This window comes from Sceloporus undulatus, chromosome 5 (genome assembly GCF_019175285.1).
Source record: "Sceloporus undulatus isolate JIND9_A2432 ecotype Alabama chromosome 5, SceUnd_v1.1, whole genome shotgun sequence".
NCBI lineage: Eukaryota > Metazoa > Chordata > Lepidosauria > Squamata > Phrynosomatidae > Sceloporus > Sceloporus undulatus.
This window is the reverse complement of record NC_056526.1, coordinates 1,860,544-2,002,695: the sequence shown is the minus strand read 5'-3', so window position 1 is coordinate 2,002,695 and position 142,152 is coordinate 1,860,544. Positions and strand designations below refer to the sequence as shown.

Here is a 142,152-nt window from a genome sequence, read left to right as displayed (position 1 = left end):
TAAAAATTCATGGACAATACATTGAAACAAACAAACAAAATCCTATTGAACAAGCCTTCATATATTATTCATGTAAAACAGGTTTTCAAGGGTGTTAAAACCCCGAGATGATGATCATTTTTTAAAGAAAAACCCCAACACATTCCAGTTAAAAGACCTTCAGTGCAGGCACTTATGGTCCTGTCACTGAGGTAAACAGAGTCTTTTGCTAGGTGGATGGAAAGAGAGCAGGGGGTGACATCTTAGCCCTTCTGGGAGGCATTGCACAGATTGAGAGCAATGACAAGAGGTCCTGTCTTCCATCTTGCCAATATGCCTCTGATGGTTGTGGACTGAGGAAAGTTCCTCCCCTAAGGATCTTAAATTTAGGCAGGCTCATATTCTGTGTGCAGTCTTTCAGTGCTCTGGACCCGGTCAGGGATAGGAAAAACATTACCTTCGGCTGCTGCTCGTATTTTGGGGACGAGTATATAGCAGTGAATGACCATGCCTCCTGGAGCGCCATTCCTGCCAGCTGGAGTGGCAGCAACTTGTTGGATTCCCTCCTTAGTAGCTAGAGCGTGGTCCCCAAACTGTACTCTCAGCTCCCCGAATCCTAGACTATTGGCCAACATGGCTGAAGCTTCTGGGGCTGAGTCCAAAATCTCTTAAAGGGCAGTTTGTGGACCATGAGCTAGAGGTTCCTTCTTAATTCATTTAGAGGGAGTTGTTGCAGTCAGCAAGGGGAAGATCAGATTGTGCAGAGCAAAAGAGCTGCAATTTAGCGGAGGGGAGTTTTACAGGAAAGGGCAAATTGGATGGTCAGCTTTCTTATTAAGAGAGACAGCACAAATAAGGCAACAATGCGTGAAAGAATGAGCAATGTTTGTGAGGCTGAGAAAGGGCTTAAGGGAAAGCATTCCAGGACCAGCCTTTGCAGAAGCCCGCAAGCAGCCCAAAGACAAAGGCACATAATATATCATTGTCCTATGTAACTCACGCCATGTGATGTTTTGGTGGCCTTATACATGATAACCAGGACTTATCAGAAGGTGTCATTTTTATTTCAAGTGGGACACTGCAAGATGTGTGGAACTTATTCTAGTCTTGTTTTAATTGGAATGTTTCGTTTTATATACTGTTTTTTCTTACAGTACAGGATCCAAGTCAGATTACAATGCATATAAATGAAGAAATGTAAATCCGTGGATATAGGGCCAAATGTACTCACACGTTGCTGTCGGTCATCCCTCAAGTCCATATTTGCTTGCTGGTATCCTGGATATCATTCAAGAGAGGAACTGCAAAGAGAGACATTTGGTTAACAGCACACACTCTTCGCTGGAACCAGAGCATCTCTTTTTTCTAAGTAAGCAAGCCGGGACATGCTCAACGCTACATTGTATGGCTGCAAGGAAAAGCCAGACCTTAGATCTTTGTTTTTTAAATTTCAAGAATGCACCCATTCAAGGGTTCAGGCATGTTACAATTTGAAGTACAGCACAGATCTTGTTGTTGTTGTGTGCTTTGAAGTTGTTTCTTGACTATGATGACCCAAAGGTGAACCTATCATAGGTGTTTTCTTGGCAAGATTTGTCCATAGGAGGTTGGCCATTGCCTCCTCTGAGGCTGGAGGGTGTGACTTGCCCAAGGTCTCCCAGTGGGTTTTTTGTAACTGAGGAGCAAGTCAAACTCTGTCTTCTAGAGTCCTAGTTCAATATTCCAAACACTTATCACTTCTCTCTCCCTTCTCATATATTGGGCTTTAATATAACAACCAGATTCAGCGCCCTTAGGTACTTCCCAGACGGTTTTTGTTGCTGTTGTGCCTCCAAGACGTTTTATAACTTTGGTGGACTCTAAGGCAACTTATCATGGGGGTTTTCTTGGCGTGTTTCTTCAGAGTTTGCCATTGTCTTTGCCCTGAGCGGGAGATGTGACTTGTCTAAGTCAGCCAATGGGTTACATGACCAGCCTGGATTTGACCCTGTTTTCCAGAGGCATAGTAAACACTACACCACATTGTGGAACACCAAAGTATCTCACAAACTGGAAGCCTGGGGAAAGGGGGGGAGAGAGAGAGAGAGAGAGAGCGAAGAAGAGACTGTTTGATTGCTCTGGGCAGAAAAAGAAGCAGCAGGTACAAACTTCAAGGAGGCTTATTACAAAATATTTATATTATTTATATCTGCCTAGCACGGGCCATTCAGTAGTGAAACAGACTGCCACAAAAGGTGTGTGGGTTGTCCCATCCATGAGGCATTTAAGCAGTGCTGATCAGCCCTTCATGCAGCAGCTGAATCTGGCAATGAACAGGGCTGGACTGGATGACCCGCCTTGGGCTTCTAAATGCAGGCTGGTCCCTTCAAAACTCAACAATACTTTTCTCCTTGGCCATGTCCCTGTGCTTGTTCAAAGGTGTCCTGCAACTCCCTACCACTTCCATCTACAGACTGGCCCAAATGAACCACCTTCCACAGCATGACTTGCAAGATCCTATTCTGGCGTTCCTTTCCCACCCGCTGACCCTCGACGGAAGAAACCAACCCACCCCTGGACATACCCCCCCCAGCCCTCCTCCTCTTCTTTCTGCTGCAGCGTCAGCGTTGGCATCAGAGTCAGCCCCATCCGCTCCTACTGATGCAGGCAGCTTCTCTCGTCTAGTTGGTGCGGATGGAGGGTTGAGAGTAAACCCCAAAAATATTAATTTAAAAATTTACCTTTGGTTGTTGTTGAGCTAAACTAGCTTTTTCAGGAAGGGTGAACAACTGACAGGGAACAAGAAGCAGTGGCTAGCAGGAATAAAAAGATTTTATAACAAGGAGCCCTTTGTTGTCTGTTAGAGCCTTACAGCAATCGTAGAACTGAAAATGGCCTCCTGGGCCATCACATCCAATGCCTTGCTCAATGCAGCATTGTCCAGCTAGAGCAACCTCACCAGTTAGCTCTCTTTTTGAAGACCTCCAGAGAAGGAGGCCTCACCACTTCTCTAGGCAAGTGGTTCCACTGCTGAACCAACTAAAGAATTTTTAGATTGTAAGCCCAAGGTCGGGAATTGTCTAATTAAGGCGTGGAACAGACTGCCCAAAAAGGGCAGCTGCCGGTTGCCTGGATTTCTGTCAGAGAGAAGCGTCAGCCGCCAAACGGTGAGGCTTCCCACTGGCGAAAAAAGAACCGTAAAAAGCAGGTTCTTTTTGCATCATGCTTGCAACACCCAAGTGCACAAATGGTGCACCTCATGACATCACAAGCATGATGCAAAGTGCGTCCGTTATTTCGCAATGGCGGCGCCTGTCTACACAGGCACCGCCATTTTTGATGCCGCCAGTACGTACTAGGGTTAGGGAGCGTCTGCATGGTGCCGCTCCCTAACCCTATACTGCTGCCGCCACGCCACATTTTTGCCGTCTGTAACGGGCCTAAAAATAATAATTCTAAGCCTGCACTGAGATCCCTTAGGGCTGAGGTGGGATATAAATACTGTACTGTAAATATAAAGTAAATTAAAACTAAAGTACCCAATTCTTGGTTTGATGACTAACTCTCTCTCTTGGTTAGGATCAATACCGGATTGCTGGTCCCTTGTTCCTTTCTCCACCTTTTGGAAAGATGAAATTATCTGCAAGGCACATCAGCATGTGCTGACCAATCCTACATTTAACATGGGGGAGAAGAAGGAAGAAGGCAATCTCGCTGCTTCTCAATTGTTGTAGAATCATAGAATCTTAGAGCTGGAAGGGACCTGCAGGTAGGAGCATACAGTAAAGCACTCTTGAGAGATGGCCATCCAACCTCCGGTTAAAGACTGATGCTGAAAGCTCCTGGAAGAAGCAAACTAAGAGCCGATCACTCCTGGTTTCTCCTCCTCCTCTCGCAAGCAAGAGATGCATGAGAGAGCAAAAGAAAATACTCTCCGCCAGGAGCCCCAAGAGCTCCTCTATTTGCTACCTTAGGTAGGAGGGAGTGAGCAAAAGACAGGCCGAGCTATATCCTGCCCTTTTCCCAATGTGAGATCTAAAGCAGCTTCCACTATGTAAAGAAAAGTACACCTTTTCCTCTCTACAGAATAATTTTCCTCCCAGCCCTAAAGCTTTCACTCCACTTCTTATTGGAGATGAAATCAAGAGCCTGGTAGACCAGTGAGTAGAGATACTCCACCTGAGAAAACAAAAGCAAGAGGACTTAGAAGGGAGGTTGGGCAAGGGTCCTCAAGGGGACAGCCCACAAGGAGTTCTTGCTCATCCCAACTCCACTGAAAAGAGGACCCTATAGAGACCACCAGAGGATGGGCCAACAAAATCAACCAGGTTTTCTGAGCCTATGAAGGAAAGCTGTAGAGCCCCTGGCAGCTGTGCCAAAGGCCAGGCATAGCATTTTGGAACTTCCAATCTGATTTACAGAACAGTCCAGTACATGGTAGCTCTTTATCTACTTTGCAGTTTAACCACTACTTTAAAAGCACAGAAGGCAACAAACATCTTTTGTCTAAAGATTGCATTAGCTCCCAAGAAATCTTGGAGGGTTATCACCCCCCCCAACGTTGGCTTCAGAAGAAAAAATGACCCCCCCCTCCCCGATGCTCTCCAGGTGACATTGGGAGTATTGCTATCATGTTTGGGGTCCCTTTTTCTAACACAGTGAGCAGAATTACTTCCTGTTTCAAAAGATGGCTTTGCTGGGATTAAATTGCACCTCCATTAAAAAATAAACCCTTTGTGGATATATCCACTGGATTTTCTAGAAAACATTTTGGAGCTATACACACACCACACACACACCAACACACACACAAAGTTTTCCTATTTTAACCTTTCAGAGTGCAGGGGGCCTCCTAACATGGTGAAAATGCCCCATGCACCCAGAGGTCATTTGGGGGCATGTTGCAAATAGTCATTTTTTTTTACCATGGGCCATAAAAATAGCCTGGAGGGCTACATTGTGGTCAGTGACCATGCCTTGTCCACTCATGTTAAAGACTACTAAGGTTTGCAAAGCTGAAATTGTCCTTGGTAGTACAAACTACTCCATTTAGTCTGACTGACCACATTCACACAGGTGCATTACAGACCGCCCCTTGGGGTGGCCTGTAGGCTGCCTTTCCCCGCCGGATCGGGGCCTCAGTGGACAGAACGCAGCCGCTGAGGCCCCGTCCACCTTTCCCGCGTGGGGGGAAGCGGCAAAAAGGCCCCTTCCCCGCAGCTGGAAAGGGGTGTCCTTGGGGCTTCAAGCCCCAAGGACACCCCGCGGCGGCGGGGAGGAGGAGTTGCGTCGCTGGGCGCAGCCGTCTGAAGGGCTGCGCCCAGTGACGCAAACAGAAAGGAGCTCCGAACGGAGCTCCTTCCTGCTCCGTGCAAGGGCGCACTAAGCGCCCTGGGTGGAGCGACGACATCACATCTGCGCCGCCCGTATAGAGGTGGCGCGGTCGTGACGTTGTCATGGCGGGCCCCCATGTGGAAGGGGCGCCGCCATTTTGTACGGACCCAGTCCATACTAGGGTTAGGGGCGTCCGGAAGTGACGCCTTTTTTAACCCTAGTATGGACTGAGTCTGTACTAAAAGGCCTGTTTGTAACGGGCCATGATACATACCCCCTGCGTGGAGAATGTCCTCCTCACCCTTCTTACTGTAAATGCAGGCAGAGCCTTGGATCAGCAGCGCTGCTTCTATAAAGTTCATGGTGGTTTTGCCGCCATCAAAGGAATACAGATCTGTTCAAGCTACCAGATAAAAACATAAGTTATAAGTGAGCATAAGAAGGAAGGTCTATTGCCTATATCTGGCCGAGCTAAATACAAATATATAGTGAGTTGTCTTTTCTGAAGTGCCTTTTTTTAGGGGTTAAGGGGAATTTGATGAATACAGCTAAATTAACAAGCATCACACCATTTATGAGGAAGCTGAAGGAAACATGCTCAATCTTTGGAAGCAGGAACAGTGGTAACCTAAAACATATTCAGTTCAGTCTATGATTTAAACTTCTTGCTTTCTTCAGGGACCGCAAGTTCAGTCTTGGCAACTAAGAGCAAGTGCTTTCATTCCAACCTAAGCGGGAGCTAGAAGAATTGTGAAAATGTGCTGCATTTCTAAAACAATGTCAGATCTGAAAACTACAATAATATCCTGACTTCTTCAGTGCTGGCACTGTTCTGAGCGGTAATTGTTGCTCTCCAAGCCTCTCCAGAATTCATGTGGCACCAAAAAGGGACAGAGCCAGTGTGGTGCAGTGTTTTGAGTGTTGGGCTAAGATTCTGGAGACCAGGGTTCGAATCCTCGCTTTGCCATGAAAACTGACTGGGCGACTCTCTCAGCCTCAGAGGGAGCCAATGGCAACTACCCTCAGGCTCTGAACAAATTTTGCCAAGAAAACCCCATGATAATTTTGCTTTAGTGTTACCATAGTCAGGAATGACTTGAAGCTACACAACAACTACAAGGAATAGACTCCACTGCTATAATAGGTTTCTTTATGGCAATCTGATGGAGCAAGTGGATACAGCAGAGGAAAAAAGAGCAATGAAGTCCTTTAAATGATGAATTCCCGCATCCCTTTGCAGCAATGGTTAGAATTAAGCGTCCTAACAACAAGATTCTACCTCAACCACCTACACTGATAATGGAAAATGCCCTGGCTGGATTAACCCTCTTGGGTGGAGCCAGGGAGAGATACAGTAATGGTAACGGATCTGCAGGATTATATATATGACAGGCTAATGGATGCCCATGTCTGTCCCCATCTCCAATCCTTATAGTGTGGGAAGCACAAGCAAGTGGTAGCAACAAGGTTTATTCCTACCAGTCCCCTGCCAGCCTTGAACTGTGGACTACATCTACATGGCCTATTGCACACAACTAACCCTTTCAGATTATGGTTTGAGTCTCCCTTGTCTGAAATGTTTGGGGCAGAAGCATTTTGGATTCTGGAATACCTGTATTTGTACATACGCACATAATGAGATTATCTTCGAGATGGGACCCAAGTCTAAACAAAAAATTAATTGATGTTTAGCCTGAAGGTCATTTTATACACATTATTATAATATTTTGTGCACTGAAACAACTGAGAACTTTGAACTATCGGAAGCCAAAGGTGTCCCTTTCTCAGCCACTATGAAAAAGGTTTTCGATTTTGGATTTCAGAATTTAGATAAGGAGGCTCAGCCTGTACAGGGAGCTGTTAACATTTGAACACAATGTTAATAAGGACCTGCTTAGCCACATCCACCTCACCTTTCACAACCCTAAGCCATCTACCGACCTGTGTAGCTCAGGTCTTCTCCATAGAAGGTAATTGATTTCTGCCAATATAGGGGCTTTTTGGCTCCACTGCAGAGGACTGGAACAATCTCCAGGGAGCCCTGGTGGTGCAGTGGTTAAATGCCTGTACTGCAGCCATTCACTCAAAACCATAATGTGGCGGTTCAGGCTTGCATCCTTCCGAGATCACTAAATAGTATGCAGATTGTTGGAGGCAAATTAGCTTACGGTTGGTAAACCGCTTAGACACTGCTTAGGCAGTACGAAGCGGTATATAAATGAGGCTTGTTTGTTTGTTATGATAGCTTCTTTGACAGCTTTTGTCTCTGTTGTTGCTCCGTCTCATTTTTGGGAGGAGGGGGGCTGTTTTCTGCCTGCCTGAAATGTCATCTTTGACATTCGACACTACAAGATGCAAAATGGACCCTTTCTCGGCTCCAACAGCTTTACTCTTGCTTCCCCCGCATGATATTTTTAAAACCATTTCTTGCCTGACAAAAGAAGCTGTGAACGATAGCCTAGTAGTTTTTTGTGGCTTACGGTTGCTTAATAAAGGCATCACTAATATGCGTTTTGGTTTTTTAGATATATATGTGTAGTTTCTTGGGAAAAAATATACTAAAACAGGAATCGGCATGAAAGTGGGGCAGAGCAGGCCTCCCTCTTCCTCCTCGGTCCTTTTCTCTCCGTCTTTCTTTCTTGGCTCCTCTCTTCCAGGTCAGGTTGCATCCGCACTGCGGCAGTGGCCCACTTTTGGCTGCCTGGCTCTGCACTGGGGAGTCCTGGGAGTTGTGGTTTGTGAGACATTGAGCCTTCTCTGTCGCGAGAGAGAGGGATCTCTGTGCCATGACCGAGAAGGCTCAATGGCTCACAAAACCTAATGTCATTTGACCTGCCTACTAGCTATAAACTCAAGCGACCTCCTGCTGTCCCCGTGTGTCCCGGTGTTTTGGGCCCTTACCTCCCAGGTACTCTCCCAGCTGAGAGGCCACATCCACCTCCCAGTTCTTGGTGAGGTCCCTTATGGGCTGCAGGAAGTGCGTGAAGCGCGTCTCGCGTCTTCCATGGTGGACGGTCCCTGGCAGGAGCATGGATGGATGGACAGATGGAGGGACAGGTGCTGGCAGCCTACGGCATCCGGCTCTTTGGAAACCCAGGCTTTGGCTGGCTCTGAAAGGCAACGTTCAGATTAAGCAAACAGTGAACCAATGAGACAAAGTACATCTGATGCGCCAGTTGGGGAGAAATAAACAACCGTTGCTCACGTTCCTTCATGGCTTTGAAACTACCTGACAATGAGAGGATTTCAAGACGCGTCGGTCCTTTTTTCCTTGCGGGCCGTGTGATGTTTTATTGATTGTTGTTTAGTGATGATTGTTATTCTAAATGCGGTGGGTTGCTTTGAACTTCTGCTTTAAACCATTCCAGTGAATCCCTCTCCTAGTCTCCTGCTTCCAGTATTCTGAGTATCCCGAAAGTGGGCCAGGGCTGCTCCAAGGGGATTCGTCCTCTTCCTGCATTTGGAGCCGGCTGAAGAGGCGACGCTTGTGGGACCCGGAAAAGCCTGGCCTTCTCTCATAAGCCCCCATCTTGGCGCAGCAGAGGGACAAAAGAGGGACCAGGAGGGCTGAGGGTCCAAAGTCCTGAGTGGAAAACCAAGCTCCAAAGAGTGACCGGGGCCTGGAGCAAAAGGCATTGGCTCTCCATGCAGTGGCTCCCGCCAGGAGGCCCTGAGGGGCGGCCTATGGCCTGGCTCAGCGTTTCAAAGGACAAACCTCCTTGCGATCAAGGCAGAGAGAGGCGCAGGGATAGATCCAAATCCACTTAGGCCCATTTGGCGCAAGCCCTGGCTCTCATGGCCCTCGTTCAGGGAGGCTGCTCTTGGCCACTCGGTCTCTAAGCATGGCTCCTTCTGCCGCCAGTCCCTCCAGCGCCGGGTTGCCATAATTGTCCACTTTACCAGGGACAAAATGTGGAACAAATTCAAGACACAAACTGTAGACAACTGCAGGACAAAATCAGCCAAAATGAGGACATTGACGAAAAATGGTGGACCTTAAATGTCCTACATTTTGAGCTGAGTTTTGTCTGCAGTTGCCCTACAGTTTGGTCTTGAATTTGTCCTACATTTTGTCCCTGGTAAAGTGGACATTATGGCAGCCTCCCACTATTGGAACCTTTCCAACCTCTTCCGGGGACATGAACCGTTGACGCCCATCACTGCCCTCTTAAGGACTGCTCTTGGCAGCATTCTGGGGCTTCCCTTCCACTGCGAACCCAGCCAGGCCGCAACGGGAGGCGATGAAGCGGAGCAGCAGCCTGTCTCCCAGCGTCTCGGTTCGTGCTTAAGCCTGGCTGCAGGATTCGCCATGACTCTCTGGAGTCCCAAAGGTCTCCTGAGCATACGCAGAGCGCCCTCCGCGGACAGGAGCCCAAGACCACTGATTTAAGCGGAGGGAGAGCTCCCCTTCAACGGTAGCAGCCCTTTGCTTTTCGTTTTTCCGCCCGGCGCGTGGATGACGTCACCCAGGGCGACGACGAGGGCGATCAGCGATGACGCAAGAGGCCGCGCGACCGTTGAAGCCCCGCCCACCGCGAGGAGCCACGCCCCCTTCCTGCGTTCTCCATTCTCCCTCTCCTCCAATCCTTATTTGCCTCGCCCCTTTCCTCGCGCCTCAGCCACTCGCGTCCTCCCCGGGCTTCTAAGCCCGCCCCTTGCCGCTTCCCGCCCCATCTCTTCTCTTCCCTTCCATTGGTACATCGCCCTGCCTTTCACCCCCCTTTCTTCGCGCCTCATCACTCAGCGCCCTCCGCGGCGTTCTAAGCTCGCCCTCTGCCTCTCCCATCTCTCTTCCCTTATTTTCCATCGTCCATCACCCAGGGACCCCGCCCCCTTTCCTTGCGCTCCAGCCATCGCGCCCTCCCATCTTCCTCTCCTGTATTCGCCCCGCCCCTCTCGGCGCCTCAGCCACTCCGCGCGTCCTCCGGGCGTTCTAGACCCCTCCCGTCTTCCTCCGTCAGTCAGCGGCGCGTTTTGGGAGCGCGGCTCAGTGTTCGTCGTGGCGGCGATGGGGGCTTCCGGCGGCTCTTCCTCCTCCTCCTCCGTGGCGGACGCTCCCCGCTTGGCCCGGCAGCTCTTCCTCGGCGGACTGGCCGCCGCCTACCTGGCCGCTTCGCCTCGCTCTACCTCCAGGTCCCCGGTAAGAGGCGCAGACCCGGCTGGAGGGCCTACCTGGCCGGGCGGTGGTTGCCCTCCTTCCCCGGCGGAGAGGGCTTCCTTGCGCCAGGAGAGGAGGGGAGGAGGCACTCTGCCTGGTCAGAGCACCCCTCGCCTTTCCCCCTCTTCCGCTTGGACTGAGGCCTGGACTGGGGTAGCTTTTAAGGGGAACAAGTAGTAATATAATAATGATAGCAAAAGACATGTTTATTATTACATCTTTCTGTAATTTTTCTATTGCTCTTATTATTGTTATTAATGTTGTTGTTTTTACATACTCGCTGCTTGGCCTAAATGAGGCCAGGCCTTAGAAGAATATGCTTAAAAGTAATTGCAATAACATATAAAATACATAATTACGGAGCAATAATAAATAAAAATAATAAATAATAATAATAATATATTACATACATATTATTTATATTATTATTATTTTATTACTATTTAACTTTCTTTAAAAAGCCAGGCCAGGCCTCAATATATGGCTTTTTAGAATAATATAATAAGTAATAATGTAATAATAATATAATGCATAATATAAATTATATAATACTTTGCTATTATTTTGTATTTTTTTATTATTATATTTTATATATATTTATATGTTGTGTTGCTTTTTTGGTATAATGCTGATGCCTGGCCTGGAATGGCTTTTAAAAAGCAATAGTAATAATAACAACAATAACAACAATACAAAAAATATACATATGATTCTAATCTAGTACAGTAAGTATTTTAGTAGATATTTATAATTACATATCTGATGTATTTGTACAAATTAATATTGCTAGCGTAATATAGTTACGGCCTTTTGTATGCCACCTTTCTGCCAGAAGGAACCCAGGCGGCTCTCAGATTTAAAAGAAACACAAAAAGGGGCACAAAAATAGCCTCAAGACCCCTATTATTAATTATATATTATATTATTATTATTATTATAACATGTCAGGAGTAAGAACTGACATTTCTTTGTGGGGAGGTTGGTGGAGGGAAAGGAGGGTCTGCTAAGAGAAGCCCCCCCCCAAATAGGCTATAAATATAACGATGATGATAATGATAATATTATTTTTCAGGGGAAGAACTGATATTGCTTTATGGGGAAAAGGGGGGCTCTGGGAGAGAGAGTCACAGAAAAGAGCCTTCAGACCCCTTTAATAATATAATAATAATAATAATATAATAATGCATTTTAGAGGAAGACTCGCACTTGCTTTGTTGGGAGGATTAGTGAAGGAAAAAGGGAGTGTCACAAAAAAAAAACTTTGAGACCCATTATTATTTGTTATTGTTCCAACTTTCTCCCAAGAGAAAGTGCCTTCCTGAATCGTGTGTATGTTGTGTTGTGTTGTTTCCGACATACGGCAACCCTAATGTGAACCTTTTGCATTTAGGATTTGGTAAGAGTTAGAGGACAAAATCAATTTAAGTCAGAAATGGCTTGAAGGCACAACAACAACAACAACGAGTTAAAAAACCATTATATAAATGTCCATGTTAAAACAACAATACTTTACAAGGGAATGTTTGGCCCCAAACCTCTTCTTTCAGGCCTAGCAATGGCTCCCCAAAATGGGGCAGGGCTGGGGCTGGGTGGCCTCAAGGGGACCCCAAAGCAGCAAAGGGAGGGTTTGATGTCGTTCCATTGCAGTCCGTCCGTGTCATTTATTATTACAGGGGATGGGATATAAAGACCATTTTATGTGTTGTCCTTGTGTGCCTTCAAGCAGTTTCTGACTTCTGGCAACCCTAAAGCGGCCCTATCCTGGGGTTTTCTTGGCAAGGTTTGTTCAGAGGGGGTTTGCCTTTGCCATCCTCTGAGGCTGAGAGAGTGTGACTTATTGCCCAAGGGCACCCAATGGGTTTCCATGGCAGAGCTGGGCTTCGAACCCTGGTCTCCAAAGTCATAGTCCGACATGGAAAACGCTGTGCCACGCTGGCTCACGAAGATAATGTATATCCCACCCTCATTACACAGAGAGGGAAATAAAGATAATTTATACCTCCTTGAACATAATTTCAACAATTTAGGGAAGGGATGGCCCCAAACCAGAGGACTTTTTCCTACTCTCTGCCCTGCAGGCTTTAAAATGCGCCCGGCCTGGAAGGATGATTTCCCATTCAACCCCCCAGGCATTGTTGGCACTGCTTAACATTTTGGAATGTGATCTTTTGGGCTTGTGCCCATTTCCACGGCTCAAAATAATTCCCAGAGCGGTCAAAACGCCTGGCCTCTCCCTCGCTGGCCTTTGGAGAGCTAGGCTGCCAGGGTCCAAGTTTCCAGAAGCCGAAATCTCTGCCTACCCCCAGCCTTGATCCAGGGGAGTTTCTGGAGCATGTATATAAAATAACAACAACTAATAATAGTAATGCCGTGGGCCCTTGGTGTCTGCTGGGGTTTGGTATCCCCCCGTGGATACCAGGATGTCCAATGGGGTAGAGAATAGGACCCAGAGCAATGGCTGCAAGCTACAGGAAAGGCGATTCTGCCTCAACGTTAGGAGGAACTTTCTGACACTAAGAGCTGTTTGACAGTGGAATATTCTTCCTTGGAGGGTGATGGAGTCCCCTTCTTTGGAGGTTTTTAAACAGAGGCTGGATGGCCATCTGTCAGGGGTGCTTTGATTGAAAGTTGCAGCATAGCAGAATGGGGTTGGACTGGATAGCCTTTGGGGTCTCTTCCAGCTCTAGGATTCTAGGATCCCTACCCTCCTCTTCAAGCCATGTGCAGGAGAGGAATGGAGCTCCCACATTTAAGAGGCTGCATTCCCCTCGGCCTCAGCCTCCCCTTTCCACTCACAGGCCTCCCTCCATGTGGCACCAAAGGCGGTTCTGGCCACGTGTGCAATGCCTGTCCTTGTGTGGATGGGGGATTCCTGCCTGCCTGTGCCTTTCCTCCTTGCAGTCTCTGTGCCATCTCCACCCAAAAACTAGTCCTCCCTCCCCTTTCCCTGAATCCTGCCAGCCCTGGCATCTGGGAGTCCTGCCAGATGCTTCTGGCGGTTCCAAGTACGGCTTTTAATCCACTTAACCCCCAAGAGCTGAGCCGAAAAAGTTAGCCTGAGGCCTCTGGGCCGCCTCTTGGAGGTGAGAGGAGTCCCACCTTTCAGTACCCAAAACTAGGATGGCTAAAGCTCACCCCTGGGGCTGTGTGCATCCCTTCGGAGGGCATCTGTCCGGTGCTTGATCCTCTCCAAATTCCCTGTATTGCTCCTGCAACAAAATTATGAATTGTTTCCTCCGGGAAGCAATTCATTATATTAAAAGCATAATGAACATTAATGCACTTGAATGTTATATAACAGAAGTTGCACAAACAAAGACATAGCTGTGTAAGGCTACATCCACATTGCAGAAATAATCTAGTTTGGCTCCAGTTTAACTGCCCTGGTTCAATGCTGTGGAATTCTGGGAAATTGTAGTTTGTTGCAGCACCAGGGCTCCTTCCAGAATACTACAGTCTCTGAGGGTTCGATGTACGCAAACTTAGTTTCATGCACAAAATTATTTCTTTTAAATATACTTTCAATCTATGTGTATATGAAACATAATTGAATTTTGTATTTAGACCTGGGTCCCGTTCCAAGCAGGGAGGCCAGACATCCTCCTTTTCCAGGACATGCCCTACATTTCACCCTTCTGTCCAGGCAGAATTCCAGGATGTCCTCTGTTTTGACTAAGAAGCATGGATTTACATTTATATGTGTGTTTTTGGCTTTTAATGAATAAAGTCCTATGTTTTTCTCGAACGCCCTACATTTTGCAGTGCCTTGTCCTCCTTAGTGGTTATGGCATTTGGTCACCCTGATTCCAAGATACCTTATTGTGTATCTATATGCAGATATAGCTGTTTGAAAATTTATAAAATCAAAAGCTAAAATCTAAAGCGCTTTAGGTCCAAGCATTTCTGAGAAGGGAAACTCAACTTGTACCAACTTCTATCTTTTGCTCAGTTAATCTCATAAGTGCTGCAAGCTCCCTTTGTGTTGTGCAAACATTACACTTAAAAAGGTTCGCCTGTTGAATAGCTTCCAAGAATGGCAGTGGAATCTTAACACTAAAAAGAATAAGGCCTACCTTTTAAAACCAGAAATGGACCTCTAACCATTTCAGCTTGGTTTGAATGGATGCACATTTTCTGTACATCCATTCAGCCATTGGAGAGTCCCAAGGTAGGGAAAAATAGTTCCTGGACCTGAGAAAGATGTCTAGTCCTGGTCCTAAGCAATCTTGTATGCCACCTTTCCACCCACCTGTTCCCAGGTTAATTCCTGCACCGATCAGCCTGGTAAATGGACTGGGACATGGATGATTTGCTACCTTTGGGCCTGGAGAGAGGTGAATGTGAGAGCCTCCAGCCTGTCACTTGGTCTGCAAACATAAAATAAAATAGAATAAATAGTAGTATCACAGGTGGGTGAAGGGGCCAGTATGATGTAGTGGTCTGAGCATTGGTCTAGGACAGTGGTGGCGAACCTTTTACTGACCAAGTGCCCAAATTGCAACCCCAAACCCACTTATTTATCACAAAGTGCCACATTTTTCTGGCTTTCTAGTAACAAACTCTGGCAAATTCTGTGCTGGGGTGACAGAGCGTGTGCCTACAGAGAGGACTCTAAGTGCCACCTCTGGCACGTGTGCCATAGGTTCACCACCACCGGTCTATGACACTGACAGTCCAAAGTTTGAATCCCAGCTCACCCATGGAAACCCATAGAGTAACCTTGGCCAGGTCACACTCTCTCAGCCCCAGAGGAAGGCAAAGGCAAATCCCCTCTCCTCCAGCACCACATTTCAAATGAGTTTATTTTGTTTCCATCGGCTTCCTGATGCTTTCACAGCCATACATAGAAATTGGAAATATGGCATGGATAATCCTACAGCTGCATCTGTGCTGCAGAAATAATCTGGTTTGACACCACTTTAGCCTCAAAACTGTGGAATTCTGGCAATTGTAGTTTGTTGTGGCACCAGAGTGACTCAAAGGCATGCACCCCTGCCCCTGAAATTTCAGTCCTCAAATTTCTAGCATTGTAGTAAGTGGAAACTTCACTTGAACATTTATTCTGAGTCCACACTGCAGAATTAATGCAGTTTGACACTGATTTAATTACCCTAGCTCAATGCTATGAAATTCTGGATTTTATAGTTTTGTAAGATATTCTGATTTCCCTGTCAGAGAGCTCTGATGCCACAACAAATTACAGTTCCCAGACTTCCGTACCATTGAACCATGTCCATTAAAGTGGTGCTAAACTGGATTATTTCTGCAGTTCGGATGCAGCCCTAAATGTGGAAAAATCACCCCGGGACAGATGAACAATCCATGTGCACATGTAAAAAGGTTGTACCTGTGTGGGTAGCACCTGTGAACATCCCTCCATTGAATGTTACATGTTGGGAGAGTCTGCCTGTGTACATACTTTGTGTGGAGATGTACCTGGATTGTACAAAAAGGGTGACTCTCACCTTGACAATGGAAGATGGTCTCTCCTCCCTTAGCTCCTTCTCTTTTCTCTTTTCCAGGCCTGTATGGGAAAGATGGGATCCTTCCGGCCCGGAAGATGCTCCGCTTCACCGGCAAGGGCTTCTGGGAGCAGCTGCGGGATTCGCCCACCCTGCTGTGGCTTGGGCCTCATGTGGGCCTGGACACGGAGCAAGGCATGGAGCTGCTCTGTCTCCTGGGGACCTTGCTTTCCTTCGGGGCCCTGATCCTGGAGCCTCTGCGTGACAGCCTGGTCTTCCTGCTGCTCTGGGCCCTCTACTTCTCCCTGTACCAGGTACGAAGAATGTCCCCAAATGCAAAAGAGATTAACAGTCCCCCACCTAGAGGGACTGGGTGCCTGGGGTTGCTGTTGTTGTGTCAGTGCCTTTATTGAAAACCAATGAATGTAGATAAATTGACTGCAATGATAGGCATGCATACCAGAGAGGTGAGCAAAAGACCACATCTGGTCAATTTTCACTTGCAATTCCCTTGAAATATCAACAAAGGAAATAAATAATAACAATAAGAAGAAATAATCAGTGGTTTGATTGTAGGACTAGGACTCTGGAGATTAGGATTTGATTCCCTGCTTGGCCATGGAAAACTAAGTGACCTTGGGTGAGTCACACCCTCTCAGCCCCAGAAAACACTGTGATAGGGTCGCCTTAAGTCAGAAACAACTTGAAGGCACTCAACAACAACAAATTTAATTTCTTATCCATCTCTCCCCAAGGCTTGATGCAGGGTACAACACATAAAACCATTTAAACACATAAGTAAACACACACAAACAGAGGACAAATTAACATCATCCAACATTAAATTGAAAACATACCCATTTAAAATCCATACTTTAAAATTGACTGGATGGGCCTGCTGGAAAAGATAGGTCTTCAGTACTGTTTTAAATTCAGACAGCATGTTTAGCTGTTGAATTTCTCCTAGCAGGTCATCCCACAGTCTTGGGGCGGCCGATGAAATGTCCTCTCGGTGACAGTTGCCAGTCTAGTTCTGACTGGTTGGAGTAAACGTCCCCCAGAGGACCTGATTTTATAGGACAGATGATAAGAAAGGAGGTTATCCCCTTTGGTAAATGGACCTAAACTGTGTAGTTATGGGGAAATAATGCTTGCTTGTGTCCAATGCAGGCGGAGATACCTGCAGATGAAAAAGAAATGCAAATCTATGCATGTGGTTCATGCCACCAAGAAATAAAACAGGGAGGCAATTGAACAGTGTGATGCGACAGCAAAAAAGCCAATGCAGTTCTAGACTGCATCAATAGAAGTCTAGTGTCTAGATCAAAGGAAGTCATAGTGCCACTCTATTCTTCTTTGATCAGGCCTCACCTGGAATAGTCCTGTGTCCAATTCTGGGCACCACAATTCAAAAAGGATGTTGAGAAACTGGAGCATTTCCAGAACAGGGCAACAAAAATGGTGAAAGGTCTGGGAACCATAAAGCCCTATGAGGAGCAATTTAGGGATCTGTGTGTGTTTAGCCTGGAGAAGAAAAGTTTAAAACACTATAGCCAGAATGCTGACTGGGGCCAGTTACAGGGAGTGTATAACTCCCTTGTTAAACTAGCTCTACTAGCTACCTGTTCATTTCTGGGCTCAATTCAAAGTGATCTATAAACCTGCACAGCTTGGGTCCAGACTATCTGAGAGACCGTATCTTCCCATAAGAACTTGCAAAAGCCTAAGATCTGCAGGAGAAGGCTTTCTCTCGTTCCCTCCACCATCATGAAGACACGAGAGAGAGCCTTCTTGGTGGCTGCTCCCATCCTCTGGAACTATGCCCTTCCTTGGAGGCTAGGCTGGCCTCCTCCTTGCTGGCCTTTTGCTGCCAAGTAAAAACATTTTTATGCCAGCAGGGTTTCTGTACATAATGCATAGCAGAGTGGTTTTATGGAGCAGGTGGTTTTAGTCTGTTTTAAGGTTTTATCTGTGAGCCGCCTTGGGTCCCTCCAGGGAGACAGGCGGGATATAAATGAATAAATAAATAGGTTAAGAGGTGATATAAGGGGAGAGGAGGAGACAAGCTTGTTCCATCTTCCACCTGGTGACCCTTCAGATGCTGATTTAATTGTTAATTTCTTGCAGCAAAAGGCAACTTGATGGTTGGGATGGAGGGGCTGCAATGATGGCTTGCCACCGGCTTTGGAGCACTGTTCTTTCCCAGCCCAAACTAGAGATCTTTTGTGGTGGTCTCTCCACAGTGACCAGATGTCCTCACTGTCAAGGAGGACAAGGCACCAGAAGATGTAGGACATTCAAGAGAAATGTTGAACATTCCAGCATAATAGCTAAAAACACCCATGTAAATCTGCTTCTTGGTCATGCTTAAAATAGAGGACATTTGGAATTTCTCCTGGATAAGAAGCCTGAAATGTAGGGCATTTGGAGGGCTTGCCTGGTCACCCTGCTGCTATCCAAGTTGTCAGCCCTGCCTGACCTGAGGTAGTTTCCTGAATCCGGTGAGATCAGGTATGTTCTGGTGGTATTATGCACAAATCCTATTAAGCCTTTGGAGGCGCTAATTATTTTGAATTCTGTAGACAAAGTGCCTGCATTGGGCCTCATCTGCCCTTAAAGTCTGCCAGGGTTCAAAAGAAATATTGTCGTCAGTTTAAAAAAAAGAAATTCTTTACCCCCCAAATGCCTTCTATTTAGTTATTTTATTTATTGGACTTATATCCTACTTGCCCACAAACTGGGATCCAAAGTGGCTCTAAGTGTAAAGGTATAATGGCTGTCTTTTGGGCTATTTGGGGGGGGGGGGGCACATTTTAGGCCCAGAAAGTTCCTCTTTTAAAACTGGAAATAAATCCGAAAAGACTTCCAATCAGTTCCTGTTTTAAAAAAGGGCCTCTCCTGGACCGAAAATGAACCACAAAGGACTAAAAGCATGGCAAAAATACCTCCCACTGCTCCTGAATTAGCCACTTTGGGTCCCTATTTTGGGAGAAAAGCAGGATACAAATTAATATAATAAATAAGTAGATGAATAAAAGCCATGGGGGGGGGCAGAATATTTAGGGATTTGCAGTGAGGGGTCTCCCAGGAGGCTGATTTCCCCCCATTGCCCTCCCCAGCGTACATGGTTTTAACTATTTTGATGTGTTTTGAATAGTTTCCAAGCTGTCATAAATTTCACAGCAAACAGCAATACAAACAACATTGCAACATTACAAACAACAAATCTACCATCATCACACTGACATCACAACAATAAACTCATATACAGTACTAAGACATGTCACCTTACCTTGCTTTACATTACAAGTAAAAAAGACTTCCTGAATCTCTTCCCTCCGCCTATAGCTTCATTTATCTTTACCACTTCTGTCTTTCCGTCTTAATTTTTTCTCCTTACTCTTCCTTGTTATCTTGCAAACCTCTGTCTCCTGTCCTTAGTAAACTTCTGCAGAATGATTTCCTTCTTCTGTGAATTTTACTAGTTTTACCTTAAGTAGCTTTATCATGTCTGACCATTCTTTCTTATATTTATCTATTGATTTATTTCTGATCAAGTTCTTTAACCTGTCAATTTCTAAATAGTCAAGCATTTTCCATATCCGTTCTATATCCTGTGTTTAATGTGTTTTAAATTGTTCCCGACAAATTTAATGAGTTTTAAATTGTTCCACCGTTTAATGTGTTTTTGGACTGTGAAATGTCTCCTACTATTTTTAACATGATGAAATTGATTTCTTCACATTCTTGCAAAGAAGCTTGTAAAATGTGGGCTAGACAAGGCAACTGTTACTTGGATCTGTAATTGGTTGACCAGCCGAACCCAAAGGGTGCTCAACAATGGCTCTTTTTCCTCCTGGAGAGAAGGGACCAGTGGGGTCCCACAGGGCTCTGTCCTGGGCCCAGTGCTATTCAACTTCTTTATCAATGACCTGGATGACAGAATTGGAAGCATACTTATCAAATTTGCAGATGACACCAAATTAGGGGGAATAGCTAATACTCCAGAGGACAGGATCAAGATTCAAAATGATCTGAATAAACTAGAAAGCTGGGCCAAAGCTAACAAAATGAAATTCAACACAGAGAAATGTAAGGTACTGCACTTAGGGCAGAAAAATGAAATGCATAGATATAGGATTATGGGGGACACCTGGCTGAATGAGAGACTTCTACGTGTGAAAGGGATCTAGGAGTCCAAGTAGACCACAAGTTGAATATGAGTCAACAGTGCGATGCGGTGGCTAAAAAGGCCAATGCAATTCTAGGCTGCATCAATAGAAGTATAATGTCTAGATCAAGGGAAGTCATAGTGCCACTTTATTCTGCTCTGGTCAGGCCCCACCTAGAATATTGTGTCCAGTTATGTGCCCACAATTCAAAAAGGACATTGAGAAACTGGAGCCATGTGTCCAGAGGAGGGCGACTAAAATGGTGAAAGGTCTGGAAACCTTGCCCTATGAGGAACGACTCTGGGAGCTGGGGATGTTTAGCCTGGAGAAGAGAAGGTTAAGAGGTGATATGATAGCCCTGTACAAATATTTAAAGGGATGTCATATTGAGGAAGAAGCAAGCTTGTTTTCTGCTGCTCCAGAGAATAGGACCCGGAGCAATGGATGCAAACTGCAGGAAAAGAGATTCCACCTCAACATTAGGAGGAACTTCCTGAGAATAAGGGCTGTTCGACAGTGGAATGCACTCCTTCCTCGGAGATTGTAGTGGGGTCTCCTTCCTTGGCGGTCTTTAAACAGAGGATAGATGGCCATCTGTCGGGGATGCTTTGATTTGGATTTCCTGCATGGCAGAATGGGGTTGGACTGGAGGGCCCTTGTGGTCTTTTCCAACTCTATTATTCTATGATTCTATGATTTTGTCGTCTCCCGCCCCAACGTTTGTGTATATGGGGCAGGCTGTAAACATCTTAATAAATAAGTCAGGGGGGAGATGAAAGAGCAGCATGGGCTTTGATACAGAAGCAGGTGTGGGGATGGATCTGGATTTGGGCTCCGTTCGGATTAAGAATTGGGACGGGTGACACCAGCATCCTCACCCTGAGTAGCAACCTTGTTTTTTGTAAACTAATGCAGAACCTCTGTGCCAAAACCTGAGATTTGTGCATGGCTTTGTTGTTTAAAGGTAAGCAGGAAAAAATCAGAATACAAAATCAGTTTTTGCCCTTGCTTTTAAAATGCATGAAGTGACATTTTTAGCTTCCCTTTGTCTGTGCCTTTAATTCTGTCTCTTGCCTTTTAAGGCCGCCTCGGAGCAAAGGGATTGCTCAGCCCTGCCTTACAGAATTCTCTTTTGGCCAAACAAAACTCCAGCCAAGCTCTGGGGTTGCCACTCCTCTCAGCCTTTCACAATAGTTTCCCCTCTGGTCACATTTTCCAGCTTTCTTTTGCCTGATATTACTTCTCTTTTTTATCTAAACAGGGTCCAGTTAATAGCAGTTAATGAGAGAACCTCTCAGCTGTAGGCATTTAACCTGTTCTTTTAATGGTATTTGTAAGCAACCCTGAGATCATTTTGGTCCAGCTTGAGTCTCCCTTACCCAAAATGCTTGGGACTGGAAGCGTTTGGGATTTTTTGGATGTTGGAATTCCTGCATTTGCATATGCATACATAATGAGATATCGTGAAGATGGAACCCAAGTCTAGAAAGATTCAAATCATGTCCCTTGCCTTACATTTTCAGACTGCTGGGAGAGGTGATGCCAGGAGATTACAAGTGATTGATATATGATAGATTGATATACTGACTGATATAGCAAGTTTGCAAGTCCTGAGTAGGGATGTTGGTGACTGGGGCTCTAGGAGATCTCTCATTCAGAGGGTTGCCATGTGTTGAAGGCCACCTGATGGCAAATCACACACAAAGCACACATTTAGGTGCTTATGGATGTCTGGTTTACATACCCTAAAGACACCAGATGCCATCAAGCCTTGGAAGATAATCAGAGTCAGCCCAGATTAGGACTTGGATGGGAGACCACCAGTGAATACCTGGTGCTGTGGGCTCGGTTTCAGAGGAAAGAACTGGCAAAACCACTTCAAAGGATTCCTTGCCTAAGACAACCCAGTGAAAAATTCATAGGGTCACCATACGTCAACAGGAAAATTGATGGGACGGACATATAGACACCTAAGTTGCTAAATACCCTAAAGCAGTGGTTCTCAACCTTTCACAGGGTTTGCCTAAGACCATTGGAAAACCACCCCTCTTTCCACCTCCAGCCATAAATTTATGGTTGGGGGTCACCACAACATGAGGAACTATATTAAAAGGTTGCTGCATTAGGAAAGTTTAGAATCACTGCCCTAAAGGGACCAGATCCTGTCTAATTGGAGAAGCTGAGCAGGCTCAGTCCGGGTTAGGATTTGGATGGGAGTCTGCTAATGGATGCCAAGTGCTGTCAGCAGTATTTCAGAGGAAGGAACTGGGAAAACATTCCTTGCCTAAGGAAATCCCATGAAAGTCATAGGATCGTAAATTTCATTGGGTCATGAGTCAACAGGAGACTGGAAGGCACACATTCACATACCATCTTGGAAATTAAGCAGAATCAACCTTGGTGAGTCCTTGGATGGGGGACTGCCAGTGAATACTAGGTGCTGCAGGCTCTTTGATTATTCATTGTCTTAAAAGAACCTGTGAAATTCAAGGTGATCACCATAAGTCAACAGGTGACTTGAAGGCCTATACATAAACACATGGAAGCCTGTCCCTGTTATATTGTGTTATATATAAATTTCATTTAGGTTATTGATTTCTGTGCTGAAATTGCACAGCCTTCCCAATGTGGTTGGACTGCAGGCCCTGCCAGCCCTGTTGCCATCATAGGATGAGGAGGGATGGGGCTTGCAGTCCACCAATATCTGGATGATTCCCAAACAGGGGGAAGGCTCAGACCCGGACGTCCAGCCTCCTGCGGGCACCCAATTCCTGCTCCTGGCCCATTGTCCTGTCGCATGCTGATGGCTGCTGTGCCTCCCAGCTGTGTGCAGGCGCTGGAGCGCAACCCACCGGATCCCTGGGATTTGGAGCGGAGCCCATAACAAAGTCAGCTGGCTCCCGTCCCAGGGAACTGCAGTGTATTCTCTGTCTGCTTGGCTTTCTTGCAGGCGGTACGTCCTGCATCCTTTTGGCGGGTGATGTAACCCTTCTGCAGGTGGACTTTAGTGAAGTGTTGCAGTGGGGAGGAACCCACTGCTGGATCAAGAAGAGCAAATCTGCCATGATTTGTTGGCCTTGGAGCAAGGTGAAGGAGGCACCCTTCCCTTTGGTGCTGATATAATATTCTCATCACTGCGTAGCACTTCAGAAGTAAAAACAACAAAACAGCCAGCCCTGTCAAAGGGAAACAATCACATACACACACACACAGATACAGATACACTCATAAAGGTTGAGTCTTCCTTGTCTGAAATGCTTGGGTCCTGCAGGGTTTTGGATTTTTGTTTTTATTTTTGGGGATTTTGGAATGCCTGCTTTTGCATATATGTACATAATAGGATGCCTTGGAGATGGTACCCAAGTCTCAAGACAAAATTCATTTATGTAATTTTGTACACAATGCAATTTTGTGCATAAAATAAAGTTTGGGTACATTGAACCAACAGAAAACCATGATGTCACTCTTTTAGCTGCCCATGAAGACATTTTTGGCTTTTGGTGTATTTTGGTTTTCAAAAATCTTGGTAAGAGGACCCGTCCTGTAATGCCATCACCCTGCATGGGACTTTACAATGAAAGAAAGACCAAAGCCAGCTAGCCCTGTCAAAGGCATTCAGTAAGTGATATATACTGTATATATCCACACATAAATACATGCATACACGCACATGCGGGGGAAGGAAGGAATAATGAAAATATACAACTATACAATACAAGTTTATTATAATGTTCGTGAGGCAATGGCTGCAGCTAACAATTTGACTTTGACAAGCAAGGCAGGACAGATGCTTTTGCTTGATGGGTTTTTAATGGTACCTGGCCCTATTTCTTAAAATAGCACTGTCAGGCCTGCCAAAACCATATAATCTAATGCACACACACACATCCATATAAAAAGAAAGAAGTAATACAAATAAAAAATCTGCATTACAATTGTAAAACAAGTAATCCAGGCAGAAATACAAAAACCAGTACAATATAATACAGAACAAACTGACCAATGTATATATAACCAAAATATGCAAGATTATAAAACAACATTAAACTAAAATTTCAAAAGCTTTAGAAAGCCAGAAAGTTTTGTAGTTGAAATTTAAAAATAATGCAGGGAGGAGCAGTGTGCAAATATTCAGAGAGGCAATTCAGAGAGTCTGCAAGTGATAAAGACTGAAGCCAAGCCAAAGAAGGGAAAGCTTTGGTTGAGTGAGAAGCCTGGTGTTCCTTGAACAGATCCCTACCAAGCTGGTGAAAAGAAATGAGGGCTGAAAGATAAGGAGAAGAGAGGTTGTGTAGGGCTGTGTTTGTCCAAAATCCATAAAGTTTGCTTGCATTAGCCTGATTTGTTGCAGTCTTCTTTCAGGTGTCAAAAAGGGCCAATGTAGTTGCAAAGCTAGGGCTGAATTTCAGACCAGCTAGGTTTGTTTGTGTGAGAATAACAGCCATCTTAAATTCCTTTCTGCAAATTGTTTTCTGAAACCTCTTTTTAAATATGTTCTTTTCTCCTTCCACTGCAGGTTGGGCAAGTATTCCTGTATTTCCAGTGGTAAGTAACCTAAGTATCTATAGCACTATCAAATACGTTTCTGTAGTACTTAACCGTGAACTCAGCTCTCTCTAAGCAGTTCACAATGTGTCAGTTAATTGCCTCCAACAAGTTAGGTACTCATTTTAGCTCCCTACAAGGATGCCAGGCTGAATGGTCCTTGGAGCCCTGCGTGGGATCAAACAAACAGCATTGTGGCTACAGTAAACCCTTAGGGATTTGACCATTGAGCCACCAGGGCTCCTATCTCCTGGAGTTTGGTTTCAGGACCTCCATGAATACCAAAATCTGTAGATGCTCAAATCTCATTAAATACAATGGTGTAGTAAAATAATGTCCTTTATATAAAATGGCATAATCAAGGTTTGCCTTTTGGGTTTATTTTTAATACTTTAACCAACACTCTAGGGACTTATTTTAGCGACCAACGGAAGGATGCAAGGCTGAGTTGAGCTTGAGCCCTTTTGCTGGTATTGAACTCCTCAACCTTATGGTTTTGAGAGAGTGGCTGCAGTACAGGCATTTAACCTCTGTGCCACCAATGCTCCCAATTGGATAATTGAGCTGATATCTAAAGATTGAAACTGCATAAGAAATAAACCTTGGGGGCTGCTCAGCTTAGAATCATAGAATCATAGAGTTGAAAGAGACCCCAAGGGTCATCCAGTCCAACCCCATTCTTCCATGCAGGAAATCTCAATCAAAGCATCCCCGACAGATGGCCATCCAGCCTCTGCTTAAAGAACTCCAAAGAAGGAGACTCCACTACACTCCGAGGGAGTTTGTTTGACCTTGTCCTCCCTCCATTTAGGGACAGCCTCTTGCTGGAGACGGGTTTCCTGGCCATTCTGGTGGCCCCGCTGCACCTGTTGAAGTGGCGCTCAACAGCCTGGCGGGCACATGATGGGGTGACCTTCTGGCTGGCTCGCTGGCTTCTTTTCCGCCTGATGTTTGCCTCTGGGGTGGTGAAGCTGACCAGCCGCTGCCCCACCTGGTGGGGGCTCACAGGTAAGACCCAGTGGAGGAAAAGATTTGCAGCAAATGTGTGGAATCGTGGGCTGCAGGTTTGGATATAGTCATTGCTAGGGTGAGTAGGTGGAAGGAAGAAGCTTAAAACAAGAGGGCCAGAACTGGGTGGGGATTCCAGATGTTGCTGGACTGCACCTCCCAGCAGCCAGTGTTGAGGAATGCTGGGACTTGCAGGCCAACAACATCTGGAGGGCCTCACTAGAGGCTGAAAATTCCATGTTAACCTCTGGCAGAGAAGAGAAGTTGGGAAAAGGGTAATTGTCCTAGCCTCCAGGAACCCAGTTTTAAGAAAAATAACAGTTCCAGGTCAAGCCGTCCTCCGTCTCGAGCCTTAGACCACATTTTCAATTATAATTCCTGCTTTAACCCTCCCCCTCCCCCCCAAATTGGGACATAAAGCAGTGTAAAAATTAAAAGAACTATACAATTAATCCCCAGCATTAAGAGATGGTATACAATTATTTTGTATATTGTATACAGTGCGATTAATCCCCCTGCCAGCAGTTGCATGGAGCGAAGTGCCTAGGAAGGACCTTTATGGCTATGAATGTGCTGGTTGCATGTGGTTCATTTTCTTCTGTGTATGAACCGGATGTAGACTATGAAGAGGAAGTGTTTAGGTGTGTTCAGGCTGGTATGGTGGCCCAAAATATTTTTTTAAACCTTCAGTCCCAAAGACTCCCATTTTTCCAGGAACACCTGGGTGTTGAGTTGCTACCTAGAACCCTCTGGGAAAAAAAGAATGAACTATTTATCTTCTGGACCGTTATCTTCACTCCATGTGAAGTAGATGAAGACTCTGAGGCAGCCTGCAGACCATACAGTCACCGAGTTGGAAGAGATCTCAAGGGCTATCCAACCCTGTTCTGCCATATATAAACACACAATCAAAGCCTTCCCTGTGACAGATGTCCATCCAACCTCTGGTTAAAAACCTCCACCATCCTCTGAAGGAATATATTTCACTGTCCGCTAGTTTTTAACCTCAAGAAGTTCTTCCTAATGTTGAGCAGGAATCTATTTTCTTGTAGTTTGAATCCATTGCTCCATGTCCTATTCTCTGGAGCAGCAGAAAACAAACTTGCTCCATCCTCAACATAATATCCCTTCAAATAGTTAAACAGGACTATCATGTCCCCTCTTAACCTTCTCTTTTCCAGGCTAAACATAAGCTAAGTCCCTCCTCATAGGGCACGGTTTCCAGACCTTTTACCATTTCGGCTGCCCTCCTCTGGACACACTCATGTTTTGGACTTCATCTCCCAGAATCCCTGACTCTTGGTTGTGCTGGCTAGGATTATGGGAGCAGAAGTCCAAAACCTCTGGAAGACTAGAGCTGCTGCACCAGACTAGAGCTCAAGCAACCATTTCCACTCCTGCAGGAATGGTACTTGTGACACCGCTCTGATGTAGTTGGACTGCACTTCCCATCCACATTTTACTCACTGTTTCATTTTGTAGTTGAGCAATACTTGCTTTGATCATTTCACAGTGTTTGCTTATGAGGGGCTTGGTGGTGCATGCATTAGCTTCTGGAGACAGAAAACTGGCCCCCAGACCCTTTAAAATTGCCCACCGCTCCTTAGAGGGTGGGGGAGATATACTGTAACATTTAAAGACTGTTATCAAATCTTAATCTGGCATAGTTACTGGGATGCTGTGCTGCCATTTCCCCCAACTTTTCTCTTTCTCTCTGTTTTCCAGCTTTAACATACCACTACGAGACCCAGTGCATCCCCACACCGGCCGCATGGTTTTTCCATCAGCTACCTGTCTGGTTCCAGAAATTCAGTGTGGTGGGCACCTATGTCATCGAGATTGCCATTCCACCGCTCTTTTTTGTGCCAATTCGCCGGCTTCGCCTCTTTGCCTTCTATAGCCAGGTATTTCCCCCATTGATATCCTGTGTGGGGCTGATACACCTGCAAATAACCTAACTGGATGATGATGATGATGATGATGATGTCTTTTCCACGCCTCCTCAAGGTGGTGTACACAGCATGTTAAAATACAAAACATAATTAAAACCACAGAAACCCACCGTTTAAATACAATACTTTAAAATCATTAAAATACACTCTAAGAGTTCATATTGAAAGCAAAGTTACTAGACCATAGAAAATCACACTGTCTGCTTTTCCATTCCCAGCATTATCACAGGATTTCCAATCAGTGGGTAAATATTAGCAGACAGGGAAAGAAAGGTATTGCATTACAGCTGCAGAGAAACTTGAAGTCTCTTTCCAACTAGAGAGTTGCAACACTGTGGTCCCAGTTGAACTGCCGTGGCTGCATCCCACATAATCCTGGGAGTTGTAGTTCAAGGAGTCAGTAAGACTTGTAAGTGCCTCTCATTTTTGTTATGTGCCTCAAGCCAACTTTGACTTGGAGCACCCCTTAGGGTATTCTTGGCTGGATTTTGTTAGATGATGTTTGCCTTTGCCCAAGGTCACCCAGTGGGTCTCCTGGGATGAGCAGTGATTCGAATCCTCCACTCCCAGAGTCCTACTCCAGCACTCAGACCATTATGCTGCATTGGTTTCTGTTAATGCTTCTCAGTGACCTACAAATCCCAGGATTCCATAAGATGGGGCTGTGATAATTAAAGCAGAATTTGCCACATATCTGTAGTTACACCACAGTTGGTAACTTCCAAGTTATGTTGGTAACAGGGTTGCTTCAAATGACTTTAGAAAAACAAAACACTCCTGTTTATTTATTTTTATAGATATAATCAGTTTTTAAAAGTTACAGTACTGCAGTCCCACTGCGAAAATAGCAATAATAGCCAAACTTTGTATATATATTAATTAGGTTTGAGACCACTTTAACTGCCATGGCTCGATGCTGTGGAATCCTTGGAGTGATAGTTTTGTGAGATACTGAGCCTTCACTGTCAGAGAGATCTGGTGCCACAACAGATTACAAATCCCAGGATTCCACAGCACTGAGCCATGGCCATTAAAGTGGTCTCAAAATGCATTGATTCTGCAGTGTGGCAGAAGCCCAAGAAGGCCCCTCCTCTCCAGTCTTCTAGTGCTGTGATGTTTTCTTGGAACACATCCTTTGCTTTTGGACGAATGCTTGGATTCAGTCTCCAGCTTATAAAGATTTGAGCCCTCTTTCTTTATCCGTTTAGGAGAGAGGTATAGATCAGTTGTTCGGCTCCATTGAGATATCTTAATTCCTCTTTGCTGTCATGGGATAAGCATAGACCCTCTGTTATTGGCAGGGGTTCGGTTGTAGGCCCAGACATGCCCTGCCACGGATGCCAAAAAATGTGGACAATTGCGCCCCATATTATTCAATTTTACTCAATACTGTATTCAATATTTGCACGTCACAATCATTGAACAATAAGGAGAGCGATAGTCCGCAGGCGGTTGAATTTCAGATGGGAAGCCTGTGTGTTGCAAGGGCTGACTGTCTGTGTAAACACAGATGTTTTAAAACTAGTTTTTACAGATTACTTTAATCTGTGCTTGAAAGATAGTTTTATTTGGGGTTTTTTGTTACTTGTTGTTATTATATTTATTTGTATCCCACTCCCACCCCCCCCCACCCCCCAATAATTGGGGGACTCAGAGCAGCTTACAGTTCAAAAGAACAGTACAGTTAAAAGCGGACTGTTGCTTTGAGAGTGTTTGTGAGCAAAGTGGCAAGAAGTGAGTGCTGCTTAGTATTACAGAGTAGGGAGGTATTCCCATCTAGTATAATCCCTTGCCACAAAGGCATCCACTGTTGAATTGCCCCTTAGAGACAGAAGGAGGAGGGGGAAATGTCTTATACAGTGGGCCCTCCACATTCGCTGGGGTTAGGGGCAAAGGATCCCCCGTGAAAGTGGAAAACCTGCAAATAAAAAATGCTATTTTGGGGTGTTTTTTGTTTGTTTGTTTGTTTGTTTGTTTTTGTGAATACCTCTCTGGGAATCTCTAAGTGTCCTCCAGAGCAACTCTGTGGTCAACAACTTCCAGAGGCATAGAATTGTTCTGGAGGACCTATAAATGCCTAGAGAAATGTTTTTTCTAACAATCTCTTGGTCCTCCAGCACAACTCTGTGGTTAACTTCTGGCAGAGTTGTGCTGGAGGACTTACAGATTCCTAGAGAGAACATATTAACGAAATCTCCAAATAATCAAATCCGCAAAAATCAACACAGCAAATATGGAGTGTTAACTGTACTCACAACACTTGTATATGATTCTGTAGCATTCAGATTTTGGCACGGGCTAATATTTTACTCTATGGTTCCAGATTCTTTTGCAAGTCCTGATCATCATCACAGGCAACTACAACTTCTTCAACCTCTTGACTGTGGTGCTGAGCTTCTCCCTGCTTGATGATGAACACGTGGGACTGTGGTTGGGCCACGGCCGGAGGAAGACAAGCAGCAGTGAGTGTCTATAGGGAAGGGAAACTGCCATACTGAGCAACGCCCTTTCCCTCGTCTGATTTCAGAAGCTAATTGTTTGACGGAAGACTGCCAGAGATAGAATCAGGGGTCTCTGGATAGGACTGTGAAAAAGATCCTGTCTTAGACCCTGCAGAACACCAACTGGGAAACAAGCACAGGGTGTGAGGTCTGGTGGGGAAGCTCCAAACAGAAAACCAGCAGTGTGTTAATATGACAGTAAATAGTATTGTGAAAGACGAAAAGGACACAGAGCAACAGGAGCCTTTCAGTAATAACCTATAACTGATAGTTTTCAAAGAAATGTTAGTCTCTTGCAGCAGAGCTCCCTCCCTTCAGCCACCATCTTGAGGGGAGAGAGGCAGGCTAGCTCCAACTGCCTGCCTGAAAGAAGAAAAGCCCTCCTTCTGACCACCATCTTGAGGGGGAGAGAGGCCTGGCCTGAAAGACTAAGAGCCCTCCTTCCGACCACCATCTTGAGGGGGAGAGAGGCCTGTTTTATTTTATTTTGACTTTGTATTGTACTTCCTGTTGTACACCGCTTTGATCTAATTTGGAAAAGTGGTATATTTATTATTATTATTATTATTATTATTATTATTATTATTATTATTATTATTAAAAAGGGAAGAGGGGGAAGAAGCATAAGTGTGGCAGCACCTTTAAAACTGACTGGTTTTGATTTTTGTATGAGCTTTTGTGGATATAAATCCACTTCTTTGGATAAATCTGCTTTATGTTGTTTCGAACTGCCATCAAGTTGAGTTAGACTCATGGCGCCCCCGTGAATGAGAGCCCTCCAAGCCCCCTTCATCCTCTACCATTCTGTCATACTTTGGACATATCATGAATAGACATACTCCATGAGAAAAGTTTACAGTGCTTGGTAATGTAGGGAGAAGTAGGATAAGAGAAAGACTGCACTCCAGATGGATGGACTCCGTCAAGGAAGCCATAAAGGTCTTGCAGACTCAGGAAAGCCTTTATGGCTTCCTTGATGGAGTCCATCCATCTAGAATGTAGTTTCTCTCTTTTCCTACTTCTCTCTACATTACTAAGAGCATTGTAATCTACTTCCATTGAGTATGTCCAAAGTATGGCAGTCTCATTTTAGCCATCTTGGCTTCTATGGAGAGTTCAGGCTTGATCTGCTCTCAAACTCACTTATATGGTTTAAACCTGAGTCCTTAATATCACTCAGTGCTGCAGCCGAAGAAATGAGTTTATATCCACAAAAACTCATGAAGAAATAAAAACCAGTTAGTCTTAAAGCTGTTACCACATTTCTTTTTTACCTTCTCTCTCCTTTCCTCCTTTTTAAACTGTAGCTGAATATCGAAGCATATAATGCAATATGAAGCAAGGGCAGCTAGCATAAAGGACGCAGATCCACAGAAGCCTACAGGCAATGCAGTGTGGCTCTTTCAACACCACATTTCAAATGCAGTTATTTTCTCACTGTCTAGCAACAGCTTCTGGGTGATAGGTTATAATGTGAAAAATGCAGCTAAGCTGACTTATCTTTTTAAAAATCAGCTGAATTAAAAATTATTTAAAAGAGCATTGAGACCAAGGAGGGAGAAAAGCCTAGCACTGCCCTCCCCGGCATTGAAAGACCCGTCTTCAGCAGCCAGTCAGTTGCCATAAGCCAGCTGGAATTATTTTTAAACAGTCCTTGTGCCTTCTTTCTTTTCGGCAGCCAGGCCCCGGAGTCTGTTGTCCATCCTCTCCCTCCTGTCTGAGCTGGGCACCTATGGCCTCCTGGTCTACTGGACCAGCCTCTACTTTGAACTGGAGATCAACTGGGAGAAAAAGCGTCTGGAATCCAAGACAGGTAAATGCTATTGGAGTAAGAGAAGGGAGCAGCAGGGTCCCTGTCAGTGGGTCAGAATCCTAGTGGTCACTACTGGAGTTCCAGGAAGTTCTAAGGAAGAGAAACAGCTGCAATGAATTTTATTCACAAATTCCAGTCCCTTAGCAAAGGTAGGAACAAAGTCAATGGCTTTGTGGCGCATTATGTGTATTTATACATGGTTCTTTGATATTGCACATGTAACAAAAGGAATTTTCTCAGATGATTTATCTATACTGTGGAAATACTGCAGTTTGACGCCACTTTAAGTGCTGTAGCTCCATCCTTTGGAATCCTGGGATTTGTAGTTTTACAATGCTTTTAGCACAAAAAGTGCTGGTGCCTTACCAGACTATAAATCCTAGCATACTATAGGATGGTAGTTAACGTGGTGTCAAACTGCATTATTCCTACAGTGTAGATACACCGTGAGATAGTTTTGTCTTGGGGAAAATAGGTTTGTTGCTTTCGCACATCCACACTAACTGACCACTGTAAAGATCTGAAAGTCCTGTATTGCGCCACCAAGCCCTCTGAAAAATTAGGGCAAGGTTATGATTTACATCCTTCTGGATCCTATTTCATTCTGTGTCACTCCCACAACCGCTGTTATATGCTTTATCATTTATTTATTTATTTCCCGCCTCTTCCGTTTGGGGATCGAGGCGGGTAACAACAGAGTTTATATGATACACAATATAAAAACAGTAAAAACCCCAAAACCCTGACCCAACCCTCCCTCCCAAACTATAACATTAACATAAAACATGATTAAAATATATAGCAATACAACACTACAAGATTACAGTATTCTACAATCCGCGAATGACGAGGAGATATAGTAGGAAGGACGGATAGAGTCGGTTCTGGGCGGTTATCACTCAGGGAAGGCCTGATGGAAGAGAAAGGTTTTTGTCGCTTTTTTAAAAGCCTCCAATGACGATAAATGGCGAATCTCTTCCGGAGGTCGTTCCAAGCTTTAGGAGCCGTAGCAGAAAAAGACCTCCGGGAATTTCACCGCCAATCTGGTCTTTTTTGGATGTAAAAGATTTTTCCCGGAGAATCGGAGTGTACAGGAAGAGTTATATAGGAGGAGGCATTCCTTCAAGTAGACTGGACCCAGGCCATGTAGGGCTTTGTAGGTAATAACCAATACCTTGTATTGAGCCCAGAAGCTAATAGGCAGCCAGTGTAATACTTTAGAATAGGTGTAATTCAGTCAAACCTAGATTTTCTGGCAACCAGTCTGACTGCCATGTTTTGTTTCATTTGAAGCTTCCAGACATGGCACAAGGGTTGCCCCATGTAGAGCGCATTATGGAAATCAAGATGAAAGGTTACCAGGGCATGTACAACCATTTCTAGGTCCTACTGCTCCAGGTAGGGGCGCAACTGGCATATCAGCCGAAGCTGATAACAGGCACTCCTGGCTGTTGCGTCAATCTGAGAGGACGGATGAAGCGATGAATACCTGAAGGCTTAATGCCACTCGGTACTGCCTTTGAAGAAGTTAGTTTATATCTATGAAAGCCCATACTAAAGATATTACGATACGCGAAGAGGATAGGGCAGTAAGCATCATCTACTATATAAATTCATTACGAGATACAAGCAATTGAAAGCTTTTGTTGATTTATAGAATTAAGTTATAGAGATCTTACAGGGAAGATGATTCAAAAAGAGAAAAAGAGGGAGTGGAATTTGTAAAAACAAAACAAAACCCTACAAGTGGAACTGAACATCGGGATATAAGACCTAGTTTTGAAAAGTATATTTATGTTTTTAATAGAAATTTTCAGTAAAGATAATTAAAAAAGAGAAAGGAAAGAAAGCCTATACTAAAGTAAAAACAGTTTTAAAGGAATGCTCCCTTCCTCCTCCTTTTTTAAAATGAATTAGCAACATTCAGAGGCTTGGCCCTCTGACCCCCATCCTCTGCATGCAAAGGGCTTTCACTGCAAATGTCAAGGGACAGCGATGATAATGTCATTGCCATCATCCACCTGTGTGCTGCTTTTCCTCCTTGATTTTAATTTTGAATATTAAATCACAACACTTTAATTACAGAAATGGAAACTAATACAGAGCAAGGAACATACGACATCAATAAAAAGCAGTCAGAAACCTATTGTTAAAATGTGATTAAGGTATCTAGAATTTTATCTACTTAAAAACAAAAAAAGTTTAAAGTAGCATCTAAACCCAGGGCAAGGATATACTGCTGCAGAGGCAGAAATGAACAGCAGAGAGTGCTATCATAATGATGCAGGACATCTGAAATACGAAATACTCCTAAAACCGAAACTGTTTTCATGAGTGACTAAGACAGTGACACCTTTGCTTTCTGAAAGTTCAGTAGCAGCAGAAAATGATATTGCTCTCTCCTCAATATGGCATCCCTTCAAATATTTAAACATTGCCATCATGTCACCTCTTAACCTTCTCTTCTCCAGGCTAGACACACCCAGCTCCCTCAACCGCTCCTCATAGGGCTTGGTGGTTTCCAGACCTTTCACCATTTTGCCCACCATCCTCTGGATACGCTTTAGAGGATTTATAGCCTGCCGTATGATGGGATCTAAAGCCGCCACCCCCCACGTCAGCAACCCAAACTTTTCTATGTTGTCATGCACAGAGTAGATGGCATTTTGCCAGATAAGCTGATGATTTTTTTGCTTTCAACGATAATCAGATATGAGCCATACCAAATGCAGAAACCAGTACCAGTAGCTCTAAGTTAACTTCTTTCCTTTTTAGTTAGACCTTGGTTGGGATGGAGTAGGAGGAAGGGGAAGAGGTCTTCCTTGCTTCAACCCTCCCCATATGTACCCTTCCCAATTGGGATGTAAACACACACACTTTCTTCTTGATCTCGGCAGCTTTCACATACCACGAGTTCATGCAGTGGCTGAGGATGGTGACTCTCCCTCTTGTGGGCTTTGGATTCCTCTCCCTGGTTTGGGAGATCCTTCAGGCTGGATACAGGTGAGTGAACAGGTGTCAGCCTGACAGGTGTTTGTTTTATGTGGGTCAAGACATCTGCTTGTCACAGCACATGATTTTCCTCACCTACTCATCTTGCATTCAACCTATTTTGTTTTGTATTTGGTCCTCAAAAGTTTGAGTATGGACATAGTTTGCAAGACTGATTTGCTTAGGCACAAATTATTTTGGGGAAGAGAAGATGAGTTCATTAGGAAATGTTCCCTCCACTTAATTTCTAGTGTGATGCTACATCTATGTTAGGAGGAAGGCTGGGCCAGTTTCATGATCTTGTCCAAGTGGCAATACTGTGGCTGCATCTGCACTGCAGAAAGAATCCAGTTTGTCACCATTTTAACTGCCATGGCTCCATCCTATGGAATTTTGAAAATTGTAGTTTTGTGTGATATTTAACCTTCCCTATCAGAGAGCTCTGGTGCCACAACAGATTACAGTTCCCAGAATTGTAGGGTATTGAGACATGGAAGTTAAAGTGGTGACAAACTGGATTATTTCTGCAGTGTGGATGCACCCTATGTCTTTTTGGAAGCAGACATCCCTATTGCCTACCTAATCTTTCCTATCTCTCTCATTTTCTCTAGGAGTGCTTGTGTGCGGGGCTTCCTTTGGAAACTCTGGGCTACAACCCAGTGGGCCATCTTTGCTGTGGCAGCTTTGGGGATGTTCACCATCAGTCTGGTAAGAGAGGAAGGTTGAATATTTTATCAGACCCTGGAGGTTGACGAAAACCAAAGGTTCCAACAACACAGGATGTGGACCAACAGCACCTGCAAGAGTGCAGAGTCTGGTGGACTTTGAAGAAGGGACATGATGGAGTTGATAGGGCCCTGAAGCCCACTCCCCCCTTTTCTTATTTATAGGGAATGTGTTGTCCCCATTCCCAGCTTCAAAAAGGAGAACAAGAAGGCCAAACCAATTACCACCCAGTTAGCCTGATATCAAAGGAAATATTCTAGAGCAGATCATTAAACAGGCAGTCTATAAACACTTAGAAAGGAATGCTGTGGTCACTAAAAGTCAGTATGGATTTCTCAAAAAAAAAGTCATGCCAGATTCATTTCTTTTTTTTGATAGAGTTACTAGCTTGGTAGATAAAGGGAATGCTGTGTATAAGGCCATTATAAGGTCTGCCATGATATCTTTGCAAACAAGCTAGTAAAATATGGGCTAGAGATTGCAAACAGCTTCATTTATATACCGCTTCATACAGCTTAAGCAGTGTCTAAGCGGTTTACAAAGTGTAAGCTAATTGCCCCCAACAATCTGGGTCCTCATTTTAGTGACATCCTTGGAAGGATGCAAGCCTGAGTCAAGCTTGAGCCCTTTCTCTGGTACTGAACTTGCAACCTTATGGTTTTGAGTGAGTAGCTGCAGTACAGGCGTTTAACCACTGCGCCACCAGGGCTCCTCAGTGCAACTGCTGGGTGGATTTGTAATTGGTTGACCTGACGAACCCAAAGGGTGCTCAGCAATGGCTTCTCTTCCTCTTGGAGAGAATTGAAGAATTGACCAGTGGGGTGTCACAGGGTTCTGTCCTGGACCCAGTGCCATTCAACCTCTTTATCAACGATTTGGACGAAAGAATAGAGGGCATGCTTATCAAATTTGCAGATGACACTGAGTAGCTAATACTCCAAAGAACAGGATTAAAATGATCATAATAGATTAGAAAGCTGGGCCAAATCAAACAAAGTGAATTTCAACAGGGAGAAATATAAGTTACTACACTTTGGCAGAAATAGTGAAATGCATATATATAGGAAGGGGGCACCTGACTTGACAGCAGTACACATGAAAGGGATCTAGGAGTCCTAGTAGACCACAAGTTGAACATGAGTCTATAGGGAAGAAATAGTATCACTTTTTCTGCTTCATACCTCCCCTGGAATAATACTGTGTCCAGTTCTGGGCACCATAATTCAAGAGGGATATTGGCAAGCTGGAGCATATCTATAGGAGGGCGACCGAAAGTGAAAGTTCTGGAAACCATATTCTCTGAAGATGCCAGCCACAGATGCTGGCAAAATATCAGGAATAAACTCTTCTAGAATATGGCCACATAGCCCAAAAACCCCACAAAAAACTATAGTTCTGGAAACCACCAAGCCCTGTGAATGGATGCTTAGAGAGCTGGGTATGTTTAGCCTGGGAAAGAGAAGCTTAATGGGTAACAGGATCACCATGTTTAAATATTTGAAGGGATGTCATATTAAGGATGCAGCAAGCTTGTTTTCTGCTGCTCCAGCAGCAACATGTATGCCGGTTGAGTTTACACTTTGCCTGGACTGAACAGGTGTCCATACTCAATTAATTGTAATAGGTATATAAATTGAAAGAATTTTCTGCAAAGTTCAGAGTGCTTCAATACAGTGTTTAATATAAGTAATAACTACTATCTTAAAAAAGAGACTAACTTTTTATTGACATTATCACCAAGGTTTTGGCTAAGCTTTGATCCCTGTGCCATTGTAGCATCTCTGAAGGTGATGCTGACCCTCTGCATGTTCTCTTCCTCCCTGCTCACAGGTCCCCTTCACCTACATCGAGTATGAATCCAATGGGAAGCTGTGGCCCAGCGTCCACCAGCTGTTCAGCGCTGTTGACCGATACCAGCTGGCCAATTCTTACGGTCTCTTCCGGCGGATGACAGGGGTTGGGGGGCGCCCTGAAGTTGTGGTGGAAGGCAGCTATGACAAGAAGACGTGGACGGTAATGGCCTTGCCAGAGGGAAGAGATTGGGTTCTTTCTCAAAGTTCAGCTACTGCCCAGTATCACCTGTCAGAGGAAAACGAAGCTTTCCAGAAACTGTCCACATGCTAGACCCTGAATGCCTCACCACTGACAGTACAACTCTTTTATCTGTGGGACCATTGCCTGCGGTTTCAAATTACCTATGTCTGAAAAAAATTATGTTATCTCTAGGCATTTACTCCAGCACAATTCTGTAGTATGCTTCCGGTGAAAGTTGACCATAGAATCATGCTGGAAGTCCTAGAAATGCCTAGAGAGGTACTCTCTTTAGGAATCTCTAGGTCCTCCAGCATGACTGTGTGGTCAACTTCCACCGGAAGTCATTTATTTCAATAGGGTTTACTATTATCTGTGGTTTTGTATTTCCATGGTAAGTCTGGGAATCTATCCCTAGCAGATAAGGGTGTCATTCTGTATTACTGGGACTTTGAGTTCAACATCTGGAGAGCCCTGAGATGCCCAGCCACGAACTAGCAGCACTCATCTGGTCTTAGGAATGTAAGATAAGTTGTTCTTGCAGAGAATGGAAAAACTGAGTGTGACAGTGGCTGGGACACACAGCTGGTGATGGGGGAGAGAGAGGCTGGATAAATACATGTCTGGGAAGGCATAGGCTTGCGCTTGGGGATGGTGGAATTGAGAACTTGTTTTTTTGTGGGGTAGGAAAAGCCAAGCTGGAGTCAGGATGTGGCTTGATGATGTATGGTCAAATGACTTCATCTGGATTCCCTTGGAGGATTTCAGGACATCCTTTTCCACTGGCATGTAACTTCATTGTAATATTACAAGTAATGCTTGTACTGCAGTCTCTGACGTTGTTTCAACAGTTGTCTCTGGAGCAATTGTAAAATGGAAAGGGTCTTTGTTAGGGAGTGAACTTCAGTAATAAAGAACGATGTGGCATATGGGGAGGACAAACTGTGAAAGACACAACAATTGAGGGGGGGAATAGTATGTGGATTAGAAGCTTGAGAATGGAGGACATGGGAGAGCAGTGGAGAGAGAGAGAGAAATGGGTTCTGCACAGCTCTTTTGCATTTACAAAAGGAAAGAAGGTCCACCTGGGAGGGAAGCTAGAAGGAAGAGTTTTCAAGAGCCGAGCCAAGATTGGAGATAAACGGTTGTGAATTGGTGGCTATTAGGAACCCTCCTGTCAGACGTCTCTCTGACCAGGAACTAGGTGGTCCTTCCCCTGCCAGGCTCCGTTCATTGCAATGCATGAGCCTCTTGTAGCCAGTGAGATGCCTAACCTGTGCTTTTCCTTGCTCCTAGGAGATTGAGTTCATGTACAAGCCAGGCAATGTCAGTGCGCCTCCCCCTGTGGTCATCCCTCACCAGCCCCGTCTGGACTGGCAGATGTGGTTTGCTGCCCTGGGCCACCACACTCACAGCCCCTGGTTCACCAGCTTCGTCTATCGCCTCTTGCAGGGCAAGAAGGAAGGTGAGTACATCAAAGGCGGACAGGAAAGAGAGAGTGGCGAAGTGCTCTCCACTAACTCAGTTGCTGCTTGGGTTTGCAAAGTAACTTCCCATTATTGAATTCCAGGGATAATTGGATTCCCCCCCCCCCACTTTCTTTGGGGAGAGAAAGGGAAAGTCTCTTTGGTCTCCACTTTTCAGAAGGTTAGGGAGGAGGTGAGTTAACCTTCCAGAATTGGAGACTGCATCTGCGCTGCAGAGCTAATGCAGATTTAGAATGTGGAGAGCAGCCAGGAACATCTCTGTAGTACAGCTCATGAGCAACAACTCTCTTTTTCTGCCTGTTCCCCATCTCTTGCTTACCTTATGAACAGGGTGTTCAGATCTATCCAGAGAGTAAGCATGTGCTGAGGCTAGTGGCAGTGACACTGTCTTCTTCCTTTCCCTGCAGTGATCCATCTTGTGCAAGTAGATGACTCCAAATACCCCTTCAGGTCGAATCCACCTTCCTACATCCGGGCTCAGCTGTACAAGTACTGGTTCATGGAGGGTGCTGAGGACGGGTGAGTGAGGGGACAGGAGATTGGCAGTAGAGGAGGCCTCTGGGAAAGGTCACACATGGGGGAAGTTACATTTTTGTCAAATTCTATTTCATTTCATGTTTACAAAAAGGGCTTTCGTGGGCATAAAATGGCCCCTGGAGAGGTGAACATGGGGTGGAATTACTACACTAGGAGCTCTTGGGGGCAATAAGTAAATAAAATTGGGCACATTTTGGATGGCCTCAAAAATTACTTTGGTGGGCCATATGTGGCCTACAGGTGGCACCCTCCCTACCCCTTTCCTAATTAACAAGGAACACCTCTTAAAGCTCTAGGTCTGTATGTTCAAGTAGTGCTATTGGATTGATTGGGTCTACCCACCTGTTGACTCACCATTCAGCAATTGATTCAGTGGGTCTACTCTTGTTGACACTGACCAACAGGACACTGTCCCTAGTCTCCTGCCCTCATCCTGCCCATTTTACTTAGTCATGACATTGTATTCTGCTTTTCCATGGTGCTGAAGGTGTGGCTAACAGGAATGATGCAAGTGGAGGCTCTTGCATTGCTGCCTTCCTGCCCTCCTCAAGGTGGTGGGTAGGGAGACATGCCTCCCACAGGCACATAACCATTCTAATGAGGCTTCCCATTGCCTTGCAGGTCTCTCCCTCAGCAGTGGTGGAGGAGGCAGCGGATTGAGGAATTCTACCCCATTGTCTTCCTGGGTGACTCCAACTTGGATGCCCTTTTAGCTCAGCATGGGCTTAAGGTAAGAGAGAGTGGGTGAGTAGGCTTGGGAAGGAGAAACCGGCCACATGAAGAAGAAGGAGATGAGCTGGGAAAGAGGGGCATGTGTCTTGGCAAGATGAGGAGAGGGGCATGGGCAGGGTGACCAGATGTCATAAACAGAAACCAGGACAAGGTGCCACAAAATGTAGAACATTCAAGAAAAATTGAGGATGTGACCAAATAAAAGCTAATAGCATTCCTATAAATATAAATTCATGCTTCTTGGTCATGCTGAAACTGGAGGATATTTGTTTCATTCTTCCTGGACAGAAGGTTGAAATGTAGGGAAAATCCTGGAAAATGAGGCTGTTTTTTCACCCAGGTCATGGGCAGCCAGGCAGTCTGTTTCCAAGACTATGGTGAATCCACTGTGGGGTTTTCCTTATCAGCTGCTCCAAATTGCATGGGAATTCCACCAGTGCCAAATATATATATTCTGTGTGGGTCCAAGTTGCGTGTCGATTTATGGCGACCCCACAAACTTCATAGTGTTTTGTTAAACAAGTTATCCTCAGAGGTCAAGTCTTGCTTTATTTTTTTTCTTTGTTTTGCTGAATCCTGAGGTCATAAATACTTTAAATGCATCAGATTCCATCTGATCTTGGAAGCTTAAGCAGGGTCAGCCATATTTAATCCTTGGCCATTGAATCCCAGGTACTGGAGGCTATGTTTCAGAGGAGGAAACTGGCAAAACCACTTCAGAGTCTTCCAGTGATGTAGACTTGAGTCAGTTGACTCGGATTCAAGTTGAACTCAAGTTGCTTCGGTGACTTGGCTTGGACTTGACCTGGCAAAAATGACACACTGACTCGACTTGACTTGAGACATGTGTATTTTTAGTGACTGACCTGCTGGTGCCATTTCACTTCAAGCAGCAAGCAAATCCCACCCACAGAGCACAGGCTGCATTTCTCGGAAGGGAACAGCAAATGCATTAGGGAATGGGCTTGAGGTGGAAGGATCCTTCTTAAGCTTTTGAAAAACTTTAGAAGACTCTTCTGATGTGCAGAGCTTTCAGGCTACCAAACAGACCTGAGTCCTCCACCTCAGGCCCATTGCTTAATGTGTTTCCCTCCAAGAAATGCCCCTGCCTCCTTTTTCTGTTAAAATTGGCTCCCAGACTTGAGACTTGAGACTTGACTTGAACATGTTTTGCAAGGACTTGAGACTTGACTTGAGATCTGAAGGGTAGAGACTTGAGACTTGGACTAAAAGACTGAAATACATCACTGGAGTCTTCCTTGTATAAGAAAACCTTGTGAATTCTTTTTTATTCTTCCAAATATATTTTTTATTACTTTCAACATTAAAAAACCTTGTGAATTCATGAGGTTGCCAGAAGTCGGCAGGCGACTTGAAGGCACAGTTGTTGTGACTGGTGCCAGAATGAAGGCAGCATTGGTGTCAGTTGGAGCTCTAAGGAAAAGATACTCCACAACTGGGGTTCCACGGCAGAGAAGGTCCTGCTCCCATTTCTCCTCTCCGTGGATTGTCTGTCCTCACACCTTTTTTCTCTTCCCAGGACAAGACCCCCCTGAAGCGCCCCTCATCTTCCTTCTTGCCGATGGCCTTGCAGCGAGTGCGGGAGTTCGTCCACCCTCACACCAGCCCTGCTGTCATCTGGTCCTTGTACCTCACCGCGGCGGCCATTTCCCTCCTGAGGGTGATGGGGGGCTGGCTGCTGGCAGGAGGTGGACCAGCTGGGGGAAAGCATAAGACTGCCAAGCGGATGGATCCCGGCGTGGCTGATGCTGGTGGGGACCTGGCTGGCAACGAGAAGAATGGACAGCTGAGAAGGAAAGAGGCGGCCGCCACAGAAAGGTCCTCGGGGGTGGCGGCGGAGCCCCTTACGGATGGGCTGAGGAACATCAAGAAGAAGAAGTAGCCGTCTCGCCATCACTGTCTTCTGGCCACTGTGACTGACGCCACCATTTTCCTCCTGAACAATGCCTCCACGCTCTCCTTGGACCAGTTCCTCGTAGGGTATCTTAGGCGTGGGCAACTGGTATGTGGCACGTTGTGTGTCACTGGGTCTGGGGCCTTGCTCAGAATCTCCTTGCTGTTGCCTCAAGGTCCCTCATTTTTCTCTCTTTCACCCCACATCTCCCATTCAGAGTTGTTGGTCTGCTTCATTTAAACAAGGCTCTGTGAGATTGGGATCCTGTTGAATTGCCCTCTTCATGAATGTGTCCCCCTTTCCCCTCCTTCTGCCTGAGGATGTGGGCTCAGTTGTGATTCGGGGCTCTTCTTCTTAGACCTCCAATCCTTAATCATGTCTCTGAATTGAGCCCCCCATGCCTTGGAGCACTCTAAGGAGAGGGTGGCCTCTGCGGAAATCTCGGTGCCAGGGCTGAGAGGTGGCCATCAGAGACCAGAGGGTGGGCATTCCCCCCCCCGCCATGCTTCTTCTTATCCCCCCTCCCCCCAAAAAAACAAAACAAAACCAGGCTGCAGTTTCATTCCTGACTCAATCAAAAGTGGAATATTGCAATGCCACTTTTGCTTTAGATTTTGGACCTTGGTGTTTTTGTTTTGGTTTATATTTTTTCTGACGGTTATTTTGGCTGCAAAACTGACCAATTTTAAACATGTTTTAGGGCCTTTGGGGCCCAACACATGGCCCTTTCCCCACCTTCCTGCTGCAGAAACATAATCCCATACAGCTCTTGAGGATGTGGTCAGAAGTGCTGTCCATTGTCCTTTGACACTAGCTATCTTGTGAGACTTAGTGCACCATGCTGTGGCTTCTGGCAGATTGTTTGGAGCTGGCATAAAAGGGGGGTGGTCTGCACTTTTTTGTTTTTGGGTTTGTTTCTTTTGAAGGGAGGGAATACAATGAAGAAGAGTCTCCTTTCCTTTCCCTCCCTCAATTGGAAATGGTGGCTTCTCACACTCCCTGTTTTTTTTTAATGAGAATGGAAGAGTTTGGGCTTCCATAGTACCAGAATTGGGGGAAGGGTCTTATGGCCTTCCTACAGCCTCCCTCCGCAATACTCCTCTGACTAATTGGCCAGCCCAGCCCTCCTTTTCCCCTGCTTCCCCAATGATCTGTGGGTCCTCTTGTTCTTGCCTTCACCTCCTCTTGTGCCTCCATATCCCAGAAAGTGGAGGATAGTGGGGGCCCATTGCCATGACTGTGCCTGTCCAGTGAGATGGTGGAAGGTCAGGGCTGGGCTGGGCCCACATCAGACCCCTCAGCTTTGCCCCATGCCCCTTGAGCTGAGCAGAGCTGTGCTTCTAGCCAGGACCAGAGAAAGAGAAATGAGAGTTATCTATAATTTTCTAAATAAAGCCTTTACATTCCACCTGTGTGTTCCTTGTGGGGCTGCAGGGAGCTGGAGTTGGAGGGTAGCAAGCTGAGCATAGGCTGCTATTTCCCCCAAATGCAAGTGGTGGTTCCAGTTTGCAAATAGGGGAGCATTTAGGGAATAATTCGTGGGATTAACCAAAAGCTTGATGCCTTCGTATCATGTCATGACCAGACTGTTTTTACAGGAGTTTGCTTGGCCCACATGGAAGGGAGTTGCACGATGCTTGGAATAGGACTATGGAGAGGATTGTTTCATAGCATCCATGGAGATGGCAAGGCACAAAATGCCAGGACAAGGGTGACCCCTGCAAGCTGCTATACCAGGGTGGATAAATATAAAGAAGCTTCATTTCCCCTTTCTAGGGACCCTGAAGGGCCACAGGTCCTCATGCAAACATCCAGATCATTTGCTGACAAAAAAGGCGTCTCCTGAGTCTAAAATGTATTTATTATTTATTTATATATGGTATTTATACCCCGCCCTTCAGCCCTAAAGGCTCTCAGAGCAGCTAAAATGCCCAGGGAGGGCTGAAAATGTACCAGAAGTGGCCCCTGTGCTTTTTTGCATTTGAGAACATTAAAATCCCCCCCCCCATGAATGTTGGGGGCCACAAGCAACTTCAGCAACCGTACTTCCTAATAGTTTCCAAACTCTGGCCTTGCAGATGTTTTGTACTTTAGTTCCCAGAATCCCAGCCCTTTGGCCAAGATGGCTGAAGCTTTTAGGAGCTGAAGTCAAAAACATCTGGAAGACCTGAGTTTGGGAATTAATATACTAGATGATAAAACCCTTCTCCCACAGGTGCTGTGACCAAGGCTGCATCTGCACTGGAGAATTAATGCAGCTTGGCACCACTTTTAACTGCCGTGGCCACTCAATGCTATGGAATTCTGGGATTTATTTTGTGAGATGTTTGTCCTTCTTCCCCAGAGAGCTCTGGTGCCATGACAAGCTACAAACCCTAGGATTCCATAGGATGAAGCCATGTCAATTAAAGCAGTGTCAGACTGCTTTAGTCCTGCAATGCAGATGCAGTCTTGGTTCAGCAAGACTGATGTTCATGCCCATAGTCCAGACCTGCACAACTTGGCAGTAGGTAGGGGTCAAAGGTAAAATAGGCTAAGATTCTTTGGGCCACAGATAGGTTTTAACTGAATGTTAATTATTCATTCCATCTTCCTCCTCCTTTGCCCAGACTTCTTGGGAGAGGGCTGAACGATGGAGGAGGCTTGAGGGGCGAATGTTTGCCCCTCTTCCTCCTCTGCTGCCTGGTCTTCTCAGGAGAAAGCCAGGCAAAGGAGGAGCCTTGCAGGGCGAGTGTTCACCCATCCTTCTCCACCGCCACCTGGCCGCCTCCTCTTGAGAAATCCAGGCAGTGGAGCAGCCTCGAGTGGCAAGCATTTCCCCTTCCTCCCAGCCTTCTCCTTGGGAGAAACAGGTGGCCTTCCCAGTTCCTTCCTCTGGAATAGAGCCTCCAGCACCAGGCATTGATTGGCGATCTCCCATCCAAGCACTAACCAGGGCTGACCTGGCTTAACTTCCAAGATCAGATGGGATCCGGTGCCTTTAGGGTACCTTTGCCATAATCATCTCTGCTGACCTATACAGAACCCAACAAAAACCTTTCTTAATCTATAATCTTGAATTGCATTTTATTGATTTTTAGGCAAAGCTATCGTTTCACTCTGAATACATTTCTCTGTACTTCTGGTGCCTCTGGCTGATTGCAAAAGGTGGAAGGTGCCTTTTCCTGGGTTCTTCCATCACGGAAGCTAAGTCATGAAAGGACTGGTGTATCTGCCAATCCCGCTAAAATCTAGAACGTCTGTGGGGTCAGCGAGTCCCAAGTAGATCTCATCCAGGGTCATCTTCACCAGGACAACTGACCTGGACAATACTTGTCTATGAGGCCTTGGTAGTAAGGCTTCAGCTCCTGGGGGTCTGGAAGGTCCTCAGATTTGGTATAGAGGTCGAATTTGCTGTAGAAAGGAGAGTAGATATTTCAGATTTACTATCCGTCGGATCCTCTGCAATGGCGTCGTATCACTTGCTGAAAAATAGCAAAGACTTGGAACAAGTATTCATGAAAGTGAAGCAAGAAAGTGCAAAAGCAGGGCTACAGTTGAATATTAAGAAGACAAATAATGACCACAGATTATGTACATAACTTTAAAAGGATGATAACACCCAAAATCCACAAAACAGTGATGCTTTTATCATAGCTACCAAAATGCATAAAACACATGACACAAGCTGATCAAGAAGCTGATCAATACATAATGCAAGCTGATCTTACCTTGATACAGGATGTCAACATGATCAAGAAGAAGATGAAGAAGCTGTTGGAGCCTTGACAGCTTGCATCATGTATTTGGTATATTTTGGTTAGCTGAACAAAGATATCACTGTTTTATGGATTTTGCATGTTGTTGTACTTTGCAATATGGCCAACATGTCCCTGAATATATAACTTTAAAGCGGGTCACAAAGACACTGAAATAGCTAAAGATTACCTATACCTTGGCTCAATCATTAACCAAAATGGATGCTGCTGTCAAGAAATCCAAACGCAAAGGCCTGGATAGAGAGCCAGGAAGGAACTAGGCAAGAGTCAAAACATTTCATTAAATACTAAAATCAGAAGCATCCATAGTATTTCTGATTTCTGTGGGTGATTGGTAAAACTAGAGAATCAGTTCATCTGAAATATGATGCTTAAAGACAGTTCTGTGCATACAATGGACTGAAAACACACAAATAAAAGGGTATGAGAGCAAATCAAACCTGAAGTCTCCCTTAGAAGCTAAAATGACTAAGCTGAGACTTGTACTTTGGACATATGAGAAGAGGATTAATTGAAAAAGGCAATAATGAGAAAGTGGATAATATTTGGAAGAGAGGGAAAGTGCATGACAGGGAGTTGGAAGAGACACAAGGGCCATCCAGGGAGTGATATGAGAGCCCTGTTTTTGAAAGGGTTTGGTATTGAACATGGAGCAAGCTTGTTTTCTGCTGCTCCAGAGAAGAGGAGCATACGTGTCAAAGGGATCTAGGAGTCCTAGTAGACCACAAGTTGAACATGAGAGTCAACAGTGTGATGCTGCAGAGATGTAGGAAAGGTCATTCGGAGATGGCAAATCCAGAACTGTTGTACTGTTTTGTTGTCTTCTTCAGTCCCAGTTTTCCTTATTAACAAACCGCTCCATTAGATCAGTACAATACCATATCTCCATGTGTTATGTATGCCAGCAATTCCAGATTTGCTGTCTCTGCATGGTCTTTTCTACAGAATGCAGGATCATCCAGGAAGGCATGGGATGGTCTTCTAAAGGCAGGGAAAGACTGAAGAAGATAAGCCATTGAATATGTCTGAAGAAGGAAGGACAAAGCTGGCAGCATGCAAACTATAAGTCCCACCCAAGAAGAAATACACGAGTTTTTGGTATTGAAAGGGAGCATGGTAAGTGTTGATGCTCTTTGGGAAGAAAATGCAAAAGTCTGCTCTATCTTCCCCCAAATAAAAACCCACCAAACAGTGATACCTTTTATTGGCCAACCGAAATGCACAATATGCTTGTTGCAAGCTTTCGAAGCTCCACTGGCTTCTTCATCAGGCAAGAGGTTACAAAAGAGCCCCTTGCTGAGAATGAATATTGCCAAACTGCTCAGTTGCATTTGCTGCAGACATAACTCTGCTTACAGAGATGTAAGACCCTTACTGCATTCTGGGCATGCCTCCTTTAAGGTTCAGCATAGATCTTGGTGCATCTGCAGCCCTGCCTTGTTCCCAGTCTAGACCCATCTTCTCCCTTCTTTCCTCCTCCTTGACATCTATGCATCCACCCTTGTCTTCCTTCTTTGGGAGGGGAGAACTTACTTGAATTCTTTAATCCAAGGAAGCATCCGGAGATCCTCTTCGTTGCAGAGGTGCATGTAATCGCCTCCCGTGTGCCAGGGATAGAAGGAGTGGAAGCGAATCATATAGAAAGCCTGGGGGGGGGGGGGGGAGACACAGATTAGGATTGTCACAATGGCTGCCATGGCTGGACCTCTTCTGTTTCATGCCTCCATAGTCTGCAAGGACCACCGTTGCTGCTATGAAGACCCTGAGGCCTCCCATCTTGTCTGTGTTTTGCTCTGACACTTACCATTAGCAGTAGAATGCAAAGATATAGCCATGTTAGTCCGTAGAATCAGCACATAGAGAGATCTTGTAGCACCTTTGAGACTCACTGAAAGAAAGAAGTTGGCACAAACTTTCCTAGACTTCAGTCTTCTTCCTCAGGTGCATTTGGTGGAGTGGAAGCCAGGGACAGACTTATATGTGCCATTGGTATGTGAGGATGTCAATCCTAATTGCAAATCCTTTGTGTATGGAAATGAAGTTGCAGGTCCAATTTTAATGGCAATCCTTGGTGCACAAAGGCATAGGAAACTGGTCTTGGTGCGTGGAGATGAACTGGCAGATCCGTTTTGCAATGGGACTGGCCTTTGGTGAGGGGAAGAGATGAATGTAGGGGTCATGAGGATGGGGTCCAATAGTGTTGAAGTGTGTGTAGTGTTTTACCTGCTGCAACTTCATTTCCATACACAAAGGATTTGCAATTTGAATTGACATCCTCATACCTATGGCATATATAGGTCTGTCCCTGACTTCCACTCCCCCAAATGAATCTAAGGAAGTGGACTGAAGTCTAGGAAAGCTCATGCTGCCAATTTCTTTCTTCCAGTGAGTCTCAAAGCTGCTGCAAGATCTCTCTACTCTTACTTTTAGGCAGAGTAAGGAAACTACTTCCAGCAGCTGGTTCAGTTTACCCTGAAAGGGCAGCAAATTCCTCATTAGTTCATGGCTGTCTTTGCTTTCTGTCTCTGGTTAGCCTTACTATATATTTATAGTTAGTTATTTCCCACCTTCCCCCCCCAAAGTTGGAACTCAAAGCGGCTGCAAACATTAGATGTTCTTATGTGCCATTCAGCCCTCTCCTAGGGTTATCTTGGCAAGATGTTCAGAAGACACTTGCTACCATTGCCTTCCCCTGATGAGGCTGAGAGTGTGTGACTTCTCTGGGTCACCCACTGGGCTTCTGGGGCTGAATGGAAATTTGAACCCTGGTTTTCTAGAGTCCTAGTCCAACACTCAAACCACTGTACCTCACTGGTTATTAACAGTTACAGTGGTACCTCGGGATACGAAATACCCAGGTTATGAAATTTTCGGGATACGAAAAAATCCCATAGGGAATTATTGTTCCGGGTTACGAATGTTTTTTCGGGTTACGAAAAAACTTTTGGTGCTTTTTTCGGCTTTTTCGCACGGAATCGCGGCTTTTCCCCATTAGCGCCTATGGCAATTCGGCTTACGAAGGCTTTTCGGGTTACGAAAGCGGCCGCGGAACGAATTACTTTCGTAACCCGAGGCACCACTGTATGTGCTTTTAAGTTGACTCCAACTTACGGTGACCCTTTGCTTGGGTTTTCTTGGGAAGAATAAGCTATGGCCTTCCTCTGCGGATGAGAGAGTGTGACTCCCCAAGGTGACCTTGGGTGGTTTCCATAGCTGAACAAGGATTTGAACATTGGCCTCCCAGAGTCCTAAGGACTCCAACCACTATGCCACACTGCCTCCCACCTTTGACTTTTTGGCAACTCTGCTCCAGGGCTTTCTTTTGTCAAGACTCCCTTGCCTTCTTCCTCTGAGGCTGAGAGAATGCAACTTGGCCAAAGTCACCTGCTGGTTTCCAAGGAGTATTTGGCCGACGCTGAAACCACTACACCACACTGCCCCTCTGTATCTACCACAACTTTTCAGGCAGCAAGATCTGGAGGCTACAGTTATGGGCTCCATAATCGCCAGCCTTTGGAAAGACTGACGAAATGAACCTATGAGCAACGGCACGGGATTTAACCGTAGGATTTTAGCTGCCATGGTGCCTTTTTAGAAATGAAAGTACAGAGCAAACCTAATAAGGGAGACTCAATCTGTATTTCTTATCTGGAAATCTCAAATACTCCAAAATCCAAAACTTTCCTCATGCTTCCTGATGGCTCAATATGCGCAGACTTCATTTCATGCTCAAATTTAGTTTTTAAAATACTGGTACTATACAAAAATTATCTCCAGTCTCGGTGCATAAGGCATATATGAAACATACATGGATTTTGTATTTGGACTTGGGTCCCATCTCCAAGATATCTCATTATATCTATGCAAATATTCCAAAATTTGGGGGAAAATTCCAAATCCGAAACACTTCTGGTCCCAAGCATTTTGGAGACTGGAGCCTCAACCTGTTTGCATCTCAATTCTGAGCCATTTTTGGTGGCCCAAGTTACTCCTTTCTAAAATCCTAGGCAGATTAACCTGAGCGCAGGTGTCGAACACCTTGGGATTTCCCATTTTGAACATGACAGACTCTCCAATTGAAATGGAGAAGAAAAGCAAGTGAGAGGGGCGCCTGGTTGCCCTTTTCTCTCCTGTCCTACTTTTAAAACCATCTTGGCTTTGTGCTTTACTGGCTCTTTGGGGAGCTTTGGCTCAACCAGGATTAGCTCCTTGTTCTTATCTCTCACGCACATCTCTTTTGTCGGTTCACAAGGCTCTTTCACAACCGTCTATCCTTGGATTGGCTGTTTTCCTGAGCAACCCACCAAATGCACCGGGTTCCAATCTCTGGCTGACTTTGAAAGGAAAATTGTATCTGGTGCATGGGGTGCATTCCAGCTCCATCTCTGTCTGGCCAGCAAACATTAAAAGAAGACATTTTTTTAATCTTTAATAGTAGTCCAAAACATACTGCAAAAATAACCCAGTTTGGGACCACTTTAACTGCCCTGGCTGAGTGCTCGGGAATTCTGGGAATGGTAGTTTTGTGAGACATTTAGCCTTCTTTGTCAGAGAGCTCTGGGGCCAGAATAAACTACAGTTCCCAGGATTCCCTAGCACTGAGCCAGGTCTCAAACTGGATTATTTTTAGTGTGTTTTGGACTGTTTCCCACCTATCTACCTGCATCACATACTAGGCCATATTTTAATGAATGAAAAGGTATAGCAACAAAAGTATTAAAACAAGAACATGGTTTAACTCTCTATTAATCCCAATTTCCTTTAATTTCCAGTAATACCCTTCATAATAGTGAATTTTGCATTTCTCTCACAACAACAAGCCAATGGAAGTCAAGATGAGAAAACTGACTGTTGTACTTTGGGTATATCCTAATATGACGTGCCTCACTGGAAATAGTGGTAATCCTTGGTAGGTGCAAAATATGAGATGCACCAATTTGTTTTATTTTATAGGGGGTGGCCATCCATTTGAATAATATGTTGGGAAGGTGATATGTGAGTTGCTGTTCAGCTTCTGCCTTGCCAAGAGACCACTCTGCTTTGCCAAGTGATTACAATCAACAAACCGGTTGTTGTTCAGCTTCTGCCTTGCCAAGTCATTACTCTGAATGTTCAGCTTCAGACCCACTTGGTTGTTTGGTTGTTTGCACTAGTTGTTGTTCAGCTTCTGCCTTGCCTAGTGATTACTCTGTCAGATTACTCTATCAGATTACGCCATCACTTGGCGAGGCAGAAGCTGAACAATTATCTGTGGGTTTTTCCCTCCTATTTATCACTGGTTAAAAAACACCGCCTAAACAAACCTTTGTTGTTATTTGTCATTAAGTAGATTGGTTTTCAGTGGCCCTATGAAAAAGAGACTTCCAAGCGCCTGATTGTTCAGCTTGTGCCCCACCAAGTGATAGAGTAGTCTGATAGAGTAATCACTAGACAAGGCAGAAGCTGAACAACAACCAGTGCAACAAGCAAACTCCAGTAGAGGTGAATGGACTCTGATTCTGCAAGACCTGAGTAGGGCAGCTGATGCATGGCCCTTGGAGGTCTCTTTTCAAAGAGACAAAGTCAAAGTCAGCACGGGTGGCAAATAACAACTAAGGTTTGCTTGGATGATGTTGTTGTTGTTTGTAACCAGTGATAAGTAGGAGAGCAAAACCAGGGGAAATTGGAGCAGCTCTGGATCCCGGCGATCTCCTCCCATGGCAAAGCTGACTTACCTCTTGAGGAAGGGTGAACTTATTGTACTTCATGACTTTGTACATGTACTCTGGAGAGAAAAAGAGAAAAGCAGACGGTGCATTGCCTTGGTGGTTGATCCTGGTACATACACATAGGATCCTAAAGTAGGAAGAGACCCCAAAGGGCCATCTAATCCAACCCTCTTCTGCCATGCAGGAATACACAATCAAAGCACTCCCAAATGATGGCCATCCAACCTCTGTCGAAAAACAGCCTCCAAAGAAGACAAACCCATCAGCCTTCGAGGCGCCAGCATCTTTTATTTTATTTATTTTTACTGTATTTATTTACGGTGTTTATACCCCGCTTTTCAGCCCTAAAGGCTCCAGAGCGACTTACAATTACTATTATTTGTATGATTATTATCTTTGACTGTCTAACAGCTCTTGCGCTCAGGAAGTTCTTCATAAGGTTCAGGTTGAATCCCTTTTTCTGTTGTCTGGCATCTGGACACCTTCCCTGCCATAAAGAGTCACCACTACCACTACATAAAATTATCATCATCATCATCATCATCATCATCATCATCATCATCATTATTAAACCCAAAGGAGTACAGCTCACCAAGCTTTGAAGAAAAGGGGGATATTGGACAGGGCAAGAAGGCAAAGTGCAGAAATGTTGCAGCTTCAGGAAGCCAAGCCTGCAATCCTATGCTATGGAATTGCCTTCGCTTGCAATAAAAAGAGGAATGCAAGTAAGAACACGGTTTGATTTAATTTTTTTTTAAATGCATACAAAAACTGATGTTTAAAATGTAGCTAAACTGCTGGAAGGAATAAAATAAATCATTTGAAACCTATGCCTAAAGAAAGCAAAAGTTAAAAATACTACGCGTATTTAAAAAAAGAATAGAGGGCCTTTTCTGTAAAATGGACTGTGCCCAAAAGTTGACTGGAATAAAAAGGGCTTTCAATAAGGGACCTTCCCTTCCTTGACTTCCCAAAACAAAGCATTATTGGAGATGAATCCACTCTGGATTTTAGTGCAAATTTTAAAAGTGTAATTCAGGATGCTGGACCTGTTTGGGGTGAATAGGGGTCAGCAACCCGGATGATTTAAAGTCCCAGCTAAGCCTTGGAGATACTACCCCACAAGGAAGGGATCGCTCCTTTCAATTTTGGACTAAAATCCAGAGTGGATTCGTGGCCCCACCGACATGGGAGCTGCCGGTTTCCATGCCAAGCCCCTTTTGGGATTCTGGAACTCTTACCATCATGTCCCCAAGACATCAGGACGTTCTCCAAGCCACAGTTGGGTTGGTACATGCCATACTTGGTGCTATGGAAGCAAGAAAAAAGAGTCATGACCTGAACTCAAGACATCCCATTGTGCAGTGGTAAACCACTTCAATGGGCTGCATCCTATGGACATAATCCTGGGATTTGTTAGTTGAGGGCAGCTTGCTAAAGATGGAGCCCTTGACTCCACTATTCAATAATCAACCGCAGCAACAGCCGAGAACAACCCAAGAGAGGTGTGTGAAGATGCACTTACTTGTACAAGGGGTTCTTCACATCTGGATTGTCATGGAAAGTGGAGTCATGGAAGACGACCGAGCCTTGGACCTGGCAGCCCACCGGGAAAGTGTCTCCCACCACGGCCCACTAGAGAGAGAGAGAGAGAGGGAAGTTGGGACAAAATGGCAATGGCACCCTTGTTGACTCTTCTTTGCTCTCTGGTGTGGCTACTAAGGGCCGGTTATGACCTTCAAAGCCCTACATAGCTCAGCTCCACATCATTTGAAGGATCCTATTCTTCCTTATGAACTTGTCCATTCTTTGAGATCTTCTGGAGAGCGTCTTCTCCCCGTCCCACAAGTCCATCTATTGGAAATACAGGAGATGGAGCCTTCTTGGTAATTACCACCAGGATTTCTGGAACTTCCTTCTCAAAGAAGTGAGACTGACACCTCCCTACTTTCCCTCTACAAACAAAGACTTTCTGACTCCTCTCTGGTGCGGCTACTATGGGCTAGTCATGACTTTCAAAGCCCCACATGGCTTGGGTCCACAACAACAACAACAATAGAGCTAAACTTCCCAATATCAGATCATGTATACAGGCAGGAAGGGTCAGGGACTCATAAAGGTGGAAGAGACCCCAAAAGTCACCAAGCCCAAACTGCTTTGGCCAAGCAGGAAGACACCATGCAAGCCTTCCCTGGGACAGATGTCCACCCAGCCTCTGTTTAAAGACCTCCAGGGAAGGAGACTCCACTCCAAGGAAGGAGTTTGTTCCACTGTCGAACAGCCTTACTGTCAGGAAGTTCCTCCTAATATTGAGGTGGGATCTCTTTTCCTGGAGCTTGCATCCATTGTTTCATGTTTTAATCCCTGAAGCAGCAGAAAACAAGCTTGCTCCCTCCTCAATATGACATCCCTTCAAGTATTTAAACAGGGCTATCATCTCCCCTCTTAACCTTCTCTTCTCCGGGGTAAACACCCCCAGCTCCCTAAGTCTCTCTTCATAGGGCTCAGTGGTTTCCAGGCCCTTCACCATTTTCATAGAATCATAGAATCGTAGAGTTGGAAGAGACCCCAAGAAAGGCCCTGATCCAGCCCAACCCCCTTCTTCTGCCATGCAGGAACTCTCAATCAAAGCATCCCCGACAGATGCCCATCCCGCCTCTGTTTGAAGACCTCCCTCCTCTGGACACATGGCTCCAGTTTCTCAATGTCCTTTTTGAATTGTTTTGCCCAGAACTGGACACTGTGTTATCCCAGGTGAGGCCTGACCAAAGCAGAACAGAGTGGCACTATGGCTTCCCTCGGGTGGCTTCCCCAGTCAGCAACGGTTGCAAATCTGCTCCATTTTTTGTCCAACAGCTTAAAGAGTCACTCAAAATATGTTCAGGACCTCAGAGATCTCCTTCCAAGGGTGAAACTTGTCAGGGATGATGGGAGTTGTTGCTCTTCACCTCTGGCTCTAACTCACCACCTTGTTATGCAGCGGAGCTGACCAGCTTTGGTCAGTGGTTCATGCTTATCTTCCAAAGCAGCAGAGTTTCAGAGAATAGGCTGAAGACCCTGACAAACTCTCCTTGCCTTCTCACTCTTCTTCCTGAGATGTCTCCAAACTTCTCCAGGATCCAGCTGGCTCTTGTATCTTCAGTCAAGACACCAGACAACTCCGTAGTCTTATATAAAAGATCTACTTTATTCTACTATATACAAAATACTATATGCCCTCACAATCTCCAAACTATATCTCCAAAATACTCCAACTACCCACTCTACTCCACACTACTCCACAAAATACATTAGCAATCATAGCAATTATTATAGCCATTGTTAATTACCACCCACTTAGTCAGTTTCCACCCAGTGGGCGTGTACATTCATTTTGATTGGTTCACATAGTTCAACCCATACTTAAGGATTTCATCATCTCACCTTGTACACTTCATGAATCTCAGGTGTTTTCAATTGTACACTCTATAATTCTGTCCTTGGCATTCAAGCCTTCTAAATTGCATTAGCTTTTACACCTGTGTGGCTTCTTAATTGCTTTTGCTTAGTCACTGTGACTTTCACATACATGTTTTATTTCTTCTACTGTATATCCCATGTTGCTTTTTCCTTAACAAAACAAACAATTCCTCTAGATTCGTTCAGCACCTTGAGGAGTTCCTTTAAAGGTTGGAACGGACCAACTCTTGACACTACATTCAGCATCTTGGAGAGCTGTTTTAAAGATACAGTATCCAAATCCTGGCATAGATTCACTGCTCCCTTTCTTGAGTGCAAAAATGTTTTCGACCATTTAGTCTTTTATTCCTATGCGCTTAAGCCATTCAAAATGAAGTCACTCAGTGGTCATTCTTTTTGAGTCTTTCTCACTGACTTTCTGCAAATTGTTCCAGCTGCAAGAACTGTGACCAGGTCCAATGTCACAGATCAAGTAAATGAAAACAATTTTGAAGTTGACTGTCCTGCCCTGAGAACATCTGTCCGTTCACAAGGAACGATGATATGCAAAGGAGTCTTGTAGCATCTTTGAGACTAACTGGAAGAAAGAAGTTGGTAGCATGAGCTTTCCTAGACTTGAGTCTACTTTCTCAGATTCCTTGTAGTAGCTTCAAGTCTGCAAAAGCTCATGCTATTTATTCACTTGTTCCTTTCCTTAGTCTCAAATGTGCTACAAGAGCCCTTTGCATATTGATTTTCCAGACTAATAGGGCTATATCTACCACGAAGGAATGATGATGTTACAGTAAGATTCTGCTCTCTTTCCTAGCATTATTTCTTTTCCAGTTATTCATGCTTTCTCGTGTTGTGCCCAAACTACAGCAGCCTCAGTTTCATCTGAAGTAAGAAATGGCACCAATGCAACAGTGAAACTTTAGCTTTGTTCATGCTCTTGTAACTGAAACCTCTATAAAATGCTACCACTATTACATACAGTTTATCCATCAGAGGCATTGCTGTGAGTCAGTTGGACTGAAAGTAGTCCTATTTTCTTGGGCATCCTTTGGCCAAGGTCTCTGTGTGGGACCTTCCTGTCCAGGTTCAATCCGTTTCCTTCGTGTCCTACTCAGGGGATACAATAGAGCTAATATCTTACTCCAACCCAACACTCTGACATGGGAGACAGCAGTCTCTCTATATCGTGTGCTTTCTTCCCTGGGGATGCTAATTGTTTTCATGGCAAATATGGGGAAAGGGGTGTCTTCTCACTTGAGGTTCTCCAACCAGCGCCAGGATCTTCCCCATGTCATGCAGCAGTCCGACCAGGTGGAACCAATCTGTGCCAAGGAGAGAGAAAGAGTGTCGGTGTGTCTTTGTGTATCTTTCTGAAGGCTTCCATGTAAAGAATTAGGAATTCCAGTTGTAACAATTTGCCCCTCAGGGACCTTGGTTTCCAATTGTAAAAATTTGGTCCTGAGGGAATTCAGTTTCCATGCTGCCCTGCCTTTATCTCTGCATCGACTGAGGACTGGTGCTATTTGCAGAATGCCAGTGCAAGCAGCAGAGACAGACCCAGCGCAATGGCTCCATCTGCACTGCAGAAATAATCCAGTTTGACACTGCATTAACTGTCATAGCACAATGCTGCAGAATTGTGGGGTTTGTAGTTTTGTGAGATATTTAGCCTTCTCTGTGAGCGCTCTCTGGTGTCCCAACAAACTACAAATCCCAAAATTCAATAAGATGGAGCCATGTCAGTTAAAGCAGTGTCAAACTGCATTATTTCTGCAGTGCAGTGTAGATGCAGCCAATGCTAAAGCACTTGCTCTTGGCATGCATGAGATTTTAGGTCACCGGAGTTCAGCAATGAATCTACTTCATGCGGTCGTTCAGACTTTAAAGGAACTGTCCAGCATGCTGATCCCCAAAAGGGTTTCAGTGCCTTGGAGTCCTCCCAGTAAAACCGTCTTACTGGTCCCCACTGTCTAAAGGTCAATGGCTGGGATCTCCAATTCAGAACATGAATTGCTGGGAAAGGTCTTTTGTGCTCCAGGCATTGGGACTCATGGCCTGCAGGGAAAACCTGGACTACTGCAAGCGGCCATAGGTCCCATGCTATATGTCCCTTATATCTCAGGTATAGAGTTGCCAGAGTGAAAACTGGAGTGGGTTCCTATACCTGTAATGGTTGTATAGAAGAGGGAATTTTGGCAGGTGTTTGTTACTAGGTTGCAAATTAGCTCTTGTTGTGTGCCTTCAAGTCATTCCCAACTGATGGTGACCCTAAAATGACCCTATAATGGCAGGCTGAGAGTATGTGACTTGGGTTTCCATGGATTCCATAGGCTGGAGATACAGCACTAAAATTGGTGTCAAACTCTTTATTTCTACAGTGTCAATGTATGGAAGCCACCGCTCACAGCTGCTCCAGATGTTTGGACTCCAGTTCCCAGAAGCCCCACTCAGCTTGGCCCACTGTCAAGAATTCTGGGAGCTAAAGTCCAAAACACCTGGAGGACCAAAGTTTGGGGACCACTGCTCTAGGGCCTCATTCCCATTTATAAATAAATTGCTTTGCAATCCGAATCAATGGATTGGTTTGTCATCGGAGCGTAGTTCACGCTACATTTGCCCCGATGTCATTTTCTCGCTGTAAAACCAAATAAAATAAGCCACTTGCGGCTCACGCTGACGAATGAATCGATTCAATTCAAACTGTTTCCTGCAAGGGTCTCTCAGAATAACCCACTTGTAGTTCACATTGGCAAATGAATCCGTTTCAGTTTGAAGCGTTTCCAGTGGGATTTCCCCCCCGTCTGTCACTGCAATCGCATTTACGTACGTCCGTATGCGCCTCAAAGGGTGGGTGAACGCAGGTGCTTAATTTCTGCTTCCTCACCCAGCAAGCCCTTATCACGCCATAGTAAATCAATTCCGATTCGCATCTCGTTCACACTGACACGGAATCGATATGTGGATTCAATTCTTCAAATCAATTCTTAAAATAAACTCTGATCGGTCTCTGTTTCACACTTGCACAGAATAGATTTATCCAAAAAGATGCAGAAAAAAATCATTGTTAAAAAGACGCAGGTTAAATGGGTCTCGCGCATGGCCCCCTGCTCTGAATCGCTTCAAGTGCGAACCAGGGTCATTGAAACCGCTTCAAAACGATTTGCAAACCGGTGTAAAACGTAGTGGGAATGAGGCCTAGGAGTCCAGAACATCTGGAGCATCTATGAGTGGTGGATTTCATGCCAAGTAGGTTGAATCAATAGGATCTGTGATCCAAGGCGTCCTTCCGTCTTTCCAGAAATAGCATCTCAGATTGAAAAGTCCCCCACTTTTCCAAAACACCATCAGATGGAAAGGGATCACTTCCGACTCGGGGCTCACCTTTGTCCGGGTGCGCCTTCCGAATGCCCTCCGCCGTCTGGTAGGCGTGATAGGAGTTGGGGAAGTCGACGTCGGGGTCCGACTCGTCCACCACGTTGTCCAGCAGGTCCAGGGCTTCCATGACGGTCATCTGGCGGAGGCGGCAGCCACCGTATTCCTCATGCTGCGGAGAGGGGACTGTGAGGATACTGTTACAGAAGAGAAGGGGAGCTGGTCCTCCAGGAATAACTAGAAATATGCTGAGGGCTAGGCCAGATCTTAAAAATCAAAAGGGACACATGCTCCAGACATTTAAGGGACGCAGACTATGATGCACTATGCAGATTATACAGTCAGCCCTCCACATTTGTGGGTTTAGCTTTTGCGGCTTTGACTATCCACAGATTTGATTAATAAGTTCTCTCTGGGAATCTCTAGGGCCTTCAGCGCAACTCTGTGGTCAATGTCCAGCCAAAGTTGTCCTGGACGACTTAGAGAGAGAGAAGACTTATCTAGACATTTGTAGGTCCAACAATGCAATTCTATTGCCAACCTCTGATAGATGTTGACCACAGAGATGAGCGAGAGGAGCTAGAGATTCCTAGAGAGGTGTTCTCTCAGGTAAATCAAAAACAGTGGGCTTTTATTTGTGGGTTTTCCACTTCCATGGGCGCCCTGCACCTCTGACTCCAGCAAACGTGGAGGGCATTCCCTCCTAAATGGATTTAGAAGACATGCGCCCTCTAGTGGTGAAAGATGTCTCTTTGTCACAGTGCATACTTTGCCTCCCTTGCTATGAACATGCTTTCTATTGTTATTGGTTGCTGGGAGGTAAAGACAGGCTTAATTTGCAAGTGTGATTATTGAGGTTCCTCGATCTGTCTAAGACTAATCCTCTCATGGGAAGGAAAACTGTTTAACTGGAAGGAGTACATATTCCTCTTAACCTCTGGTTTGACTTAAAACAAACTTTGGTAGTAAGCCTAACAGGTATAGATTTAACAAAACACGGTTGTTGTGAAGTGTTTTGGGGTGGAATCTAATAGACAGAAGATCACTACTTTGTTGGAGAGGGGACCTGGAGAATGTATATGACACAAAGCTGGAGTGAAGCTGGCCCTGAAGCTGTTCAATGCTGGGAAGAGTCAGCTTCCCTTCTTTTCAGAAGTACTTTTAACAATATAAATCTTCACCTTCTTCATCCTCAAACCCAAGAATAAATAGTTCTTCAAACATCCTTCCCACTGGAAGTGAGCAAAATGATTTCTGTGCAGTTTGCCATTTCTATTTCTATTTCTATTCTATTTTTATCCATATTTCCTGCCAGATTTTTCTGCCGGGGAATGCATTTCTTGCACTAGAGACAGTGTTTTCTGTGCAAAATTTATTTATCTATTGTTTTATTTTTATTCCGCCTTTCTCCCAAGTTTGGACCCAAGGCGGCAATTTTAAAACATACAAAATTTAAACCATCCAAGGTTAAATGCACTGTTTCCTCTGCACCAGGAACATTTATGCACATAATTTGTCCTCTGCACAGACACACAAAAAAACCCAACAACTCACATGCATTTTCACACGGGAGAAGGATTAGCAAAATGTGAAGGATCTATGTTTCTAGTGGGTTTTCTTGAACATTGGGAGCCCAGTTTCTCAGCCAAGAAAGGAATAATTGCAAATATTACTTCCATTCCTAGGAGAGGCAACCTTTTCTCAGCAGACTCACCTTCTTCTGCACAAAGTCCACCGTCTGGTTTGTGTGCATCTGAAGGTAAGTGTTGTACACTCGCTCCATCAGTGGACTGTCCTGAAAAGTGGGACCAAAGCAGTTTGACAGCCAAAGGAGTCCTGTGCAACCTGCCCTAAAGCAGGAATGGGTCAAGTGTAGCCACAATTTTGCATCCTTTCTCAGTCCCCCAAAACCTGCTAAACCCCTGCATCATTTTTATTTTTTATTTTTTCCTGGGGCGCTTTTTCGAGTGATTCTCATCACCCCAAATGTCCCACAAATGTTGCAGACGTGGGAGAAAATGCCCTTGCCCCCAAACCATCCATCCTTCTAAAATCCCTCCATTGCCTTCCATGGTTGCCACGTTCCCCTTGTCCCAAGACTTGATTTTTCAGTACCAAAATCTAGAGCCAACCCCCATTCATGTTATTAATCTCAGAGAGATGGTAGGAGCCACCTTTAATCTAGACTATTACTGGCATCAAGAAAAATGGTGGATGCAGAGCAGAATGGAGGGTGAGTCCTGGCACCACAAGGACCAGGAGCGAAGGAGGAGGCTAACCAAATAAACACAGCAACCTCTTGGCAAGTCTTGGGAAGTTGCAGCAACACCTTTCAATTAATCCTTGCAAACTGTGGCAAGCTGCTGCTCTAACAGGTGAGCTGGAGATTTGTGCAAAGTCCTTTCCTCTTGCCTCTTCCCTTTTTTGGGGGGCTGTAGTCCCAAAATGACTTTTTCTAAGCTCTCCCCTGTGCATCTCCCACAAACCAACCTTGCCACCGTCTCTCTTATGCGTACTGTCCAAGGCAAATATTTATTTATTTTTATCTCTTAGGAGTTTATCACATGAAGGAAATCGGGAGTTTATCCCGTGAATATCCTGGAAAAATAGTGTAATCATGTGCAATCATTTTACACAATGTCACACAAAACCCGACATTAAAGTAGTCACAAAGAAGCATTAACACACATCTTTTTATTTTTGGGATTTCAGAGACCATGCATTTCTGGTATCACTTTATTTGCGCAATTGAGTGTGATAATCAATTGCGCAATTACTCACCATTTCTGCTTCATTTGAGGGATGCTTTAAATGCGCTTTAATCTCTCTTTAATTCTGAAATTAGCCCCAGTGTGATAAACTCCTTAGAGGGAATTTAGGTGATAAGAAAGTGGACAGTTAGTTGTGTGTCCTTGTAGCTTCATCGCTGGCTCCAACTCGCAGAAGGAAAGTCTCAAAGTTCAGGTCAGGTTCCCCGAAGGACCAGATGCCCCCCCATGAGACTGCCCTGGCTTTGAGGCCTTCGAGAGGGACCCTTCTCTCCATCCCACCACCCTCACAGGCACATTTTGTGGGGACCCATGGGCAGAGTCTTCTTGGTGGCTGCTCCCAGGCTTGGGAACACCTTCCCTAGAGAGATCAGGAGGCCCCTCTCCTTGTTTTCCTTCCATCAGCAAGTGAAAACTTTTCTATTAAGGGAATTATGGGTGCCATAGTCCAGAAAAAGGAACTTTTCCAAGCTAGGCTGCTAGCAGATGCAGCCCAAGGAAATACATGGGAAACAGCTCCTTTCCTGTAATTGGAAAGTATCCACCAACTTTACTGACCTTGAAATTTCGGTAGTCATCCTTGGGCTTTCCACTCTCAAAGTGGACATCTGGCCGATAGATTTCAGATGGATCGCCTCCCTGAGGAAAGAAGCTCTGTGAGAACCAGGGAGGGCAAGTCCAGATCAAAATGGGAAAATACAAGGGGAATAGGTTGCCCTAATGGCAAAATAATTAGCCAATTGCTTCTTGCACAGGCCAGTGAGGGTCATCTGCTCCAATCTTTAGCAGCCAGGATGAAAGAGGTATGTAGGCTTAGGTTAGAAAAGATGGAGAGGTGGTATTGTGCACCATCTTTAAATGAAGGTCTGCAGAAGATAGAGATAGCAAGCTTGTCTTCTGCTGCTTATAGCATCCTAGAGTTGGAAGGGATCCCAGAGGCCGTGCAGTTGAACCCCTTTCTGTCATGCAGGAAGACTCCATCCAAACCCTCTCTGGGACAGATGGCCATCCAGCCTCTGGTTGAAAACCTCCAAAGAAGGAGACTCCAGCATTCCAACCAGTAGCATCTTCCACTGTCAAACAGCTCTGAATATCAGGATGTTCTTCCTAATGTTGAGGTGGAATCTCTTTTCTTGTAGTTGGCATCCACTGTACCATGTCCCAGTCTCTTGAGCAGCAGAAAACAAGCTTGCTCCTTCCTCAGAGAGTAGGACTACTCCAGAAGGTAGGACCTGAACCAATGGATTCACAAGAGTAGGTTTGGACTCAACGTTAGGTAGAAAGGTTGGTAACAGCCATTGGAGAGTGTAACAGACTCCCTTCGAAAGTGGTGGACTCTCCTTTGCTGGAAGGTATTAAAAATGGAGGTTGAATGCCCATTCTATGGGGTGGTTTAGTGGTGGATTGCCCTTTGCCAATACCTCCAGGGCTGCCACAGAGAGAAGGATGCAGGTTTATTCTCTGCTGCCCTGGAGGGTAGGACCAGGCCGAACGGTTTTCTGTTACGGGAGGGTAGATTTCTATTGAACGTTGGAAGGAATGTCTTGATGGCAAGAGCCATTGGTTCAGCAATGGAACCAATTGCCTGGAAAGGTGGTGGGGTCTCCTTCTCTGGATGTCTTTTGAAAAAGGCTGGGCAAGTACCTCCTGGGGATGCTTTAGCTGGAGATCCTGCACTGAGCAAGAGGTTGGACTCCATGGTCCTTTGGGGGACCTTTCTGACTCTATGGTTCTATGACAAGTTGGAGCAGAGTCAGAGAAGGGCAACAGGGGATGGTAAGCGGTATGGAGAACAAAACCTATGAGGAAAGGTTGAAGGAGTGGGACAGGTCTCATGGTTTTAATTACAGGAGGATATATTGGAAGGAACCTCTTGATAGTCAGAGTGGGTGGGCAAAGGGACCAACTTCCTAGAGAAATGGTGAGGTCTTCTTCTCTGGACTTCTTCAAAAAGAGGCTGGAAAGCTACCTGGTGATGCTTGAGCTGGAGATCATGCCCTGAATGGTGGGTTGGACTCCATGGCCTATGGGACTCCTTCCAGTGCTAGGCTTCGATGACTGTATGACCTCTGGAGGACCAAGGTCTGTACCAGAGGAGACACTTAGAAGCCATTTCCTCCAATTCAGGAGTGGAAGGTGAATTAGCATGGCAGGAGACCTTGGAGACCCATCCTCCCAATGCACAGCTACCAGCTGGGGATACTCTAGCTGCAGAGATGGCGAGATCTCCTGCTCTGGATGTCTTTAAAAAGAGGCTGTTCAGATACCAGCTGGGGATACTCTCGCTGGAGACCCTGCACTGACCAGAGAGGTGGACTCCATGGGCCCCGGGGGCCCTTCCACCTTTACAATTCTGTGATTCCTGCACTATCAGGGAGTTGAGTCCCTTCCAGTTCTATGATTCTGCAGTCCCATGCCCAGTAAAGCCTCCTTCTTCTCCAACGTGTACCAGTTTTGCCTCTTGGCCTCCTTGTCCATCTCTTCCTCTTTCTCTCTCGCTTGAGCGCTCCTCTTTCTCCCGTCAGAGAAGTTTTGGGTTTGGGCTTGGACAGGACACTCACCAAGTTCACCACCTTCATCTTTTCAGCTCCAGGCAAGCAAAGGAAAGCAAGCCAATGGTTTCTCTCTGTCAGGGAAGAGCCTGCTCTGGCCTTTCTTTATAGCCCTGGGTCTTGTACAAGGAGAACCAACCGGAACCTGAGCTAACTGGAGCTAAAATTGGGGGCAATAAGTCACCTGTTAACCCAGTCCAGGCCAAACTCCTTTTCCTGAGCAGGTCACCTGAGCAAACAGTTAATGCCTCGTTTCTTCTCTTCTTGCAAGGAGGTGGAAGTTTCCCCAGCATCCTCCAGGAACCGAGAAAACAACCACCCCACAATCTTCCCCACAAAGCGTTGGGTACAAACAAGGACCCGGTGTCCCCAGTCAACAACACAAAGGGTGGATACCTGGTCAGCCGTGTCAAAACACACAGGACACGATGCAGGCGGCTGGAGCATGACCAACTGTGTCCCTTGGAAAGAGAGCATGATGCTGGTCCCAGGCCAGAAGATGTTCCGGTCCTTTATGTTCCAGGGCAAGGTGGTTTCGCTGGGGAAAGAGGCAGGTATCCAAGAGAGGAAAGAAGCTGGTCTCCTGCTGGTTGGTCCCAACTGGAGTACACTGGGCCCTCCACAAGCACTAATAAAAAACGACTATATTTTTAACCTGAGAAAACACATCTCTAGGAATTTCTAGGTCATCCAGGGTGACTCTATGGCGACTTTCCACCAGAAAGTGACCATAGAATTGTGCTGGATGTTCTCTCTAGGAATTGTTACTTTGGCCCAGCTTTCTAATCTATTCAGGCTGTCTTGAATTTTGATCCTCTCTTCTAGGGTATTAGCTGTTCCTCCTAATTTGATAAGTGTGCCCTCTATTCTTTCAACCAAGTCATTGATAAAAATGTTGAATAGCAAATGGGACCCAGGACAGACCCCCCACTGGACACCTCACTGGTCACTTCTCTCCAAAATGAAGCAGTGCAGCCATTGCTGAGCACCCTTTGGGTTTGTCCGGTCAACCAAGTACAAATCCATTTAACATTGTAAAGTCCACATTTTACTAGCTTGTTAGCAAGAATATCATGGGGACCTTGCTGAAGGCCTTACTGAAATCAAGATCAAGGTCAATGGCCATAGAATTATTGGAAATGGAAGGGGCAACTAGGATCAAATCCAACCCTCCCCTCATTGCAGGAAATGGCCACTGAATTGTTGGAAGAGGCCTCATAGATTCAAATCCAACATTGTAGGAAATCTAGCAAGAACATCCCCAGCAAGTAGCTGTCTATCCTTTTTCTGAAGATGTCCTGAGAAAGAGACCCTACCACTTGTGTAAGTAAGAATTTGCATTGTTGAGCAGCCCTTGCTGTCAAGACACTCCTTCTAATGCTGGTTTAGGGATCGGTAGAAGTTTATCCAAAAGTGACTTTGCAATTCACAACTGAGGTCATGAAGCTGCATCGTGTCCTAACATCCCCTTTCTTGGACTCTAATTTTCCTTGCATTCCTCTTGACCATTGAGATGGCCTCTAGCCCACTGGACCTCCGGTTCAACATCCTCTGTCTTTGCTTGATAGGGATTTAAACAATCACTGGGCTCTTTTGATGCCATCGCTGGCTGCCAAGTGGCATCCTGCCCAGTCGGCAGAGAGAGCAAAAAGCATGGGAGAGAGGCAGAGGCTGTTCTGAGCTGGAAGTAGTTGCCATCCTAGACCTTCCAAGACTTCATTTGATACCAAAACCTGCCAGAACATCCCTGCTATAGGATAAACTTTTATTGCTGGTCAATGGATGCAGTCAGTGGTCTACAACAGAGGAAAGCATCTCAGTCCTTTCCATGATGGGGTACAGCATCCCTTGCAGTGAGTGTCATTGTATACATTGGGGTATCATCATCATCATCATCATCATCATCATCACTACAGCGGGTGTTTGGTATCCACTGGGGTTTGGTTCCAGGCCCCCCCCCCAATGGATACCAAAATCTATGGATTTTCAAGTTGTATTCTATACGATGGAGGAGTGAAATGGTGCTCCTTACATAAAATGGCAAACCCAAGGTTTTGCTTTTTGGAATTTATACTTTTCAAAAAATATTTTCAAGTCTTGGATGGTGGAATCTGTGGATAAAGAATCAGTGGATAAGGAGAGCCAGCTGCACCGGCTAACGTCAGTTCAGAAAAAACACAAGCCTCAGCAGAGTCAGAAAGCTTTATGCGGAAAAATGGGTTGGTTGCAGCATTAACAATGTTGTCAGGACTGAAGCGTTTTCAGTTACACAGTATATTGAAAGCACATAACAATTCCAGTTAGTGTATTAGAAGCACATAACAATTCCATTCTTGTGGGCTTGCACCCCATCTGACTACAAACCTAAATTATTTGTTTTCCCAAAGTTCCCCCACTTTCTCTCTTGAACCAGGCTGACCTTTGCAGTTTGCAGATCGGTTGCTCCTTCCCATACATCTCATTAATCCGATGACTGGAATGCTAAACAACCTTTCTACCCAGCATCAGCGTATCCCATCATCCAGTATTACCAAGCGTATACAAAAATATAACTAACACACATGACAGGATCTATATTCCTGGCGATATTGTCTGCTGTTTCATTTACCACCAATAAAGCTTATGCTACAGCAGCAACCTGCCTCAGAGTTTGGCACCAAAAGAACTTTTAGGGGACGACTGGAATTGCATCCAGTTCCAGAACTGGACGGCCAGTGTCCAGTATAAAACCAAAATGCCCTTTTCCATTGCAAAAGCATCCAAGTCTCTCTCAACATATATATAAAGGGTAAAGTATCAGCACTGAATAGCCACAGAAAATAAGGGCATTTGCTTTAATGGCAGACATGCCAGCGGTGCGTGGCTCTTTACTCTTTCTCTGATTTCATCTGCTAGAGGGTGAAACCTCCCAGAGATGTTTGCCCATTCAGGGACAAACTCTGGAAGACATACAGCCAGAAAGACAGAATCAGAAGATGTTTCAGTGGCCAGGTATAGGATGGGGGATGTTTGGGTTAACAATACTACATGTGAAAGTGATCTAGGAGTCTTCACGGACCACAGGTAGAGCATGAGTCAACAGTGTGATGCAGCAGCTAAAAAGGCCAATGCCATTCTAGGCTGCATCAATAGGAGAAAAGTGCCCAGAAAAAGATACCTGTCGCACCTCAAATCTACCCCTAATTTTAGAAAAATTGTTTTAGTTTTTTTTTAATATATACTGTTTAATTTTTATTTTTATTGCTTTTTAGCTGTTATTTTGATGATCGGGGGAGGGTTGGGATAGAGGGCTGTTTATAATTATGAATTTTTATTCTTTATTATATTTTAATGTTATATTTGTTCTGTAATCTGCCTTGATTCCCGCAGGAAAAGGTGGAATATAAATAAATTATCATCATCATCATCATCATCATCATCATCATCATCATCATCATCAAGGGAAGTAATAGCACCATTCTATTCTGCTTTGATCGGGTCTCCCTTGGAATAACAGTGTGTCCAGTTCTGGGCACCACAATTCAAAAAGGATGTTGAGAAAATTGAACATTGTCTAGAGGAGGACAACTAAAATGGTGAAGGGTTGGAAACCATAAAGTGATACGAGGGACAGCTTAGGGAGCTGGGGATGTTCAGTATGAAGAAGAGAAGGTTAAGAGGTGATATGGTAGCCCTGTTTAGGTATTTGAAGGGGCGCCATGTTGAGGAGGGAGCAAGCTTGTTTTCTGCTGCTCCAGAGAATAGGACACAAAGGAACAATAGATGCAAACTGGAGGAAAAGAGATTCCAGCTCAACATTAGGAGGAACTTCCTGAGAGTAAGGGCTATTTGACAATGGAACACACTCCTTCCTCGGCGATTGTGGTGGAGTCTCCTTCTTTGGAGTTCTTTAAGCAGAGGCTGGATGGCCATCTGTCAATGGAGATGCTTTGATTGAGTGTTCCTGCATGGCAGAATAAAGGGGTTGGACTGGATCAGGGCCCTTGGGGTCTCTTCCAACTCTAGGGTTCTATGATTTTATGATTCTAAGTAATGTCCACAATATTAACATTCAGTGGGGTACCTAGAATATTTGACACCTGGATGATTTTTTAATACTTCACTGCAACAGAATTATTCTTAGTAATAATCATGAGATGAAACTAATACTACTGATTTTGCAAGTGATTCCACCCAAGAGATGACCAGTAGCAGCAGTGGTGACTCCATCATGTTTCTTGTGCCACTGCTGCTGCTGCTGTTGCCCCAGTGGCATCACTAGGGTTGGCGCTGCTCTGCCCCAGTGACCTCCTCCCATCCCACTCCCTACAGAACCCACAGTAATGTTTCTTTTGTACTAATATTAGTCATGGATCACTGAATGCAATAGTTGTGACATAAACAATTAGCAAAATCAAAATTATCCCTGAAGGCTCTTAACACCTTCCTGAAAAAATATGAAAGCTGTTCTTCCAAGTCTAGGAAATCCTAGTGGATTTAGCATGTGCAAATTTCCCAGGACTAGCGAGTGCCCATCATGATGCAGGGTGACCAGGCGTTCTCCTTTCCCAGGGCACTGTCCTCCTTCTGCCCAGGAGGATTCCAAAACGTCCTCCATTTTGAGCGTGACTAAGGAGCATGAATTTATACCGCTGTGAGTATTTTTAGTTTTTATTGCATCATGTCCTCCGTTCTTCTTGAATGTGCTACTTTGCAGAGCCTTCTTCTCCTTTGCAGTGAGCACATCTGGTCACCCTGATCATGGTGAAGATGGGCAAGCTTGACCTCCAAGTCAGGGGCAAATCAGATTTCAAAGAGAATGCGGCATTCAGAGACTTGCAGGACCAGCCTAAGTGCAACTAGTTGTTTGTACTGATATCGTGGGTTTTGTTCTGACCCCAAGTGCCCTGGCTCTCCTTTGGGGTCTCCACATCTCCAATGGCACCCCACTCCACAAAGATGCTCTCACTTGCTTCCACATGCCACCTATTGCATCTCATCTCCACTGTCTCCGACCAGGTCTGCTCCTAGACGCTGTTGCGCCGGCCGCTGTTGATCATGGACACAATGTGGTCCAAGTCCAAACTCTTCATCATCACCTCCATGAATTCGTCATCTTTCCGGGCGCCTTCCACAAACTCCTCCAGAGAAAGCTCACCTGTGGCAGGTGGAGAGGAATGGAGAAAAAGAGAGGCATGTTGAGCAAAGGGAGGGAAGGTCTCAAGTCAAAGGCTTTCATGGCCGGCATCCATAGTTTTTTTGTGGGTTTTTTGGGCTATGTGGCCGTGTTCTCGAAGAGTTTATTCCTGATGTTTTGCATCGGTCCTGTCCTTTCACACATTATGGACCATGGGAAGGGGAACCCATTTATGGTCCTGGGACCCTTTCACACAATACAGTTGTACTGATATGATTCTTCTTTAACTGGGTTCCTTTGGGTTGCATCCTACAAAATCCTGAGATCTGCCATTTAGAATTCTTTGCCTGAGGGCTCATTTGCCTTACAACAACAACAACAACAACAACAACAACAACATAATTACTGAACTATGAAAGCTTGGCTGAACATAACCTAGGAGTTTATCACACTGGGACTAATTTCATATATAAAACGGAATTAAAATAGAATTAAATGGGACTAATTTCAGCATTAAATAGAGGGTAAAGAGCATTTAAAGCTTCCCACAAATTAAGCAAAAATGGTGAATCACTGCAAGAATTATTACTATTGTTTATATTATATTATATTATATTATATTATATTATATTATATTCCACCCTTCTCCCAAGGCTGGGACCCAGGGCAGCTTACATTAAAAACATTAAAAACATTAAAAAACACCATACTGTTAAAAACAGACAAAAATAGTACAGTGTATAAAACGGAATTAAAATAGAACTAAATAGCTACAGTTATCACATGTAATTGCGCAAATAAAGTGATATCACAAATTGTTGCTGAAATCCTGAAAGTAAAAAGATGTGCGTTAATGCTTCTTTGTGACCACTTTAATGGTGGGTTGTGTGCGACGTCATGTGAAATCGTTTCACGTAATTACATGATGTTTTGGGGATATTCACGGGATAAACTCCCGATCTCCTTCGTGGGATAAACTCCCTCAGCTGTTTGTAAGTATTCTAAAGTAATGCCTGAAGGGATGTGCCTTCATGTATAGAATCATGCCCTCTTCCCAATGTAGACTGCTTGCTTTCCTTGAAAAAAATCTCCTTTTCCCAGTGTCATTTTCATGTGCCTTGTTGTGTAGGATTCTCATCTCCCAAAAGGAAAGCCTCTGCAGAACTGGAGGTGGAAGAGTGCAAGTGACATCCCTCCATAACTCTCCATTGAGTTATTGGGTCAAAAAGGTTAAAATCAATGGGTGATGGCAGCTAGACGATTGCAAGGAGTCCCCTTTCCAACCAAGAAGCAGAAGAGGGAATCTCTTTACAAAGTGGGACGTTTTAAAAGCAGCTGAAAGATTGAGGTGGCAAGAGAGGCTCAACTGAAACCGTCCCTCTCACTTGTGGCACTTTTGGGTCCTCACTGGGCACACACCAGTGGGGCTGGCAACAAGTGGAAGCAACTTTGGGGAGACCAGAAGTCCCTTTGTGTGGCTTTTGGAAGTAACTGTGGGCTGCTGTTTAGGTGTGGGGTGGAAACGATATTTTAGAGTACAATCAAAGGCATGGGCTTTTTTTTAAAAAAGCATACCTATATACCTATATATTCCCAAAGTTCACATCTAGCGTAGAGGCCACAGAATTGCCAACCATGCAATAGTGTACAATAAATGACATTCTGGGCACAGAGATTTTCCTCCTCCATTGGATTTGGAGCTACACTGAAATGTTGGACAGGATGGGAAGTGATGGATGCTCACCCCAAGTGTAAATGTGCGTCCATGTGTGTAGTGTATGTGTGTATGGGGAGTGTGCGTGGGCTGCTCCAGGGGCTCTCACCGTCTCCGTTGACATCAATCCTATCAAAGACTCGGTTGGTGAATTCCTCTGCGCTCGTCTCATGGTCGCAGCCATTGATGGCCCGGATCGCCTGCAATGGAAGAGTTTATCACTTATTTATTGGGATTAATAATCTCCCAGATTTCCTCCAAGGAACTGAAACAGGCAGCAAGCTTGAAAAAACACGATCATACACATCAATTGCAAAAACCAGATCCAACACTCAGACCACTAACTACACCATGCTGGGTCTTTTTCAAATCAATGCTTTCCCAAAGAGACACATTAATGCGCCCACATTAAGGAGTTGGTCAGCAGCTGAATGGAGGGCATCTTCTGCTGAAAGCAAGTAAGGAAGGGATGGGTTTTTGTGGTTTGCCATTCCTTTCCTATTTTAGGCTAAGAGTGTGACTTGCCCAAGACAGCCAGTGGGTTTCCATGGCAGAACAAGGACTTGAACCCTGGTCCAGCACTGAGAAATTTGACATTTATTATGCAGGAATGAAGCAGAAGATGTGACCAAAAAAATCACAGCATCAATTTACATGGGAAACCATTATCAATAATTAATCAAAATAAGAACCCAGAAAGGCTAAAAAACAACAAATGCTAAACTGGGGAATTCATTATAAATGAATTAAAGACACATCTTTTCTGGCAGGTTTATTTTAAAGAAGGGTTTAATGGTTTTATAAGATTGCAGTTTAGCTGTTGGTTTTACAGGTTTTCTTTTTTTATTGTGTTTTGTATTTTAACATGTACCTCACCTCGAGTCTTGAGAAGAGGAGGGAAAGAAAAACTACTACTACTACAGGGGTACCCCGGGTTACGAAATTAATTCGTTCCGCCGCCGCTTTCGTAACCCGAAAATCTTCGGAAGGCGAAAAAGCCATAGGCGCTAATGGGGAAAAGCCGCGATTTCGTGCGAAATAGCGCCGAAAAGCACCAAAAATTTTTTCGTAACCTGAAATAACCTTCGTAACCCGGAACAGTTTTTTTAAATGGATTTTTTTCGTAACCCGGAAATTTCGTAAGGCGGCGCATTCGTATCCCGGGGTACCACTGTACTACTATTATTTCATTTTAAACATGAGTCTCGCCTCCAAGATCTATCATTATATGGATGCAAATATTTCAAAATTATTTTAAAAAATCTAAAATCCACTGGTGCCAAGCATTTTGCATAAAACAGACTCAACCTGTATTATATCCCCATGTCTGCATTCACACTGCAGAAATAATCCAGTCTGACACCACTTTAACTGCCATGGGTCAATGCTATGGATCTAGGAAATGTAGTTTCCTGAACTATTTAGCCTCCTTTGTCAGAGAACTCTAGTGCCACAACAAACTACAATTCCCAAGATCACATAGCACTGAGTCTTGTAAAGTGGTTTCAAACTGGATTATTTCTGCTGTGTGGATGCAGCCTATACTATCTTCCTATATTTATACTTATATCCCTATATTGCGAGAACCCTGGACAGCGTACAAAGCAAAACCAATGTAAACAGTTTAACACAACTACAGCTTTAAGACAATAATCTAGAGATGCTGGAAGTATATTAAATAATTTAGCAGATTTTAAGCAGCTTTAAAAGTTAAAACAATTAAAACTATGGGGTTGTGTGTTACACCAGCACTACAAAGGGTTGCATTTGCTGGCTGAAAGAGCTGCACTGAAGGCCTTTCTCTCTACAACACACAAACACACACCTCTGACCCTATTTGATGACCAGGGTTTCTTTCTGTTACGCTATGGAGCATGGCCAAAACCTTTTGGTGCAAACTCAGCTTTTCCTTGTGCAACAACAACTCCTTCCAAAACACAGTCGGAAAGTGGAATGGCCTTCCTCCAAGGAGGCGTCAGAGAAGAAAGGAAAGGTCTGAGAGTCCCGGCGGATGCCTTGGGATGGGATCTAGAGGTATCCATCTCTGGAAAGCCCTCCCTGGCCATTGCATCAATAAATAAAATTAATGCAGCTTGTTTCCTTGATGGAGGCTGGATGGCCATCTGTCACAGGGGATGCTTTGATGGAGAGTTCCTGCATGGCAGAAGGGGTTTGGATGACCCTTGGAGCCTCTTCTGACTCTAGGATTCTATGACTCACATGAAAGTCATAGAGCAAGGCTGCACAAAATGGGGGGAACCTCAATGGATGGCAATTCACCTTTCACATAGATTGTACCCCCTTGCATTGTTTAGTACTGTTTTTACTCTTAAAAAGTAAAGGTTTTGGAACTCTGACTGGGCATCTGTATTGCAGTCATGGATTCGTAACCTAGCGCTACAGATTTGTAACTACACAATGTTCAAGGGTAGCTGCATTAGTGCCTCCTTTGCCTTCAGGGACTGCCATGGTGGAATACACAGGGCTCAAGAACAGCCCATTCCAACCCAGTATAAGAGTCTACCTTGACAAAGAGCATCGCAATAGGGCCAATCCGGCCGTCTTATTCGGACTGAGCCTCATCCTCCGTTTGTTAGCCCTTATCCGGTACATTACTGTGGCCAGACGCTGCATTGATCAGGCTAGCTGCTCTTTTAATTCCATAAGCGGCTTTCTGCGTTCCAGGGAGAGGAAAGCAGGACAGAAATAATAAATCTAATCTAATGTAAGCTGATCTAATCTTTGGAATCACTCGCAGTTTCCCAAGGAGGGAGGCAGGAGACGTGTGTGAATGAACACTTTACAAGACAGAAACATAGAATCCTAGAGTTGGAAGAGACCACAAAAGGGCCACCCAGTCCATCCCCATCCTGACAGATGGCCATCCAGCCTCTGTTTAAAGATGTCAAAGATCTCTTACTGTCAGGAAGTTCTTTTTAATGTTTAGGTGGAATCTCTTTTCCTGGAGCTTGCATCCATTGCTCCATTTTGTCCTATTTCCTAGAGCAGCAGAAAACAAGTTTGCTCCATCTTCAATATAAGATCCTTTCAAATACTTCAACAGGGCTATCATATCACCTCTTAACCTTCTCTTCTCCAGGCTAGACATACCAAGCAGCTCCCTGAGAGGCAGAAGTATTCAGGATACTTTAGTGGTGGAGTCCAGCATTGGTAAAGGGCTGCCCTAGATGGCCCTATGGGGCCCTTCCAGCTCTGATCCCATGAAAAATAAGGTTGCCTGACTTCTGGTCATGCAAAGGGATCTTGTAGCACCTTTGAGACTAACTGGAAGAAAGACGTTTGTAGCATGAGCTTTGCTAGACTTAAGTCTACTTCCTCAGATGCATTTGGTGGAGTGGAAAGCCATGGACAGAACTATATATACATCGTAGCATAAGCTTTCCAAGGAGTTTGTTACACGGGGACAATTGGAAGTGTAAACAGGGTTTATCCCATGAAAATTGCCCATTCACAATTAAAATTTTCACATGACATGATTATCCTGGGAATATCCCACAAAAATTGTGCAATCGCAATGAAGTTTTTCACACAACATTGTGATCTAAAGTGATTAAAGCACCATTAACCCAGGAATAACAAGGCAATAAACAACAACAAATCATACACGGGAAAAACCTGTGAATGATTTATTGCTGTTTAGTGTCTGGTTATTCCCGGAATAAAGAGTGCTGTGTGTGAAAATCGTAATTGTGATTTAATAATAATTGCACAATTTTCATGGGATAAACCCCATTTAAACTTCCAATTTTCCTCTGTGTGTGAAACTCCACAGGCTTAGGCTGCATCCACACTACAGAAACAATCCAGTTTGACACCATTTTAATTGCCATGGCTATGGAATCCTGGGATCTGTAGTTTGCTGTGCCATCAGCGCTCTCCAACAGCGAAGGCTCAATATCTCACCAAAAACAAATCCTGGGATTCTGTAGCACGGAGCCATGGCAGTTAAAATGGTGTCAAACTGGATTATTTCTGCAGTGCAGATGCAGCCAGAATACCTAGGAAGATGCTGGACTCTCCTTCTTTGGAGGTTTTTAAGCAGAGGTTGGATGGCCACCTCTCAGGAGTGATTTGGTGGGGAATTTCCCGCACTTTTCTGGGGGTTGGACTACATGGCCCTTGGGGATCCCTTCCAGCTCTATGGTTTTACAACCAAGGAGCCAGAATCCATTGACTCCAATCAAGGGAGTTCCTATTCCTAAGTCGTGTGTCAAGACGCAAGTGCAGGAATCGATGAGCCCTTGGGTTACAAGGTCCAAGTTGAACAGTAAGGCATTAACAGGCGGACAGAGGATGGAAAACAAAGTCAGAGCTTTTGCAAGCCAGTCAGTTCTGCTTGTTTCTGAAACACCTGCAGCTTCTGCTCTGGTATAAAACTGAGCAGGATCAGGCTCTGGAAAGGAAAGCCAATGGAGGCAGAGACTGTTTTCTGTGTTGAAAAATGAAATTCCACCCTGGAGAAGAAAGAGTATCTTGATTCTATCTTTGGTGGGATGGTCTCATAGAATCTTAGAGTTGGAAGAGACCCCAAAGACCATCCAGTCCAACCCCATTCTGCCATGCAGGAACTCTACATCAAAGCGTACCTGACAGATGGCCATCCGGCCTCTGCTTAAAGACCTCCAAGGAGGGATACTCCACCAAATGTCTTGACGGAGTGTGTTTCGCTGTCGAACAGCTTTTAGTGTCAGGGAATTCTTCCTAATATTTAGGTGGAATCTCTTTTCCTGGAGCTTGCATCCATTGCTCTGGGTCCTAGTTTCTGGAGCAGCAGAAAACAAGCTTTCTCCCTCCTCAATATGACATCCCTTCAAGTATTTAAACAGGGCTATCATATCATCTCTTAACCATCTTTTCTCCAGGTTAAACATACCCAGCTCCCTAAGTCTTGCCTGATAAGGCATGGCTTCAGACCCTTCAAAACAAAACAAACAAGCAGCTTCATTTATATTACCAATTCATACTGAACTAGCAGTGTCTAAGTGGTTTACAACTGTAAGCTAATTGCCCCCAACATTCTGGGGACTCATTTTAGCGACCTCCTTGGAAGGATGCAAGCCTGAGCCCTTTCGCTGGTATTGAACTTGCAACCAAGTGAGTGGCTGCAATATAGGTATTTAACCACTGCACCACCATTTTGATGGCTCTCCTCTGGAAAAGCTCCAGCTTGGCAACATCATTTTTGGACTGTAGTGCCCAGAAGTGGAGACAGTATTCCAGGTGAGGCCTGACCAAAGCAGAATAGAGTAGTACTATCTAGTAGACACTATACCTCTATTGATGCAGCCTAGAATCACATTGGCCGTTTTAACTGCTGCATCACACTGTTGACTCATGTTCAACTTGTGGTCTGCTAAGACTTCCAGATCCCTTTGGCATGTACTGATGTCAAGCCAGGCGTCCCCCATCCTATATCTGTGCATTTCATTTTTACTGCACAGGCTTCCTTGTCTATCATTCCTTCCCTGTCCAGGGCCATGGTTGACTGTTCTTGTCTGCACTGTAAAAGTCATGCAATTTGACACCACTTTAACAGTCATGGCTCAATGCTATGGAATTCTGGGACTGGTAGTTTTATGAGATATTTATGCTTCCCTGTCAGAGAGCTCTGGTAACCCACCAAACTACAAATCCCAGAATTCCATAGCATTGAGCTATGGCAGTTAAAGTGGTATCGAACGGCATTATTTCTGCAGTGCAGATGTAATTGCAGCCCTATTCTACATGTACAAAATGTGACCAAGATGGTTGTTAGTGAAGGACAACAGACAAGCTAGGAAAGGCTGCAGCAGTTTGCTTTTGCCTAAATATCTCACGAAGGACAAAATTCTGCCCCTTGTCCTCTCCTTTCATCCCTGCTGAGCTGATGGAGTGTAAACAACTTTGGTACTTTGGACTCCGTCTGCAGCAATGGAAGGAAGCTGAGGACAAAGGGGAAGGAGGGATAGAGAAAATGGGACTTTTAAAAAGCTGTTGAGAAAGTGGGACGGCAGAGGATTAACCAAGGCTGTTCCTGCCGAATCAGGACAGTTGGAGGGCATGAAATTAGCCCCACGACTGGCTCTCCCATCAGGACAGCGGTTCCTCTCACCTGAATGATGTTGAGGAGCTCGCTGCGGTCGATGCATCCGTTCCCATCCACGTCGTAGAGCTTGAAGTACCAGCGCAGTTTCTGCTCCATCTTCCCCTTCAGGATCAGGCTGAGGGCGGCCACGTACTCCATGAAGTCAATATGGCCATCCTAATCGAGGTACGAGGAGGAGAGAAGATGGAGGGAGGATTGAGACCAGACCAGAGGAAAAGTGGGCTGAGGAAATGAGATATCTTGGCTTGGCCCGCACCACAAGATGCTTGAATTAACCAAGGACCTATAATGGAGAAGGGTTGACCCTCCAGATGTTAAGTCGAAAGCTTTCATGGCTGGCATCATAGTTTTATGTGGGTTTTTTGGGCTCTGTGGCCATGTTCGAGAAGAGTTTATTCCTAACGTTTTCCCTGCATCTGTGACTTTGGCATCTTCAGAGAATTTGCATTCTCTGAAGATGCCAGCCACAGATGCTGGCAAAGCGTCAGGAATAAACTCTTCTCAAACATGGCCATAGAGCCCGAAAACCCTCCAGATGTTGTTGGGCTACAATTCCCATTGGTCCTTGTCGGGAGAGCTGATGGTGGGCAACGATGGGAGTAGTTGTCCAATGACATCTGGAAGGGCACATGTTCCTCAACCCATATCTTGGGTGCTGCATATTCCATCATGCCCTTGGTGAGCAAAGTGTGGTCAATGGGCCACATGCACCTCCCAAAGTCATTTTGTGGTCCTCAAAGCCCACTGGGGGTCAAAATTGCCATCAAAAGCCATTTCCACTGTATTTTGTGTGTGTGTGTGTGTGTGTGTGTGTGTGTGTGTAAAACTTTTTTGTGGGAGCGGGTACAGCAGGGTGCAGTAAGCTGTGTGTATGACCTGTATATCTATCCTGCCCCCATATTTACAGAATCATAGAAGTAGGGACCACACAAATCACTCCATCCAACCTCTTTTGAAAGACCTCCAAAGATGGAGAGTCCACCTCTTGCCCCAAGACAGTCCACTGTCAAACAGCTCTTACAGATTGGTGACTGGATGTCCCAGGATGTCAAATTGGTTCCTGGGACATCCAGGAGTGGAGGAGTCTCCTTCTTTGGGGTTCTTTAAATAGAGGCTGGATGGCCATCTGTCATTGAGATGGCGGCCTTGTCGTGCAACACAGGTGAGCAATAAGGCAATGAATAATAAATCTTCCTATCCCCAAGTTCCTTTCCTTGGCAAAGGAAGAAAGAGAAAACGGGTCACCTCTCTGGGATGGGGCCTGGAAGTCCTCTTCGACAGCGGCTCCCTTCTTTCTTGTTCAGCTCCTTGGTCATTGGCATGTGGGGTCCCTGAGAACTCAGTCCTATCCCCTATGCTTTTTAACATCTACAGTATGCCCTTGCCATACACAGGGGATCTGTTCTGCCCCCCCCCCCCCCCCCAAGTAAAGCAAATTTCATGTATGCTGGAGTCCCATGTAATTGAATGGTGGTGCGCTCCTGTGTGTGGTGGCATGCACATGCCTCTGGCACATGCAACATTTTGTCACTTGCCACTCACTGTCTGCATAAGCTGGAATTTGTGTATGGCAAGGGCACATATGTGGAGGGCGGACTGTACATGAAACCACTGGGAGAGATTGCCTAGAGTTTTGGAGAAAGGTGTCACCTGTACGCTGATGATACCCAGATCTATCATGCTTTTCCTCTTAATTCCAAGGAAGCTGTTTCTGTTCTAAACTGGTGTCTGGTTGCTGTAATGGACTGGATGAAACAAACTGAAGCTTAATCCAGACAAGACAGAGGTGCTCCTGGTCAGTCGAAAGACAGATCCAGGAATAGGGATTCTGCCTGTGTTAGATGGTGTTACAATTCCCCTGTAAATTTAGGATTCTAGTTTGGGGGTACGCCTGGATTTGGCTCTGAGCCTGGAGGTGCAGGTTTCAGGGAGACCGGAAGTGCTTTTTCACAGTTAAAACTAGGCTCCATTCACACTACGAAATAACCCGGTTTGGAAACTGGGTTATTTCCCTGTCATTCAGACTTGCACCAATTGTACTCAACGCAGTTTGTGGGGAGGGCAACCGGTGCATTTGGCATTCCTTAGCAGTTCTTTTTTAGAGAACCGCAACAATCCGCATCTCCAATAGTGTGAGTAAGCTATCGGATTGATTCAGATTGTGCAGCCACTGTTCAGGAATGGATGCGCCACCATTTTGATCCAGAACGGTGGTGAATTAGAACTTCAGACCGGATTTAAATGCCATGGAGAGATTCGCTGCCTTAAAACATAGTGGGAATGGTGAATCAGTTCAAAATGTGAATCTCTCAGTGCAAAAAATGTAAGCGTGACTGGCACTAATGTGTCCCACTGCCAACTGCGCCCATTCTTTGAGACACCAGATTTGGCCACAGTGGTACATGCCTTACTTATATCCTGCTTGGAATTCAGTAATGCGCTCTATGTGGGGCTGCCTTTGCAAAGTGCTCAGAAACTTCAGCTGACCCAAAGAGCTGCAGCCAGGTTGATAAATGGAGCTGGCTACAAGGAGCATACATTTCCCTTTTTGCAACAGCTGCATTGGCTGCCAGTCTGTTTCCGGGCACAATCCAAAGTGCTGGTTTTGACCTATAAAGCCCTATATGGCTTGGGTCCAGGCTTTTTGAAGGACTGTATCTCCCTTTATGAGCCCACTAAAGTCCAGTTGACATTGTCCAGAGAGACCTTCCTCTCTGTCCCACCATCTTCCCAGGTTCATTTAGTGGGAACAAAAGAGAGGGGCTTCTTGCTGGTTTTCTCCCAGGCTCCAGAACTCCTTCCCTAGAGAGGCCAGATTGGTCCCATCCCTGTTTTCCTTTTGGCAGCAGGTTAAAAACATTTTTGTGCCATTTTTGATGAAAGTTGGGGTATTAAATGCATATACAGTGAGCCCTTGCCTTATGCAGGGGATCCATTCTGGACCCCCCCCCCCGCATAAGTCAATTTCTGTCTAAGTTTAAGCCCTATTCACCATATTAGAGCTCGCCTTATGCGTGACCTCATGCCCGTGTATGGCGAGCTCACATATAGCGCGGGCATGCTGTAGTAATGTTTGTACAAAGTTTTAAAAAATACTTTTTAGTATTCATCATTTTAAACTTTGTAAATTGTTTAATAGGTTTTATTTTGTTATATTTATACCTTTTAATGTTTTTATTGCTTTTAATTTGTATGGTTTTAAACTTGTTGTGAACCACCTTGAGTCCCTTTATCCATCGGGAGAAAGGTAAGATATAAATAACATAAAATAAAATACTGTGGTCTCTTGGTATCTGCTAGGGTTTAGTTCCAAGGATTACCAAAGGATTACCAAACTACATGGCTGTTGTTGTTGTTATGTATGTTCAAGTCGTTTCCAACTTATAGGCAACCCTAAGGTGACTCTATCATGGGGTTTTCTTGGTAAGATTTGTTCAGAAGTTAGCCATTGCTTTCCCCTGAGGCTGAGCAAGTGTGACTTGTCCTAGTCATCCAATGGCTTTACATGGCTAAGCTGAGATTCGAACCTTGTCTCCAAATAGTCCAATGTTCAAGTTATATGCAATGGGGTAGTAAAATGGCGTCCCTTATATAAAATGGCAAAATCAAGGTTTTTGGGAATATTTTCAAGCTGTGGATGCAGAGTCCATGGATACAGAGTGATGACTGTAAAATAACATTAAAAAATCCTTGTATTGTGTATTGTGTATTATGTATACGCAAACACAGGTATTCCAAAATCGGGGGCGGGGGGGGGAATATCCAAAATATGGAATACCTCTGGTCCCAAGCATTTTGGATAAGGGGTGCTCAGCCTGTCCTTGAAGCCACAGGTTCTTCTTCTAGTCTTTCTCCTGGACTACAAGATCCGCTCACCTCCTTTGGCCCCTCTCCATAAGACCGCTGTGCTGAAACTGGTTTCATCCAGGTAAGGCTGAGCTACCTGGAGGAGGCACCTGTTTGCATGCAAGATTGCTGGCCATTTAAGAGCATTCCTGGCCTGTGACCTCCGCGTTGAGCTCCTGGTGCTTTTTAAGCTGCCTTTTGGTGAGGTGTCCCACAGGTAATTCCTGAATGGCTTATGATGCAACCATGGCTCCTTGAAGAAAGGCTGGGGTTCTTCCCCAATTCCACAAACCCCTTTTTTGCTTTCTTGGCTACTTAATGAAAATATTTCTGCTCTGCCATAAAAAGGGGACTGCAGGGTCCCACTTTGTCCCATCGTGGGAGGAACGGATGGTTAAAGCCTCCAAATTTAGCTTTGCAATGTTGTTCTGAGGATTCAGAACCCAGACTCCTTCTGTTTAGCATGAAATAATTCTCCTTGCTCAACTAAGGGAGCACCTGTCTGAAGAGGTCAAGCATAAGTTGGATTAGCAAAATCAATCATTTTGCAAAATCAGTTTGCTAAATTAAACAGGAAATCAATGCAAAATCAATTTGTTAAGTAAAATGCAAAACCGATTGCATTTTAAGGCGAGGGACTCACCAGCAACCTTCCAAATCCTGCTTCAAACATGTGAACTTATGAGTATGGTAGACAGTTTACATGAAATTCTGGGTACATCATGCGCCTCAAAAATCCACACTTCATATTTGAGGCTTAAAGACACTTATTAAATTTCTAAAAAACTCAGAAATTTCAACCCTTGGCCCATTTCTCTCCCATCTCCTGCAGCCTGAATAGAGCTGTAACTAAAGCAGGCTCACGTCTGTCGTTTAGGGTTAGCAGAATGGAAACTGGAGAGGGCTCTTGAACCTTTAAAGGTCATGCAGAAGAGGGAATGTCTGCATATGGGGCTTTAAACCATTAAAAGTACAACAGCCCTCTGAAGTTTCCAGTCTGGTAACCTCTGAACAAATTTTACCAAGAAAACCCCATGATAGCTTGGTTCTCTTTAGGGTTGCCAAGTCAGAAACAACTTTAAGGCATATAATAACAACCGTATGGTGTGGCCCAACAGGCATTGAAGTGTTTGTGTGTGTAGACAGTGACACAGCTGGCAAGTATGATGTGAGGCTGCAGGGTTGTTGTGGCTTCAGGACAGAGGTATTACTCTTAAGCTTTAAGGGCAGAATCCACAGGTTTTGGATAGATTACTCATATATGTATATAGTCCTAACTAAAATGACCAGGCTTTGCTTAAGAGTAACTGCCTTTCCGTCCAATACAGTACACCGAAGCCATCAAGCAAACCTAGCAGCCATCCGAGTTGGAAAATAAATCCTATTGAGTAATCCTAAGTAGAGTAGAACCTTTGAATAAATGGCTGAATGGTGAGTCGACACACAGGGAAATCTCATCGACTGTCTCAGGCCATGTCTACATGGGCCAAATGAACTGGCCTCCCCCTGTCCACTCAGCAGGCAGTCTGGACACAAATGGACCGGACAACATCTGGCCTGTTCAGTGGTACCCTTCTTAATATGGGGTTAAAAAGTCCCTGTTTGCTTTACAGCTTCCTGGAAAATCTGGATCCCAATGTTGGGGCCAGGATATTCCAGGTTGTCTCCAAAATATCCTGCTCTGTACAGATAGGACCTCAGTCCTCTGAAGCTGCAACTTACAATGGAGTTTAGGTCGTTGATCCTGCCCAGAGTGAATGAGTCTGTGGGTTCTGGTCCTCCTAAGCATGCCAACTGCTATGCTCTACTCAAGGAGAACCAGCGTGTTGCAGTAGTTTGAGTGTTGGACTACAATTCTGGAGGCCAGGGTTTGATTCACAGCTTGGCCATGCAATCCACTGAGTGACCTTGGGCAAGAAGTCACACACTCTCAGCCTCAGGGGAAGGCAATGGCAAATCTCCTCTGAACAAATCTCAACAAGGATGTTGAGAAGCTGGAGCATGTCCAAAGGAGGGCCATCAAAATGTTGAAGGGTCTGGAAACCATGTTGTATGAAGAAAGACTTAGGGAGCTGGGGATGTTTAGCCTGGTTAAGGAGTGATATGATAGCCCTGTTTGAATATTTGAAGGGATGTCATATTGAGGAGGGAGCAAGCTTGTTTTCTGCTACTGCAGAGAACAGGACCCAGAACAATGGATGCAAGCTCCAGGAAAAGAGATTCCAGCTCAACATTAGGAGGAGCTTCCTGGCAGTAAGGGCTGTTCTATAGTGGAACAAACTCCCTTGGAGTGTAGTGGAGTCTCCTTCCTTGGAGGTCTTTAAACGGAGGCTGGATGACCATCTGTCAATGGGGATTTTTTGACTGAGAATTCCTGCATGGCAGAATGGGGCTGGACTGGATGGCCCTTCTTGGGGTCTCTTCCAACTCTAGGATTCTATGAAATCTTGCCAAGAAAACCCCAGGATGGTGTCACCATAAGCCAGAAGCGACTTGAACACACATAACACATACATACCTAGAAAACAAGGTAGACCTTGTAGTAATTTAATTCCTTTTTAATTGTATGTTTTTTCTATGTTTTTAATTGTACCTTGTTTTCTACCAAGGTACAAACTGTGTTCAGGGGAGGGTGACCAAGATGGTCAAAGGTCTGCAAACCACCAAGCCCTATGAAGAACGGCCGAGGGAGCTGCTGCCTTTTTTTAGCTTGGAGAAGAGAAGGTTAAGAGTTGGCGTGATGGTCATGGTTAAATATTTGAAGGGATGTCATATTGAGGATGGAGCAAGCTTGTTTTCTGCTGCTCCAGAGACTAGAAGGGTCTGGAAACCATGCCCTATGAGGAACGACTTAGGGAGCTGGGGATGTTTAGCCTGGAGAAAAGAAGGTTAAGAGGTGATATGATCGCCCTGTTTAAATATTTGAAGGGATGTCATATTGAGGAGGGAGCAAGCTTGTTTTCTGCTGATCCAGAGAACAGGACCCGGAACTTTGGATGCAAGCTGCAGGAAAAGAGATTCCACCTGAACATTAGGAGGAACTTCCTGAGAGTAAGGGCTGTTCGACAGTGGAATGCACTCCTTCCTCGGAGGGTGATAGAGTCTCCTTCCTTGGAGGTCTTTAAACAGAGGCTGGATGGCCATCTGTCGGGGATGCTTTGATTTGGATTTCCTGCATGGCAGGGGGTTGGACTGGATGGCCCTAGTGGTCTCTTCCAACTCTATGATTCTATGATTCTATGATTCTAGAACACGGAACAGTGGGTGCAAGCTCCAGGAAAAGAGATTCCACTGAAACATTAAACTTCCTGACAGCCAGAGGTTGGATGGCCATTTCACAGGGATGTTTTGATGGTGTCTTCTTGCATGGCAGATTGTGTGGCCTTTGGGATCTCTTCCAACTCTATGATTCTATGAACTGTGCAATGGACTGCCTGGGAGGGTGCTGGACTCTCTACTTGGATGGTTTTGAAGCATCTAACAGGGATTCTTTAGCTGTCGGGTCTTGCTTGGCTGGGACTTGGACTAGACTGGCCCTTCCTATTCTCTGATTCGGCTGGGAGTGCCATCAAACTGGTCTCACGACTTCTAAAAAGTCACGTCTACTGTTGCTTTTGTGACCCTTCTCCAAACTAGCATAGACTTGTCCCTCCATATTCGCTAGGGTTAGGGGCACAAGACCCCCGTGAACATGAAAAATAACAAAAACACCATGTTTTTACCTGAGAAGACACCTCTCTAGGAATCTCCAGGTCCTCCAGTGCAACTCTGTGGTCAATGTCCGACAGACACTGACCATAGAGTTGTGCTGGAGGACCTAGATATTCCTAGAGGGAGAACATATTAATCAAATCCGTGAATAATCAAAGCCGCAACTATGGAGGGATGAGTGTACTTTAGAAAGGTGAGCTGATTTGACTGGAGGAGATCCTCTGCCTACCTTGTTCATGTCGAAGGTGTGGAACATCTGTTCTATGTACTTGTTGGCTTCGGGTTCCAAGCCTCGTAGTCCAAAGAAATGCTTGAACTCGTGTTCGGTCAGTTGCCCGGAGGGGCACTCGGTCATGAATTTCTTGTACCAATGGTGGATCTCCAATGTCTGGAGGTCGTCCAGAGTGCTGTTGCCGTTCCCCATTTTCCCGTGGCTACAGGACGCAAGGGACCTCCGCCGTCCACCTTCTCCCACTGGGTCTTGCTACGGACAGAACTAGTCTCTCCTTCCTTGCTCCTTTTACTAGAAGCATCCAGACAGAGTAAAGACTGGAGGCGGACGACTTTCCTGAGCCAATTACGGCCTTCTAATCTGGCCTGAGACCCATTTAGAAGCCTTAGAAGAGCGTCAACAATATCAAGAGGGAATGGAAAGAAGGAGGAGGGATAATCCAAGAAAAGCAGCCCTGTTATTTTGGGGAACAAAAACCACAAAAGGTTGAGAGGGTTAAGCGGCTATTGGCCTTACAAACTGACCTCAAGCCGTTCCAGACATTGTTTTCGCCACACGCTACTGCTATTCTCAGCTCCCCATCGATATTCTCAGTGGCACTCTTTGGATTAAACGGTTAAACACTGAGAGATCACTTGAAGTTATGGGAAAAGTGAGACCCTTAAGGAACTCTTCCAGCAGCAAAGGAAACGAGGAAGGCAGGGAAAGTGTGTCCCCATCGATAGATACCCCTTGATCTCTTGGTGCTATTTTGATATGAGTTGATTCTCCCTTATCTAGTCACTGCATGGGACCAGAAGTGTTTTGGATTGTTTCTGGATTTTGGAATATTTGGATATATTATTATTATTATTATTATTATTATTATTATTATTATTATTATCCCACTCTTTCCCCAGAACTAGGACTCAAAGTGGCTTCACAACGTTGAAAAACAGTTTAATTAGAAACATAGTAGAAAAAGTACAATGAAAAAGGAATTAAATGACTACGATATTAAAATGGATAAACAGATATCTTGGAGATGAGACTCAAGTCTAAACATGACATTCATGCTTATGTTACGAAATTCAATGTGTTGAATACATCTTATACACACAGCCTGAATGGTAAGTTTATACAGTCGTTGCTCCCTATCCACTGATTCTTTATCAACAAATTCAAACATCCACAGATTGAAAATATTAAAAGAAGTATAAATTCCAAATAGCAAACTTTGATGTAGCCATTTTACTATGCCATTTTATTTAGTGGGACTTGAGCATGCATGGATTTAGGTATCCATTGGAAGTCCTCGAACCGAACCCCAGAGAATAACAAGGCCCCACAGTACATAACGTTTTAAATAATTTTGCGCATGAAACAAAGTTTATACACTGAGCCATCAGAAAGCAAAGGTGTCACTATCTTAGGCCCGGGACAGACGGGAGGAGGGAAGTGCTAGGGTTCCAGAGTGTGCAGTGACCGCACACTCCAGAAACCTAGGACGTGTGACCATATGTGGGCCGCCATCGTGACGCAAGTGATGCACAGTGTATAGACGTCGCTGCACGTCACTTATATCAAGAGTGTGCCAATGGTGCACTTGTGACGTGCGTGTGGCATCCCAAGAAGAACCCGGTTCTTTTTGGAGTGGAGAGACACCGTGCAGTTTGGCTGCTGCAGTATCCCTTCATAGGAAAACTGGACACTTCCAGCCCAGACTTCCGGGGAGGTCTATGTCACCCCTGAAAAATGGGTTTGGGATTTTGAAACATTTCCTATTTTAGAATTCCAGATAAGGGCCGGGGCCATGCTAATCCACCACACTCCGAGGCAGAAGGATGTTCCACTGTCGAACAGCCCTTACTCTCAAGAAGTCCCTCCTAATGTTGAGCTGGAATCTCCTTTCCTGCTGTTTGCATCCATTGCTCCATTGCGTCCTGTTCTCTGGAGCAGCAGAAAACAAGCTTGCTCCCTCCTGAATATGACATCCCTTCAAGTATTTAAACAGGGCTCTCATATCCCCTCTTAACCTTCTCTTCTCCAGGCTAAACATCCCCAGCTCCTTGAGTCTTTCCTCATAGGAATTCATGGTTTCCAGACCCTTCGCCATTTTGGCCGCCCTCCTTTGGACACATCATGGCTCCAGTTTCTCAGTGTCCTTTTTGAATTATGGAGCCCAGAACCGGTGGGGACTGAGCAGAGCAGAATACAGCGGCAGTATTACATTCCTTGATCAAGACACTATACTTCTACTGATGCAGCTGAGGATTGCATTGGCCTTTTTAGCTGCTGTTGCACCACACTTTCTCCGGAAGATTTTTAAGCAGAGGCTGGAGGGCCATCTGTCTCAGGGAGGGCTTTGACTGTGAATCCCTGCATGGCAAAATAAGGTTGAACTATATGACTCCTTGGGGCTCCCTTTCAACTCTAGGATTCTGTGTCATCATTAACTAAGGCTTAATGACTTTCCACTCAGTCAGTGGGGCTAGAGTGGCACTGAGGTGACTCTCCAGTCAGATCTTGGCGAACTACAACTCCCATGAGTCTGAGGGAGAAGACTCTGGACATATCTACACTGTAGGAATGATAATGGATTTTAATTGCTGTGTCACCATCCTGTGGAATCCTGGGACTGGTAGTTTCACAAGGTTTTAGGCCTGTTTGCCTAGGGAGCCTCATAAAAACTACAAATCCCAGGGTTCTGTGCGATGGAGCCATTAAAGGGCCTTATTTCCTTCAAAGCAGACGCACCGCCCCTTTCACCAGTCGTCCTCCCTGATTGGCTAACAACTTTAACCTCCATAACCACAGCGCACCCTCCCATTGGCTCTCAGGGAAAGACTCCCCCCCCCATGATTGGCTCATTTTATTTCGGAGGAGGAATGGTAGCCACTGATTGGCTGAAGGAAAAATAAAGCGTATGACGTCATGACGTTCCCCACCGCCGTCACCCCGGCAACCGCCCAAGCCATGCTCGGCTGTTGGAGGGGCGGAGCCACGTCAGTCTCGTCGCTACTCGACTCCTGATTGGTCCAAGGCTCGGAGGAGGCGGTGCCGGAAAAGCGGAAGTCCCTGGTGAGGCGAGTTTAGGGCGCTTCCGGTGCTGATGTGGCCGGAACCCAAGGCAGGAGAGCGCGGAGGAGAAGAGTCGAGAGTCGCCAGGCCGAACCCCAACAGGAGAAGCTGCGCCGGTGAGGCCTTGGGAAAAGGAACGATGCACTGCAGCAATAATCCAGTTTGAGACCTCGGGGATTCTGGGATTTGTAGTTTGGTGAGACACTGAGTCTCCTCCGTCAGAGAGGAGACTGAGCCAAGGCAGTTAGAGCGGCCTCAAACTGGGTTATCTCTGCAGTGCGTTTGGGGCCTAAGCTTTCATCGATGGTTGGGAAGGATGAGGATAGTGCCCAGCATCCCCTCATGGCTGCAGGAGGATGGGGGATGCAGCCAGGACTGCGCTTGGGGGGCGGGGGGGCTCCCAAGCAGGTCCTGGCGAGCATCACCATCACCATCACCGTGATTGTTAAGGAACTGTTGTTGTTGTTGTTGTTGTGTGCCTTCAAGCCATTCTGACTGACCCTCAGGGAAAGCTCTCCTGGGCTTTTGTTATCAAGGTTTCTTCAGAGGAGGCCTGCCATTGCCTCCTCTGAGGCTGAGAGAGTGTCCCTTGTCCAGGGGCAGCCACTGGGTTTGCACAGCTGGGCCGGCATTCGAACCCTCTTCCTCAGAGTTGTTCAACACTCAAACCTCAAAAGGGCCCTGATCCAGTCCAAGCCCCTTCTTCTGCCATGCAGGAACTCTCCATCAAAGCATCCCCATTGAGAGATGGCCATCCAGCCTCTGCTTAAAGGATGCAGTATCCAAGGAAGGAGACATTGATGGAGTGTCTTCCACTGTTGAACAGCCCTTACTCTCAGGAAGACCCTCCTAATGTTGAGCTGGAATCTCTTTTCCTGAAGTTTGCACCCATTGCTCTGTTTCCTAGTTCCTGGAAAAGCAGCTTGCTCCCTCCTCAATATGACCTCCCTTCAAGTATTTAAACAGGGCTATTATCATATCACCTCTTCACCTTCTCTTCTCCAGGCTAACCATACAAGCTTGTTTCCTGCAGCTCCAGATACTAGAACCCGGAGCAATGGATTCAAGCTCCAGGAAAAGAGATTCCACCTCAACGTTGGGAACTACGTCTTCATTGCAAGAACTGTTCAGCAGTGGAAGAGGCTGCCGCCTCAATGGAGGTGGTGGGGTCTCCTTCTTTGGGGGCTGTTTTTAAAGAGAGTAAGGATGTCCATCTGACCCAGGGAGGGCTTGGATGGTGCCTTCCTGAATGGCAGAATAGGGTTGGACTGTGTGGTCCCTGAGTGTCTCTTCCAGCTCTAGGACTCTATGAGTCTTTCTTGGTTTGCCTGCTAGAAGAGAGTTGCAGGTGAACCAGGCTGGGATCCCATGTGTTTTGACACTGGAATGAGGAAGGATGTGTTGACACAAGCGCTCTGTCAAACCAGACGCAGACGCCTCGGGGCTATGAACTAATCTTTGGCAGAGAAGGCTGCTGCCAAGGCTGCGTGCCCCAAGGAAGCCTTGTTTGGGTTGCCACCCAGCTGTGATTGAGTGGTTCATCCTTGCAGCTCTTTGCAGAAGGTGGTTTTCTTTGGCTGATGTTAGTTAGCTCTGTGCTGGAAATGCCACATGTTTTCATCATCTTAAACAGAGGTGTGTTTTGGGAAGTCGAAGGCTTTCATGGCCGGCATCCATAGTTTTTTGTGGGTTTTTCAGGCTGTGTGGCCATGTTCTGGAAGAGTTTATTCCTGACATTTTGCCAGCATCTGTGGATGGCATCTTCAGAGAATGCTGGCATAGAAGTGAGTGGGGTATATATATACTGTGTGACCCTGGGTAGGGAGGAGTGATTTCCATGTTAATCTGAGGCCTTGCCATTCAACAACAGAACAATACACATATTAACATGGAAATCATTCCTCCCAACCCAGGGTCACACTATACACACACACACACTCCACTCTCTTCCATGCCAGCATTCTCTGAAGATGCCAGAACCTCACAAAAAGCAATGGATGCCAGCCATGAAAGCCTTCAACTTCACATTATTGATATGTTAAAGTTGCTGAATTTTCATGATCAGGAAAGCTGGTTTTTCTAGCTAGCCACTTTTATGGATTTATTTGTGGGGAGTGCCTTCCCACTTCCTTCTAAATCCAGGGCTGGAGAAATGCCAATGCTGAGTTTGAGGAGTCTTGAAATGGCACTCTCTTGTGTGCAGGGCTTGCTCCTAAAAGGCTGGCTTCAAAATAATAATAATAATAAACATAGAAGCTGTGTCTGGTAAACAAGAACATGGAATGTTTTAATAAGCCTGCTTGTGCTTCAGTTCCTCCCTTTCGCTATCAGAGGGTCACACACTCTTCAGAGGGTTCAGCACTCTTCACCTACATTACTGCAACAGCTCTATGTAGCCACTTCTACTAGCTTTTTTTAATGGCTTGAGTGGATGAAACAGAGAGAGATTGTGGTTTGTCTTTGACAACTCATATGGAGTCCATGGCAAAGGTGTGACTCAAACAAGGGACTTGCAGATTCATGGCAGGAGATCTCTTGACTACTGTTGCCTCGATGAAGTTTAAGAGAATTGGGAGCTCCAGGCATGTGCCTGTTACCTGTCAGACCAGTTGCCCCACTTGAAGCGCCAGAAGAGATTCAGCCGGAAGCTCTTATCACAGGAGATCCGGTTAGAAATTCAGAGCTAAGCTAGAGGCAGCAGGGACTCTGCTTCAAACAAATCTGTCTCAAGTCTTTGAACTGGAGGAGGAAAACATTTCTGGTTTAGTCCTCCACATTTGTGCAGGTTAGGGGTGCGGGAGCCCAGTGAAAGTGGGGAAAATGCGCATATCTCTAGGCCTCCAAACCTTAACTCAATCTCTGTTCCTGTCTCTATAGGCTAAGGAACCTGAGCAAAGCTCCTCAAGCTTTTCAGCCCTGAATGTTGCCTGACAGGAGGAAAGCAGCTGCGGTGGGGTGAGCAGTGCCAGGTGAGTCTCCAGAAGGGGAAGTAGGGATCCTCAGTGTTATTTCATGCATTTATGACTTACACAACTTTTGGTTTGAGTGTTGGAATATGACTCTGGAGACCAGGGTTCGATTCCCCACTCGGCCATGTAAAAACCCACTGGGTGACCATAGGCAAGCCACATGCTCTCAGCCTCAGGGGAAGGCCACGGCAAACCTTTGAACAAATCTTGCTGAGAAAACCCCACAATAGGTCTGCCCGAGGGTTGCCATACATCAGAAATGACTTGAAGACACACAACAACAACAACAACAGACTTTTCTCATCCTGTATAGTGTGCATTTTGGCTAGCCCAATAAAGGTACAGTGGTACCTCGGGATACGAAATGCGCGGCTTACGAAATTTCCGGGATACGAAAAAGTTGAATTGGAATAAACTGTTTCGGGTTACGAAATATTTTTCGGGTTACGAAATTCATTTCGGCGCGAAATTCAAATGCTATAGGCTTCCAGCGCTAACGGAAAGCTATTTCGGGTTACGAAATTATCGCGTTACGAAGGGAATGGCGGAACGAATTAATTTCGTAACCCGAGACACCACTGTATAATTTTTATTGCCAGAACAATCAGCAGTAGCAGAATATGTTATAAACTCTCCTGGGCATAAAATGCTGTTCGAAAACACTGAAATTCTGGACCATGCCAACCACTACCATGTCAGGATACACAGGGAAGCCATTGAAATCCACAAACACCTGGATAATTTCAACAGGAAAGAGGAATCCCTTAAGTAAACAAGCTTTGGCTACCAGTCCTGAAAAATAGCAAGATGAAGACTCAACAAATGCAGGTCAGGGGCTTCCCTGCAGACAATGAGCACGAATCAAGCAGACATTAATCCTCTTTTGCAGAGCCTCCCAGCCTGAGGCCTGCCATTAGCAACAAAACAATATACATACAAATCACTCCTCCCTTCCTAGGGTCACACAGTACATATATACCCAACTCTTTTCCAGGCAAAGCATTCTCTGAAGACGCCAGCCACAGATGCTGGGGAAACGTCAGGAAAAAACTCTTCTAGAACATGGCCATATAGCCCCAAAAAACCCACAAAAAAGTAAAGGTGTGATTGTTTGAATGTTACTGGATTTGCTATATTGCCAACATGACTAGCCTTGGATGTTTTTCAAAACTCCAGAAAGATTGCCACTTATTTACTGGTGGCAAACCTGCACAATGTATTTTAATTGCAAAGCCTGGAACTGTGTTTGAATTTTGGCTTGCAGTGCATTGATATGTCCCTGATTTATGTCTGCTGCTGCTCAGATGATGAGACTTGGCCGTCTATTCACTCTCCCAGCCTGCTTCTCTTATTCCTCCTTCTGTCTTAATAATCTCAGAGTTTGTGGGCAGAGCTGCTGTATCTTTCAGGATTTTTGGTGCAGATGCCAGAATTAGTTCTTGCAGGCACACCCATGTGTGATATTCACAAAAGCCTAAACTGCTCTTGTTAAAATTGTTTGTTTATATAGCTTCCTCAAGTATATAGAATGCTGTACCAAAATAAAACAGTGAAGCAGGCATCCCCACCCAAGGCATACATTTGTTCTTGCTGGTATGTACCTGTCACCTGTGTCATTGGTGCAACATTTTTGTCTTATTGAGGAAGTAAAAGAATTATATCTTTCCCACCATTTTTGGCAAAAAAGGCCTTGCCTATTTAAACCCATCAGTATTCCAGGCAAGAGTCTCTTTGGAAGCCTGGCTGAAAGTGATGTGCTAATTAAGAATTTTTCTGTGGTCCCCTAATTTACTTTGGGGTACATTCTGGGATCTGACCCCAGCAAAATGGAGTTTCTGCTTATTGGGCAAAGTGGCTCTTAGTCTAGGCAAGGCTGTGGCTTCCTTTGTTTCCATCTGTATTGCTCTGAAGACTCAAGCTATCTCCATTAGTCCATACGTGTTTGAGAGAGTCATGGCATTGAATCCTACACACAAGTGAAAAGGCAGATGCTGCCATCGCTGCAAATCTGCAGCAAATGGGGAGTTATTTAAATGGAGGTTAAGGGGAAGAAGCCCCAAAATGGTGTGGACATCATGAAGACAGTCGTGTTTGCAGGACACAGCAAGTCTGGAGGGAACTTTGGGTTAATACCCATGTAAACAAGACCTCAGTTTACCCTCATATGGAGGAGACAAATCCCATGGACTTTGACTGAATCCAGCCCAGATGTCTTCAGGGCTTCCCTGTCCCTTTCATATCTTTACTAATACCCACTTTCCTCTCCCTCTTGCTGCCCACCTGGAGGCTCAAGATGCTGAGCCGTTTGTCGGGGCTGGCCAACACTGTCCTTCAGGAGCTCTCAGGGGATGGAGAAGATGGTGGTGCTGCTGCTTCGCCTGATGTGAGTACCCTTTCCCATCTCAGATCTGTTGTGTGTTGGGAGAGGATGGGTATGCAATATTTGCTTCCTTCTCTATGAATTTATCTCTTTGTCTTATTGAGCTGGGTCCTTTCTAAGCTGTGTGAGACCAAAAAATCTAAAGGCTGCTTTTGCTCATAAGCAGCACCTTGAATTGTCTTGCCAGTGGATGGGGCTATCCATCAAACCGGAGTAGTGTTCTGCTTCCCTATTCTACTGCCGAGCCATACAGCCAGCTTCTGTGATCATGTCTGCTTTCTAGCAAGTACAGGCATGGACTCATATACTCTGCAGTCCAGTAAACTGGCCTAAAAATTAGAAAAGCACTATTTCTTTTTATGTATTCATTCATTCATATCCTGCTTTTTCTCCAAGTCTTGGACTCAAGACAGCTTACAACATTAAAACAAGTGCTGATAAAATTCCACATCATTAAGACATGTAAACATTAAAATATAATGTATACATAAATAGAATTAAAAGCAATTTAGAACCGTACCCACTGGAAAAAAAATAAATAAACGCAGACACTATTAAAGCCCTTTCTCCATCAGCCATTGCAAAGGGATCTTGTAGCCCCTTTGAGAGTAACCGAGCAAAAGAAGTTGTAGCTTAAGCTTTGGTAGACTTGGTCTACTTCCTCATATGCTTAACTTTTAATAAGATATCTGCCTTTCTAGTGCAGGAATTCTCAGAGCCTGGGACCAGCCACCAAAAAGGCCCTGTCTCCTCCCTTCCCACCATAACTACCTGTGAGGGTCCCTGCGGTAGAGAGATGGCCAGTTGTCTTTCAGTTCCATTCCCAGTCCTTCTAGTCCCAGCCCCATGGGATTAGACACATGCCTTTCTATCACCCATTTCCCCCCTTGAATACTGAACGATGACTGACTTGTCACTGGGCCTGTGAATTGACTTTTCCTAAGATTCAGGTGACTGAAGAGTTGTTGAATTTTCTGTCTGCATTGTTTGATTAGGAGTGGCTCATGCCCCCATGAAAAGTCATCACTTGTTGTCTCCAGTGTGAAGTGGACCTGCTTAGACCTTCTGGGCCATTATTCCAAACACTGCCCCCTGGGGCCATCATGTGTGTGGCCCTGTGGATGAGGATGCCAACTTTGGGCATCACGAGCATCTTCTGTGGCTATGCTTCTCACTGAATACTTCCTCCTTGTCCCTACAGGGCCCAGAGTTGGAGCCCAGCCAGCAGAATGGGGAGGAGACCCCAGAGGATGTGCTGGAACGGTTGGCCTACACAGAGAGATTGGTGGCGCAGCTCAAAGACCTGGTTCGGGAGAAAGATTCCCAACTCCAGCAGAAGGATGCTTTGCTCCAGGTAACAGTGCGCTGTGAGATGTTCTCCCCATTATCACTCCCCTCTGGCCTAAACCCTTCCCTCTGATGTCACACTAATTTGGAAAGGGGCTGGGAGACCATCTGGCACTGGAGTTCAAAAAGGGTATTGACAAGCTGGACCATGTCAAAAGACAGGCGACCAAGATGATTGAAGGTCTGGAAACCAAGCCATATGAAGAAAAACTGAGGTGAGCTGGGTATGTTTAACTTGAAGAAGAGAAGCCTGAAAAGTGACATGATGTCTGTTTTTAAATATCTGAAGGGATGCAAGGTAGATGAAGGAACTAGCTTGTTTTCTGCTGCTCCAGAGAATACAACAAAAACCAATGATTCAAATTACAGTGCGCACATGTTATACGCGGCTTTTAGCATACACTGAAAGCCGCGTGGGGATGTGCGGGGAGAAAGGGGAGGCGTGTCCCATAGGGACGAATGGTGCGTGTGTTCATGGTGCATGTGCGCCGCCACGTGCACGAACCTCATTCATTTAAATGGGGCACGGGCATAGGCGTTTTTTCTTTTATGCGGAGGAGTCCGGAATGGATCCCCCGCATAAAAAAGGGGCACACTGTACAAGAAAAGAGATTCCATGTAAAGATTAGGAAGAACTTATTGACTGTAAGAGCTGTTTGACAGTGGAATGGACTGCCTTGGTGGACTCTCCATCTTTGAAAGTCTTTAAACAGAGGTTGGACAGGGGCATCTTTCAGGAGTGTTTTAGCTTTGTTTTCTCACATGGCAAGAATTTGGATTAAATGTTCCTTGTGGCCTCTTCCAGCTCTTAAGATTCTGTGACTGTGTTCTGTTATCAAGCCCAGCTTCTCATCCCAAGGATAGGCCCTTGTTCCATATCAGTTCTTTGCAGTTACAGTGGATCCTTGTTATACGCTGGGGTTTGGTTCCAAGATCCCCCGTGTATAACAAAATCCGTGTATGCTCAAGTCCCATTAAGTATAATGACATAGCAAAATGGTGTCCCTAATAAAAAATGGAACATCAAGGTAAATTTATACTTTTTTGGAACATTTTCAAACCGTGTATTCTTGAATCTGTGTATAAAAAATCAGTGTATAAGAAGGGCCGACTGTAATTCACACCAGCATCTCACAAAAAGAAAGAGCAAGAATAAACAGCACAGACCAAGGGTGGCCACAGAACAAGCAGTCCTGAGTGTTTCAAGCAATCTAGCTCTTGTTTCCAGTGGGAGAGCAGAGGCTCTCTTACAGGGGAAATATGATTCCCTCCCTTGCTATCCCTTGTCCTGCAGACATTAAGGCTGCTTCCATTCTTCTTTAGATGTGTAAGTTTTGTTTGTTAAGCTGCATTGTTGTGAGTGTATTGTCATTCTTGTGTGTCATCTGGTCCCTCCTCTAGGAAGAAAAGCAGGCTGCAGAAGCCAAGCTGCTAAAACTGAAACTACAGGCCAAAGCTAAGCTGGCATCTCTGAACAAGCGCATTGAAGAGCTGACCGAACAAGCGGTGGTGCCTTCTGCAAGCAACCTAGCGGGAGAGCCACTCCCTCCCGCTAAGGTCAGTCTAAAGCAACCATTTGGTTATCATGGTCAGAGTGTCTCCAGAATGCCACTTTCTTGGCACAGGGTTGTGGCAATATGTTCTCACTCTTGGTCTTTCTATCCTTGAGGATGAACCCCAAATGGTTTGTCTTAACAGAACCACATACAGTGCACCCACGCCATACACGGGCACACTTACGCTGAAGCTGTGCAACAAAAGAATGAATGGTGCACATGCCCATGGCGCGTGCGCTCTGCTGCACTGTGAGCACGATTCCCATTATATTGAATGGGGCTTGAGCATACATGTTTTCACCTTATGTGGGGGTCGGGGGGAGAGTTCTGGAACGGATCCCTGCATAAGGTAAGGGTCCACTGTATTTGTAAATGGAGGTTAAATTTGGCAGTTTGAATGAGCTGTGTTAGGGTTGAGGAACTGCAGTATGCTTGCAGCCTCCCAAAGATGTTTTTAATGACTTCCATGGCTTCCCCAAGGCCCACATATCCACACACACACATTTTTTGAAGTTGGAAGGGGCCCTGTGGGCCATCAAGTCTAGCCCACTGCTCAACGACATTCAGAGACATCGCCTCATACTCTGGCCTGTTACCTAAAATGATGAGAAAAGCCCTTTTCTCACTGCCACAAGTGCCAGGAAGGGAATCTCCTAATAAATAAACTTTTCCTTTACCATTTTTAAAAATTGCTTATATTTTGTAATATAAGAGGTGTGGGTTTTTTTTAGTTGTGAAGGAAATTTAAGCCAGTTTTCTTTCTCCCATCAAATGCATCCCCCCTTTCTCTGCATGTTCCTTCTCTCTCAGTAACCTGCCACCCTTCTTCTCTTTTCCACCAGGGTGAAGGTGACCAAGGAACATATAACAAACCAGAAGAAGAGACAGAAGTGCTGCGAAAGCAACTTCAGGAATGGGAGGAAATGGTGGAGAAGCTCCAAAGCCAGCTGGAAGCAGCTATAGGGAACCTGACAGAGGCCCAGGCCCGGGTATGGTGAAGATCCAGGCAGCTCCATTTCTCGTGTTTCTCTTGGCACTCTGGGACTCTTGGAGTAGGGCTGGGGAGCCTCAGGCATTGAGGTTGAACCAGGCCCTCCTGCGGTCCCACTTTGACCCTTTGGGGTACACCAGGAGACCACACAACTCTATTCCCATTTGCCATTTGGAGAGGGGTTGAGAGAAGCTTCAGGGAGGGGTGCACAAAGGGGTCTTTTGGGACCTCAGGAGCTTCACTCCTCCTTTTTGGCAAAGCTAGAAGTCAGGAAGGAGGAAGGAATCAAACCTTTTGTAAATCATAGGAATGCGGGGATACTGCAAGTTGAGTGTCCCTTATCCAAAATGCTTGGGACCAGAAGTATTTTGGACTATGTTAATCACATAATGAGATATCTTGAAGATAGGACCCAAGTCTAAACACAGAATGCACCTTAGACACATAGCCTGAAGGTCGTTTTGTATACAATCTTTTTAAATTGTATTGTGCATGAAACAAAGTTTGTGTACACTGGACCATGAGAAAGCAAAGGTGTCTCTGTCTCAGCCACCCATATGGACAATTTCAGAATTCTGGATAAGGGAGACTCATTCTGTACTTTTGACACTACTTTTAATCTGCAGTGCCAGTTTTTAAGAGGTAAATCCTCCACTCACCTTTTTTTTTTTTTTGCTTGCAGTATGCATGGTTTTTCCATTGATGCCTGTTCGGCATCTTCTTTCTCTTGGCAGCTCAGCACTCTGCAGGAGGAGGTCCAGCAGAAGGACTTGCTCCTCAAGGAGCAGGTCAGTCAGCACCAAGCTGAATTGCAACGTCTAGCAGCCCAGTCGGCTCTGGAGGCAGAAATGCAGCAGGTGAGTTGACAGTGGCTTTGTGCAAGGCTTTCTTGCAGGTGGAAAGGGGACTGGCTGCCTAGATGAGGCCATGCAGAAAACTGGGTCTTGCCTCAGCCAGAGAACCACAAATCAAAGGATTGTGCTGTCATCCTGGAACTCCCCCCTTCCTCTCCCCCCACAGTAACCAAGCTCTTTCTTTGTCTCAGAATCTGAGGCTCTTGCAGCGGAAGCTGGAGGAGCAAGAGGCCGCCTTGCTGGGGCGAACGCAAGTGGTGGAATTGCTGCAGCAGGAGTTGAATGAGGCCGAGGAACAGAAGCAGGTACTCATGCCTGGCCTTTTCAGTTTGGGGCTGGTAAGAGTTTGTGCCCAAGGCAAAAGGTCTTCTCCATCAATCTCCCCTTCTTGCTCGTAGCAAGCAATAGCAATAGCAAGTACATTTCTATACCGCTTATCAGTGTACTTAAGCACTCTCTAAGTGATTTACAATGTGTAAGCTAATTGCCGCCAACAAACTGGGTCCTCATTTTAGCGACCTTGGAAGGATGCAAGCCTGAGTTGACCCTGAGCCCCTGGCTGGTATTGAACTTGCAACCTTGTGGTTTGTGAGTGAGTGGTTGCAGTACAGGCATTTAACCACTGTGCCACTAGGCCTCTTCATCCATTCAGTCTGGTTCTCCAGCATGTGCCAAGCAAAGAGGTAGTTTTCTGCAGAAGGTTGCCCATAGAGTTGTTTGTTGTTAACTTATGGCAACCCCATAAATGAGAGATTTTCCAAGTCCTTCTGTCCTTGACTGTCCTTCTTTAGTCTTGCAGTGGCTTCCCTGATTGAATTTGTCCACCTGTAATACGGTCTTCCTCTTTTCCTACTGCTTTCCCCCTTGCCAAGCTTTGTTGCCTTTTCTAGTGAGTATGTTTAAAGTCTCAGTTTAGTCTATCTCAGTCTCAGGGGAAGGTAAAGGCAAACCCACTCTGAAAAATCTTGCCAAGTAAACTCTGTGATAGATTCACCGTAGAATCACCGTAAGTAAAAATCAACTTGAAGGTGCACAACAAGAAATATCTGACATATAGAAAACTGTCATCAGGATTAATGGTGGAGCAGGGATTTGGCTAGGCTCTCTTTCTAGTCCCTAGAACAGGGGTGGGATCTGTGGAAGGGGAGGAGGCCACGTTAGGCCCCTAGGAGACCTGGGGAGGGGGTTTACACACCCCTCCACACTCACACACTACCAAAAAAAAAAAAGCCCAACAACTCCCTACTAGGGCAGGACTCAGTTCTGTTCTGCTTCCTCTTCCCCAGGTTCTGTTGGAGAAGTTCCAAAAGGTCGAGGCTGAGCTGGGTTCCTTACAAGACACCTTGGCTTCCGAGAGGCAGCAGTCCCGCAGCCTAGTGGAGAGGCTGGAGCTGGAGCTTGCAGAGAAGAAGATGGCCTCCCACCACTTGCAGGAAGAGGTACAGCAGCTCTCTCAGGAACTGGCCCACGCTAGAGCTGACCATGAACGCCAGAGCCAGGCCGCAGAGCAGAGACACATGGATGAAATGGCAGAGAAGAGCCAGGAAATTGCCCAACTCCAAAGCGCAGAACAGGATTTGTGCGCCAGCTACGAGGCTCTCCAAGCCGAAAATGCCCAACTGCGACAAAATGGAGATCGCCCACCGAAGGGTTCCACTGAGGAGAGTTCCGTCTTTCAAGGTCAGAAGCAGACACTGCTTATTTGCACTGGGGTCTTCTTCCTTGGTAAAGTGGCTTGAGTCTTGGACCAGAACACTAGGAGGCCAGGGTTCAAATACCTGCTTGGGCACGGAAACCTGCTGGGGTGATCTTGGGCAAGTCACACTCTCTCAGGGAAGAGGGAAAGGAACAAATTCTTCCAAGAAGTTCCCATGATAGGTTACCCGAGTGTCAGCATACATCACAGATGACTTGATGGCACACAACAACTTTCTTGATACTCAGAGGAGTGTCTCTTACTATGTATTACTGTCTGAGGATTGAGATCTGCAGGGAGGGCCCTTGTCTATGTCCATTTAGTGGTGGTTTGGGGTGGACAATGTGCTGTAGGAAGCTATGGGAACGGGGCTTTCTCCGCTGAGGCACCCCAGATGTGGAGTATTCTTTGCGTCTAGGCCTGATTGGGATCCAACGCTGGTTTTGTTTTAACACCAAGTAAAAACTTTGCTCTTTTGTTGCCTTTGGTGCCTAATAATTTCATTCTCATGAGTATAAAAGTGTGGCTCTAATCTCTTTTGATTATGCTATCCTTTAATGTGAAAGCCCGTGTTTATTTTATCCACAGCTTTTTGTTGATACCAGACAGAAGGTACATCTTTGGCACCAGGTAGGGGCTGGGTAACTAACATTGGGTGTCTATCTCTTAGGGGAGGCTCCTGAGAAGCTCAAAGAACCTGGCTATTCAGAGGCTGAATCAGAAGCATTTCCAGTCCAAGCCTCAGGGCAGGTCTCTGCAGTGAGTGAGGTAAGAGTTTCCCAGCAAGCCTGTACAAAACCTGCCTTCGTGCTGAATGCGAATACTGGTCAGACAAAAGAGACTTTCTTCTTACCTTGTCCACCCAGAGAGTAGCTTGGGGGTGCTTTTGGAGCCAGCACTCAAGGCCAGGTGGCAACTGTGGCCAGGAGTGCCTTTCTTCACCTTTAGCTGATGTGCCAGTTGCACCCTTTTCTAGGAAGGAAAGATGCTGCTACAGTAATCTGTACTTTGGCAACTGTCAGTTAGACTACTACAATGCACTCTACATGGAGTTGCCCTTGATGAGTGTTCATAAGCTAGTACAAATTTTGATGGCTAGACAGTTGTCTGATGTTCCCTTTAGAGGTTGTATATCAGCGGTCTCACAGCTTACTTTTAAACTGAAACCATGGTGCTGGGTTTAATCTATAAAGCCCCAAATGGCTAGGGCCCAGGCTATCTGACAGACAGGCCTTTTGTGTATAAACCTGCCTGGCTTTTGGATCTTCAGCAGAAACCCATCTTAATGTCCCAGGACCTCGAGAAACTGGGCTAGTGAGTACACCAGGCATGGCTTTCTCTGTGGCAGCACCTCAACAACAGAAGTCCTTCTCAAGGAAAGATAGGATGGTTCCATTCCTTTAGAGCATTAGTTCTCAACCTTTGGGCCTCCAGATGTTTTGGACTTCAATTCCCAGAAGTCCCAGTCAGTATGCTCATTGTTCAGGAATTCTGGGAGTTGAAGTCTCAAAAATCTAGAGGACCAAAGGTTGAGAACCACTGCTCTAGAGCTTCCTGTGGGCAGTTAAAACTGTAATATTCCTTCTAGCTTTTTGTTTTTATAATTGGACAATGAAATTGTATATTTAAAAAATGATTTTAAATGTGTTTGTATGTGCATTGCTTCAGGGGTCCCAGTGTTTAGAAAAGCAATTAGTAAGTAAGAAATTTAAAAAATATATATTTTGTGTGTGTGTGTGTATATATATATATATATGAACGAGCAAGTATTTTTTTCTGCTCGTGATTTTTTGTTTGGATAAATATGACAGAAATTGGATCTAACTACTTACCCTTCCTGTGATACCTCTCCCCTTAACAGAAACTCTCTTAAGATGTTGGGTCTGCTTGAAAGGGGAAGGGTCTTCACATGCAGACTGTATGAGTCACCCTACATTTGGCTTACATTTGTGTGAATGTAGCCCAAGTAGGATTTGTGCAGATGTTCAAAGATGTTATGATTGTTTTTAATGGAATTACCTGGGTGTGAACATAACTTCACTTGATGACTGGTGTGCTGGAAGCACAAGTGGTGAGTTTCTGATCAAACGCCCTCAGTTCAAGTCCTGCTTTTTTCTCCCCCAGCCAGTTGATGAACAGAGTGCGGCAGAGTTGCCAGCCAGAAACGCCAGCCAGCCAGAAGACCAGGAGTTCAAGACTGTTGCAGAGGCTCTGGAAGCCAAAATAGGTACCTTGCTTCTTCCTGCTTATCACTTTCCGCCTTCTAACTCTTCCTTTTAACACACATTACCCAAGAGGGGCTCTGTCATCAGCTCCATCTTTCCACATTAATAAGCACTATGTCCAAACTATGTCCAATTACAGCAGTTTGATAGTACATTAAAACTGCTGTAGTGTTGTCTTACGGAATCCTGGGATTTGTAGTTTGATGAAGGACCTTAGAATTCCCCACTAGAGAGCTCTAGTCTGGTCCCCTGAACTGCTGTATTAGAGCTCTCCAAAGTAGGGAAGTCTGTGTCCTTCACCAAAATACAAATCCAAGGATTCTGTGGCATGGATCTATGGCAGTAGAATCAAATGGTTATAATTCTGCAGTGGACACACCCTTTAATGGGGAAAGAAAGATCAAAGGAACCAGCCCCAGTCTTTGCTTTGGAGAGTGCTAGACCCATCACTGGGGTTGTTAGGGAGGCTGGGTTGACCTAGGGCCCAAGCTCTGCTCCTCTGACCTCTCTTTTCCAGGCTGTGGAATCTCTCCCAAAGGAGGCTGGGCAGGATCCCTCCCGGCTGTCCTTCCACATTTTTAGATTCAGACAGGCCTTGGACCACAGATTGACTGCTGTGGAAGGGTCTTTCAATGGTATGTGCGTTTTTTACCTTTCTCTCTTCCCTTGTTAAGTTTCGAAACTGATTTAATTCAGTGCTCGGCTTAGAGTACATGATTGTGTTTTAATTAGCAATAGCAAGTACAATTGGCCCTTCTTATACACGGATTTTTTATACACAGATTCAAGCATCCATGGTTTGAACATGTTCAAAAAAAGTATAAATTTCAAATATCAAACCTTGATTTTTCATTTTTTATAAGGGACACCATTTTGCTATGTCATATTTAATGGGACTTGAGCATCCATGGATTTTGATATCCACGGGGATCTTAGAACCAAACCCCAGCGTATAACAAAGGTCCACTGTATGTTTCTATACTGCTTACTGATGTACTTAATAATTTACAAAGTGTAAGCTAATTGCCCCTAACAGGCTGGGGACTGATTTTAGTGACCTATGGAAGGATGCCGGCTGAGTCGACCCAAAGCCCCTGGCTGGTACTGAACCCACAACCTCATGGCTTGTGAGTGAGTGGCTGCAGTACAGGCATTTAACCACATTGTAATTTATGGATTTTGACTCGACCACAGCCTTCAACCTTCGCTGGTTTAACGTCCATGGATTTAATTGTTCATGAGTTTGCCACCAGAACGTAAATGGGATTTTTATTCATTTGTTTATTTATTTGAGTTTTGTGGCCTACTGCAGAAAATCGCAGATGACACACATAGGCTAGAAAATGTAAAGAAAACTTTTAAAAGTTTAGTAAGTCATAAATGCATGAAATAATACCATCTATCCCTGCTTCCGCTTCCACCCCAGAGCTTCACTCAGCATTGGTCACTCTGGGATTACAATCCTGGCATGGAAATGGCTCTTTGCTTGGGTTCCTTGGCTGATAGAGATAAGAGTATAGACTAAGTTAAAGTTGGGGATGGGGGAAGACTAGAGACATTAGTGGCTTTTACCCTTTTGCTGGGGGGTCCTGTGCCCCTAATGTGGAAGGTCGACTGTGTTTTGTTTTAGTTCATGTGCCAAGCCACCCTTCACTGAGAGAAATGCAAGATATAAAAACAGAAGGACAAATCCTTCCAGAATACCCCTCACTCTGCTGTTCCTCCTTTGCAGCAAGCCAAAACCTTGTGGAGAGTGACTTTTTAAACAAAATTATTACTAGTAAAATCAAATACATAGCAACAACATTTCACATACATCCCACAAACCATTAACAAACAAATAGCTAACATCTAAAACAAACTGACAAAGCAACAAGCATTCATGTCCTCTCTTTCATTCTCTTGATTCTAGTAATTGAAGCTTAAATTGAAATTTTCTTCCCGGTTGAGTAAACATCATTCACTCTTTCTATATTGTATAGTCTATGAGAACCACTGTATTGTTCCTCCTGTTTATTCTATATTTTGATTTTCTTCCTTTATCCTTAAATTAGTTATTTCACAGTACTGTATTTGTTTATTAAATCATAACCAAAATATATCAATATCCTTCTTTACTTATCTTGTTTTTCAAAGTGCTTTTTTTCTGTTTACATAATATATATGATTTTCTCCTTGTTTTGTTTGATATTTCCCCACATATTATCATTCTTCTTCTATCTCATCCAATAATCTGTTTTGCATTAGAGCTGTTAAAGTATCTATATTCATCATTTCCATTACTTTTACTAACCATTCTCCAGTATCTGGTTTTTCAGTTTTCTTTCAATCTTTAGCATATGTAATTCTAGCCGAAGAAATTAAATATAAACTTAATCGTCCATGTTTTTTCTCTACCTCCTTATTTAAATTGGAGATCATGTTCAACAGGAAGAGTTCTGGCTTAAATGGGATTTGTGTTTGAAAGATAGCCGTTATTGTTTTATGTACCTTTTCCCAGTATCTTACAGCCAATCCACAACTCCACCACATACGGTAAAATGTTCCTAGACATTTCCAACATTTGTTATTTGTTTTGTACATAGTGTTGACTCTGGTAGGTGACAGATAACATCGATACATCATTTTCAAAACATCTACAAATAGATTCACCTTAAGCCAGGATCTTAAGGAGAGTGGTTCTTTTACTTTTACTTTGTGAAGGTTAGAATAGTGGTGTTACAGATCTGTGTCCCAGTGACACATGCTTTCTGTGGCCGGCTTGTTGGCTTTTCCTACTCCAGAGAAGAGATGAGTCCACTGCTTGTCCTGGCCCAACACCACACTTTCTGTTCATCTTGAGCACCAACGGTTTACCTCCTGCCAGAGGCGAAATCCCTCCACCGCCTGCCCTTGCCCACCTTGCATCTAACCCGCCTTTCCCTCTTGTCTTTTCAGAGACGCTTCCTGCCAAGTGGGATGTGATGGAAAAGAGGCCTGACACAGCAAGCCCAGCGGAGTCAAGCCAGGTAACCTCTGAACAACAAAGAAAGAGTGAAGCCTGGAGCAGGCAAAGCATTCCGCTTCAAAATGGCTTCTTCTGAGCTCCCCCTTCTTAGGTCCTATGCAGCCAATCCTCTTTGCTTAGGTATTATTAGAGGCTTAAAGCAGGAGGGGGGATTCTGAAGATCATGCAGATGTGTGACTGGTCCTCCAGTCATCTGGGAACTTCTCTGAACCATAAGGGGTTAATCTGGGAGGAGGTACATGCTAAGAGAGATGACATCACATTGAATGAGCTGTGGCATCATAGCTATGTAAGGTCTAACTGACCAATCAGAGAGTGGGACCGCGGAGATTCAAGAACTTTCTATGGGAATCTTTAAAAGCCCTTTGCGGCCATGCGGTCTTTGTCTCTCCCTTTGTCCTCTCCTGCGGGGATGTCTCTTAGAGTCGGAGACACCGACTCGGGAATGCAGGTCGAGAGGCAAGAGGCCCTCCCTGCATCCAGAACTCACAAGGACTACAAATCCCACATCCGTGAGTAGTTAGGAACTGTTAGCTAGTGGTTTTAGGCCTTTTTGTTTTTTCACAATGGCTTGTCTGGAATGAACTCTATAACTATGTTCTTTGGACCTGCAAGGCAAGGGGGGTTTGCAAGCGTGATATAAATTCTTTCTATCCTATCTCCTTTTTAAAATAAACTTCTTTCTTAAAAAGCATCTGCTGTCTCTGCTCCATACACGTGCCTAGACTTGGCTACTGATTGCTGTTAGCAAGAAAGGAAACTAGATCTCTCTTTCAAGCAAGTCCCAGTGTGTGCTTGAAAAACTGACGATTCACTGGGTGGTGGCAGCGAGACTATAGGACCTCCAGGGATCTCATTCTGCTCAACAGGGAGTGAGAATGGAAATCTAGGAGATCCTAGAAGGGAAAGTGTGACAAGAGGGGACTCCCTAGGAGTAAAGGGCCACGCACAAGGCGCCAAGGGCTCCAGGGAAAGGCCCCCAAGTCACCACAGCAGAGCTTGGCTGCTCAGCCAGGTTTCCACTATTGTGCTCTGCCTGGACTTTATAATGTCAAAAGCAGGGATGTAGATCTCCATAAACATCTTTCTCAGAGGCATTTTTTTTTTCCTGCTGCAGGAAAATACTCAATTTTTTAAAGGGCTGTTTGCAGTTTGGGACTCATTCTGGGAGGAGGGGGTAAACACCTGTGGGGCTCTGTGCACAACATTGCAGTTTCTGAGCATAAAATAGGATTTTCTGCGCAGAAACTTTGTTGTTGGATTTTTTTGGTAGAAGATTCTTATTTTCTGTGTATAGGAAACCTATCTTCTTTATGCCGAAAAATGCCATTTTTTCTGTGCAAAAACCCAACAATCCCATTTGAATTTTTCAGGCAGACTAAACAATAAATTGCAAAGATTCTTGGCCCCCGCTATTCTTTGTAAGAGTTTTCCAGTCGCCGGGAAACCTCCTGTAACTAACTATTTAAAAAAAATATTTCTGCCCATCCCTAGTGAAAAATACTTCTCACTTTTGGCATTTGTAGAAGTATAGGTCACATTTAACAGATAGGGAACTGTTTTTATAAAGAGCCCCTGAGTTTGCCAGAGGTCAGGACGCACAGTTTTTCATTGCTTAGGCAATGGGTCTTGAACTTTGTCCAAAGAGTTTGCTGAAAAAGCCAAAAATGCACAAGTCTTTCTGAATTTTGAGCAAGAAAAAGAACATCCCTTCTCCATAGCTATCAAACCAAAAGCTTAGTAATAATTTTAATAATCATCCCATAATAGCTCATCTTTTTTCAGCCTCTAGTTTTTTCTTTCTGCTCAGACACCCAGATGTTGTAACTGTGTCAGGTCTTTTCTCATGTCAACGGTAGGATCACTTATCAAAAGGGTATTTGAGCTTTTAAGGCCAACCCTCAGATGACAGGAAGATTAAAATCAGAATAACAACAGATCCATGGACACAGTTTAGAAGACTGAGAAGTACAGATCCAGGGATTTATGTCCCTAGACCTTGGATAGTTGCTTTTGAAAAATTAATTGGTTCCTGTTACTTGTTAACAATTTTTAAAAAGTAACCTGTTGCCATTATTCACTAAAATCAAGGGAAAAGTAACTTGTTTTGATGGTGGTTGCCCTTCTTACTGCTTTTCCTTCACAAGTTGAGTCTCCTTTGTACAAAATGCATGGGACCAGTAGTGTTTTGGATTTTGGTTTTTATGGGATTTTGGAATATTTGCATATACAAAATGAGATGTTTTGGAGATGGGACCCAAGACTAAACATGAAATTTATATATGCTTCATATACACCTTATATACATAGCCTGAAGGTAATTTTATACAGAATATTTTAAAATAATTTCATGCATGAAAAAGAGCTTGGGTACACAGAACCGTCGTCAGAAAGGAAAGGTGTCACTATCTCAGCCGCTCATGTGGGCAATTTTGGGTTTTGGAGTATTTCAGAATTCTGGATAAGGGAGATTCAACAACTAGATTGTCTCTTCCTTTTTCGCAGCCTCCTGACATTGAAACAGATTTCTAGGTCTCTGTATTCAGTTTGGGACTTACTCTAGGGAGAGAAGGGGGAAACACTGGTGGGCAACAGGTTGGCTGACAGAAATTTTAATTTTCCCTCTTCTTTTGCATCCCCACAAAGGTCAGCGGCGCTGAAGGAGATACTGAAGAGCAGTCTTATCTGGCTCCAGGAGTCCCCCCTTGCTTTGGTGACAGTTTATCTGATCCTGGTGGTAAGCATTCAGATGAGACAGGTTGCAGCTGAACCAGAGACAGTGGCAAAAGTCATACGTAGGTGGGATGGGATGGGATGAGGGTGAGAGTGACCTGCAGACATCAGGGGAATATCAGTGGGGCAGAGAGCTAAATGTGTGTGCATGAGGATGGGGAGGGAAGACTGTGTAAGAAAAATAGGGATTGTGTCCCATGCTTAGCTACATCACTTATGCTCTCATCCTGTTAAACTATTAAAACATAATTAGTTTATTATTCTCAAAGAAAAAGAAAAATTACATGAACATGCATATGGAACAAACAAACAAACAAACAACAAAGAGTGGTAGACTAGAGCTCTGGGAAGAAGGGTTCAAATCCCCACTTGGCTGTGGAAACCCACTGGGTGCCCTTAGGCAAGTGACACTCTCTCAGCCTCAGAGAAAGGAAGTGAGGGCAAACTGTCTTGGAATGAATCTTGCCCCCCCCCCCTTCCAGGAGACCAGTGTCTGAACCTCCGTTGAGGCACAGAAACCCAGTAGGGACCTATGAAAGTCATGCTTTCTTAGCTGTAGAGGAAGGTAGTGGCCAACATCCTGTGAATAATAGATCTTGCCAAGAAAACCCTGGGAAAGATCTGAGAAAGCCAGCATGGTCTAGTGGTTGGAATCAGACTCAAGAGCCCCGGGTTTGAATCTCTGCTTGGCTATGAAAACCCGCTTGGTGGTCTTAGGCAAGTCACATTCTCTCAACCTTGGAGGAAGGCAAAGGCAGATTGCCTTGGAATGATTCTGGCTAAGAAAACCATGTGCTACATTTGCCTTTGGGGCACTGTAAGTTGGGAATGACTTGAAGGCACACAGCAACAACAACAGATAATTTTACCTTATAGCTCTTGGCTCAGGAAAATTAGAGCCAAGTGGCTAAAACTTAATTTCTCTGTCACCTTTCTTCTACAGAGAAGGCAAGAAATCAAAGAGGAGACTCCCTCCCTCCTTCTTTTCTGTCATAAGGCAGCAAACATTAGTGAATCTGTTTGGCAATGGACTTGTTAAAGCTTCAGTGTTAGGTTTTGACCAAGTACAGCAACTTAGAGCCAGCATGGTATAGTGGTTTGAGCATTGGACTATGACTCTGGAGATCAGGGTTCCGATTCCGGCTCAGCCTTGGAAATCCACTGGGTAGCCTTGGGCATTTCACACTCTCTCAGCCTCAGAGGAAGGCAAAGGCAAACCTCTTCTGAATAAATTCTGCCAAGAAAATCCCATGATAGGGGTCAAGTTGGAAACAAATTGAGGACACATAACAACAACAATAGCTTTATGGTAGAAAAACTGGCTGCTGAAAGATTGCTTGGTTGAACAACCCTCACTTGAACAACATAGTAATCAAAAGTGAGTGGTGGTGATAAAGACAACGGTTCCTCCTTACTCTTAAAATTGGATGGATGTGACTTCACACTAACCATCCACCCCCCTGACTTAGCCCAGCAGCAACAGTGAGATCTGCAAAGAAGCAGAAGTTGAATGTGCTTCTTTTTTGGATGCTTGGGGGAACCTCATAGCTCTGTGGTTCTGTGACTAGAAGCCCTTACAACAAGGCTGGGCTTTTCTGTGGCTGACTCACCTGCTCTCTTTTGGCCAGGCTTACTAGAGGGTCCAGGAAATGACTACGTAGAAGACCCATGCCCACCAGACTCTCCAGCTGCCCTGCCCCAAGTGAGTTGCCAAACCAATTCCCCTCCCCTCCTTTCTGATTTTGCATCCTTGCTTATTATTATTATTATTATTATTATTATTATTATTATTAAGCTTTATTTATATAGCGCTGTAAATTTACACAGCACTGTACATAAAATCTTTTAATTAGACGGTTCCCTGCCTTCAGGCTTACACTCTAAGAAGACACAACACAAAAGGAGAATGGAATGGTGGGAGGAGGGGGAAGAGGATCAGGTCCAGCATCCTTCTCTCCCTCTGAGGCCTGGACCGAGGCAGATGGACAGATGGAGGGCTCTGTTTCTGTTTCCCCTCTGTTTTCATTTTCCAACAGCCTTTCCAGACTGGCTGCTCCACTATCACTATATATTCAGTTTAGACAACTTGGGGAAGGGGCAGGAGCCAATTACCGCACCTCATCACATCTGTTGGCTGAACGCACACCCTCCTCCCCATCATAACCCTGAGACCTCCATTTTCCTCTGCATTCTCACTCAAAATGGCCACAAGAAATGATATCTCTTCATTTCCTGTCACCATTTTGCAATGGACGCTAGTGGAAATTAAGCTATTTTGGGAAGGGGGCTTGTGGTATTGATTTCTGGGATGCTCGTGGTGGTATTTTATTTGTTATTTATTTATAAAAACATTTGTACCTTGTTGTATATCAATAAATCTTGGTGAGGCTTATAAATAGTGTTAAAATATGTTTTCCATATTTGGGGGGGGGGCTTTCTCTGTTTTGGGGGTACTGAACTTTTTTTTTAATGGACTAGAGTTTCAGGGGCCCTGTTTTGCCCATCCTTGCTATACTGCTGTAAAATAAATAATAATAGATACACAGTGCAGTGGTAAGTCTCTCCCTACTTAGGTGCAGTAACAATACTGTGACCAGTTGGCTGGAAAGTGGGGCAAAAACCTCTCTGTCACTCTACTGTGTGCCTCCCATTTATCAAGAGATGCTTTCCTGGGGGACTGATGCCTTGCTTGTCTTCTTTCAGGCCCACACAATCACAAGCCCTGAGGATCCACTGGTTGCCACTGACAATGGACAGCCAGATATCTTGGCCTACCTGTCTGCAAAGAAGCAGAGAGATCTGTCAGTCCTGCTGCTGGAGTTACAAGAGGCTCAGGAAGAAATAGCCTTCCTAAAGGGTCAGCTCCAGGACTCCAAACAACTGGACGTGGGTGAAGCCGAGGAGCCAAGAGAGCAGTTGCCGGACAGTGGTGCAGAAGAGAGAGAAGGAAGAGGAGAAGAGGTGGTGCCCTGCCAGAGCGATTCCAGTAGCAGTTCACTGGTAACTGTAGATGTTCCAGAAGAGCCCTCTCCCCTCCCAGGAATGCTTTTTGGGCAAGATGGCCTATGTATGGAGGAGAGGGGAGCAGCTCAAGAGCTTCCACCTGACTCTATGCTGCACTTTGAAATTGCTGAACTGCGGGAGAGGCAGAAGGAAACAGAAGAGGACCACAAGAGGACCTTAGAAGAGAGAATGGAGGAAATCCAAAGACTGCAGCAGCAGGTGGAGAACTCTGAGAGGTCTTTGTGCACTCTCAGTGCAGAGAGAGATGAGCTCCTCTCCCGGCTGGAGGATCTCCATTCCCTGGCAGAGCTGAAGGAACAGGTGAAGCAACTGGAGGGCAACCTGGCAGATTCGGAGAAGCGGCGGCTCTCTGACTACGAATGTGGGGTCTCCCAGCTGGGCCTGTTGACAGAGGAAATCCAGAGCCTGCGAAACGAAGCCAGCTCCAAAGAAGTGAAAATTGCCGCTTTAGAAAAGGACCTGGATGAGGCCCAGCACTGCCTCATGGAGCAAGACCTTCTCACAAAAGGCTTAAAGAGCCAACTCGAGAGGGAGGAGCAGGAGAAAGAGGCGCTGGCAGTGCAGCTGCAGGAGGGAGAGAGAAAGGCTGAGGAGCTCTCTGAAAGCCTCAGCTTGAAGGGGCAGGAAGTCACCAGGCTGGAGGAGCTGCTTTCCAAAAGCTCAGTCGAGATTGAAAGGCTCCAGCAGGAAGTGGCAGAGCGGGAGGATAGGATGGAGGAAGTCAGTCGTGGCATGTCTGACCGCATGGTCCAGCTGAATGAGGAGAAGTTTATGCTGGGGAAAGAAGTGAAGAACCTGACGGAGAGGCTGAGTTTGTGTATGCCAGAAAAGCCGACCAGAGACCAGGGTGTTGGGACGGAGGAGGAAGAAGAGGAAGAGACACCACCCGAGCAACAGGTGGAGAAGGCCCTGTCTGCCAGCCAGGAGGTGGAGGGCTTGAGGAAGGAGAACCAGCTGGTGAGGAAGAAGCTCCAAGCAGCCCTTGTCAGCAGGAAGGAGCTCTTGGGAAAAGTTCGTAGACTAGAGAAAGAGTTGGATGGGAGGGAAGCGCCAGCAGAGCCTGGGGCCAAATCTCAGGAGATCCAGGAGAGCAAAGGGGAAGAGGAGCCCCCTGAAGGTAGTGGAAAGGCAGAGGAAAACATGTCTCCTTCAAGGCCAGGCAGGACTGCCTGTCTCAGTCAGTTGGTCCCCATGAAGGAGGCCGAGTTGCAAGCCATGCTGAAGGAGAAAGAATCTGAGGTGGTGACCCTACGAGCTGCGGTTGTGGACCTAGAGGAGAGTTTGCAGGAGAAGAACCTCTTCATTGGCAGCCTGCAGGCCAAACTCGAGGGGCACATTTCAGCCACCAAGAAACAGATCACTGTGGATCAGAGCGCAGAGGGAGCAGCTGCAGCCGATCCTCTCGCACCTGTGGTAGATGGCACCACAGACACTCCAGGCAGGCAGGAGGAAGAGTCGAAGGCCAGCCTAGAAGAGAAGATCAGTGCTTTGGAGCAAGAGAGGGACCAGCTGCAGAAGAAGCTCCAGGATGCTCTGACCTCCCGCAAGGACACCCTCAAGAAGGGCCAGGAGAAAGACCGTCACCACCGGGAGCAGCTGAAGCAGCAAAAAGATGACTACAGCCTTCTCCAGGAGCAGTTTGAGCAGCAAGGCAAGGAGAAGGAGAGCCTACAGGATCAGCTCCGAGCCCTGAGCAAGACTCTGGAGAACTCTGCTCCTGCTGAGAGCGAACCATCATTGGGAGTTGTTCAGGAGTCTGTCTGGGAGGCTCCTGAAAGGAGTGATGGTGCTGGAAGGCCCTGCCCGCTAGCAGAAGACTCTGCTATGGAGCAGCTCAAGGCAGAGCTTGAACAACTCAGAGCTGAGAAAGGGGAGCTGGAGGCCCATGTTCTCCACCTGGAAGGAGAGCTCATAGGCAAGTCAGAGATGATTCTGCAGCTCCAGGAAGAGGCCAGGCAGCTGCATGCTGAGATGGAGGCGGTGAAGGCGGCTTGCCGTCAGGCAGAAGCCAGCATGGAGCATCTCCGTTTGGAGCTGGAGGAGAGCCAAGCAGAGGCAGCCAGGCTGAGGCTCCACCAGGCTGATCTTGAGGAGCAAAAGACACTCACTAGCAAAGAAGAAATTGAGGCGCTTAGCTTGCAACTAGCAGAGAGAGACAGATCTCTGCATCAGCTCCAGGCAGAGCTGCAGGAAAAAGAAGGTGCTGTCCAAGCCCTGCAAAGCCAGCTAGAGAGGCAGAATGAGGAACAAGCCCAGCGCTTGCGAGTTGAATTGGCCGAAGCACAGCAGAAATCAGCTGAAGAAGCTGCTGAGGACCAGTCCAGGGCTCATCTGCAACGGAAACTGCAGGCTGCTCTGATCTCCAGGAAGGATGCCCTGAAGGAGAGCAAGTTGCTGAAGGAGGAGCTGGGCAGGGCCAACGCTGCTCTGGAAAGCGCATCTCTCTGCTTGTCGGGTGCAGAAAACCGGGCAGTTGAGCTGGAGAAAGAGAAGGAGGTGCTTTTGAAGAAGCTGGCGGTCCTTGGAGAGGAGCGGGAGAAACTCATCGCGGAAGTGGATGCAGCCCTGGTGGAAAACCAGAACCTCTCTGGGTCCTGTGAGAGCCTGAAGCTTGCTCTGGAGGGGTTGAGCCAGGAGAAGGTGAGACTGGAGGAGGCGGCCGACTCTCAGCGGAGCTCCCACATCCATGAGCTCTCTGAGTGGCAGGAGAAACACCGGGAACTTCAGAAGGAGTATGAGACCCTTCTGCAGTCATACGAAAATGTCAGCAATGAGGCTGAGAGGATCCAGCGGGTGGTGGAGGGTGTCCGGCAAGAGAAGCAGGAGATCTTCCTCAAGTTGAAGGACGCAGAGGCTGAGAAGAAGGAGGTGGAGGCACGCCTTCAGGGGACTGAGCAGGAGGTGGAAGGGATGAAGGAGAAGATGAGGAAGTTTGCAAAATCCAAGCAGCAGAAGATCCTGGAGCTAGAAGAGGAGAACGAGCGCTTGAGGGCAGAGGTTCATCCCATGGAAGGTGAGCAAGGAGAGGCAGAGGAGGCAAGCGCTTTACTCAGAGGAGAGTTGGAGAGCTCCAAGCGGACCTGTGAGTCGCTCTATGGTCAGCTGAAAATACTGACAGCTGAAAAGGAAGCTCTGAATCAGGAAGTCCAGGACTTGAAGCAGTTATTGAAAAATGAGGTGGAGGTAACAGGACAGAACAGTGGACAAGAAGGAACTTTGCTGTCCAGTGAGGAGGTCAGTTCTGCCATGGCAGTTCCCCTGGAGTCCACTGCTGCTGCTCAGACACCTTTTTATGCAGTGTCTGAAACTCCAGGACCCATTTCACTGAGCCTTAAGACTGAGCCAGAAGCCAGTCCATCCTGTGATAAGATAAACAGGTACATCCAGCAAGTAGAACAGCTTGGAGAGCAGGTTGCAAAACTGGACGAGAAGAGGAGGGTGGGGGAAGAGGAACTGAGCAGGGTCCTGAGGGACCTGGAGACCCTCAGAGAGGAGAAGAAGGGGCTGGAGGACTTGTTGGCTGAGAAAGTCCAGGAGCTGGAAGCTCTGCGGGGAAAGGTCTTCAAGATGGAACAAGCCAGCCAGGGGACAGAGGAGCAGCTTGCCAGAGCTTTGAAACTGAAAGAAGCTCTGGAAGCTGAGAAGGATGACCTGGAGGAGAGGCTGATGAACCAGTTGGCAGAGCTGAATGGGAGCATTGGGAACTACCAGCAAGATGTGGCAGACTTGCAGAGCAAGAACCAGCTGCTTCAAAGTGAGATGGAGAGTCTTCAGGAGACCCTGAGTCACCTGGAGGATGAAAAGCGACGCCTGCTGAAAGAGAAAGCCCAGGTGGAAGCAGACAAGAGGGAGAGCGTGGAAAAACTGAAGAGCGCCTGGAAGGGTGACAATGGCCGGACGCAGGTGAAAGAGCTCCAGGAGCTTCTGAAGGAGAAGCAGCAGGAGGTGAGGCAGCTGCAGAAGGATTGCATCAAATGCCAGGAGAAGATCACCAGCCTGGAGAGAACTATCAAAGCCCTGGAGTTTGTTCAGAGCGAGTCCCAGAAGGAGCTGGAGGGCACCAGGAGGAGTTTGGCTGAGGCAGGAGAGGGGACCCAGAAGGCCCAGGCTGAACTGGCCTCTTGCAAGGTCTTGCTGGACGACACACAGAGCGAAGCCGCCCGAGTCTTGGCCGAGAGCCTGAAGGTAAAAGAGGAGCTCCAGACAAGCCGGGAAGAGGTGAAAGTACAGCTAAGACAGAAGGAGAAGGACCTGGAGAGGCAGCTGGAGCAAGAGAAGGGCAAGCACTCCAAGGAGATGAGCAACATGGTAGGGCGGCTGGAGGCCTTGCGGAGGGACCAGGCCCGCTTGGAAGGGGAGGCGCAGGAACTCCGGGACACCCTGCACCATAAGGACCAGGAGGCCAAGCGGCTCCAAGGCAGCCTGAACCACACTCTGGCCCAGCTGGCTGCCTTCACCCGGAGCATGTCCTCCCTGCAGGACGACAGGGACCGAGTGATAGATGAGTCCAGGCAGTGGGAGAAGAAGTTCAGCGAGGCCATCGAGAAGAAGGAACAGGAGGTGCGTGCCCGGGAGGAGTCCTGCGTGGACTTGGAGGAGCGGGCGAAGCGGGCGACTGCCCAGGTGGAAGACCTACAGAGCCAACTGACCAGGTGAGAAATGGCAGGGGAGAAGGAGAGGGGTGGCTTGCTGCTCCCAAGGCGAACTTGAAGGCACCTGGACATGAGCTGCCAGTTTTTAAAAAAGATTTAATGATGAAATCTGACTGAGAGCATCTAAGTAGGTTTTCCAGGGAATATGGTTTTTGGGCTTCCAGGGATACAAATTTGCATGCTTACAAATCGTACAGTCATGGAGATGGAAGGGTCCCTGAGGTAGGGCTAAGAAAGAATCCTGCCTGAAACCTTGGCGAGAAATCCTGCCTGCCAGCTCTGACTGTGCTGGGCTAGACACTCCAAGGGTCTGATCCAGAGTCCTAGGTTCATACATCCCTGATCTTGTGAGATTTATTTAAAAATACAATGGGCCCTCCGCGTTCAGTGGGGCTAGGGGCACAGGACCCCCGGGAAAGTGAAAAACCCACAAATTAAAAAAAAAAACATTTTTTTAACATGCGGGAATGCATTTATATTATTCTCCAAGTCCTCTAGTGCTATGTGGGCAAAAGCTAGCAAATGTTCACTGAAAGACTGACAAATGCCTAGAGAAGTGCTGTCTCTAGGACTCTAGGTCCTCCAGTGTCGACATCTGGCAGAGCTGTGCTTGAGCACCTAGAAATTCATAGAGGAAAGATTTTAATCAAATCTGCACATAATCAAGTCTGCAAAAGCAAAGCCACAAAAGTGGAGGGCCAACTATCGTAGTAACAACAACAACAACAACAACAACAACCGTTTTTTTAAAAGAAAATCTAACCTGTCTCTCCCTGAGACTCAGGGCTGGCCACAGCAGAGATTAAAACACATAAAACCATTAAACACATAAGTTGAAACACGGACACATTAAAATCATTCAGCATAACATTAAAAATATAATATTTTAAAATGCATAGTTTAAAATCAATTGGCTAGAAGAGATAGATCTTTAATACTTTTTAAAATTCAGACAGCCTGTTTATCTCTCAAATCTGTCCTAGAAAATAAAATTTTAAAAAAGACTGAAAACACTCCTTAAAGATAGTTTAAAAGCACAGAGAGATAAATAATAATAATAATAATAATAATAATAATTATTATTATTATTATTATTATTATTATTATTATTATTATTGCTACTATTATTATTATTTTATTTCTTACCCGCCTCTCCTCTCACGGCTGGAGGAGGGTTACAACATAGTTAAAACACAATCAACACATAAAATTACACATATTAAGCTGCATAAAATACACATATTAAGAGATCTATGCAATATTTATATTACAGTACATAGAACGATAGTTTAATATAAATAATTAAATATAAATAAATATCAAATAACCAGAGGAGTAATTTCTAGTTCTAAGAACTGGAGACAGTATGAAGCCATACAGTTTCTGTTGCCCAGGAGGAAGGGAGCCAGCCTGATCTCCTTTAGGAGAGAGTCCTGCCTCTATTAGATTATTTATTTATATCATGCCTTTCTCCAAATACAAGGACTCAAGTTGGCTATCAACAAATTTAAAACAGTCCAAGTTGAAAACAATACAAAAGCACTAAAATGTAGATAAAACGTTTAAAAAACTACTAAGCAATTTAAAAAGTTAAAAAACATTACATATTAAAAAAACCGAAATGTATCCAGAACTGCGTACCAGCCTTATGCACGATACTCTAGAAGTAGAGATAAAGTTTTTTTTTAAAAAAATGCACCAGTTTAAAAAGTTAAAAGCATTACACGTTAAAAATTGAAATGTATTTAAAACAATGTGCAAACACTACAGATTTGGCTTCTGATGTGCACCAACCACTGGACCCTTGTGGGGTTGTGGGACACTCAACAGGTCTTCCATTGAGGATCTTATGTTTTGGGCACTTTTCTATGAGAGGCGGTGGTCTTTCAGATTGGCTGATAGGGTAAAGCAGAGGCAGGCTGGGAGCTTGGCTTGGAACTGATTCTTCTTCTTCTTCTGCTTGCAGCTTAGAGCACAGCAAATTGGCCCAAGAGTCCAGTGCCCAGAAGGAGCTTCAGCGTCTCCAGGAAGAAGCCGAGTCTCTCCAGCAGGAGAAAGGCAGGCTGACATCCCAGCTGGAGGACTCTCAGAAACTGCTGAGCAGCTCCCAAAGCCAGGTCCAGAAGCAAGAGATAGAGCTCCATAATCTGAGTGAGCAACTTTCCTCTCTGCAAGAGTCTCTTGCAGAATATGAGAAGGCCCAGGAAGAAATGGTGAAGATGCTCAAAAGTCAGGAGGCCGACCTCCAGGAAAGCCGGTTCAGGCATGAGCAGCTGGAGGCAGACCTGCAGGCCTCCAAGGAACTGACAGAGAGACTCCAGGAAGAGATGAGCAGCAAGGATCAGAAGATCGTCAACCTTTTATCTGCCAAAGAGGAGGCTGTTTCTGTAGCTGTGTCGGAATTGCAGCAGCGACACAAGGAGGACTTGATAGAGCTTGAGGACCGAATTGACAAAGTGGAAGAGGAGAAGTTGGCCCTGGAAACGGAGAAGAGGAAAATTCTGGAGAAGGTCGACCATCTCACAGGGAAGCTGAAGAACACCAGGGAGGAGAGCAAGCAGCACAAGGCCCAGCTAGATTCCTTCACCAGGTCCATGTCTTCCCTGCAGGATGACAGGGACCGCATCCTGGCAGATTACCATCAGTTGGAGCAGCGCCACTTGGCAGCTATCTTGGAGAAAGACCAGCTGATCCAGGAGGCGGCTGCCGAAAACAACACCTTGAAGGAGGAGCTCCGGAGCCTCCATGGCCGGATGGATGACCTGCATGCGGAGAATGCCAAATTGGAAGCTGAGCTGGTCCGCTATCGCCAGGACCTGAACCAGGTCATCTCCATCAAGGACTGCCAGCAGAAGCAGCTGCTCAAGACCCAGCTGGAGCGCATCCAGGCACTGGAGAAGGAGAAGGCAGGCGTGGAGGGGCAACTGAGAGAGTCTGAAAGCGCTTTGGACAATCTACGTTCATCCCTGGAAGCCTTGAGGCTGGAGAAGGGCCATATGGAGCAGGAGGCAGAGGACCTCAAGGCCTCCCTGTCCCAGCTGCAAAGTGAGATGACGGCCTTGCAAGATGGTGGGCCCATGTTGGAGCTGCAGACGCAGCTGCAAGGCAAAGTAGAGGAAGTTCTGGAGCTGAGTGGGCAGCTCTCACTCATGCAGCAGCAAGCGGCAAAACTCGAGGAGGAGATGACCCTTCTCCGTCAAACCACAGAGGAGAAACTGCGTGAGGCAGAAGTCAAGATGAAGAAGGAGCTGAAGAACCTCCATCACGATGCTGGGCTCATGCGGAATGAGACGGAGACGGCCGAGGAGCGGGTGGCGGAACTGGCCAAGGACCTCCTTGAAATGGAACAGCGGCTGCTTGCTGTCACGGAGGAGAACCAGGACTTGAAAGCCCAGATCCAGTCCTTCCGGAAGGCTATGAGTTCCCTCCAAGACAGTTGGGACCAGTGCAATGAGGAGCTGCAGTCCATGGAGAAGAAATACTCAGAGGAACTGGAAGAGCAGCGGTTGTTTGTGAAGAACCTCCGGGAGGAGAAGGCCCAGGCCCAGGAGGAGCTGAAAGACCTGAGCAAGGAAAGGGACAGGTTGGCCTCTGACCTGGCAGTCCTCCGGGAGTCATCAGAAGAGAAAGGGCTCCTGGCCCGGCTGGAGAAGCTCAACCAGCAGCTTCAGGCCAAAGACAGGGAGCTTCTACACATGGCCTCTGAGCTGGAGGCGGCCTCTGCCCAGGTGAACTCCTTCTCCAAGGCCATGGCCAGCCTGCAGGGTGAGCGGGAGCGTCTCCTGAGTGAGCTGGGCAGAGCCCGGAAAGCAGAGATCAAGCTGCAGTCAGATGCCAGTGCCTCTGCAGGCCTGGCTGAAGTGCCCAGCCTCAAGAAGGCCTTGTCCTCCCTGCAGAATGACCGAGACCGGCTGGTGAGCCTTGGGCCTTTGCAATGTAGTACTTCTCAGCTCCCCAGCAGGGGTGGGAGGACAGGGGGTCTTCTCAAAACCCCAAGACCCTTAGCCCAAACTGCTTCTTCCAGTTGCTTCCCCCTGAACTAGTCTACTTGTTTACAGGGGGAAATAATACCCCACTTAGGCTGGAATCCTGTTGGTGGCATCTCAGTGTGTATGTCGTTCTGTAATCATTGTACAGATTGTACAGGGACCTGTGCTGGAGCTCCTTGCACAACATCTGCTCCCCCTCCTGCTAGCCTGAATAGAGGGCATGTATGGTGAGCAGGAGAAGATGTGACCCACCTTGGCAGAAGCTGGGAGAAAAGGAAAACTGTCACAGATCTGCATTTGTACATGCAGGAGACCTGGAAGGGAACCGCTGGCCAGGTCCCTTGTAGAAATAAAGAATCTTAAGCATTGTAAAGGACTATAAAGGGCCACCTAGCAATCCACCCCTGTTCTGCCATAGAGGAATCCCCAACTAAAGTGCTGTCAAAAGATGCCCATCTGCCCTTTCTTTAAAGATCTCCAAAGAAGGAGAGTCCACCACTTTTTGAGTCAGTCTGTTCCATAGCTCTTATAGTAAAGAGCTTTCTCTTTACTGTACTTTCTACTCTACTATACTTTCATACTGTATTTGTGCTTTCCCCTGTGGCCAGTAAGTGGCCAAGGGAGAACATTCCACCCTTTTCGAGCAAGCTTGCATCTCCAGGAACCTGGTAACATTATGCTTTGTCCCTTATGATGCTGGTACACAAATGGCATTTGTCTCTCTGCTAGAATTATAGAGTCATAGAGTTGAAAGAGATCACAAGGGCTATTCAGTCTAACCCCGTTCTGCCATGCAGGAACTCACAATGAAAGCATCTTGGACAGATGGCCATCCAGGCTCTGTTTAAAGACTTCCAAGGAGGGAAGTCTTGGTTGAAGAATTTCATTTAGTTGTTCCCACATACATAAAGTAAATGTTCTTCCACTTAGTTTCTGTGTTTGTGTGGGGTTGTCTCTGAGGTGGAGATAAAGAGCTCTTGACATACTTGAAGTCTTCTTTCTTAGCCAAACTCAGAGAGGACCATTAGAGGCAATTTGGGGGGAAAGGACAGGATGAATTCATCCTGTTCTGGGTAGAAATGTTGGGTAAAAAGGTCAAAATTGAGTATAGAAGGGCTAAATATATATTCTGGCAAGCTTTTTATCAAACCTGGTGCTGCTAATTCAGTTTGATTGGTTTAATTGCATTTTAATGTTCACTTTTTGTGTGTTTTAGATAATTGTTCTTTTTAAATTGTAAACCTTGAGTCTCAAGGCAAGACACAAATGAATATTACAAATTATTATTATTATTATTATTATTATTATTATTATTATTGCTTCGTCCTCCAGCTGGTGGAGCTAAAGAACCTGCAGCAGCAATACCTCCAGGTCGGGGTGGACACAGCTGAGATCACGCGCCTCAAGGCTCAGTTGCAGGATTTGGAGCAGCTGAAGGCGGAAAGTGCCTCCTGGCAACGTGAGCTCCAGCAGCTCAGGTGAGGACAGCCCTCCCTTTGTAGGTGGTGGCAGGGAAGGTCTTTCTTTGGGGGGTGGCAGGGAAGGGGAGAATGTCTGTTCTCTTTTTTCTGCTTTGTTCTTGTTGTAAGCAACCCTCTAGCGCAGTGGTCCCCAAACTGCCCTTTAAGGGATTTTGGACTTCAGCTCTCAGAAGCCACAGCCATGTTGGCCAATAATCTGGGATTCTGGGAACTGAATTCCAAAATCCCTTAAAGAGCACAGTTTGGGGACCACTGCTCTAGAATGTGGCGCCAGACTCCCACAGCTAGAATATCAGGTCACACCAAGCCCTGCCAACCCAGGGCCAGCTTACTACCCAGTGATAGATCTTCATAGTAGCCAGGGCTGCCATGCCACAAAGCCTGTGTGACTGCCTTTTTGTCAGAATACATTCTGGGGTAGGGAGGGAAAGGAGGTGTCTCAGTGGGCAGCCCCTCTTTTCCTGCTGTCCCCAGTTCTGCTCCCCCTAATGTGTGTGTGTATTTTGTATTTATTTCTATCCTGCCTTCGCTCAGATTGGGATTCAAAGCATCTTGCAGCCATTAAAAAACCTTGTTAAAGATCCACAAAATACAAAAGTTTCCAAAAGTTAAAAAAACAAACAGGAACAAATAAATAAAGCCAAGGTAAAACATACATACAAAAAACGCACGCACGCACAACCCAGCACAACAATTAGCAATATCCAGCACCGTCTGTAAGATGGGCCTTATATCATCACTCATAAAATGCCTATCAGAATAGAAAAGTCTTTGCTTGTCTGTGAAAAGAAAGATGGGAAGGTGCCAGTCTAACCTCTGTGGGAAGAGGGTTCGAGATCCTGGGCCCAGCCGCTGAGAAAACCCTGCCCCTTGTGTTCCCACCAGATGTACTTGTGAGGGTGAAGGCAAACAGAGAAAGGCCTCCCCAGCAGAATTCAAAGCATACGTTGGTTTGCAAGGAAGAATATGGTCCTTCAGATAACCTGGACCTGAGTTGTTTGGGGCTTTAAAGGGCATAACCAGCACTTTGAATTGTGCCTGGAAACAGACTGGCTGACAGAGGAGCTGTTGGAGCAAGGGAATTGTGTGATCCCAGCACATGTTAGCAATCTGTCTGCAGCTCTTTGGACCAGTTGAAGTTTCCAAACACTCTTCAGAGACAGCTTGTAGAGCACAAAAGTAACCCAATTGAGGCATGTGTCACATGGCCAGATCTGATGTTTCAAAGAATGCTATTCCTACTGCAGTTCCTTTTTCTCTTCTTCTGGTAGAGAGGAGAAGGCAGCCTGGGAACTGGAGGTTTTGTCACTCCGAGGACAGCAGCGGGGTCCCCTGGTGAGAGCCATGCAGGAGACAGCAAGGGCCGGCCCTCACATGGTGGAAGAAGACCAATACCAAAGACAGGTGAGGCTGGGAGTGCGGTGGGGAGATAAAGCTTCCCACACTGTTAACTAAATTTCAGGGAGTGTTGGGGAGGCACCACAAATTGCATTCAATGGGGAAATTAATTTAGCTCTGTGAGAGTGCCAGAGTAACATCTGGCTGGGATCTTTTGCCTTTGTCCAACAGTCCCAAACCCACAAAATTCTAGAGTCAGTTTCCAAATTAATGTAGTTCATTTATAAACAGGGAACCAACACACACACAAGTGATCACACACCCAAACACACAAGAGCTAACGAATTAAATGTAGGTTTAATGGGTTAGAGATTAGAAGGATGGGGACCAAACATTACCAGTGCAGATGCCAGAAGTCTACAGCAGAGGGAAAATTGCAGAGGAAGTGGATAGGAATCTAGGTGAAATCATGGCTTCTGACTTCACCCAAGACTGAAAACAAAGAGCATACAGACTTCCTTTATACTTTTTCACCTTGTGTGCAGTTTTTTGGGAAGCTTAGGTGGAAACTTCCATGGGGATGAAAGAGAACACTCTTGCACCCTAAAATGTAGACACCCTAAATAAAAGAGGTGGCAGATCCATATGGCTTGTGTCTTTGATGTCCGGATTGTGACAAGTAGCAGAGCTGTCTTCGCCTCTGAAATTGGAGGAATAGATTTGAATTTCAAAGGATACATTTTTGTTTACATGCCCTTAGTCCTGGCTGAATCACCCCAGCCACTTTCATCCAGGCCTATGTGAAAAAATACCCCTTTCAGGATGTGGTTTGATATCAAAGTTCAATTAGAGGACAGACAGGGGCATTATAACACCCTCAGTGACCCTGTCCTTTCCCCATTTGTGCCCTTCCCTGGTATTCAGGACAATAAGGCGAAATTGAGTCCTGGCCCTGCTTGGTACAAAGCCATGTTAACTCCTGAGCTACCTTCGTTCTTTGGGCTCTTTCACAAAGGTTTTTAACTTTTGGCAGGGATGTTTTAACAGTGGATTCCTCCTCTAGCAGGAGGATGGAGCAAGTGATACTTCAGGATCCCTTCCAACCCTGTGATTCTAAGTTTGTTCATGCTACAGATCAGTGTCCGGTATAAAGCACATGCCTGTTTTCAGCACCCATTGTGTTAGATATTTGTTGTTGTCGTCTGCCTTAGGGGCTTGATGAGGAGCATTTTGAAAGAGGGTCAGCTCTACCATGTATCTAAATGGTTTTGTGCCCAACTCCCCTGAGATCAGTCCCCTCAAGATCTACATTAATCAAATGTTGCAGAGGGAACAGTGTTGGTGCAGGTAACTTGGGCAGAGGAATAAAGGCCTGGATCCAATTATTCATTTCATTTCATTATATCTGTGCTGCCTTTCTCCCACTGTGGAACTGAAAGCAGCTCACAAACACACACACACCCTCCAAAAAATTAGCTAAATATATAGCAATAAAGTACAACACAGAGAAAATATCACTATTTTAAAAATCCCACTTTAGATAACAGCAGCAGGACCTCAAAGTCACTGTACATTGTTAAAGCCAACTAGATTAGACCCATGAAATCAGTACATTTGATCGACATGTTGACTCGCCAAGAGGATTCTAGCCACATGAATGACTCTCAGTTTCAGCTCAATTTCCACATCATTTCCTACTGAAAAAAAGGCCTCTCCAGAACCAAAAAGGACCCAGAGAGGGGTGGGAACGTGCTGAAATTGCATAGCCATGGCAAAGAGGGAGGGAATATGTAAGTTAGGCAAAAGGATGCAACTGGACTTTTTGGGTGGACTTCCAAATACAGCTGAGAGAGAGTGCTGAACATGCATTTCCCTACAGGTTGCACCGGAGAACATGGGTTCTAGCCAGATTTCTGCGGGGGATGGATCTGGTCCTGGGGCAGATGCAGACAACCTCCAGGCCCAGCTGAAGAGCAGCCTGAAAGAGCTGCACCAGAAGGAATTACGCATCCAGCAGCTGAACAGCAAGGTAACTTGTCAGTTTCCTTGTCTTGTATCCCTCCTTTTTCCCTGCATGGGACAAGGAGGGGCAAAAGGATTTGAGTGCAGATTGGCGGTTCTACCCTGAGTGCAGAAAGCCCTTTAAAAAGTGCTTTGGTCATTGTGGATAAGCTTTTCGACCCTGGAAGCCGATCAGCTTAGTTCCTCTTCTTACAGGGGTTCTGTCCACCTTCCTGAGTCTCTCCCCCACCCCACCTTGAAATTACTTAATTTTTAAATTACTTAATTTTTTTGAAATGCATATAAACTCAAAATGCTCTCCAATACTTTCTGGGGCTGGGGTGGAAAGTGCAGCCCACAGTTGGCACACAGCTCCTGGCTTCCACTTCTGGAGCCCCTGAAGCATTATGCCCCCAACTGCCATGTCCTCTATTTTGTAAATGTTTTGATGTGATTTTCAGAAGAAAATCACTCACAAATCACATCTAAAGCCCCCTAAATATGTACTAAAAGCTCTCCCCTTGAACCCCCCCCCCCCCATATCTTCCTTTTGTTTTGTTTCTCCTCCCAGAGATTGACTGGCAGTGATGTTTTGTCACTTGCTGGACAGACTTGCAGGCACAACTGCACAATCCTGATCCTCTAAGGGGGTGGTGTTCCAAAGTGGGGGTGCTGCAGCTGAGAAAACCCTGTTGTTCTCCTGTCCTCACACGGTGCATGTCAGAAGGGGCTCATCATCCTTGCTCTCTTGTGGTCCTTCTGCGCAGCTCTCCCAGGTCTTTGAAGAGAAGAACTCGCTCTCTCTCCAGCTCAGAGGAAGTAGCCACAGCTTGCGTGAGAGCCAGCAGCGTTACAGCGACGTCCTTTCCCGCTGCGAGGTACTGGAGAAGCAGCTGCAGGAGGTGCAGCCCTCCTCCAAGGCCAGGGTAAGCCCCCCCCCCCCCCGGGATGGCCCCAGATGCCAAGTTTATATTCATATATTTATATCCTGCCCTTTGTTTTGGGATTTTAGGGCAGTGTGCAATAAAACAATAAACTACAGGTTGAGTCTTGCTTATCAAAATGTTTGGTTTTTTGGATTTTTTTTTCAGTTTTGGAATACTGTATTTGCATATATAGAGAGATCTTGTACCACCTTTGAGACTAACTGAAAAAAAAGTTGGCAGCATGGGCTTTCTTGCATCTGAGAAAGTAGACTTAAGTCTATAGAAACACATGCTGCCAACTTCTTTCTTTCAGTTAGTCTCAAAGATGCTATAAGATCTCTACGTACTGATTCTACAGACTAACATGGCTATATTTTTGAATTCTGTATTTGCATGTTCATACATAATGAGGTATCTTGTAGATGGGACCCCTGTTTAAACACGAAATCCACTTGCGTTTCATATACACTTTATGCACATAGCCTGAAGGTAAATTTATACAATATTTTTAATAATGTTGTGCACGAAGCAAAGGTTCTGTGCATTGAACCATCAGAAAGCAAAAGTGTCACTATCTCAGCCACCCATGGAAACAGTTTTTAGTATTTTGGATTTCAGAATTCTGGATAAGGGAGATTCAACCTGTGTTTTAAAAAAATTCAGAATACAATAAAACAAGATAAAAATGTATTGAATACGACACTAAGTTAAAACAGTTACAGGCTGTGAAACTGGTAGGGGATGCAACAGTTAAAAACCAGATCTAGTTATTTATTCTATGATTCTGTTTATTCTGATTAAATGATTCTATTTATTCCAATGTTTTAGCATTACAGCAAAAAGAGAAAAGATAAGAAAAAATTATAAATGTCAATGAAAGCAGAGCAAAGATCTAAATATAAATTAATTTATAGGTTGCGTTGATATATCACTGATTCAGAATACAGAACTAAGAATCTTACAGTGTATTTTTACTTTGTATAGTAATTTAAGATGGAATCTCTTTTTCTGTAATTTTAATCCATTGCTCCGTCTCCTATTCTCTGGAGCAGCAGAAAATAAGCTTGCTCCATTCTCGATATGACGTCCCTTCAGATATTTAAACATGACTATCATGTCCCCTCTCAACCTTCTCTTCCCTAGGCTAAACATAGCCTTTAACTTTGGAGGTGACCAGATTGGGGCACAGGACCCCCAGCTTTGAATGCATTCCTTTTCAAAGCAGTAGGACATGCTTCCCTACCACCATCCCCAATGTTTTCAGGGAGCTCATCTGCCCTTTCCCCTAGCTCTAGTTTAAGACCCCATCAAAGATTTCTCTGTTGAGTTGAGCCTTGAGTGAAAATGGCTTGTGAGAAGAAAACCAAGCCTTAAACCTGTCCTTTCTGCTCCAGGGGTCCCTCCTAACGGACGCTGCGCCTGGTGCCCCCCAGGAAAAAAGCGAGCATCCCAGAGAGAGCTACACCCCAGAGCTACAAGAATTGCAGATGAGGTGAGTACTGGGGGGGTGAGCAGAAAGAGCAAGATGGTGGAGAGGAAGAGGTGGGTGGAAGAATCCGGCACCACCGTTAAGATCAAATGATTTATTTTAGCATTCACTTCCATGTTTTGGGCAGGACCAAAATATTAGACTTGCCGTGTCACCCCAGGTTTGACAAAGAGCTGGGATGAGCTCTGAATCTGCTCAGGAAGTAAGAAACACAAGGTGTTCTGATCCTCTTCACTCAGGCTCCCAGTCCAACAAAGAGCTCAGAGTGGTCAAGATGGACAACTTTATTCTAAACACACTGAGCTTTATAGAACTTTTTAGCTTAAGCACTTGTAAACGTCAGGCATGAAACCAACACTCTTCTCCTCTTCCCTCCTTCCATGTCACCCCTCTGAGAACAGGGTCTTTTTGACTGTTGCAGCATATAGTATTGGATTGTTCTGTTCTACTCTCACGGTGGGAAAAGCTATCACCACTGTTTTGTTTAGCGAAGCCTGAGTACAAACTTACAGCAGAATTTGAAATATCAGCAATGACTAATAAATATTGTGTCCCTTAGGAAACTAACTGCAGTAAAATGAAACCTGCTAAGATCGTATTTAATACTAACACCTGGACTTAAGTCCAGTTTTTGAGATCCATTGACAGAGTGAAATATAGAAGCCACTGGTATTTAAACACAGCTCACATAGTTGTGGAGGAGGCAGAAAGATAACGTCTATCCTGAACATGGTTCAGTTTCTTGAAGAGACAGATGGGATTTCCACTCCATCCGGGTAAACCGGTGTTTCCTGTTGTAGGAGATTTCAAAATGAGAGCTCTGTTCGTTTCTTCCATTGCCTTCACTATCACATCTGAAGAAATGGATTGAAATTTATGAAACTCATGCTAAAATAAACCAGTTAGTTTCAATGGTGCTGCTAAATCTCTTTCTTCCTCTAGCCTAAAACAGATTTAACATGCCTTTCTTTTTGAAACCTCCTTGGATATTGGGGCAGTGTGCGATTGGCCCGGCTGCAGGTGCAGATTTGTCACTTTTTGTGCCACCAAAGATCTTGGATGGCCTAAACCTGGAGACAAGATCCCCCATTTATGTCAGGGAGAGCAAGGAATCCAGTGGCACAATTATAATCGACTGATTTATTTTAGCATGGGTGTCTGCCACCCCTTGTTCATTACCTTCGATTCCTTATTCTGGGTCACAGAAACAGTGATGATCCAGACCACACCTCTAACTTAGGCCATCATCCCGATTCCTTTTTAAAAACATATTTCCAGCAAAGGCAAACCCATGGTTTGTGGCTGAATGAATGCTCTGTGAGTCTGCCAGCAGGAGCTGCTCCCTCTCAGCATCCCTCCCTTCCCTTGGCAGGCTCTCAGAGGCTCAGCAGCAGCAGAGCAATGCGAAGGAAGGCCTGATGCAGCTGGAGGAACTGTTACAAGAGGAGCAGGACCGGCGCCTGGCTGCCGAGGAAGCCTACGCTGCAGCACAAGATCACATCCGCAGGTGTGTATGTCTGTGCTGGGCTATTTCTCTACAAAATCCTCCCTTTAGTCAAAGACCCTGGATGAATTATTTTGCAGAGAAATATGAATGAAGGGAGAGGGCCTAAAGAGGGTGTGCCCTAAACACACCAGATCCCATCTGATATTGGACGAAGAGCAGGGGCAGACCTGGGTAGGACGTGGCTAGGAGGCCACCAAGGAATGCCAGGTGCTGTAGGCCTCCTAGACCGCTGTTTTTGGTGATTCTTCTCCCAAAATGTTATCTAATGTTGCAGTTCAGATCGCTCAGCATCCACAACGCTGCTCTCCCCTCAACCTTCACCCTGTCCAGATTAGCCAAAACTGAAAACAGAAGTGATGTGAAGTCACTTCCAGTAATGTCACCAGGAGTTGTGTGGCTCATGCAGGGAATATGGGGTGGAAAATGGCATCAGCCTCTAAGGCCAGTGTTTAATAATCAGTCAGTCCCTTCTAATCAGATAATGTAAAAGGTTCAGTGTTCTGTTGCCCGGAAGATGCGGAGAGAAGTAGTCTTTCACACTAGGCCTTATTACATCCCTGCTTATACACTAAGGATGGAAAGAAGATTCTAAATTTTTCACAAAATAATCAAACAACATGTTTTTGAGTGTAGAGAAACACTGACAAGAAGAATTCTGGGCTCATGAGAACCTTTGCTATGCAGGGACTTACTCTCTACAAAATTCACATGTGGTTGATTTGTACAGAAGCCAGTGTTTCCTGTTCAGAAAACATAATTTTCTCCACAGAAAATAGCAATCCTGAATTGCAAAGAAGCTTCCAAATGTGTGGCCTTTTTGAAGATTTTCTTGCAGTGGGAAGAAATTTGTTAAAATGACTTCTTGCTTGTGAAGTCGATGCTGGCGAAACGTCAGGAAGAAACTCTTCTAGAACATGGCCACATAGCCCGAAAAACCCACAAAAAGATGTGTTGCTTGCTTTGAGAAGAAACTTGATGAAGGCTTATATCCCTGTTATACACTGGACTGGCTTCCTGCCTACAAATCGTATGTGGCACTCACTTCTCTCTCTCCCTCTCTCTCTAAATCTCTCTCTCTTTCTCTCAATCTGTGCCTAGGTTGGAGTCGGCTGAGTGGACACATGCTCTAGACACCAGTATTGATATCCCTCCCAGTCCTGAACACGCGATGCTTGTGGGTCCTGCGGACGGTTCCTTCAGCAAGGTAGGAACCCCCTCTTCCTGCTTACATTGGGCAGAATATAGGTTTTACCTAGCCCAGGACATGGATGAATGAATGCAGGCAACCTCCACAAGAGGTGCACTCGGATCCTCTGTCTGTATTTTTCGTGTTATACCTGTAGGAAGTTAGCTTTTGCATGCTGTTCAGCAGAGCATCTCAACATTTCTTCCTCTAGACTGGGAGGATGATGTTTCTCTTTGACAAATTGTGTGAATGATCTGAAACAATTACAAAGGAAGGTCAGTGAGGGGAGTGCAAAAGCAGGCTTAATGCTGAACACAAAGAAAACAAAAGTAACGACCGTGGAAGAAATACGTACATTCAATCTATAAAATATAATAATAATAATAAAAATTTTATTTGTATACCGCTTTTCTGTCTGATCAAAGCGGTTCACAGTACCATATAGTACAATACAAGGCAGTACAATAATCAAACAATACAATATAACATCAATTACATCAACAATATTACACAGTTCAATAAAAGTCTCATTGAACTCAATCTAGACAATGAAGAAATCAAAATAGTTAAAAGGGTTCCCATACTTTGGATCACAATGATGACTGGAGTCAAGGAATGGGGAAGGCAGCCATGAAAGAACTAGAAAAGATCCTAAAGTGTAAAGATACACAGCTGAGCACCAAAGTAAGAATCGTCCAAGCCATAGTATTCCCTGTCAGCTTATACATATGTGAGAGCTGGACAGTGAAAAAAGTGGATAGGATAAAAATCAACTCCTCTGAGATGTGAGGCTGGAAAAGAGTGTTGAGGATACTGTGGTTGGCCACAAAGACAAACCAATGGGTCCTTGAACAGATCAAGCCTGAAATTTCCCTACAAGCCAAGATGATGAAGTTGAAGTTGTCATGCTTTGGTCATGTCATGAGAAGGAAGAACTCGTTGGAAAAGACAGAGAGGAAGACTGCATACTAGATGGATGGACTCAATGAAGGAGGTCCTGGGTATGAATTTGCAGGACCTAAGCAAAGCAGTGGAGGGCAGGGAGTCTTGGAGATGTCTCATCCACAGGTTCGCCATGAGTCAGGCATGACCTGAGGGTAGGTAACAACAACAAAGTCTTGTTTTAAAACGATGTGTTTTCACAAGAACAAGAAACCACCTGCCGTACTGGATCCTTTTGAATGGAAGAGCTGGCTTATTAGGAATGATCAGTGCACTGGTCGGGGAACATGTAACTCCCATGTTGCAACAGCATCACTGGGTACCAGTTAATTTCTATGCACATTTCAATGTGCTAGTTATGACCCATGAAGCACCATAAGTGCTGGTTCCAGATTATCTGTAAATAACATATCTTCCTATGTGACTGAGTTTTAAGTATCTCAGAGGAGTGCTTTCTCTAAGTCCTGCAACTGTTATAGGTATGCTTAGTAGGGTTAGAGGATAGGGCCTTCTTGGTGGCTGCTCCCAAGCTACAAAACTATCTCCCCTGGGAAACTAGCTGGCTTCTCTCTGTTCTCCTTCTGCTGGCAGGAAAAAACCTTTTCCCAGTAGGTAAGGGCAGTATGTTAGTTCCTTATCTACTGGAAATGGACATATCACAGGTAAGAACCAATGTTCCTTTTTATTTCAGCAGGCCCTTGACAGCTGTTGCAGGAAATTCTTTTAATGAGGGAAACTTTGCTTTAGCTTCACTATTGTACTGATTTAAATCAGTGTTTTCATTTGAGTTGCTCATATGTTGTTGTTTTTAAAAATGGCCATTTTTCCCCAGATGAGTTGGGCCAGATTCTAAGATCTTTGTAGGAGATCTTTGCTTTCACAGCTGGGGCTGGTGAAGACAAGGGAAAGAACCTTCTTGGCACAGTTTCCACACTGTGAAACGCCCTCCCAAGAGAGGTCCAGTTATGTATTTTGAAATCTACTTTATAATCTTTATAGCTATGTCCTGTTAAGAGAACCGAGGTTTAATTTTCTTTTTATGTAATGGTACATTTTTAGTTAAACTTTCATTTTGAATTTGTAAGCTGCTATGGCTCCCGTGGCAGAAGAAAGGCAGAGTATAAAATGAATGAATGAATGAATGAATGAATGAATGAATAAAATTTTAGCTTTTGTAGTATAAATTGTTTTAGCTCTATTTTGTTGCACCTGAAGTGGTAAGCTTCCTTGGGTCCCACGATGGAAGAAAAGTGGGGTATAAATTAAATAACCATAATTAATTAATTAATTAAATTACAACTAGCTAGGCCTGGTTTTGTCTACCACAAACGCACTATGAAAGATGTGGGTTGTTGTTATATTCCTTCAAGTCATTTCTGACTTATGGCAAAACCTATCATGGGGTTTTCTTGGCAAAATTAGTATCATCTGAACAAATCTTGACAAGAAAACCTCATGGTAGGTTTTCCCATAAATTTGGGGGGTTTGCCTTCCTTGTGATAGGTTTGCCAATGCTTTTGCCTTTGCCTTCCTCTGAAGCTGAGAAAATGTGACCCAGTTTCATGCAATGGGGTTTCCATGGTTGAGGTGGGTCTCCAGAGTCATACTCCATTCTGCATCCTTATATACTATGAGCCCTAGTAGTTGAAATCATGAGCCCTAGTAGTTGAAATTCTGGCCTGCCTAGTAACTTTTCTTTCTCTCCCTCTTTCCCCACAGATTCGAGGGAGCACGGGGCTGCGGCGTGTCCTGCGCTCGCTCTTCTGTTCCCGGAGGCGCCTGCCCCTCCTGGCCACTGTCTACCTCCTCACTGTCCACATCCTGCTGCTCCTGTGCTTCACGGGCCATTTGTGAGAGGGACGCTCCACGGCTGGAAAGAGCCTGATGGGTCAGGTGCCATGGGAAAGCGTTTGGCGGATTCTGCTGTGTCGCAGATGGATGGGGAGGAAGCCCTTGGCTGCAGCCATAAGTATCTTGGGGGCATCCATCCTCCTGGGCAGACTGCCTGAGTCCAAGAGGAGAGCCTCCAGGGCAGCATTGATGCGACGGGCCCAGGACTTGTTAACAACACCCATATTGGTTTCGTTTGGGTTCTTCGGGAAAAGCGTTGCGGTTTTCACAGTCCACCCTGCAAAATGAATCAGGGTGAAATGTTTGTTCATGGTGTTAAGTTAATTTTGGAGAGTGGGGGGGACGTTGAGGGAGGAAGAGATGGCAGGCGGAGGAAAGCCACTCTCCTTTCTCCTGTTTGTTTTCCAATGCTGCATTAATTGCTACTATCTGGGAAGCAACCCCTGCAGCCAAAGGGCTTGTGCTCTGCAGCATGCTGGCATGCTGAACTCCTTTTCCGCTCTACAGTGTGTCCTAGCACATGTTTTTAACCACATTCTGGAAAGTGGACCCAGTTTAGCTCAATCTGAAGTTGCTGTAACCCTCTAGGTTTTGTACCTATTGTTGGTGCTCTTCAGTTTGAGTGACTCAGGCTGGAAAAATCTGCATCAAATGGTGGTGGAAGGGGACCTTGCCAGCAAAGAGGGAAAGGTGACTGCACTCAACCAGGGAGCCTGTTTCCTTCACTGTGCAAAGAGTGGGACTAAAGTAGGTCTGGAGGTGTCTTTTAAATCTCCCCTTGGTTCCCTATCTGCATGTCCCAGGGAAGGAACAACCCTGGAAAGGCACTTTTTTGGATTGCAACTTTGCAAAGCTGCCTGTGCTTGGAGGTTCTGGGAGTTGCAGTGCAAAAGCAAAGTAACTTTCCAAAGCTCTGGAAAAGGATAAAGAGTTGCCAGTGTGTTTGTGTGTGCTGCAGCCTTTGGGGCATTGCCATCATCTGGGGAGTTCTTTTCTGGCCCTTCAGGAGAAAATGGAAGGGCCCACAGCGAGAGTTTCCTTCCTTCCTGTCTCTCTGTGGCCTTGGGATTTCCAGCTTAGGTTTATCCTCCTGCGATGTGGGCAGTGGGCTTTCCTTTCATCTCTAACCGTCTGATCCTCTGAGACCCCATTCCTGTGCAATAAAGATAATTATTTTTCCGAACCAACGGAGTGGAGCGGTGATTTGACAGGTCTTGTCCGGTAACCACAAAAGAAATCTGGAGGGGAGAAGGGGCAAAGGCCATCTACCTTTGCTTTCAAACATCTCCTAAAATGTATAGGGACATAAAACAAACCTGTGATGGGTGGCACTAAAGATCTGTTCTGCCCAGTATTTTAAGCCCCTTTTACTGCACAGTTATAGCTGTTTTCTGCCATTTCAACTGCTGTGAGTCCACTCAATAGAATCTTGGGATTTGTAGTTTGGTAAGAGATACTCAGAATTGTCTTTGGAGGATGTAAATCTTTGACTATTTTGGCCTCACACATTGTGGGAGAAAAAGAATATTATTCTATAAAATCCTCCCTTTTCTCAGACATCCTTAATGAATTACTGTATATACACATGCATAAGTCTAGAAGTTTGGGTCAAACAACCTTGAGTTGACTTATCCATGGGCAAATGTAAGTACTCTACCTTAATTTTTATTTAAAAGAAAGAACCATCCCCTGGGGAAAGGCAAGAGTATAATATGTGAAGCACCAACCCGCTCTGCTCTCTCATCCATCCATCCTTAAGAATAAGCACAAAGAGTTATGTCTGCTGGGATCTTGTAAGTTCCTTGGCATTGTTTTCCTTTGCTTCATCCTTTAGATCCTTTGCTATATGCCCCTAAGTTTTACCCTTGACTTGTCCACAGGTCACAGCAAAATCCACAATTCTGGCCCCAAAAGGTGCCCTCGACTTATACGTGAGGTTGACTAATGACAAATTGTTGGAGTGCATTGAATTTCTGAAGATAGGGTTTTTATCCCATGGTATGCCATGCTGCTCATTAGTTGAACATGACCCACAATGTGATGCTGCAGCAAAGAAGGCAAATAATATTTCCCCCCAGCTTTAAGAGAACCATCGTTTTCAGGAAAAGGGAAGCAATAGTCCACAAACTGGTCAGGTTTCACCTGGAGTCCTGCATTCATTTCTGGGCACCTCATTTTAGCAGTAACAGAGACAAGTTGGAGCAGGTTCAGAGAAGGGCAACAAGGATAACAAGAAAGATAGAAAACAAAACCTAGGAGGAAAGGTTGAAGTAGCTGACCATGGTCAGCTGGGCAAGAGAAGATGGAGGGGTGACAGGGTTGTACCCTTTAAATATCTCAAGGGCCTCCCCAGAGTGTAGGATCAGGTCAAATGGCTTTTTAAGTTATGGAAGGGTAGATTTTGATCAAATGTTAGAAGGAATGTCTTGACAGCAAGGATGGTTCGGCAATGGAGCCAAATGCCTGGAGAGGTGGTTGAATCTCTCTTCTGGATGTCTCCAAAAAGAGGCTGGAGAGCTCCCTGCTGGGGATGCTTTTATTTGGAGTGCATCTTGAGTGCCTCTTTTAGTTGGAGTACCTTTACTCTGGAGCACAGGACCCAGAGCAATGGATTCAAACTACAGGAAAAGAGAGTTCACCTCAGCCTTAGGAGGAACTTCCTGATGATCAGAGCTGTTCAATAGTGGAAGCTGCTGCTTTGGAAGGTGATGGAGTCTCCTTTGGAGGCTGTTTTTAAGCAGGATTTGGATGGCCATCTGTCACAAGAGTGCTTTGATGGTGTCTTCCTGCATGGCACAAAGGTGGACAGGATGGTCCTTTGGCGTCTTTCCCAACTCTTATGTTTCTACCTGCACTGAGCAACTCTATGATGATAATACAGTAATAATAATAAAATCTTTATATTTCCCGCCTCTCCCCATGGATCGATCTCCATGGATTGATGATTCTCTTCCAACTCTATGATTCTACCATTTTTCTATCAGCCAGGGCTTAAGCTTGACTTAGGCTTGCATCCTAAAATGAGTCCCCAGCTTATTAGCTTACACTTTGTAAACTGCTTAGGGAATGCTTAAGTGCACTGACAAGCGATATAGAAATGTCCTTGCTCTTGCTATTGCTACCTGCACTGAGCAAGTCTCGATTCTGTCCTGGTTCACCAAACACCCACAAAGGCTGGCTGGGAGGGAACCAGAAACTGGTAATGCAGGCAGAGACAGAATACTACCAGCAGCTAGAAAGCATCCTTGCCTGTGAGAGTCTGTTATGAAAAAGGCATTGGTCAAGCATTCAAGGGAGGCAACAGGAATCAAGGTCAACATGGTCCAAGGGTCAAAGAAGCCAAGAAGTCCAAAGTAGGAAAGGCAGGAGCCTGGAAACAGGCATCAGGGACAGGGATGCTGGCCAGCGAACAGACCATTTGCTTCCAGCAACTGCCTTGGGCAAACTCAGCTCTTCCCTGGCCTGACCGCAGTTGCTTCTAATCAGAGCTAACCTTGTGTTGGATCCTTGTGTCCCTCCTCCTTGATGGAGGACTTAAGGCCCAGCTGTGTCCTCTTCCTCCTCAGCTGCAGGTGAGTCTTGCCTATGGAGATTATCACACGGAGAAAAGGACGGGAGAGAAGCAAGATGCTCTTGTCTTTATTGTGCAACTGCACAGAGAACATCACACAATGCCCCGTGATGTTGCGCTCATCCTGCTCTTCTCCCGTCAGTGAAATGTTCCCTCTCTGGAAGACTTGCCTGGGTCCCTTCCTCGTCAGACTTTCCCTCCAGATCCGTCCTGCAGCTCTTGGCGCATGACGTATATATTTCTGGAATATTTTCAGGCCTACGGAAGTGCGATATAAATCATCATCATCATCATCATCATCATCATTATTATTATTATTATGTAGTTTTCTGTGAGTTTTTTGGTGTATGTGGTCTATGCATCTGTGGCTGGCAAGACGTTAAGAATAAACTCTTCCAGAACACTGCAACATAGCCCCCCAAACCCTTTAAAAACTTTATCGGGGTTCCCCCCCTTCCCACCGGAGGCTTTGCTTGCAAAGACTGGGCTGCAGGAAGTGAGCAACTTGGGTGAAGCTGAAACAGGAACTTGGGTGAGACTTGCTCTGCAGCCAAAACGGGTTGAAGTACACAGACGGAGACGGCTGCCATTTCGAGGAAGTGAGGCTCCCTAGCCAAGGTACTCAACTTTAACTTGAGGGTGGGCTTGGGCAGCCGGATGTCACTGAAGGGTTGTTGTTATTTGCAGGGGAGGGGAGCGGGTTGATTTGGGTGCTGCTTAATGGGTGCTGCTTGCTTGAAGGATGCTGGTTTGTAACCTCTTGCTTGATGAAGAATCCCATGGAGATTTGAAAGCTTGCAACAAGTATATTGTGCGTTTCAGTTGGCCAATAAAGGTCTCACTGATGGAATTTTATTTTCTGTCCTGTATCTGAGATATATGGATACCATACAGTAAAGTCCAGTCATTCCACAGAATCATAGAATCCTAGAGTTGGAAGAGACCCCAAAAAGGGCCCTGATCCACTCCAACCCCCTTCTGCCATGCAGGAACTCATCATGAAAGCATCCCCATTGGCAGATGGCCATCCAGCCTCTGCTTAAAGACCTCCAAGGAAGGAGACCCCACCACTCTCCCAGGGAGTGTCTTCCACTGTCAAACAGCCCTTACTCTCAGGAAGTCCTAATGTTGAAGTGGAATCTCTTTTCCTGCAGTTTGCATCCATTGTTTTGTATTCTAGTCTCTGGAGCAACAGAAAATAAGCTTGCTCCCTCCTCAATATGACATCCCTTCAAATACTCAAACAAGGCTATCATATCACCTCTTAACCTTCCCTTCTCAACAATTTCACTTTGAATTTCAACAGGCTGAAGTGAATATTAAACAACCCAAAAAGCTGAGCTGGTTTAAATCTATTTAAAAGAGACATAGACCCTGTGAAACCATGCTAATGTGCAGACCTGGGTTAAACCAAAATGGGCCCCAAAAGTTCCAGCCAAACCTCATGTTTTCATTTGGAGCCAGTTGGCTGGGAGGAGGGCATGCTACTCCTTGGGTACCACACCAAAAAGGAGGTCCTTCAGCCGCATCCTCCAAGGATGATCTTAATGTCCAGCTGTGACTCTATGGCACCCCCTTGACCTCTCCAAACCTGCAGATCCTTTCTCTGGAGTTTATCACACTGGGGCTAATTTTGGCATTAAAGAGTGATTAAAGCACATTTGATGCATCCCGCAAATAAAGTGAAAATGGCGAGTAATTCTGCAAATGATCATCACATGCAATTGCGCAAATAAAAGCAATGTATTGGCGCTGAAATCCTGAAAGTAAAAAGATGTGGATTTAAGTTTCTTTGTGACCACTTTAATGGTGGGCTTTGTGTGACGTCGTGTGAAATCGTTCCATGTAATGACATGATTTTTCTGGGATATTCACGGGATAAACTCCCGATCTCCTTTGTGGGATAAACTCCACTCTTGGAACAGTTTGACAGTGGAATAGATTGCCTTGGGGCAGACTCTCTTTCTTTAGAGGTCTTTAAACATGGGCATCTTTAAAGACTGCTTTTGTTCTGGATCCCTGCGTAGCAGATGGACACTGTGGTCCCTTTCAACTTTTATGGCTCTATGGTTCTGCAAAAATGTCTTGGTGGGCCACAAGTGGCCTGTTGGTCCTGGCGTAGAATACAGCTTTAGTTTACTCCAGGCTTTTCAATCTGTGTTGGACTAGCCATCATCCAGCTTCTTGTTAAGAAGGAGAAGCAAATCCAGACGTCCGTCAGAGATATCTAGCAAAGCAAAGAGAGAAACGACTTGGCAGCCAAGGGTCAGGCCCAGATGGAAATTAACACAAGCCCTTGGCTTAATCTCTCCCGCATGAAAGCAGTCTCTGTGGTCTCTAGTTTCTTGACTCAGAATGAGAGCTCCCTTTGCCAGTTCAGCTCTCCGCTTCAGAGTTGCAAGATGGCCACTTCCTTTATTCCGCGCTTGAAGCTTTGCGCTGCCTTGCAAAGATTGCAAAGGTTTTGCAATGCTTCCCTCTTTCCCTTGTTCTCCTGATACTGCCTTGTTGTCAACACTTGTGAAATCATTACGTAGAGAGATCTTGTAGCACCTTTGAGACCAAGGAGTTTGTCACACTGAGGCAGATTTCGGCATCAAAGAGAGATTAAAGTGCATTTAAACCATCCCATGAATAAAGAGAAAATAGCGAATAATTGCGCAAATGAAGATCACACGCAATTGCGCAAATAAAGTGATATCGGAAATGCATTGTGGCTGAAATCCTGAAAGTAAAATGGTAGAATTGCAGAGTTGGAAGAGATCCGATGGGCGCAACGCACATCCATTGCAGGCTATGCAAGGTCCACACTATTTGCTTCCATCTAATAAGCTTAACTTTTAGGAGGAAAGATAAACTCTCCCAAACTTCTAGTCCAAAAGTGTTTCTTTGTTTTTTTAAAATTAAAAAACCCTTAAATTTCAGCCACTTTGCATAAGAGAAACAAACAGGTCTCAGATGTGGACGTACTAAAGCAAATGACAGTATTGGCCCATTGGGAAACCATACTTGCCCATAGAGAAACATTGGAGGATACTTGTCCATAGGGAAACGTGGGCTAATGTTCTCCCTAGGAATCCCACTGAGAAATGGGATTTAAAGTAGGTTTAAAGGAGGAAAAAAACCTGCAAATGCAGGAAGTTTATCACACGCCGTTTCTCCAAAAGTGAAATAACGCAAAAATAAAGCGAAGGTAAAAGGGGACAAAAACGGCAGCTTTTTACTTTCAGAACTTCCCCAAAGTAAAAAGCTGCCATTTTTCCTGCGTAGCAGAGGACACTGTGGTCCCTTTCAAACTTTTATGGCTCTAGGGTTCTTGCAAAAATGTCTTGGTGGGCCACAAGTGCCGTGTTGGTCCTGGCGTAGAATACAGCTTTAGTTTTACTCCAGGCTTTCAATCTGTGTTGGACTAGCCATCATCCAGCTCTTTTTAAGAAGGAGAAGCAAATCAGACGTCGTCAGAGATATCTAGCAAAGCAAAGAGGAAACGACTTGGCAGCCAAGGTTCAGCCCCAATGAAATTAACACAAGCCCTTGGCTTAATCTCTCCTGCATGAAAGCAGTCCTGTTGTCTCTAGTTTCTTGACTCAGAATGAGAGCTCCCTTTGCCAGTTCAGCTCTCTCCGCTTCAGAGTTGCAAGAGGGCCACTTCCTTTATTGTATCCGCGCCTTGAAGCTTTGCGCTGCCTTGCAAAGATTGCAAGGTTTGTGCAATGCTTCCCTCTTTCCCTTGTTCTCCTGATACTGCTTGTTGTCAACACTTGTGAAATCATTACATAGAGAGATCTTGTAGCACCTTTGAGCCAAGAAGTTTGTCACACTGAGGCTGATTTCGGCATCAAAGAGAGATTAAAGTGTATTTAAACCAACCCATGAATAAAGAGAAAATAGCGAATAATTGTGCAAATGATGATCACACGCAATTGCGCAAATAAAGTGATATCGGAAATGCAATTGTGGCTGAAATCCTGAAAGTAAATGGTAGAATTGCAGAGTTGGAAGAGATCCGATGGGCGCAACGCACATCCATTGCAGGCTATGCAAGGTCCACACTACACTATTTGCTTCCATCTAACAAGCTTAACTTTGTAGGAGGAAGAGATAAACTCTCCAAACTTCTAGTCCAAAAGTGTTTTCTTTTTTTTTTTTTTAAAATTAAAACCCTAAATTTCGGCCACTTTGTGCTAAAGAAACAACAGGTCTCAGATGTGGACGTACTAAAAGCAAATGACAGTATTGGCCCATTGGGAAACCATACTTGCCCATAGAGAAACATTGGAGGATACTTGTCCATAGGGAAACGTGGGCTAAGTTCTCCCTAGGAATCCCACTGAGAATGGGATTTAAAGTAGTTTAAGGAGGAAAAAAACCTGCAAAATGCAGGAAAGTTTATCAAAGCGCCGTTTCCTTCTTCCAAAAGTGAAATAACGCAAAATAAAGCGAAGGTAAAAGGGACAAAACGGCAGCTTTTTACTTTCAGAACTTCCCCCAAAGTAAAAAGCTGCCATTTTTCCCCTTTATATTCGCCTATTTTCGCATTATTTCACTTTTGGAGGAACATTGGCAGGATTTTTCTAAGGTTCAAAATCCCGCTTCTGTTTGGGGATTCCCTCAGTGGCAGGGGTAAGGCAACCTGCGGCCTGCGGGCTGGAGGTGGCCTGGTGAGGCCTTGGGACTGGCCCCAGTCCCCAGTCCTGCCGCCAATTGCCTGCCGGGTCCGTGGGGGGCAATTGTCTATAGAAACCCTCAGAAACATGCAGTTATATTAACATTTTTTTAAAAAATCAGCAAATTTTTTCGCGTGTCCTCTCAGTTTTTTTTTAAAAAAGTGTCCTTCCATTTGAAAATTTTGTCCTACATTTGGTCCTGGTTTATTTATATATTTAATTTTTTAAAAAATTATTTAATTACGGTATTTATTTTTGGGGCTTCGGCCCCCCAGTTGTCTGAGGGACAGCAACCCCGGCCCCCCGGCTCAAAAAGGTTGCCTACCCCCCACGGTTTTCATAAATGGAGGACACAACGAAAAAAATTGATGATTTTTTAAAAATGTTATAGAAATGCATGTTCTTTCTAGCCATGATCCAAAGGAGTGGAGGACCTTTTGAAATGTGACAGAAGAGGACATGTCCGGAAAAAGGAGGAGGATGCCTGGTCACTTTGGTCTCTAATCCAAAATGACACTGGCAGGAATAAAACAATGCTGGACTGAAATGCCCAGAGTTCCTCACCAAAGCTGGCATTCCACACTGAGGAAATAATCCATTTGAGAGTGACTTAACTGTCCTGGGTTAGTGCTGGAGAATCGCTGGGAATTGTATACACTGTGGCCCCAGAGCTAGTGCTGGACTGGGAAGTCCCATAAACGCCTCCAAACATAGTTGAACTGCAAGTGGCCCAGAATTCCTCCCAGGTGCATCCACAACTGAGGAAATGGTCCCAGTTTGAGACTGCGCAGTGCGGGGGAATCCTGGGAATTGTAGTCTAATTATGGCCTGAAGCCATCTCTGACAGAGAAGTCGCAATGTCTCCCAACATTAGCATTCCCAGGATTCCCTAGCATTGAGTTTAACGCAGTCGCAAAGTGGGTTATTATTCCTGCAGTGTGGTGTGAGAGATATAAAACCTAGGGACTGGATTCACTGGAGGACTCTGTGTCCAAAACACACTGCTTTGGACTGCCAGGGGGCTCAGTGCTATGGAATCCTGGGAATTGTAGTTTTATTGTGGCAACCAGAGCTCTCTCGACAGAGAAGCCAAAGTGCCTCGACAGACACCACCAGCATTCCAGAGCATTGAGCGTTGGCAGCCAAAGTTAGATAAAATACACAGGGGCAAAATCCAATATTGAAAATGGGCCACGCACCTCCTCCTCCGCCTCCTCCTCGGTGCCAAAAGAAATGGCCCTCTCCCCCCTGCTGCCTTGGGGACCAAACAAGAAGGAACGCCTCTTCCTGAGTCTGGCAACCTCCTGTGCCAACAAGCCTCAAGATCATTCCCCAAACGTTTGGGCAAAAATCACCAAATCCCCCCGTATCTCACAAATATTCAGATCAAAATCCCTGGAAAGTCCCTCAATGTTAATATGGCAAGAAAATAGCCCTCATTAAATAAAAATATGGAACTTATTTCAACTCTCAAAATTACCATTAAAACCAAGCACCAAAATCACACCAAAGGCTCTGAAAAGGACCCATTTGGGTGTGAATGTCCCAAGCCAGATTGGCAACAGAACCCGGACAAAGCTGAGTCAAGGAGGAAACCCTGCAGGGACGCGCCCCTAGTGGTGAAAAACCAGAATGTCCCGCTGGCAGGAGGGTTATGGCAACCCTAGCCGTGTCTCTGCTGACAATCTGGCAAACTCAGTCTCAAACAGGGACTTTAATCCTTCTGCGTTTTGATCTTGCATGCATGAATACATCATTATCACAGGTGCATTTACACTGGAGAAGTAATGCAGTTTGGCACCATTTTAAACTGCCATGGCTCACTCCTGCAGAGTCCGGGATTTGTAGTTGTGTGAGGCACCAACACTCTTTGGTAGAGAGGCTAAGACCTTTTTGAAACTACAAATCCCAGGTATTCATGGTTGATGGAGCACAGCACTTAAAGTGGTGTCAAACTGCACACCCCCTGAGGATTCCAGGCCAAAGAAACCCCTATGAGGAATTCATGGAGCTGCCATAAGGTTACTTGAAGACACAAACCAACATACAAAC

At 45.3% G+C, this 142,152-nt stretch overlaps 5 protein-coding genes across 10 annotated transcripts in view; 3 read left to right on the top strand and 2 right to left on the bottom strand.

Moving 5' to 3' along the window:
* The first annotated feature begins 10,271 nt into the window (after positions 1–10,271).
* On the top strand, positions 10,272–43,730 carry LMF2 (lipase maturation factor 2). Its single transcript, XM_042469220.1, is given in 15 exon segments — positions 10,272–10,397; positions 10,400–10,432; positions 15,973–16,226; positions 24,601–24,629; positions 25,441–25,637; positions 27,363–27,541; positions 29,913–30,051; positions 31,769–31,903; positions 34,801–34,906; positions 35,506–35,602; positions 37,451–37,633; positions 38,948–39,116; positions 39,546–39,657; positions 40,297–40,405; positions 41,948–43,730. Coding segments are annotated over 15 exon segments (2,202 nt in total). The 5' UTR covers positions 10,272–10,300; the 3' UTR covers positions 42,311–43,730.
* Positions 43,731–45,257: 1,527 nt separating this feature from the next.
* Positions 45,258–64,019, bottom strand: MIOX (myo-inositol oxygenase). 4 transcript variants are annotated; one of them, XM_042466625.1, is made up of 10 exons: positions 63,943–64,019; positions 61,940–62,020; positions 60,328–60,408; positions 58,623–58,785; positions 56,496–56,563; positions 53,314–53,423; positions 53,030–53,097; positions 51,795–51,844; positions 47,614–47,726; positions 45,258–45,715 (listed from the first exon to the last, which is right to left on the bottom strand). In XM_042466625.1, the coding sequence occupies exons 1-10, from the start codon at positions 63,958–63,960 to the stop codon at positions 45,607–45,609; spliced, it is 861 nt and encodes a 286-aa protein (XP_042322559.1). In that variant the 5' UTR covers positions 63,961–64,019; the 3' UTR covers positions 45,258–45,606. The 4 variants fall into 4 exon arrangements, with proteins under 4 accessions (XP_042322559.1, XP_042322560.1, XP_042322562.1 ...); XM_042466626.1 differs by having other exon boundaries at positions 45,599–45,786; XM_042466628.1 differs by lacking the exon at positions 51,795–51,844 and having other exon boundaries at positions 45,599–45,786.
* A 4,168-nt stretch (positions 64,020–68,187) lies between these two features.
* LOC121931494 (guanylyl cyclase-activating protein 1-like) lies at positions 68,188–84,984 on the bottom strand. The gene is made up of 4 exons (XM_042469318.1): positions 84,656–84,984; positions 76,876–77,025; positions 70,873–70,963; positions 68,188–69,070 (listed from the first exon to the last, which is right to left on the bottom strand). Exons 1-4 carry the CDS (start codon positions 84,848–84,850, stop codon positions 68,940–68,942), a joined length of 567 nt encoding a protein of 188 aa, XP_042325252.1. The 5' UTR covers positions 84,851–84,984; the 3' UTR covers positions 68,188–68,939.
* Positions 84,985–87,722: 2,738 nt separating this feature from the next.
* Positions 87,723–133,045, top strand: GOLGB1 (golgin B1). 2 transcript variants are annotated; one of them, XM_042467491.1, is made up of 24 exons: positions 87,723–87,834; positions 90,596–90,687; positions 92,974–93,070; positions 94,269–94,421; positions 95,816–95,971; positions 96,813–96,959; positions 97,696–97,818; positions 98,007–98,120; positions 99,102–99,495; positions 100,182–100,279; positions 101,636–101,738; positions 104,674–104,744; positions 107,390–107,480; positions 109,105–109,178; positions 110,180–115,152; positions 117,119–119,066; positions 120,474–120,619; positions 121,894–122,026; positions 123,840–123,989; positions 124,729–124,887; positions 126,282–126,379; positions 127,749–127,883; positions 128,982–129,087; positions 131,731–133,045. In XM_042467491.1, exons 3-24 carry the CDS (start codon positions 92,981–92,983, stop codon positions 131,863–131,865), a joined length of 9,597 nt encoding a protein of 3,198 aa, XP_042323425.1. In that variant the 5' UTR covers positions 87,723–87,834; positions 90,596–90,687; positions 92,974–92,980; the 3' UTR covers positions 131,866–133,045. The 2 variants fall into 2 exon arrangements, with proteins under 2 accessions (XP_042323425.1, XP_042323426.1); XM_042467492.1 differs by lacking the exons at positions 87,723–87,834; positions 90,596–90,687; positions 92,974–93,070; positions 94,269–94,421; positions 95,816–95,971 and having other exon boundaries at positions 96,837–96,959; positions 97,644–97,818.
* A 2,897-nt stretch (positions 133,046–135,942) lies between these two features.
* LOC121932071 (src substrate cortactin-like) overlaps positions 135,943–142,152 on the top strand; it is a 36,263-nt gene continuing 30,053 nt past the window's right edge. The window contains exon 1 of one of the 2 annotated variants that reach the window (XM_042470379.1): positions 135,943–136,051. Coding sequence is in view for 1 of the 2 variants with exons in the window: in XM_042470378.1 (XP_042326312.1) it covers positions 142,095–142,121 (27 nt within the window). In the remaining variant the exon portion in view is untranslated. Of the gene's footprint in view, positions 136,052–142,074; positions 142,122–142,152 lie in introns of those variants that run through there. The other variant, XM_042470378.1, reaches the window with a different exon arrangement.

Bases quoted from the DNA above. Each gene is read 5' to 3' on its own strand.
- MIOX (XM_042466625.1), bottom strand. The intron at 53,424-56,495 runs GTGAGAAGACAC...CTCTCTCTCTAG, and splicing joins CGCTGGTTGGAGAACCTCAA to TGGGCCGTGGTGGGAGACAC. The intron at 51,845-53,029 runs GTAAGAGTTCCA...TTTTCTCTCCAG, and splicing joins GATGTCTTGGGGACATGATG to AGTACATGTACAAAGTCATG.
- LOC121931494 (XM_042469318.1), bottom strand. From the start codon at position 84,850: ATGGGGAACGGCAACAGCACTCTGGACGACCTCCAGACATTGGAGATC. The intron at 77,026-84,655 runs GTAGGCAGAGGA...TACCTCGATTAG, and splicing joins ACACCTTCGACATGAACAAG to GATGGCCATATTGACTTCAT. The intron at 69,071-70,872 runs GTGAGAGCCCCT...CACCTGCCACAG, and splicing joins GATTGATGTCAACGGAGACG to GTGAGCTTTCTCTGGAGGAG.
- GOLGB1 (XM_042467491.1), top strand. From the start codon at position 92,981: ATGCTGAGCCGTTTGTCGGGGCTGGCCAACACTGTCCTTCAGGAGCTC. The intron at 98,121-99,101 runs GTACTCATGCCT...CCTCTTCCCCAG, and splicing joins AGGCCGAGGAACAGAAGCAG to GTTCTGTTGGAGAAGTTCCA. The intron at 107,481-109,104 runs GTAAGCATTCAG...TCTTTTGGCCAG, and splicing joins CAGTTTATCTGATCCTGGTG to GCTTACTAGAGGGTCCAGGA.